This window comes from Barbus barbus (genome assembly GCF_936440315.1).
Source record: "Barbus barbus genome assembly, chromosome: 27".
Classification (NCBI taxonomy): domain Eukaryota; kingdom Metazoa; phylum Chordata; class Actinopteri; order Cypriniformes; family Cyprinidae; genus Barbus; species Barbus barbus.
The window spans coordinates 17,061,789-17,169,236 of NC_136755.1; the positions used below are offsets into that span (position 1 = coordinate 17,061,789).

General features: G+C 37.6%; 8 protein-coding genes across 14 annotated transcripts; 7 read left to right on the plus strand and 1 right to left on the minus strand.

Annotated features, from left to right (window-relative positions):
• The first annotated feature begins 990 nt into the window (after positions 1-990).
• LOC306847097 (fatty acid-binding protein, heart-like) lies at positions 991-4,694 on the plus strand. Its single transcript, XM_079380870.1, has 4 exons — positions 991-1,153; positions 3,631-3,803; positions 4,139-4,240; positions 4,414-4,694. The coding sequence occupies exons 1-4, from the start codon at positions 1,081-1,083 to the stop codon at positions 4,465-4,467; spliced, it is 402 nt and encodes a 133-aa protein (XP_079236996.1). The 5' UTR covers positions 991-1,080; the 3' UTR covers positions 4,468-4,694.
• Positions 4,689-9,220, minus strand: LOC306847096 (zinc finger CCHC domain-containing protein 17-like). 2 transcript variants are annotated; one of them, XM_079380869.1, is made up of 8 exons: positions 9,160-9,220; positions 8,713-8,792; positions 8,144-8,201; positions 7,953-8,053; positions 7,685-7,776; positions 7,464-7,564; positions 5,408-5,532; positions 4,689-5,259 (listed from the first exon to the last, which is right to left on the minus strand). In XM_079380869.1, exons 2-8 carry the CDS (start codon positions 8,785-8,787, stop codon positions 5,104-5,106), a joined length of 708 nt encoding a protein of 235 aa, XP_079236995.1. In that variant the 5' UTR covers positions 8,788-8,792; positions 9,160-9,220; the 3' UTR covers positions 4,689-5,103. The 2 variants fall into 2 exon arrangements, with proteins under 2 accessions (XP_079236995.1, XP_079236994.1); XM_079380868.1 differs by having other exon boundaries at positions 4,776-5,259; positions 8,965-9,208.
• A 40-nt stretch (positions 9,221-9,260) lies between these two features.
• On the plus strand, positions 9,261-15,278 carry LOC306846796 (U5 small nuclear ribonucleoprotein 40 kDa protein). Its single transcript, XM_079380412.1, has 10 exons — positions 9,261-9,523; positions 10,230-10,359; positions 10,480-10,573; positions 10,715-10,880; positions 12,824-12,946; positions 13,038-13,158; positions 13,739-13,821; positions 14,668-14,729; positions 14,812-14,915; positions 15,040-15,278. The coding sequence occupies exons 1-10, from the start codon at positions 9,413-9,415 to the stop codon at positions 15,087-15,089; spliced, it is 1,044 nt and encodes a 347-aa protein (XP_079236538.1). The 5' UTR covers positions 9,261-9,412; the 3' UTR covers positions 15,090-15,278.
• A 1,144-nt stretch (positions 15,279-16,422) lies between these two features.
• LOC306847002 (sodium/potassium-transporting ATPase subunit beta-1-interacting protein 1-like) lies at positions 16,423-22,167 on the plus strand (the record flags this gene model as incomplete). Of its 3 annotated transcripts, none has more annotated exons than XM_079380736.1 (8): positions 16,423-16,639; positions 16,852-17,157; positions 18,654-18,791; positions 18,926-19,006; positions 19,452-19,592; positions 19,723-19,783; positions 19,867-19,948; positions 21,295-22,167. In XM_079380736.1, the coding sequence occupies exons 2-8, from the start codon at positions 17,104-17,106 to the stop codon at positions 21,302-21,304; spliced, it is 567 nt and encodes a 188-aa protein (XP_079236862.1). In that variant the 5' UTR covers positions 16,423-16,639; positions 16,852-17,103. The 3 variants fall into 3 exon arrangements, with proteins under 3 accessions (XP_079236862.1, XP_079236860.1, XP_079236861.1); XM_079380734.1 differs by having other exon boundaries at positions 16,428-16,639; positions 19,395-19,592; XM_079380735.1 differs by lacking the exon at positions 21,295-22,167 and having other exon boundaries at positions 16,471-16,639; positions 19,395-19,592; positions 19,867-19,952.
• A 1,735-nt stretch (positions 22,168-23,902) lies between these two features.
• LOC306847219 (pumilio homolog 1-like) lies at positions 23,903-49,535 on the plus strand. Of its 3 annotated transcripts, none has more exons than XM_079381049.1 (22): positions 23,903-24,011; positions 35,780-36,093; positions 36,193-36,261; positions 36,357-36,459; positions 36,541-36,728; positions 36,969-37,138; positions 37,552-37,798; positions 39,261-39,354; positions 39,449-39,550; positions 42,467-42,609; positions 42,708-42,846; positions 43,897-44,025; positions 44,135-44,425; positions 44,988-45,224; positions 45,314-45,581; positions 45,712-45,841; positions 46,132-46,266; positions 46,352-46,489; positions 47,409-47,534; positions 47,628-47,749; positions 47,853-48,045; positions 48,138-49,535. In XM_079381049.1, the coding sequence occupies exons 2-22, from the start codon at positions 35,791-35,793 to the stop codon at positions 48,267-48,269; spliced, it is 3,459 nt and encodes a 1,152-aa protein (XP_079237175.1). In that variant the 5' UTR covers positions 23,903-24,011; positions 35,780-35,790; the 3' UTR covers positions 48,270-49,535. The 3 variants fall into 3 exon arrangements, with proteins under 3 accessions (XP_079237175.1, XP_079237174.1, XP_079237173.1); XM_079381048.1 differs by having other exon boundaries at positions 23,923-24,011; positions 36,354-36,459; XM_079381047.1 differs by having other exon boundaries at positions 23,927-24,011; positions 36,354-36,459; positions 39,246-39,354.
• A 2,011-nt stretch (positions 49,536-51,546) lies between these two features.
• On the plus strand, positions 51,547-82,772 carry LOC306847361 (uncharacterized protein). The gene is made up of 5 exons (XM_079381271.1): positions 51,547-51,930; positions 72,964-73,054; positions 75,222-75,916; positions 77,096-77,327; positions 79,037-82,772. The coding sequence occupies exons 1-5, from the start codon at positions 51,877-51,879 to the stop codon at positions 79,201-79,203; spliced, it is 1,239 nt and encodes a 412-aa protein (XP_079237397.1). The 5' UTR covers positions 51,547-51,876; the 3' UTR covers positions 79,204-82,772.
• A 10,440-nt stretch (positions 82,773-93,212) lies between these two features.
• Positions 93,213-98,790, plus strand: LOC306847221 (lysosomal-associated transmembrane protein 4A-like). The gene is made up of 7 exons (XM_079381052.1): positions 93,213-93,578; positions 94,443-94,551; positions 95,768-95,844; positions 96,985-97,113; positions 97,240-97,335; positions 98,282-98,374; positions 98,590-98,790. Exons 1-7 carry the CDS (start codon positions 93,510-93,512, stop codon positions 98,662-98,664), a joined length of 648 nt encoding a protein of 215 aa, XP_079237178.1. The 5' UTR covers positions 93,213-93,509; the 3' UTR covers positions 98,665-98,790.
• Positions 98,791-100,196: 1,406 nt separating this feature from the next.
• Positions 100,197-106,296, plus strand: LOC306847220 (cartilage matrix protein-like). Of its 2 annotated transcripts, XM_079381050.1 has the most exons (9): positions 100,197-100,311; positions 100,394-100,503; positions 101,828-102,174; positions 102,377-102,599; positions 103,155-103,283; positions 104,098-104,502; positions 104,591-104,743; positions 105,090-105,170; positions 105,576-106,296. In XM_079381050.1, exons 2-9 carry the CDS (start codon positions 100,422-100,424, stop codon positions 105,623-105,625), a joined length of 1,470 nt encoding a protein of 489 aa, XP_079237176.1. In that variant the 5' UTR covers positions 100,197-100,311; positions 100,394-100,421; the 3' UTR covers positions 105,626-106,296. The 2 variants fall into 2 exon arrangements, with proteins under 2 accessions (XP_079237176.1, XP_079237177.1); XM_079381051.1 differs by lacking the exons at positions 100,197-100,311; positions 103,155-103,283 and having other exon boundaries at positions 100,336-100,503.
• Positions 106,297-107,448: the final 1,152 nt, after the last annotated feature.

A 107,448-nucleotide genomic window follows, 5' to 3' on the forward strand; every position in this document is an offset into this window, starting at 1 on the left:
TGAGCAGAACAGCCAATCAAAGAGTGTAGAGGGTGGGAAGAAAGAGTCTTCTGACATAAGGTCATGTCCTCAGAGGCTTGTGAAAGAAAGAGACACAGAGAGAGAGAAGAGAATATGGCCTGACCCTGGCCCCCATATCAATCATTCCTTCCCCCATCCAAACTGTGTTCTCACTCTCTCCCTTTCTTGCTCTTAAAGCCACATTTAAAATGAATCAATGCATTAGATAATGCTTAGAATGTGCCTCAGCTGTAAGCACTGATCTATAAGAGAATATTATATATATATATATCACTTTTGATAAAAAGCATCCGCTAAATGAATGAATGCTAAATGTAAAGAACAAAATATCAAACAAGATGACTTATTTTAATCAACTGTAGCACATATTTCTCATTTAACAACATTCTCAGAACATATTTCTCTCATATTTAATAGTGCTTGCTCATTTGCCTGTTTTTACACTTAGATTACCCTTGCTTTCACTTAACATTAACAGTTTAACAGTGCTGGTAAATATCATTTTTAGCAAATCTCAAAATTAACATCCTTTTTAAATTGTCTAAATTCACTTGTAGCATTTAAAAGATTTTAATATATTTATTGTCTTGTCTGTATCAACCATAATTTTAATATAAGTCCATCCCATTTTTTTAGAGTCCAAATTGGGAGCCAATTTTGGACCAATACATTTACATTTATTCATTTAACAGACATTTTTAAAGTCAAATTCAAATTAGAAACTCAAATAGACATTCGAAATGCTTTCGAATGTCTTGCACCATCCCTTGACTTCCTAATTTTTCTTTATTCTATCTTTCACAATTGATTGTCCTACAATTCCCAACTCCCCATCTGTCTGACCCCCCTCGTGCCTGTCTGTCATCTCTCCTCTTCTCTCTTGGCATCGCTCCTCCCCATCCACCCCCCCAAGCTTGTAGTGATGACATCACAAACAGCAGTTATAAATCAGCCAGTAAGATTTCAGGAGCTCAGTGGTGCTGTCTTACCCTCTTCTCTTACTCACTCTTTCTTTCTTGCTCTCATTCTTTACTCTTGTTCTCTCACTCAGCTCTAAACATGGCAGACGTTTTTGTTGGCTCATGGAACTTAAAGGAGAGCAAGAATTTCGATGACTACATGAAAGCCCTCGGTGAGTAAGGAGGGGGTAAATGCTGTGGATGTATGCGGTGTGTATTGCTTTACTGCTAAACATAGGGTGTGCCTTTTTGATGCAAGTAAGCACATGTAAATTGGGTGTGTGTTTCTGATAGCTTCAGAGTGGGAAATGTGATCTGAGGAGCATTTATTGTGCAGGTGCACGTGTGCTGCTATGTGTGTGTGTGTATATGGGTGTGTTTAAGATGGAGTACATGTGGTGCAGGGAGGGTTCCCTTGATGAAGCTCACACACACATGTGCTTTCACACACACACCCAGATTCATGCTACAACCACGTGTGACTGTAGAGCAACTGCGGTCGTTTTGTATAAAATACAATGAGGCCTTTATTTTGCCAACTTGTTTTTTGAGGAAAAAAAAAATACTGCCTACAGAACTTGAACTATATCATGACCCAAAACCCATTACACAAAACATATGGAAATGTCTATAGAGATGCTTGCTGGCCATTTTTTTTAGCCAGTTGTGTAGTCTCTGTGATTTTAAAGTAGTGTTGAGTGACTTGTAGCTTAAGAGCGGAAGATGAAGGGGAAAAATCAATCAGTGTGCAACTGTATGGAGATACAAATAGAGGGAAGGAGGGAGGCAAGTGTGGTTGAAACAAAGTGGGCATTATTTGTCTTTCGACCAACCAGTTTCAACTCCAATGAACTCTGATTTTTCGCTCTTTATCTGTGGTCAAAGAAGAGTCTGCCCCACCTGCATTTGCACACATACATCCTCACAGTATTTGCTGAACAAATCAATAGTAATTGCTGCATTCTCCCAAAACTGCACGTGTGCTGATTTGACCATTTTGACCGTTCCAGAGTTTGGTTATTTGCAGACGTGTTCATTCGTGACTAACCCCTGAATATATATATATGCAATCTTTGTTTAATTATTACTATTCTGCCTTTAAGCTATGCAGATGATCTTTCTTAATTTGAATTTTCTCTAATAAATTGCAGACCCTTTTAGAATTATTTTTAATTTTAAAATGATTAGAAAATATATTTCATATTTAAAGACTATTTAATAAAATCCTTTAGATTTTTTTATTTTACTTAAAAAAAATAAAAATAAGGACTTTAGAATTTTAAATACAAAAGTTTGTTTTCTGCGGAAGTTCTAAGCGGCCATGCATTATTATAATTTTTCTGTCTTGTTTTCGCATTATCACGACTTAATTTTCTCGTGATCTCGACATAACGAAAGTTGTTTTCTCGTTATCACGACTTAATTTTCTCGTGATCTCGACATAACGAATGTTGTTTTCTCGTTATCACGACTTAATTTTCTCGTGATCTCGACATAACGAAAGTTTTGTCGTTATCTTGACATAATGAAAGTTGCTTTATCGTTATCACGACTTAATTTTCTTGTGATCTCGACATAACGAAAGTTGTTTTCTAGTTATCACGACTTAATTTTCTCGTGATCTCGACATAACGAAAGTTGTTTTCTCGTTATCACGACTTAATTTTCTCGTGATCTCGACATAACGAAAGTTGTTTTCTCGTTATCACGACTTAATTTTCTCGTGATCTCGACATAATGAAAGTTTTGTCGTTATCTTGACATAATGAAAGTTGCTTTATCGTTATCACGACTTAATTTTCTCGTGATCTCGACATAACGAAAATTGGTTTGTCGTTATCTCGACATAACAAAAGTTGTTTTGTCGTTATCATGACTTAATTTTCTCGTGATCTCGACATAACGAAAATTGGTTTGTCGTTATCTCGACATAACGAAAGTTGTTTTGTGTTATCACGACTTAATTTTCTCGTGATCTCGACATAACGAAAGTTGTTTTGTCTTATCTCGACATAACGAAAGTTGTTGATCTCAACGTAAAAACCGTTTTCTCACAACGTAATTGTAGTTATCGTGAGAAAATCAGGGTCGCTATATTGTCTTCGACGATAGTTGCAGACCCGACAGCCTCCTTCTCAAGTGTCGAACACTTATGTGTAAGTCGTCAATCACTGACAGACAAAGAGCTATTTCAGTTTGAGTGAGTCCCTGATCAAAGTAAAAGCGAATATCATCCATGATGCTGTGATGATGCTGCTTCTATAGCATTTTCTCATGCCGAATACACAGAGAAAATTAAGTCGTGATAACGAGAAAACAACTTTCGTTATGTCGAGATCACGAGAAAACAATACAGAAAATTTATAATAATGCATGGCCGCTTAGAACTTCCGTAGTTTTCAGCTTATTTAGAGTATATGACCAAATTTTAAAAGTAACTGGCTCTAAAAAAAAAAAAAATCTGTTTAAAACTTGTAAAATGTAAATGTTTTATAAATGATTTAATATACTTAATATCATTTTTAACTTCTTTACAGTACATACCAAATTATCTTTGGTTCTTGATGTTGTCCATGTGAATTCCCCTGCATGTGAATTGTATAAATGACTTCATACCTCTTCTAAAGTGTGTGTTATGTCTATTTATCAGGTGTGGGCTTTGCCACGCGTCAGGTTGGCAGTATGACCAAACCTACGACCGTCATCTCCATGGAGGGCAAAGTCATCACACTTAAGACTGTCAGCACATTCAAAACCACAGAAATCAATTTCAAACTGGGAGAGGAATTTGACGAGACCACTGCAGATGACCGCAAAGTTAAGGTAATATGTGCACAGAGCACACATTAGTCCCACTTTCAATAGTCCTGCACTTCGAGATTGCTAAAGGCATGCAGAATTTCATGCCTGACACATTGTGAATTGGGTGATAGATGTTTAACACAATAGGGTTTTGTTGGTGGGATACAAGGGTTTCTTAGAAGGCCCAATGGGAGATTGACCTATCCCGTGACATTCCTCGGGTCAATCATTAATTGTAGACATAGAAACGTCACTCATCGCTGCTCCCGGGTAGCAAGAGTAAAAATTAGTCCATTTTCCAAGTAAGAACTGTTTGTCTTATTACCTTTACCCTATTGTTTCTGTTTGTCCATCAGTCCTTGATTACTTTAGACGGAGGCAAATTGGTTCATGTTCAGAAATGGGATGGTAACGAGACGACCCTGGTCCGAGAAGTCAATGACAACATCCTAACTCTGGTTAGTATTGTGTGCACTTACAGTAAGTACCTCTTCGGTTGGGAACAGAATTATGAGTCAGCAAGAGCAAAACATGTTCTGCTGCCCATTTAGTAATTAACTTTTGCCAATATTTATGGGTGTTTGACTGAATGAATATATATCAACAGGCCAACCTCTCTCTTTATCAACAGACATTGACACTTGGCGACGTTGTCTCCACACGACACTATGTAAAGGCGGAATAAAGGGAAACCTGTCCCAATCTGTCCTCATTAATGGTTATGTGCATTTCCAATGGTTTTTCTGTGGTGTTCATCCATTTCATTTGCACCGTTCCTCAAACGCTGAATAAAATTCCAACATCATACCTCCAGATCTGTATTTGAGCTTGTATTCTGGGTGTGTGATATGCTTCTTCTGTCAGTGTTATGGCTTATGCCTTTGGCCTACAATAAATGACATTTCCTCCAAATTAACCTTGTGCAATGTATTGTGTCAACATTTCCATCATGTGCTCTAGTGCTGGGCCGTGTTTTTTTTTTTTTACTTTTTTAACAGGACTCTGTGTAACACACTGTTATATTTCCGTGAGGTCCTTCTAATTTAAGTGTGTTCCAGTGTCTGCTGGGTGACATGCATGTGCTCTAAATCAAGTGACTGGCTCTCGTTTCAGTGTGTTTCTGGGTGAAAGGCCATTCGGAGGTTGTGCAGCGAAACTTTTAACCTTCACACATGAATCCAGTCACTTTCAATGGTCAAACAAAAAAATACATTCCAAAATCGATCAGATACATTTAATCTTGATATACATGCAAAAAAAGAAAATGCAATCTTGCACAAGCTTGTACTTGCATATCGCTACAGTTTTGCAAACCAAATAATCACTTTGTCTTGTGTTTGTGTTTCTTGTGTTTCTTCTTTTCTGAATGTGTGTGTGAATGTCGTGGCCGTTTAGCATCTTCTTCGCTGCTATCAGATGAAGAGCCGTTTCTTTTCTTCTCTTTCTTTTTCTTCTTTTCTTTCTTTACCTTCTTTTCCTGCAGGAAAAATGCAAAGAAGTGTCATGAGCTTGCAAATGAAAGGCAGATCAAGATGTCCGCAATAGGGCACTGTTGCAGAAGTTGGCAAGTAAAACAGCATGTTATCTGGTGCAATAATTTTGTTGTCAAAGGGGTGTGTCTGTACCTTTTTACGTTTCTGGGGCTCTGATTGGGTTTGCTGACTGGTCTGTGGTGGCTGCGCCTCCTCTTCTTCTGGGACTAAACTGTACTGCAGTCCAGGCTGGGAGAAGCAGTCCTTTGCAAAGTGACCTTACATATAAGCAGACATACAGGTCATTATTTATAACATAAACCAGCACAGTCATAACAGGTGTTCAGGGATTAACAGTACAATCTGCAAGTAAAGACAATGAATGTGAAATCTAAAACTGATACGCAATGTATAACAATTTCTACAAAAGTATTTAGCAGCACAACTGTTAATAATATTATACTTAATACTATTATCAACATTAGTAGTATTACGTAACATTTCTTGAGCACCATATCGGAACGATTTCTGAAGGATCACGTGGCACTGAAGACTGGAGTAATGAACGGACCATCACAGGAATAAACTGCATTTTAAAATTAAATTACATTATAATATTTTAAAATTTTACTCTTTTTACTGTATTTTTTATCAAATAAATGGTGAGCTTAAGAGATTTTAAAAATCTGACCCCAAACTTTTGAACGCCAGTGTAACAAAGGACTGCAAAGCCTTACACGGAGAGTGGTTTCCTATGGTGCGAGAAACTCAGAGTTGTGAGATAAAAAGTCGCAATTGCCTTGTTTTATTTTTTATTCATTGGTGGAAACGGGCTTCCATAGTTTCAGCCATCATTCATATGTGGAAATCAATCAAATATGTGCCAATGCGACTCATGTAAACAGGCAGATCGGATTTTCTGAGGCATCCGCGGTTTAAGGACGTTTTACGGGACCCATGCTAGCAAAATGAGTGCAAATGCGCACGGGCCATTTTGAGCTACAGGCAAAACAAAAACAAAAAAAAGTCGATTTTTAGGTTTTCATAAAAATTAGTTTTAGGATTACATTTCTCCGCTCGCTTCTCGCGCTGACTGTCATCTGAAGAGATCTCGATAAATAGAATTACAGTATTCCCACAAACATAATCGGTTCTGTCTTAAGTGAACGCTTGGGGAACTGATAGAGAAAAACATCTGATGTGTAACTTTATATGAATCGTGCATTACAGTAGCCCGTCTGTCTCAATGTTATCAACAGTCTAAAAGAAAAGAGGGAATTTCATTTATTTAATCAGGGACAGTGCACATTAATAACACAAACAATATGTAAAATGCACCAGATTTAGTCGACACTGGCTAATTTTCATCCGTAGTTCCTTTTGGCAGGTTGTAGTAGCACTTCATTTAACAGCATTTGTAGTTTTAATAATCAATTTATTTGTAATGAAAACACTGAAGTGATTTTTACATTTGATCATTTGTTTTTCGTAGGCTATATGAATGCTTTTGTTTAGATGTAAAATGATAAAGGTTATTTGTTTCTTTCTAGGCTATTTGTTCCTATACTGTTTTTTTCCCATCTGTTCTTATTTATAATAGGAAAGATAAAATAAAAAACAGCTATATTGTGATTATTAATATAGTAGCCTAATTATTAAGAAGAAAAGAACTAGAGGAAACGTTAATATTTCTCATAATCAACCTTGCTGACTCTATATCGACTTTAAATGGGTGTAGCAGTCATTTTTTGTCCGAGTCTTTTAATGGAGAATGTGAAAATAAAAATAACTCATTTTTCAAATTTGCTCGACTCGTTTTGTCAGCACATTATTCTCTAAGGCACTAAATGACAACAACGCATGCGGGATGTTTCAGATGGTATGGTAAGTGTAAACACATGAATTGAATATGGGTCACAATCGAAAGAACGTGTAAACGGACAGCCAAAAAAATCGGATATTTATGCAACAAATTGGAATTGAGCATCAAGACATTGTGTAAACAAGGCCTAAATTAAGAGTTAATTTTCTTTTTTTTTAACCTAAATATCAAGGTAGTAAAGAAAATAATGACTTTTAATTTGGGGCTGAATTTTGTTGAAATAGCATTAGGGTTGAGTTTACAATAAAAAAAAATTGGTTGTTTGTAATAGGGACAAGGGTCTAATGTACACTGGAACTGGGTCAGATTGACATAACCTGGATGTACCTCTGCAGCCACACTTTTTGCACGTGGTGTTGAGCACAGCCTCCAGCGTGATCTTCTGCTCAGTATGATCCCTGAACTGTCTCCGGCGACGTTCGTCCTGTCTGTGTGAATATTTATTTATGCACAATTTGGTATGGTTATGAATTACCTTAATCAGCCTCCTATGAATACAGGGTTTGGCTTGCTCAAACAAAGCACTCATGTACCATAAAACCACTTACTCTGCTATAACATTGTTGGGGTCTAGGTCCCGCCCAGTGCCTTGATTGACAGATTTCATAGAGAAGGACAGTTTTACTTTATCACCTTTCATCTGATAGTGGATGGAAATCAAAAAGCATGATTAAAATACTGTATCTGAATTATAAGAACACTAAACCAATGTTTAATCAGTGCATAAATTTCACTTTTAGCGTATGCAATGATGTTGGTAACAGAATAAAATGACATTGTTATTGTTGTATTTGTGTACATGCAAATCGAATGTACCTCACTGCCAATGACTTTTATCCACACTTGTTCCCCTACATCAACAATTTCAGCAGGGTTATCCACCCGACAGGACGACATCTCACTCTTATGAACCAGACCTGATGATGCAAACACAAATAAACATAAAAATGTGTCTATTCATCTTCATTTAAATGAGAACACACGTCTTGATAACTCTCCAACATTACCTTGTTTTCTGTATCCTGGAATCTTAACAAAAGCACCGTATGTTGTAACGGAAACTACCTATGTAAATAAGAAAACAAGAAGGTGAATAAATCAGCAAGAGGACATTTCATATGATTTTATATTCTGCATATGTGACCCTGGAGCACAAACCAGTCATAAGTAGCACGGGTGTATTTCTAGCAATAGCCAAAAATACACTGAATGGGGCAAAATGATCGATTTTTCTTTTATCCAAAAAATCACAAGGATATTAAGTAAAGATCATGTTCCATGAAGATATTTAGTAAATTTCCTACTGTAAATATATAAAAACTTCATTTTTTGATTAGTAATATGCATTGCAAAGAACTTCATTTCGACAATTTTTTTTATTTTTTTGCACGCTCAGATTCCAGATTTTCAAATAATTGTATCTCTGCCGAATATTGACATATCCTAACAAACCATACATCAACGGAAAGCTTTTTTTCAGCTTTCAGATGATGTATAAATCTAAAAAAAAAAAAAACATTGACCCTTATGATTGTTTTTTGGTCCAGGGTCACATATGGGGATTTTTAAATCTAACCTCTCCCTTCAGAATGCTGTACATTGGTGGCAGTCCATCCAGACCAGCTGGCTCTCTCATCCGCTCCTCTGCCATCACACCTGCAGAGAGGTACACGTATGGTTTGCCTTCTGTCTGTAACTAACTTAGTTCTTTAACTGGTCATGCTGGAGCATAAAACAAATCCAGGCTGACCACTGCAATTTAACATGCCATCATTAGTGTTTATGCAACTCATGCCTGATGAGAATATGCCAAGATCAATAAACTTACCAGATGGGATCAGGTCTAGGACAGTTTACTGTAATTTGAAAACAATCTACAAGACGACTGCAATATGCACGTGCTAAGTTATCGCAGTTTTAATTACAAAAATCATTATCCAATAAAAGAAAAATGTAAAGTGTAAATACTGAGAGCCACGTTACTATTTAAGACGCTACAAAATATCCCAACGCAGTAACTTACATTCCCCCTGTTTGGATGAAGTATGAGTTCCGTGAGTGCATTGTCTTCCGGTTCAGAGATTTAACAGTAGCCAATAAGATCGCGTTGTGCGTGAGCCAGCCAATCAGAAGCCTTCGTATTACCGGATGTGTTTCACTCGGCGAGCGTGTGTAGCTCGGTTGTGGTCGGTGGCTCGAAAAACTCATTCATTGGAAAATAAGATAATAGTTTTGAACGTTTTTTTTATTTATTGTTGGGAGTATTTTTCACAAAAATGATCGAACCGAAGAAGCGCGGCGCAGAGTTGGCAGTCGTTCCCGCCGGAGTGAAGAGGCCCCGGACAGAGCTGGTGGCTGCAGCCCAGTCCCAGCAGCTCTCTGCTATGGTAAGACTGAGAGCCGAATTAGATAGAAAAGACTAGCTGCTGCTCAAACTTTTGTATGCTGGTTATGTTGTAGTGAAGGGACTATGGTGTAGTGATTCATCCTACTGACTCGAATCTTTTGAATCAATTCAGCAAATGCGATTCGCTCAGTGCATTTTTCTACAGGCTACTTTGTCACGGTAGTAAAGTTAGTGTTTTATTATTATTCTTCAATAAACTTGAACGCTATACAGACACATTTGTTCTAATTCAAATATCGAACATAAAAATAATAATTTAAAGGCTTTCTTATTTAAAGAGTGTCTAATATTTTCTGTATCTTACACAACAGTACTACTGAATGCTACAGAAACAAGTCTTATGATTGAGTCATTTAATCATTCTTTCAACCGATTCATTCAAAAACAAAGGATCGTTCACAACCAAAACAGGTCCTATTATTTTTATTATTACAATATGTGATCATGCAAACATTATACACACTTTCCGCACAATTAACATCAACTACAACAAAAGACACTACTACAATGAATGAGTGCATATGAACGAGAAGTATTCACACAGATTTTAGATTTCAAAACAGACTGCCATCTGCAGTCAAAGGTTAGTGGGTGCATGATTAAGGGGCCCTCATCATCCTTGAGTATTTATAACAGCACCTGCATAAACATTGATCTGTGTGCGTGTCTATTTGTGTTAATGTCAGGGCCCGCCGCGCAGCTCCAGTCTGCAGGCTCCTATAATGCTGCTCTCTGGTCACGAAGGTGAAGTTTACTGCTGCAAATTTCACCCCAATGGAGCCACGTTAGCCTCCTCTGGATATGACCGTCTCATCTGTGAGTCACTTTACATTTATTATTTTGTTATTATATATTATTCTTTTTTAATGTGTAGGTAGTATTGATTTGCATGTGTGTTTGAATTGCTATTGTTGGTTGTGTCTGATGTTCTTGTAGTGCTGTGGAATGTATATGGAGACTCTGAGAACTATGCAACACTTAAAGGCCACAGTGGAGCTGTGATGGAGCTTCATTATAACACGGATGGCAGGTTTGTTTGCCTAAATTACAAAATTAAAAACTTCCTGCATCATTTACACTGTCATTTTAAACTTTTACACTATAGATTTATATATTATTCTTGTATAAATGCATCATTCGATCACATACTAAGTGTGTTTGTGTCCTCCAGTCTGCTTTTTTCAGCCAGTACGGACAAGACAGTGTGTGTGTGGGACAGTGAGACAGGGGAGCGTGTGAAGCGTCTGAAAGGTCACACGTCCTTCGTGAACTCATGTTTTCCGGCTCGGCGCGGACCACAGCTGGCCTGTACAGGCAGTGATGATGGAACTGTGAAGGTAAATTCAGCCCACCAAGTCTAGACTCAAAACTCTCTAGAAGTCTGTGACATGTCTTGACTTTGATACAAAAAAAAAAAACCTCTTACATTTTCTACATTTCTAATCTGGGCAAGGTTATAGTGGAAGTGCAGCTGCAGCATAGAGCCCGGCATTTCGGCCCGGGCCCCGACTTTTTTACGTCCCTAAGGCCGGGCTTCGGGCCACTTTTAACATCATAGTTCAGTCGCGGGCCGGGCCGCGGGCCTGTTTTAGTTTCTCCTTAATTTTATATTTTAGACATTCATCAATTAGTGATGAAAAAAAAATTGCCGCGCTGGTGCAAAAGTAATTGCCATGAATGTGTCCGGGGGAAATAGTAAGGAGATATTTAAATTATTTACTAATAAACTAGTGTTTTCTGTGTCAGTGTCGCAAAGATGAAGATGAAGATCCGCCTTTAGAGAGAAGTGCATCTTCACGGATTATGATTGTAATGAAAGAGTTTTTGTTTTTGATTTGATTTATTTTGTTGAGTAGTAATTCAAAGCTTTCTATAGATATATTTATCATGTCTGTGAGGCATGTATTCGCTGACTTTTGGTTCATTTTTGTGAAGCGCTCCTTTTCGAGACGAGATGGCATAAGCGCATCATTGTTTTCTTTATTTTATAAAAGAATGTTTTGTTGATATTGTGAGTGTACACAAATAAAAGTAGACCCTTTACAGTTTTACTCTTATGAGCAAAAATTACGGCGTAGGCCTATTTTAAGTTGTTTCCATTAAAAAAAAAACAATGCAATTGATTGCGCTGGTGCCTCCATGTCCTGCGCTTTAGCTTCGACTCTCCGCACAAACTATTAGATACAGCGCACATTTATCTAGGTTTACTGTTTAAACGTTGTATGCTTGAACTCTTTTTAGTATATCTATAGATTTTAATTTAGGCAAGTCGTGATTATTTGAGAAGGCTAAATTGATCAAACATGATCAGCCTGGTCTGCCGCTTGGTCGTTACTTTAAGAAAGAAAAAAATTCTACAAACGTTTTTCTAAATTACTTTAATAATAAAAGACAAATAGAAAAAAAACTAAACGAAATATAATCACTTTGTCAAACTGAACTATTTTAATAGCTGAAACATGAGACGGGCTCGGGTTGGACTCGGGCTGGTAATTCTGATTAGCTGTCGGACACGGGCCGGGCCAGGGCCGGGCTAGGACCTAAATTTGAGGCCCGTGCAGGGCTCTACTGCAGTGTTAAATGTTGTGTTAATACACAACATGGCTATAATATTAAAGGGATAGTTCACCCAAAAATTAACATTTTGTCATCACTCGTGCTTGTTGTTCCAAACCCATAAGACTTACCTTGACAAAAGTTTGTAAAAGTCCTTGCAACCAAAATTTTCATGCTTCAAAAGTACAAATAGACATGGTAAAAGTAACCCGTATGAATCAAGTGGTTCAATCCAAGTCTTCTGAACAGAAATGACAGCTTTATATGGCACAACTGATTTATTATAGACTTTTATTCATATAAACATTGACTAATGCACAAACATAGAGCACATCAAATGTCATGGAGCTGTCTGAGGAAATCATCAGCACTGGCAGAGTCAAAATGCACTCCCTTATTGCTTAAAGGAGAAACTGAAAATTGTTTGTGTGATGCTCATGACTTTGGTTCGTGTCCCAAACCCATTCCCATTTATGTCTAAAATCTCTAATATCCAATGAAAAGGCGTATAGCCAATAAATAAATACATTTTAATGTCTGGATCATGATAATGTTTGATAGTTGTTACAACTAGTCTTTAGGTTGCTGCTTATTCATTTTAATGTTGATTGAAATGTCTAGATAGACATAACGAGAGAATTTGAAAGCCATTTGTGTGTCAGGCTAATAGTGTTCAGATAGTCTAAAAATGTCTTCAGTATTTTTTTTTCATGTGTTGTTGTAGCTGTGGGACATTAGGAAGAAGGCCTCTGTTCACACATTCCAGAACACGTATCAGGTTCTTAGTGTGACATTCAATGACACCAGTGACCAGATCATCTCAGGAGGCATCGACAACGACATAAAGGTTTGTGTGCGACAACAATACTCTGCGATTGATGTCTGGGCTCTTTTGCTCATATTTGTATTTATTCCTGTGTATGTGTTTCATGTTGCAGGTGTGGGACCTCAGACAGAACAAGCTGATTTACAGTATGCAGGGTCATGGAGACTCTGTGACAGGTCTGAGTCTCAGTGCAGACGGGTCCTACCTGCTGTCTAACTCAATGGATAACAGCGGTAAGCCTAAATGTGTGTTCGTGTACACTGCAGATCAAAAGTTTGGGGTCATGATTTTATGTATTTGAAAGGTCTATTATGCTCACAAAGGCTGCATTTATTTGATCAAAAATACAGTAAAAACAGTAATATGGTGAAATAATATTATTGCTATATAAAATAACTGTTCTCTAATTTATTTCTCTATACTGTTCTCTAATATATTTAAAAATGTTATTTATTCCTGTCACATGATCCTTAAAAAAAATCATTCTAATATGCTAAACTGGTGCTCAAGAAATGTTTCTTAATGTTTAACAAGTTTGTGGAAACTTTGATTCATTTTTTGATTAAATAGAATTCTTCTAATTCTTTCTGTAATCTTCGATTAAATCAGCATAGAATGTATTTAAAATAAAAATATTTTGAAACATTATAAATATCTTTACTGACACTTTTGATCAATTTAGTATGTCCTTGCTGAATTCAGTATTAATTTCCCCAAAAAAACAAAACTTGCTGACCCCAAACTTTTGAATGTTATTAATGTGTAATAACTGAGTACATCTACTACATGATGTTTTATAATTGTCTGGAACAGTGCGTGTCTGGGATATCCGTCCATTTGCACCAAAGGAGAGGTGTGTGAAGATCTTTCAGGGAAATGTCCATAACTTTGAGAAGGTAAGTCCAATTCTCTCTGCATATTTACAAATAAGATTATCTGAGTTGTTTGTAACGAGGGATGTTGGGGAATAACAGTTAAAACCCATGGACCAGGTATGATGACCAAAGACCAGGAGTCAGATTGCAATTAATTAAAGAAATTTACTGAAGAAATAGTTTGCAGTTTCATCAGCAGAAGTCAGCTTTAACACTCACGATGGAGTTCGTAGGCTGCCCTGCTTTACAATTCAAAAACACCACAATTATACCCAGACAGAGGTTGCTAATTGCATCAGTGTATAAGTCATCAAAATTCTGATTGGTTCTAAAACCTAGATAAACTTAAACAAATTTCCACATATGGACGCAAGCTTGAAGCATATCTTCTGATGACTATTTTAGTGACAAGTGATCAGAGGTCCGACGCAATACGTCTCTCCAAAGACGTATATCTGATACGCTGGACATCGGGAGCGGAACGTTTGTCCTGGGACTGTCTGAGCTTCTCCCTTTACAGACAGATACTAACACACATAGCATGGTTACACACACAATGAGAGCAGCTTCTTAGAGAGTAGAAAGGCAGACTAAAGCCATAATCAACTTATTCTCTAACATGCATAAATGTAACTTTGATTAATAATTATTCAAGAAATATTATAATTAATATCATTATGAAGGCCATTGTAGATCTGCCATCCACTCCTTCAGGGAAATAATTTCCACTGTGTTTGCTGTGAAATATTTTTTAGGCTAGACTTTCAGTCAGGGTGAATTATCAGTTCATTCTTTTAGTAAACTTTACTGACGCTGAGCTGGAAGCTCATTTGTATTTAAAGTTTTTTTTTTTTTTTGGTCTTTTAGAATCTTCTCAGATGCTCTTGGTCTCCTGATGGGAGTAAGATTGCAGCTGGTTCTGCTGACAGGTAGGGGCATTTTTGTGTGGTTTATGCAGTGTTTGTACAGTACGATTATGTTTGAGGTTAAGGCAGTGTGTTTGTGCTGTAGGTTTGTGTATATTTGGGACACAACATCCCGTAGGATCCTTTATAAGCTCCCTGGTCATGCTGGGTCTGTGAATGAGGTCGCTTTCCATCCAGAAGAACCAATTGGTAAAAAATATATATTTTATTAAACTATTATGCATATCTGGAATTGTAAAAGTAGCACATTTCTTCCATACCGTTTACCCATTTGTGCTCCATTTGTGACTCCATTATTTTATGTCTCCCACAGTTCTCTCTGGATCCAGTGATAAGCGCCTCTACATCGGAGAGATTCAATAACTGTGTGTTTGTGTGTGCGAATGCTGTTTATGTGACTGTGTCTGAATGTGAGAGTGAGAAGAGGATTGGTAGAGGGGGATATGATTTGGACTTTTGCCATTAGTGTTTGATTTGAAAACAGTGAGGAACAGTTGGGGGGGATTAACGTTGGCTTTTTTTATGCTTTTAATAAACCTGTTTCTATAATTAGCATGTGCACTGTCTTTGTGTTAGAAATATGGTATTTGTGACCCTGGACCACAAAATCAGTCTTAAGTCTCTGGGGTATATTTGTAGCTATAGCCAAAAATACATTGTATGGGTCAAAATTATTGATTTTTCTTTTATGCTAGAAATCATTAGGATATTAAGTAAAGATCATGTTCCATGAAGATATTTTGTACATTTTCTACCTTAAATATATCAAAACTTCAAAACAAAATTGATTAGTAAAATTGGACAGCTTTAAAGGCAATTTTCTCAATATTTAGATTTGTTTTCAGCTTTTTTTATTCAGCTTTCAGATTATGTATAAATCTCAATTTCAATAAATTTACCCTTATAACTGTTTTTGTGGTCCAGGGTCACATACAACCAGTTGATGACTGAGATCTGATAATCTATGTTATCAAGAATGATATAAGAAATAAAAACCACATGCACTTATATAACTCTTATATACAATTATTATATGTATATTATGCATTATGACAAGGTCATCAAAAACATTTGACTTTTTTTACATGCTCAGTGTCATAACCTAGCTTAGTGATCTAAAATATTTCTTCTTCACCTTGACATATATCTGTTTTTATTTTGTTTAAGGGTTCAAATAAAAACCCAGAAAACCTATTAGAATTTGAATGTGGATTGGGGTCCAATATGAACATATAAATACTTTTAGATTTCTTTTGGACTGTTTTTTGAATATCACCTTTTTATAATAAGATAATCTTGTACCATACTGATTTAAAAATACAAATCGAGAAAATATATTACATTGTTATTAACAACACGAAGTTCATTAAACATTATTTTACGTCAAAGGAACTGCAGGCTGTCGTGAGTTTAATGAAAAGCTAATAATTAAATGTTAAATTATAATAAATATTTAAAAAATGACAATCAAGATAAAACTTAATGAAATTATTAAACTTGTTTACCCGCATGTCAGCATATGAATAATGTAATAAAAAAGTAATCTGATTACAAATGTAGGTATTCATGTTGTCATCATACGCATGTTAATTTGACGCAATATTAGTTTCAAAATAGTAAGGTTTCCATGTTGCGATAAGTGTGTCCACAGCCGCATGATGGTTTTCTTTGTGCTCTCTGTAAATCGCCTCGTGTTGTGCCGAGCGGCGGCGAGCGTCTCTATGCGGTTGCGCGAGCGGGTTGCAGACTCGCACGAGGGTGTCTGATTTCCACCCACAAACCCCGCTCCTCTCACCCTCCCGGTGCCGATGTTGACAAAGAGACGGAGCAGGAGGATGCTTGCTCAAGCTACAGCGGCAGTCTGAGGTCCCCGACGGTACATCGGCTCGGAAAAACGAATACCGGACCTCACTGTAAGTCACAAAGGCTCGCTTTGTGCTCGCTTCAGATTTCATTTGCGTTATATTCTTTCCTCGCGCCCTTACACCCCCCGCTCGAGCTCCGTCTGATGCTTATCATATGATGCTCATTTCTGCCAGTTAACGCGCTCTCTGACTCTTCCTCTGTTCTTTGTGTTATTTTGGGTTTGTCCGCGCCTGGTAACGTTACCCGGCACGGAATGAAGGTGTGGCAGATTCGCTAGGATTCGGAACCGCAACGGGGCTCAAGGACGCGTCGGTGGAGCGGAGGAGGTCCGGTATGACCGGCAGCCATCCTAAAGCATCGACGCACCCAAGCATGCACGCGGCCCGGTTGTCTTCTTGATGTTTTGAACGGTAATCGTGAAGCAAGACCCTGAAGCGCGCTGGACCTCACCGGGGACTCCGCTTTCTCCCGACGCCTCGCGGGGCCAAAGCCGTGCTTCAAGCGCGAGAGCATGGGTCGGTGCGACGGGAGGTGCACGCTGGTGGTCATCTGCTGCCTGCAGCTGGTAAGACAGTCTTGTTCATGATCAATTCAAATCTACTCTTTCCTGGGGAAGAAAAAAACAGACATAAACATAAAACATAGAGGGATGGTGTGAGAGGACGCAGGGGTTATGATTTGGGAGGGGTGAAGCCAAGAGAGAAGGTGTCCTGGTTCCCATTTCTTAGGGGGGCCAATCGAGTAGCCCGTCAGAACTTTTCTTGGAGAAACTTCATGCCCCAGTTATGTATGCATATGCATGATTTGTGTAACACACAGACTAGAGGCATGTGAGGATGAGGGGCCTCCTGAGGAAGGGGCTCTTTTCTCATAGGGCTGTGGGCTGGGGCTCCAGGCAGTTTCCATGGAAACAGCTGCAGCACCTAGCTTTGGGATTGCTCCTATGTGTGTGGAGACAATATTTTTATTTATTTGCCATTGGCTTAAGTGGGTTTAATGGTCCACTGAAACCTGTACTGTTGATTCAGTGATAACAGGTTAGGCCTGACAGTTTGAATCCTTTGGTTGTTTTTAGGCTTTTCACAGGATCTTCGTAAAAATCTGATTTCTGCTCAGAATAAGTCGAAACAAGTTAGAACTTAACTAATTAAAGTGCACTACTGGGTTTTTACTGTTTTTGAAAGATTATAAAATTGTACTTAGCAAAGTTAATTTCATCAAAAATACAGTAATATTGTGTGAAATTATTACCATTTAAATAACAATTTTTTTTTATTCAAATATATTTTTAAATGAACTTTATTCCTGTGATGTCAAAGCTGAAGTATAATCATTGAAATATACTGATTTGCTCTTCAAGAAACATTTCTTATTATCAGTGTTAAAAACTGGGAAATATTCAGCTTTGCATTCACAGGAACAAGTTACCTTTTAAAATGTAGTCAAATAGAAAATGTTATTATTTTGAATTGTAATCATGACTTTGGTGAGCATAAGAGGTTTGGAGGTTTGGCCAAACTAAGCCACTACAACGTCCAAGCAGAGCCCGTGGACTCTATCATCAAATTAGCCAAAATATTTAATAAACCCATATGTGAGCTGCAGAGGATGTGCAGTACTTTGTCAATGACGGACGTTCGAGTGTACGGAAATCATCTGAGCTTTCTGGCACAGATTATCTGTTGCTGATGATCCTTCTCTGAAGAATTTTCCATCTCTCCTGCATGTGGTTAATGTGCTGTCGCGTACTGGGCCGTTCTTGGATGGATGCTGCATGTGTCAGTTTCTGCCAGGAATAGTAGCCAGCAATACCAGACTTTGTGTACCATTTTCCTGCCAATATAACTTGGGAGTCTGCTGCACAAGCTTGTTTTGCCAGCCTGATATTTGCCTAAACAAACCCAGTATAGTTCATTTTGAAGTCTGCAAAGACGTGGGTCAAGGGTTGACGAATATATATGATGTTATCTGTATTGATACAAGCTTTTTGTGCACACTTATGCATGCATTTTTGTTATGTTGGATGGTTGTGTATGTAAACGGTTCTTGGTTTGTTCACAGGTCGCTGCATTACAGAGGCAGGTGTTTGACTTTTTGGGATATCAGTGGGCTCCCATCCTTGCCAATTTCCTCCATATCATGGTCGTCATTTTGGGAGTGTTTGGAACTGTACAAATCCGTTCCAAATATCTTATACTGGTAGGACAAAAGAGCATGTTTGTTTTTGCTCACATTTTGCACATACAGATGGAAATGTTCTTTACATGTCTCATATGCATTCATTAATATTATATTTTTATATGTGGACATATATGCGTGTCTGTCACTTTCAGTATGCTGTGTGGCTTGTGGTCTGGGTTGGCTGGAACTCTTTCATCATCTGTTTTTACCTTGAAGTTGGTCACCTGTCACAGGTAGGTCATTTACAGCATTGGTCCAGACTCCAGTCTATGAGAAGTCATTGTGTAAATACACCAAAGAGTCTGATTAAATGTTTGATTTTATGCCTTGTTATGCTTAAATCTTAGAGTCAACATGAAACGGCATTCATAAACCATTTTACTACTGTATTTATCAGAGAAAGGGCATTTTATTTGATTTTGTTAATTGGGAATTGTATTGATCCTGAAAAGTGGAAGTTTATCTGTTAACTTGATCCGTAACGATAATAGGGCTTCTTTGTAATCTTTAAAATAGAATATTTAAAGATTACAAGGAACACAAACGTTTTTCCTTTGGAAAAACTAAGAATTTGGATTACATTGTTGAGTTCATGATTAGGGGGTGTGTGTTCTGCTGTAGGACAGAGATTTCCTAATGACATTTAACACATCGCTTCATCGTTCTTGGTGGATGGAGAACGGGCCTGGTTGCTTAGTTACTCCAGTGCCTGACTCACAATTGGCTCCTCAGGATCATCATGTGATCACTGTCAGTGGCTGCCTGCTGGACTACCAATACATAGAGGTGGTCAGCTCAGCCTTGCAAGTGTTTCTTGCCGTGAGTACTTACATTTTATTACTTACGTGTTTTTTTTTTAACAAAATTTACAAAAGTACATGCATCTAAATTTTTGGCAGAGAAATAGGACGACTGATTGGCTGTTAACATAGTTTGTTCTGCGTTTCAGCTCTTTGGATTTGTTTATGCCTGCTATGTTAATAAAGTCTTCCTGGATGATGAGGACAACTGTAAGTATTCTGGTCTATTGTTAGAACCTGAAAGTGAATTACAGCGACATTAAAGTGTTTTGAGTCCTCTCTCTCTGTTGCAGTTGATTTCGTTGGTGGATTGGACTCGTATAGTTACCAGCCTCCACAGAAGAGTTCTCATTTACAGCTGCAGCCTCTCTATACGTAAGTACACAGCTCCATTAAATTACGCATTTTCAGTTATCAGAACTACTCTTTATTTAAAAATGTTAGTCTTTCAAAATATAGTATAATCTCTAGAAACATTTTTAAATGTAGTGAAAGGGAAGTGGTGTGTGGCCAAGTATGGTGACCCATACTCTGAATTTGTGCTCTGCATTTAACCCATTCAAGTGTACACACAGTAGTGAACACAGTGGGCAGCCATTGATGCGGCGCCCGGGGAGCAGTTGGAGGTTCGGTGCCTTGCTCAATGGTCTCACCTCAGTCGTGGTATTGAGGGTGGAGAGAGCGCTGGTTATTCACTTCCCCCACCTACAATCCCTGCCGGACCTGAGACTCGAACCCACGACCTTCGGGTTACAAGTCCAACTCTATATCCATTAGGCCACGACTGCCCTGTGTGTAAAGATACTATGTTCACACTGGAAAAACTAGCTTATAACTTTCTGCTTCTTTCTTTTTATTAATTTAAAAAATTTTCAATTTATATTTTTTATTATTTTATATAATTTATTTTATTATATATGGTACTGCTCCGGGTGTATGTTCACTACTGTGTGTACACTTGGATGGGTTAAATGCAGAGCACAAATTCCGAGTATGGGTCACCATACTTGGCCACACACCACTTCCCCCTTTCCCTTTTACACGTAATAACAAGTGCACAAATAAATTCTGCTATATCGTAACCCCAATTAACAAAACCCAAACCAATTCCATTCAATACAGCAGGAAAAATAACACTAATAGAAATTTAAAAATGAAATGAAATGTCAAAAAAGTAAATAAAACATAAAGGGGATGAGGTGTTCAGATAGCCAGTACATTATATAAAAAGTGTTGCAATACATTATAAAAGATGCATTATGGAACGATGAACATTTAAAAAAAAGTAGTGTGCCATGTTGTTGTTATATAGCATTGCTTATTTAATTCAGCAAGTGGTGTGGAGGAAATGCATTTTCATTTGTTAATGAATGAATTAATACATTTATTCATTTTTTTTCTTTTTCATTTTGTGTAAAAATGCCTTAACAATTAGATGTTATCATTTATAAGTCAAGAAAAATGTTAAAAAGGGCTGCTGATAGTCCTTGGAATACAGAATTCATTGTAGTGTGCTCTTTTGTATACTACTCATTTTGCCATATATGGTCATTCTGCTGTTGAACATTTGCATACTGTCCACAGTATACAAACTATGTACCATCAAAATAGTGCGAGTAGTGTGGTAGTACTTCAAACACAGCCCATTTCTTTTGAAACCTCACTCCATGTCTTTTCATAATTTTTTAACATTTTTTTTTTTTTTACATATATACATTTAGGCCTGGATAGAAACCAGAGGAAAAACCCACCCTCAGAGGAAAACAGCTGCTTATCTCTGACAGATGAAGTCCTCTGCATTGTGGGAAATGTTCTAACGGCTTCAACGTCTGTGTCTCTTGAACTTTGTCTCCCTCTATTGGAGAAAATCTATAGTGCAGCACCAGAGTTCTAGAGAGAGAGCAAGCATATGGACAGGACCACAACAAGATGCTTAAAGCCTCATTGAGACAAGCATTGTTGAATAGGACTTGAAGACAGAAACAGATCTTCTGTGTGTGTGTGTGTGTGTGTGTGTGTGTGTGTGTGTGTGTGAGAGAGAGCACATAGGCCTTTGTATACGTTTGTGTATTCACAAGGTGGGCAACCTTTGACCCAGGCAATCTTTGAACACATCCGGAGCTGCCCGTTCAGCCCTTTTTAGTGTGTGTGTGTGTGTGTAGGAGAAAGATTGTTTATACTCTGATATAAGACACTATAATGTAATGTGTTAGATGAATGTTTTAGGTTGGGTAGATGTGTATTTGAGGAATGCTGTAGGACTTTGTGCATGTAAAAACTCAAGATAGAGGAGTTGTGCCTCTGGGTGGTCCACGTGTCTGCGTGCATGAATGTGTGTTTCTGATTGTGTCGATGTACACGGACTACAAGTTTTGATATGTACTTATGCACCTACCGCATAATGTGACTAGCCATAAATGTTTATTTGAACACAAGCTTAGAATGAATGTATGTTAATGTACAATACTTGTTTCAGGAAGGCTGTGTTTGTGAAACCTTACTATTTGAGTGAGTGAGAGAGAGTATGGGTGCGAGAGGGACACACCTGAAGGGTGGGACAGTTGTTCAGCATAATAAACTCTTTCTAGATTATTCTTTGTCTTGTTCACTTCTAAATGCACCTCAGAGGGCTTGTGTGAAATAAAACACCATTTTTATTCTCTCAAATGCATATGGAAAAGGATAAAAAGCCTTGTTTTCACAGGGCTAAGTATATAAAACTAGTGCTCCCTAGGGAGAGCTGTGAATCAGACAGGAAGACAATGGACAGACCTGTTTTATCTCATTGAACGTCATTTGAAATAGCTCGCTCGCAGCCAATGTCCTCCTGCTCTTTACACAAATGCACTTAAGTAGCTGCACACATTTCAAACAGCCTGTTATTTCAGAATGAGTGCCGTTTATAATGAGGAACATGCATCTTTTCGACTAGCTCATGGTTTGTGTAGCTGTTTGTAGAGAGAACAGAAACATTAATTGATCCCACTGGTAAAATGTGTGACTAAATTTACTTTCAAGGCAAGACACTACAGGCAAAACCTTTTTTTTATGCACTAATCAATTTTGGACTGTTTTGCTTTCGTCACATGTCTTCCTTCAGACTAGTGGAAAGAAAACATCCAAAATACACAAGCGTTATAGCCTTTATTTACTTGCATCTGTAGATTTCAATTGCAGTACATGACTGTATTTTCTGATTTATGGAGTTATAAAAAAAGACCCAAATCCTCTCTTTTAAAAACTAATATGTAAACAAAATGAACCTGGTTTTAATGTTCAGATTTATGTTCTGGAAATGTATGCAAGTTAAGTGCATATTTAAACATAACATTTCAGGAAACTTGTAATACAAAATTATCATCTTAATGTAATATGAATAATCAACTGGGGAAGTATGGTGATATCTATTTATTATATTTTTACACTATTCACCCAACCAGCTGTCACTAATAAAAGCATAACAATCCCTAAAATGTAATGCACATACAACTACAATGTATTAATTTGTTAAAGGGTCTATTATTAACACATTATTAACATTGTGTTAAGATATTGAGATTATACCACATATGACAGTGATCACATTTTGAACAACGGCTGTTTCATTCACAGGAATGTAATTAATAAGTGTGCTTTTGCAACTTTGTTTGTAGAAAAAAAGACCTAATTTACTTTCTAACAGTCTGCAATAAAGGCATGTGAAATATACCATAATACTCACGCAGCTATAAATCGTGAAACATACAATAATTAAACCATCTATTATTCATGATATTAACACTATTTTTAAGGTACTGAGATTATAATTAATGTAAACATGTCAACTGTTGTTTGATTCACATTTCAAAATTGTAGACTTATAAGTAGCCTATATTAAATAGAACCGGTTTGGTGTTTATTTTGATAACTATTAATAATATAATAAACTGACATAATTTAATTGTATTAATTAGACACCTGTGACTGTGATCTTATTTTATAAAACTGCTACAACTAGCAGATGGAAAAAAATCAGGCCAGGTATATATATTGGCTATAATGGTGTAAAACATGTGCTCACATTTGAACCTGAGATTAAATGGGTCAAGTCGTGCCCAAAACAACAGATAAAGCAAAAACGAGATTTAAACACTTCTGCTCTTATAAATGGGAACAAACCCAGCACTTTACTTTCAAAAGCCGGCATTGGCTCACTGTGTAAGGATGTAAGTCACACATTACGAGGCGCCTGTAAATCTGTACATTGTTGTATGTGTCTCGAGCACAACAAAGGACGACACTCCCCTCTTGGCGCAATGAACCGCACGCGCGCCTTCTCATTCTACCCATGATGCCCCGCGCGCGTCTGCTTGGATCGAGCCGCCATGTTGTCGGTGTGAAAGCTAGGGAGCTGCTGCGAACCGGGGCTGAAATCCGTCACCATCCGCATCCTCCACCTGTGAGTAACCCTCTTTTCCGAAACCGATTTTTCATCCGGAACCGTTTTAGCTTATCGTGTGTTTATATTTCGGCGTTATGAGGTGTAACGAGTGATTTTGAGGGCTTTGTTGTAAGGCAGTGGCTCCCCCTCCTCTCCCCGGTCTTCCTCCTGCTGTAGTGCTCTTCCTGTCCAGACGGCCCGGGCCTTTTGTTAACGGGAAGAGGACCTGTAGAATAGCGCAGAGCCGGCTCGCGGGCTCACGGGTACCGGTTCGTGCGTTTCACATACCCTTTTCTGTCGGTTTCCAATGGAAACCAGCATTATTTAAGCGGATAGACCGTGTAACAGTCATTAAAGCGTTTCAGCAAAGCCTTGCCAGACAGTTCCGCCCCTCACCGATTCCCATGTCGTGAATTAATGGGTGACAATTCACATAAACGCGTCTATTTCACGACCGTCTGCTGTCAACGGGTTCATGTACACCGTTAGTGACAGTGAACGCTCTTCCTCCTCCTGCTGTGGTTTGCTAGGGGGCAAAGGCGCAAGTCTTTTGTTACCTGTTTGTGTTATCGTGATGCAAACGCGTGCTTTAGTCATGGGCAACCAGTTACAGTATCTCTACCCACTTCCGGGAGGTGTGCATACAGCCGCCAGAGCTCAGGAGCGCTTGTTTCCGGGTGTCTCTGGCGCTTGGGCCATGTAATGGCGAACCTGATCAAGCAGCAGGCGACTGTAAAGTGCATGTAATCTGAGGACAATGGCTGTGTCTAAAACTTTTTTAGGCGTCATATACGCCTGTACATGTCTATGTAGGCAGTTTAATAGCTTATGAGACACAGCCAATATGTCATTATTGAGTACAACATTGTCCACCTACTTTTTCAGTGGCCATGGTACTGTAATTATTTTTCCCATAGAGATGAAAAATTCTTTGAGTTATTATAACTTTTGATTTGAAGCCGAATAAATAAAAAGACAACTGAGGGAAAGAACTACAATCCCATTCCAATCCCATGAACCATGTAATCAAATAAAAAAACAACGGAGAAATGTAAAACTATTGATTTAAAGATGAAAAAACATGTGGTTTCTATATATAATTTAATGCAAAATATGCATATTATGCATACAGATATTTAAGTATTTTGAAAGCTTAAAGAGGCTGTCTACATAAATCGCAGTGCTTCATGGGAGTAGGTGGGCACTAAAGTGTTTTGGTTGGTTTCATATATATATATATATATATATATATATATACGTAGATGCCTCATTATCGACTGTTTCTATGGGAAGCTATACGTAAGCCGTCCGCCATATTGTAGTGGTCAACTTGACGTCATTCACCATAGTAATCACTGAAGATTCAAAAGATGCCACAATCCTGCACAGCTGATGGTCTGCAAACCTACAGTAAAGTTGACCGTTCCAAGATGGTCCAATAGGGCGTCTATATAGGTCTATGGTTTTGATTCTCTGATTGGTGGAAATTTTTTCAGAATAATGGGTAATGTAGTTTCTTGCCAGGATTCCTGTTGTTAACATGATTATTTATTAAATAAGATGTGAAAGTACAGGATAATGACTATAAACAAAAGTCGTGGGGAAGTCGTGGCCTAATGGTTAGAGAGCTGGACTCGTAATCCAAAGGTCGCAGGTTCGAGTCTCAGGTTCGGCAGGGATTGTAGGTGGGGGGAGTGAATGTACAGCGCTCTCTCCACCCTCAATACCACGACTTAGGTGCCCTTGAGCAAGGCACGAACCCCTACTGCTCCGAGTCTGTGTTCACTACTGTGTCTGTGTTCACTACTGTGTGTGTGTGTGTGTGTGTGTGTGTACTTTGGATGGGATAAATGCAGAGCACAAATTCCGAGTATGGGTCACCATACTTGGCCGTATGTCACGTCACTTTCACTTAAAAAAGGCATATACCAACCTTGTGGACAAAAAAAAGAATTATTATTCTTTTTTTTTTAACTTCTGGAAACTACCTGTTGCACTCGATTTGAGTATCAGAGAAAAGATGGTTGTTGGGTTCAATAGAGAAGTGTAAGGAGGAGTGTGATGAATGTGAAGGGGAGTTTTGGTTGATCCTGCACTTGGGGAAATTCTGTAGCTCTCATGGTGGGATTTTACTTTTTTTCCATTAAGTCACAAGTGTGAAGTGTTGTGAAGCTTAGATCAATGGTTTTCAATTGGTTTTGCTTCAGAACCCAAATTTCCCCTTGGATAACCCAATATAACTCATTTTATGTATTCAGTCATATTTTCTTGTTTATGTTTGAGGATGAGGGCATATCATATAGCTTGTTGATGTGGGTATACGTCTCATTTCTACCAAGTAATGGATGAATTTGTGCCAAAATGCTGTTGAATTTGATATCAGCAACAGAAGATGCCCTAAGAAGCTAGTTTAATTTAATTACATTTAGGCCCAGTCCACACGGAGATGCATTTAGCTGTATAAGAAATTTTTTTGTAGCGTATCGGTGTTTCTTCTAGATGGATCTGGCCTGAAACCGTGTCCCAAAGTGGATAAATCTGAAAACGACACTTTGGCTGTACACACGGAAATGTAAATCTGTATATTTTGTGAAACGATGATGTCTTGACCCTAGTCAGACACTGCTACGTCACGTAATAGCAACAACAATGCTTGTGTTTGTGCTGTAGAAGCTACTGTGCCTATTAGCTTTACTAACTTTACTAGTTTTTCTTGTTGTGTTGGGATTGTATAGAGCATGCAAGGTTTATGCCTGTTCCAATTCGTCTTCTCAGTGCCACATACTGGTCTGCCATGTATGCTACATCATTTTGAGTCAGTTTTTTTTGCAGAAATTTCTTGAGGCAGCTCCGTGTTTACGGAAGAAAGAGGGAAAAAAAGATCGGATAGGAAAAGCTCTGGCTTTGTGTGGATGGCCCCCTTAGAATAGTTTTATTTGTCTGCTGATTGTCACCCACCAGTTAAGAACCACTAGCTTAGAAGTCAACAAGTTGGTGATATTATAAATGTTAAGCTTAAATCTTTTAGGCCTTGATGATCCTGGTGAAGTCATGAAGCCAACCCCATCTCATGGGAACAACGTTATTGTTTTGCCAGGTGGTGATTTTGTATGTTTTTGAGCTTTGATATGGAAACATACAATTTTTTGAAAAAAGCGTAGGCTAAGTATGAAGGTCCTTCCCTAAACCTAACCGTCAGTAGGGCATTATCAGATCATGCGAAAATGCACAAATAAGTTTGTTCGAATTCATACAAATTAGCCACCAATTCACCAAAATGTAAAATAGTTGCAAATTGCTATGATAGTGCGATTCATGAAGCTGTCCTTTGCTAGTTTCCCCATAGGCTTCAACCTGTGTCGTGTCCAAAATGTATTTAATTCATAGTTTTGACCCGCCAAACCTAATATGCTAGTTTATTGGACCATGTTTATCATTTAAAATAGGTGTGGAATGAATTTTGTTCTGATGCAGAGAGTTTTTGTTGCTAGCGTGCTGTGCACACAGTTATCTCAGTCTGTCTCTAAACAGTGTGTTGCTTCACCCTGTGCACCATCTTGATTTGAAGCTCAGGGCATTACTTCATCTATGTGTACAGGATTACACCTAATGGGGATCTTGTGCAGGTGTATAATCTAGCTGCATTGCAATTACATCATTTGATGTTCCACGGGACAAATTAAAGAGCAGACTTTTAAAATATATATGGTAACTGATAGGTAAAGAGCAGAAATAGGGGTTTTGTTTGTGAATGGAGTGGTTACCTATATCCAGTGCTCCAGTTTTATATTACCGTTTTAAATTAGTTTTTACATTTGAATTGAATTTTAAAGTTTTATATAAAAAAAAGTAATACTTTTTTTATTTCAGTTAACTTTTATAAATATGTTTATGGTTTTTGTATGAGTTAAGTAAAATAACCCTGCCTATATCTAATGGTAAGAGGTCTATTTCATTATGTTAGTGATGCTGGTTTCAATCACTATTTTATTCATTCTTAATATTTCATTTGATGTTAAATACAGAAATTTAATTGTACAGCCTTGTGTGTGATTTTAAAACAGGAGCTGAATGGAATAGTCTGGATTTTGCGCTGAAAATTGTTTTGCGTTTTCATGAGCAACTGGCAGTGTATCCAGGATGTTTTAAAAATCCAGCCATTCTTTCGAGTTGGATGACTGGTCAGACTTGTCTTAGTCACAGTTTAAATTGGGAAATTTAAACTGATTGAGGCTTTTGAACCAGTAAATAATCCTCTAGCCAGTTGGTGTGCCAGCTTCCAAAACCTCTGGTAATAATGGAGCCAACAACAAATCTGTGGTCCTTTGAAACAGTTGTTAGGGTTACATGACACACTGTCTTTTAAAATGTTGGTTGTTTGTTCTTAAGCTCTTAACATTTGTGTTGCTTCAGTATGCTTTCACATTTGTATTGCGTATTGTAAATACACATCCAAATTCTTCTGCTTCCTTCCTACCAGTGATTAAAGCCCAGTTTAATTTAATGCTAAACCACATGTTTGTATGAAAGCTTCAGTACCTAGTGAATATTTCAACCGAGTGAGACACTCAGCTAATTTATGAAAGGTGGTTATGGAATACACTTAATCTCCAAAAAAAAAAAAGGCTCTCTCTTATTTGCAGAATATCTGTGGGACATAATTTACCCCCAGTGCTGCCAACACCTCTGGCACCATTTTAGGGTGAGATTACACCAATCTCAGGATTTTGCTGTTGGGATTAGTTTGCTGCTTGTGGTGGCCTGCATCTACATATCTCTCCAAAAGATCGGTTCAGTTTTAGATGTGAAAGCAGGAGCAAAACTGATATGGCCTCTTTTCTATGTGTTCAAAATGGTTTCTCTGAAACTAGAAATGCTCTCGTTAGTCTTTTTAGGGTATTTATAGCAATAGCATTAAACATGACAATTAATATTTTGAGTTTATTATAGTTCATTTTACCCAAATAGTTTCTTTGTCCTCTTTCATTAGGTGAACAAACAGTTGTTAAAATTAGTCATAAAACAAGGCCAGTTGTAATTTCGTTGATTGAATAATTTTAAATTTAATTAAAGAAAGATTAAATGATTGGAGCCTGTCTTACCACAACAACAATTTTTTTTATCCACATGATGTGTGATTGCTCATTTAACTCTCTTAGAAAGTGTCTGTTTGTTAATAAGGAGAAATACTGAAATGGAAGGGCAGTGTTTCTCGCATTATTGATGGCTGATATATATCACCATATAGAGAGAAATGGGACAACTGTAATTTCCTTGCAAGCAGAAATAAGAAAACAAGTGAAACTGTGCCGTAAGAGGAACATTTTTTTTCTTGTTATTGTACATCTTTTGGCAAGAGTTGCTGTGGTAGGAAAGTTTTGCAAATAACCCTCTGTTATCCATGATAAACAGCAGTTAATCACCACCTCAGGACTGAGAGTTCAAAAAAAAAAAAAAAATATTCAATATTTTTTTATTTGGTATATTGGTAGTTTGCTAGCTGTTGTAGATTTATTTTTTTTCCTGATAAGTGTCTCCCTTACGTGGCACTTTTTTTCCCCTCAGAAAAGCATTGATTAACTTGATTATTTTATGTACAAGGCACAAAAATAATTAAACTTAATTTTTTCTTACGTCAATTGTAAGATAAATGGTAATACTGCTTTAAAGGTATAATTGGTACACACGCATACAAAATTTAATTAATAAAGACCAAATGCAGAATGCATGCAATAGGGTAAACGTACCCATTAAGCTTACCAAAATCTACATTTTTAGTGCACAAGATATTGGTTTCAGTACAAAAACAAAATATTAATTTCTCACACAAAAATATTTTATTTTATTTTAAATTACAAAAGCATTTCAATTAAGATAATGCAAAAAGTCTGGCTGTGCTTAATGGGTACATTTTTGTACTACTTTAAGCACACCCCTGTTCCCATTAAGCTTGCATCATGTTTTATTAAAACTTCTCTATTTTAAACAACCCTTTTAAAGAATAACTGAAAAATACTTTGTTGAAGGTACAAAGTCAATAACCAAAAAAAACAATACTAAAATCAAGCAAGGCATTCAATTTGATCAGTTAAATATTCATAGTAGGGCTGCTCGATTATGACACATCACGATTATTTTGGTCAATATTGTAATCACGATTATTTAACATGATTATTAGTGGGCCATATAACCAAAAAACTGTTTTAATGCAAGTCTAAACTATTCAGTTAACAGCCTTCTATAGAAATTGAATAATCAAATGTAAAATAAAACGGCATAGTCTTCACTGTAAGAATTAAACTTCCTTTTGTTTCTTATTAAAGGTGCCATAGAATGGAAAACTGTATTTACCTTTGCATAGTTGAATAATAACAGTTCTGTACATGGAAATGACATACAGTGAGCCTCACACACCATTGTTTCCTCCTCCTTATGTAAACCTTGTGAATGCAAAAGACCACTGAAAAATAGGTGAATCAGAACACTTTTTTTTTTTTGTAAGTCGCTTTGGATAAAAGCGTCTGCTAAATGACTAAAAGTAAAGTAAGAACATAATAAAAAATCGGGATCACTAATAGTTATGCCCCCAACATTTGCATATACTAGGGATGGGCATTTCAGGCAAAAATAATATTCGAAAATCGACTAGTATTATTGTAATATTATTAGAAAATCGCACCCCTCCCCCGCATGCACGCACACACAGGCTAAAGTACACCACACACCCATAAACAGAGAAAGAGGGAGAGAGAGACCATTCACGCTTTCAATCTCTGTTAACAAACTGTTTAATACATTAATAGGCTATCTTAATTCAAGCTATAAAATTGTAACATGCTGAAACATTTATAAAATACAACCGAATGACGGCACTTATTAACATAACAGTCTGTCGATTAGCATAAATCAATTGCTCATAAGGCTGCTAGGACATCAAAAAATGAGCACGAACATCCCAGATAAGCACATTTGGGCTGAAATGCGGCACTGGCGGCTCAGTCTCTGCATCGGTGAGAAGATAATGGGCCAGAGCCGTGCCAACTCTACAAAACACTTCTGACAGACGGCTTTTCTCTATGGGCCGATCTCGGCTGAAAGCTGTTGTACTTGCGGCAGGTCCGCACTCAGTGTAGTTGTGTGTATTCACCTTCGGCCCGAGTTCGCTTTTATCACGGACTGAAGATCAATGAAATCACTGATTTCAAATCAGCCGCCTGAGAAAACGTTTGGCGGTTAAATCCTGATGCAAATCTACAGTGTGCGCGTGAGCATAGACATATGCGAGTGAGAATGTGGTGTTCTTCTGTTGTCTTTGACAGCTTTTAGGTGCGTTATCGGCAGCACCACCCTCTGGTTACATGAACGCGTCACCACCACATCAGCACCGAAAACATGAAATCTTGTCAAAAAAATCGTACAGCCTATTCGATATCCTATTATTAAATCAACTATTCGAATATTCGAAAATCGTAACCTATCCCTAGCATATACCCGCCCATGTTCTAGGCCATCTGCCAGACGAACCATCAGAAGTTCTGCAGGTATTGTGAAGAAACAAGCGAAAATGGCAGATCATGGAAATAAATGTTATGTACCAGGCTGTGCAGGGGATGTGAAGTGCAGGGATGGGTTGGTGTCTGTATTCAGAAAGGCACGAAAAGCAAATAACGCGTTCTAATAAAATAACGCGAGCCATTAAAGGGACATGGTTAGCTTCTTGTTAGCGGTAGCCTGTTACATTACAGAACATAAGATTTCACTTGCCACATAAACAGAGTAAGGAGAGATGATGGTGAATGATTTACAGATCCTGAGCACCACTGACAAGCATCTGATCTTATAAAATGTGTGGTAAGTACTGTCGCTCCATAGTATAAACAGAGTACGTGCGATCGCGAATCTCGAAAGTGAAAGTAAAAAGCAATCGTGCATTTGAAAGCAGTTTCAGTGCACCACATATTAATAGCGGCTCCCTGATGTCCGCATTTTATTTACAGTATAATTACCCATCGATACAACTGCGCGAGAAAGTATTGAAATATATATAGAGTGAGCAAAAGGGCTGGTAAAATCACTCTGGAAGTTTCTTAATTCTCTTAATTAGCACTCTTCATTTTACAGTAAGTAGAGAAACTTACCCAAATAAGTTAAATATAAGCTTAAATATTTAAAAAACACACATTTAAGGAGCTACTCTTTTGGTGAAAGTTTTCAGATAGCTTTCAAAATGGCCGCCGGACAGTGTGAACACATGGATACTTATATCTCAGTGTGCGATGGTCTGATTGACTTGAAATTACAGGGGGTATGTATTAACAAACACATCAATTGGTTAAGACATCAAGTATTTATTTTTATTTTTGTATAATCTGAGCTCAAATATGGAAGTGTGCTTAATAGGTACGTTTACCCTAATCCTAATCTTCGTTTGTTTGCTTAATTGTGTACAAATGTGATATATTTATACAAATTTCTATGGATTTTCAATTCAGTGGAGCAAGTTTTGTACCTTGAATTACAACGCTAATACTTTGTCAGTGTATTTAGTAATATGACAGTTCTTCAATTTTCTCTCTGTACTGCTGGAAGCATTGTAATGCCATGAATGGAATGAAGCATTTAAATTCACTATTCAAACAGTATATTTATCAAGCTACAAACTGACCTTTTCTCATCAGGAAAATTTGTTCTAGTGGAAATTCCTCCACTGTTTTGACTCTTGACTTTCCCAGTATGTCAAAGTCATTTTGTGACAATGATATCAGATGCACATTTGAATGCGAATGAAATGACTCATTTTGACAGGCCAGCTCTGCTTGATTAACTAGAACAACAACCTCTGCTTTCCCCACTGAGCCTCAACAAGTGTGTGCAATGTAGTAATGAGCACTTCCAGCCCAGCGCTCGCATTGATGGATTGAATTGACCTCATTCTAGCCCAGACCATATGTGTCTTCTTTTCCATCGCCCTAAATTTTCATAGGTCAGGGATTTTATTTTATTTTGTCTTTTCTTTTATTTTGTCTTTTCTAGGGATGCATCTCCGATACGGTCATTTTCTGCCAGATCGGGTATCGGTCAGACGAGACTGATCCAAATCCGATGTTGTGCGTATACTATTCTGTGTTATTGTTGAGCCCCTATAAAGCACCATAAAGTTTTCGTACACTATTTCAAGTGTTCCAAAGTTTAATCTGAGGTACAGATGAATATTGAAGTCGTTAAATTCAAGTTCACGTCAACTCTTCTCTCTGCTGCAGCTGTCTGTCATCCTCCATTCAGCATTCAAACTGCGTGTTGCATTCGGTTACTACAGTCAAACTCTCTTCAAGAGCACACAGTGACTGAGGTTTAAAACTGTTAAAAGAAAAGGCTCAATAAACTAATGCACAGATTTAATATGCTACGCATAAATATCTCTTCCATTTGTACTTTGAACTTTTCTGTGCGGACTCGGAGGCCTGCGCAGCCTCAAGTGCATCATTCTGCACATGGGATGCGCATAAGCGCTTTTGTACCACTCTGTATTGGAGACTTTTGTATTATAATACTTCTGCGCAATGAAAGATTGTTAATAGTCATTCTTGTTCTGTCCTATCTATCATATGTTGCTGCCTTCATTACTGTGCTATACATTTAAAAGAAATGTCTTTTAATTTTATAGTTTATATTTATATATAAATGTATTTGCTTGTTTTTTCATGAATGTATTTTTACTGCAATGCGTAACATTTTACCAGATTTAGTTGTACACTTATTCACTTTTATTTGTAAATAAAAATGTTTCACTAGATTTTATAAAATTGTGCACCCATGATTTTTCTAGAGTAGCCTATCTTTTGCAGCTGAATTATCCACTAACCTAGTTTATAATAGTATTTTTGTCTATAATCATAGATTATGATTTATATTTTGTTATTTTTCATTAAAATGAAGTTATCTATATGTAGTAGTTTGTTTAACACAAAATGAGTGATGATCAGGTCAACACAGAGGTATAGAAATTCTACATTGTAGGGCTGACTAATTTTATTTTGATTAATCTATCAACTAATTATCGATTAATCTAAATGATTAATTTCCCACTAAAATAAACAACAATTTTACTTAATATTTTATTCAACCAAATGAAATCCAAATTTCTATAAAATCCTTTTTTAAAGCAAAAGTAAAGTGCAACACAGAGTGCAAGAAGCAAGCGTCCATCTCAGAGTCCAAATCACTGAAATCAAAGTTCAGTATTATAGTGTAAGAGTGACAACATATCCACGTGTTGTAGTCTAATAATACTAAAATTATAATCAAAAAACTTTTAAAAATAATATAAAATCAATTAATTGGAGATGCTTTTGGTTATTAAAATTTAATGGAACCATTCAAATGGAATCCAGAAAATAATGGAAAACCGAATTTGATAAAGATAAAACTGTAAAACTTAATTTAACCATTAAAACGGAGTATAGAAAAATGAATTTGGAAATAAAACGGATTTCATAGGGCCCTATAATTATAATAATTATTTTTTTGGTAATAAAAATAGAAGTGAACAATAGCTTTTAAAATAACTTAAAACATATATAATAGCAATGATGCAATAATAATTAGTTCAAATAATGTATCAAAAGCAAGAAATCATATGGATTACGCATAATAACAAAGGCCTGCAGGGGGCGCCAGCTGCCTGATGATTGTTTTTACACATTACTGCGCGATCTAATCCTTGTTTAATATTGACCAAGCACCATTTAATTCAAATGTCCACTTAATCTTTAACATTTGGCCATTTCTTTAGGACAGAAATGCTATAGCCACTGTAATTAAATGAATATGTGGACATCAAAACGTGTAAACTCAGAGCGAGGGTTCGAGCTTTTATTTTGAAACCGCGATGTATTCTCCTGTGTTTGTGTAGATTTATAAATGATTTACCTTACAAATCTGATGAAATGGCGCACGTTGCGTCCCCAGATGAACGTTATAATAAACCCAAACTCACAACAACATGCAGAGATGAGTTTGAGACGCTACACATGTAAATGATGTTTCTGTGGAGCTACTGTGAACGGAGCTGCTGTGTGACGCACGTACGTAACCTACACGCATGTAAATAATTAAAGCGCATATACGGTGTTAGAACTGCATCGCATATAATTATTTATTTAAATCATAGCGTTTGTTAATTCACAATTCTGCTTAATTATGATTATATCATTGATTATATGATTTTTAAATGGGTTTAATATATCATGCAGCCTTGGAAAACAGTCTAATAATGTGTTTTATGGATTCTCGTCCGTGAAATGCACCACTTCCGGTATTTTGCCGGTTAGTCGACGCGAGCAAAATGAAGTCGACGATTTTTAAAATTCGACTAAAATCGACGAATCGCGACAGCCCTAATACATTGAGAAAAAAAAAAAAAAACTGCGCTGGTATCGGATTGGATCAGTATCGGAAGAGACTCAGAATTTTCGGGATCGGATCAGTTCTGAAAAAATGGTTTCGTTGTGTCCCTAGTCTTTACTGGAATCTATTAATTTGATTCTGTAACTCTGATTTACTGTGCTGTTTTGTACTATTCACATCCATCTAGAGGTGGTTTGTTTAAAATAAGCAAAGCTGGTTTTGATTTATATTTCTGGCAATATTTGTTAGCTTTCCCATTCTCAGCTTGCTTTGCTGGAGATATACAGGTGTGGTAATGTGGTAACCGAATACGCTTTAAGTGCAAAGCAATCCCAGATGCCTTTGGGGTTAATGGTGTTATGTTTGTTCTTGTGTTGCAGTCTCTGGTGGAATGAGCGTAGCGTGTGTGTTGAAGAGGAAAGCTGTGCTCTGGCAGGATTCGTTCAGCCCCCACCTGAGACTGCCTCCCCCTGACAGGCCATTACCCAGCATGCCTGTGGTGCTGAGTGCTGCGGGCCACACCCCCCAACCTGGCCCTTCTCCTCAGGCCCCTCCCCCTACGCAGGGAGCGGGACGCTCTCAAGATGACGCCATGGTGGATTACTTCTTCCAACGGCAACATGGCGACCAGCCCGGTTACAACAATTGCAAACACCGCTGGCCGACTGGTGACAACATTCATGCAGACAACCAGGTAGAAGTTAGTGACCAGAAAACCACCTTTTTTCTTTTTTTTTTTTTTTTTACTGGTATCAAATTGAATCTTTTAATAATTGTATAACTTTTCACATAGGTACGATCAATGGATGAACTTAACTATGACTTCCAGGCACTTGCACTAGAGGGCCGAGCTATGGGAGAGGTGAGAGTCCTTACCTTCCTCATCTTCTGCCTGATGCTTCCTTTAGCGCTCGTTATGTATTAATGTTTCTGTCTGATGTTCCCGTTCTGCAGCAGCTCCTTACTGGAAAGAAGTTTTGGGAAACCGATGATTCAGGGAAAGATGGACCAAAAGGGATCTTTCTGGACCAGTGGAGAGACAGCGCTTGGGGAGCTTCTGGTATGCGTGAGATTTAAGATTCAATGGTTGTATTTACATATTTAGTGTTTTTCTTTCTAACACCCATTTTTTTTTCTCTAGATCACTCAGTGTCCCAGCCAATCATGGTGCAGCGCCGACCAGGTCAGGGCTTCCACGGCGTCGGAGAGGCTGGATCTGTGCTGTCGCCACGTTCTGAGAGTGGTGGATTAGGCGTCTCCATGGTGGAGTATGTTCTTAGCTCCTCTCCTGCTGAGAAAATGGACTCATGTCTGCGCAAAGGAGCCTTTGTGAGTTTCTTTCATCATCAAAACATTCTTCTCATTCTTTATTAAGATTCTGTTTAAGGATAGTTCACTTAAAACTGAATATTCATTATTTGCTACCCTTCTGTTATTCCGAACTTTAAAAAAAAAATCCTATGGGTTTGTAAAATAGGACGAGTAAATATTGGCAGAATTTTTGGATGAACTTTCTTTAACACCTCAAGTCCTTATTTCTACTTCAATCTCCCTTTCTATTTCTCTTAGGGACCAAGGGATTCAGAGGTGGATGACCCTGAGAAAAGGGTAGAGCAAATACCTAAAACAACCTTTGACCCTGAGCGGAAGGAACTTAAGGAGACAGAGCCGGATGTTTTGGATAACCCCAATGGACTGCCCAATCAAAATGGACTAGATGTTGACGTTAAGGATTTTAGGTATACACCATTCAAAAAAGTATGATTATTGTAATTTTAAAGAAATTAATGCTTTTATTCAACAAGGATGCATTCAATTGATCATATGTGACAGTGAAGACATTTATAAAGTTGCAAAATATTTGAATTAAATAAATGCTTCTCTCTTGAACTTTATATTTTCCAATTTTCACTAAAAATCAGATTTGACATCACAGGAATAAATGAAATTTTAAATGAATATAAATAAACTGTTATTATATATGTAATAATAGTTTACAATATTACAATTTTTATGGCATTTTTGTTCAAATAAATTCGAAAAATTTAATCCTATCGACCCCAAACTTTCAAAAGTTCTCTTTGTGTTGCTTTACGTTTACTTTATTTCTAAATTATATTGAAGACAAACCTCTCGTTTGTTTCTCACCCAGCCGTACTCCTGGTAATTGCCCTCCAACTGGTCCAGAGGTGGAGTTGGGTGGGCCAGAAATGGCTGGAGGTGCAGGGCCAAAACCAGCAGAGGAGTTCTCAAATGTTGAAACCCAAAATGTGACCCTGGACCCCATGGAATCTGTTTCCATGGAGACTTTACAGTTTGCAGATTACACTGGAGGCCAGCTGCCTCTTGACTCCACAGCTGCTACTGTGGGCCTGTTTGACTACAATTCCCCTCAGCAGGTGAATATCTGATGCTGCTAGCACTTTCAACGATCAAGTCTGTAATTGGAGTAGAAAAATAATAATGAAAGCTTGTGTGTATTTATAAATATTTGTGTTGAGTTAATTGCTATCAAAGGCCGCACATCTGAAGGCTAACTTTGAAAACCTTTGTTTGAAGTAATGTCAAAATACTGTTAAATCTCTTTAGAAGTTATTCTGGAAAAGTAATATATTTTTAAGTAATAAGTAATATACATATTTGCACATGCTTCTAAAGTAGGAATGGGCGATATGGGCTTAAAAATATATCAAGATTTTTCTGGTATTTATTGCGATAACGATATCACTGACGATAATTCAGGGAATCCTGTTTCTTTAGAGAAAAGAATTATCTTTCCTATTTTTACCCAAAATTGGATGTTGGGAGCATTACTGAGTATACATGTAATATAATGGCTGTTTAATTCATACTGGAAGCCGGATTGCGCTCTTGTGCAGAAACTCCACATATCCATAGCAGAAGTAAAACTACTGACAATGCTCCATGAAATCCCTAATATGGACAAAGGTATCCTGTAATCGCTGAATAAAATGCACAATGGAGATAAAGAAATTTTAACTGATAAAACTTGAAGACAATAAACGTATGATTACACAAAATATATGGTTTATCTGTGTTCTTCAAGCGATCTATTTTTCATAAGGATAATATATTTATAATGCAATAAGCGACAGCCTTTATCACTCTATATCAAGGCTGTCCAAACTCGGTCCTGGAGGGCCGGTGTCCTGCAGAGTTTAGCTCCAACTTGCCTCAACACACCTGCATAGAAGCTTCTAGTATGCCTAGTAAGAGCTTGATTAGCTGCTTCAGGCGTGTTTGATTAGGGTTGGAGCTAAACTCTGCAGGACACCGGCACTCCAGGACCGAGTTTGGACAGCCCTGTTCTATATAATACTATCATTCTGTAATATGACATCACATCTGGTCACAAAAATAAATTATTTCAAACATTCGACTATGTTAAGTTAATTTGGAGAAAAAGCATGTCAATAAATGAACTCTTTTGTTGGACAACAGGTTTGTAAACAGGCTCATACACATGCAAAACTGTCTTGCACACGTGCTACTGTTGTACATTTATTGTTTTTTTTTTTGTCCCACTGTACAGCCCTGACCAAAATAAGTTCCAGATTGTAAAAGGAGCTCAAGCTCCTCATTTAGCGATAAACTCCTCCTCAATTTCACGTCTGCTTTCCACGATGTCGCTCTGCACAGTCGCGCACAGAAATATGTCAACAACTAGACTTTATTGTTAATTCGCGGGAAGACTAATTCTTATCGTGGGGATTTTTACCGGTATATCGCAAATGATAAATTATTGCCCATCCCTATTCTAAAGCTTTGCATTTATGAATGTAAACAAATGCAAATGTTTAGTATAAATTTCATGCTTGTTAAAAGCATTATGTATTGCAGCTCTTCCAGAGGCCCAGCGCTCTGGCAGTACAGCAGCTCACCGCAGCCCAGCAGCAGCAGTACGCCCTCGCTGCAGCTCAACAACAACACATCGGTGAGTTTGACGGTATCTGTCACTAAGTCCAGACTTATCGGACAAAAGTTTCAGCTGTTTAATTTAAGTTAGTTTCTTATTGGTTGTATGTTAGGTTTGGCCCCAGCTGCATTTGTACCGAATCCATACATCATCAGCGCTGCTCCGCCTGGCACTGATCCATATGCTGCCGGCCTCGCTGCTGCCGCCACTCTAGGTGAGAACTCATGGTTGAAATTTGAGATGGATAGGTAATATTTTTAGTTTGTGTTTCAAGATATCTCTGGTGTAAGTATAAAAGCATCATGTCATTGTAAAGGATGTCTATGAGTCCAGTAAAGTAAGGTATAATGTACAGTTAGCTTCTCTTTGAGGCTCTGATCACTCTGAGGTTTATTTTGTGATTTATTGTTTAAGTTTTTCTGCTTGCCAAATAAATAAATTACTTATTACATCTAGGGCTGTCAATCAATTAAAATATTTAAGCGTGATTATTTGCACGATTGTCATGAGTTAACTCGCGATTAATCGCAACTTAATCGCACATTTTTTTTTAAATCTGTTCTAAATGTACCTTAAATTAATACTTTTCAAGTTTTTAAACTCTAATCAACATGGACTTGGACAAATGTGGATGCTTTATGCAAATGTATGTTCATTATTAGTGAAACCATACAATTTAGGTGGTGTGAAAAGTGTTGGCCCCCTTCCTGATTTTTTATTTTTTTGCATGTTTGTCACACTTTAATGTTTCAGATCATCAAACAAATTTAAATATGAATCAAAGATAACACAAGTAAACACAACATGCAGTTTTTAAATGAAGGGAAAACAAAATCCAAACCCACATGGCCCTGTGTTAATGCGTTAATTTGCGTTAACGCATTAACGTGTTAATTTTGACAGCCCTAATTACAACATAGAGTCTAAGCAACAAGAAAAACACTTCTCTCAAAATGGCTGAAAAACTAAATTAGAATTTTGTACTTAAATATTATCAATATTCCAATTATATTTGAATTTAAAATGCATAATTTCAGTTGGGGTGAAAAAAAGTTTTTGGCCACAAGAGGGCGCATCGAGCAAAATATTACTAATGACCGTTTATTCAAAGCAATAAAGTAACATGGATATCTGTGGGGGAAAAAGTGCATAATGTTTAAAATGTTTGTAAACCAATTAAAACCCGGCATTGAAGTCCCGAGATATGTTGAACTTGCATTAATTTTACATGGCTTTGTAAACGCACTCTTTTGTGTGAGACGCGAATGCAACGGTGATAGATGTCCCTATAGAAAATGCACGAAATATGCGTTCTGTATGAACGGCTTGGTTTCAGTATTTTACATAAGATCATCTTCGCATTGATGTTCTCTTTTTCCACAATATTTTTAATAAACAGCACAGTAGTGCCGCATCTAGTGGCTTCAACTGGATAGGCTAACAATTAATTCAATGACACCTACATCGTCACCGCATCTTGTGCGTCACTGATAAGGCTGTCTGATCTGCACACCTAAAATTCGTTTTTGCATTCAAATGTGGATTTTTGTTTTAAATTCTATGAATATTCGAAATTAGAATTTGTTTTTTGACAGCCCTACACAGTATAACAAAATGTATATTCTTCTGTTGACCAATCAGTCATCCTTGTGGAACAAAATCCTTTCTTTAAAAAACTAAAGCTTACTTACCACAAACTTTTGAGTGGTAGTATAAATGCGTATTAAATTTGTACCAATGCCATGGTATACCAATGCAATGTATGCAAATGTACAAATGATTTACATTTGAAAATGGCCTGATAATGAAAGTGTCTTAGTGCAGCAGATTTCTTTGTACTTGTGCGATGACAGTAAAGAAATGTAGACAGCATTCGACTTAGTTTATGTGGCAGGATCGGTCTGTTGCTACAGGCTTCTCTTCTGAGCAGTCACTGCCTGGAGTAGGGCTGTGTATTGGCAAGAATCTGGCGATACGATACGTATCACAATACAGGGGTTGCGATACGATATATTGCGATACTGTAAGCAAGGCGATATATTGGGATATTTCTTATTTTAGGAATAGGACATATATATTTTTAGGAAAGCTGTCATTAAGAACACACCACCATATGCAAACCTTAGCAAAAAATAAATAAATAAAAATAGTTTAACCAGAACACACTGGGATCTGCATTTGCAATAATCAGTCCCTATAACATTCAACATGATTGAACCACTTTTTGTGCAGCACGAGTCAAGGGGGAAATATTCAAGTGCTTGCATGATTCTTTAGTTAAATGTATGTATAAAATGTATTTTATAAAAAGATAAAAATATATATTTATAGACTGTACTTTAAAGTTTCACAGTTTAAGTTTACAATTGTGACATGCAATGTCATAACATTTGATCTGAACAAAAAATGACATCTGCTTAATATCAATGAAAAATAAAGTGCTTGCAGGAATCCTAAAGAAAACAAAACAATTGTAAAACAATCAAATAAATACAGAAGGTAAACTTTATCAGAACTTTTCAACTTGAATTTCACAGGTTTTTCAGTTTGTATTTATGTTCCGCGTGGAATCGCGAGACCACAACGTGCCGCACCCCGCGCAAAGGCTCTTCAAAACAGGACGGGGCAAGTGGCAGAACCGAGGTTGCGCTCGCGCCGCGGTCCCGGGGCGGACATTACCACAAAAGCCCAAATGGTGCCACACTTCAGCTTTGTACATCGAAACGAGAACTGGAACAATTCTTTCATCCTCCATTACTGGCAGTGAATTATATTAACGCTAACATTAGTGGAGTGCCCTGATGCTAGTATTTCCTGTCACTGTTTAAGTTCAGAGATGAAGACTAGCGGTCGGGATATGAACTAAAAACGAAACAACTGCCATGAATCTTGTATGATTTCTTTTTTTTTTTTTTTTATAAATATCGATATTCTGTTTTGGAGAATCGATACAGTATCGCCAAACAAAATATCGCGATACTGCTTTGATGCTCCTAAAGCAGAGTACAAAGGCAAAGGAAATGGCTGCCGACTCGCCGTCCCGTGTACATCAAAGCCCCTGAGCCTGCTCCGAAAACAGTGTGCTTTGGCCCTTCATCTGAGAGATGACGTGCATGTTTATGTCTTTCAGGTCCAGCGGTGATGCCCCCTCAGTACTATGGTGTGACTCCATGGGGCGTGTATCCTGCCAACCTATTCCAACAACAGGCTGCCAACCCCTCCAACTCAGGCAACCAGCAACCTGCAGCACAGACCCAGCAGAACCAACAGCAGGTAAGAGTTCAGCCAACCAGAACACTGACGTATGAAGGTCACATCATGCATGCAAGCATTGAACACATCCACCAATCATTGATCTTTGTTTTCTACAGGTGATGCGTGGAGGTGGAAACCAACGACCTCTGACTCCCAGTCAAGGACAGCAGGGTCAGCAGACAGAGCAGCTTGTAGCCGCAGCAGCTGTGAATTCTGCCTTGGCGTTTGGGCAGGGTCTGGCAGCAGGCGTACCTGGTAAAGGACTCTTGATATGTCTTTTAAAGGGGTGTTCACAATGAAGCTATTCCTTTTTAATAAAAGTTGTGATTTGAGGTAATTGATATGGTTGCCAACGTAACAGATCAAGTAGAGAAAACCCAAAAATGTCAGTGAATTTTAAAATTGTGGTTTCTTGGCCTGAAAAGCGATGGAAAGAAATAACATTCTGAATAGCAATGGAAATTTTAGTTGTGAATATACACTACAGTTGTGTGTGTGTGTTTTTTTTTTGAAAGGATGCTTTTCAGCAAGAATGTATGCAATTGATAAAAAGTGACAAACATTACTGAAAAAAAAAATGCATTGCGGTTTCCACAAAATATTAATGTCTGCGTGAAATCAAAATTGACTATTTATTTTGAAAGCGCACCTTATTTTTGTGGTGAACAATTCAACCATGCAAATCAGTCCAGCAAAAAAAAATTGTTTGCCTTAATAATCTTTAATCCAAATCTGAAGATGCTCTTCCCCTCTAAAATGATGGGCCTTCTCTGATGACATCAGTTTGACGGCTTGGGCATGAGTATGACATCCTTAACCACGCCCCTCCAGCTGTCAGTGTTCATTTATGAATGAAACGCCTACTTTACTACACCCAGTCAATTCGCAGTAGGAAAAACAAGCCATGCCCTCTATTTTCCTCATTCAGTATTCTGTTTCTCTTGGAAGTACGTCACAATACAGAAGTAAAAAACGGTCTCAAACTTCCGGTTCAAACAAAAAATGTTTCCTGATGTCAACGCTGATAGCCGTGTGATTAGTGCGCTGAGGTATAGCACAACTTTGTTTATGGTGACCTGAGTTTGATTTGAATCTCGAGGTCGTTTGCCGATCCCGCTCCACTCTCTCTCTGCCCAATTCTTTTCTGTCATTTCTCTACTGTCCTATCCAATAAAGCATAAAAAAAGCCCACAAAATTTAAAAAAAAGTACAGTTTCCTGAGCACCAAATCGGCATAATAGAATTATTTAACAGATCAGAGGTTCATGATCATGATGTCTGATGAAGATGTGATTTATTTTCCAGGTTATCCTATGTTAGCTCCAGCTGCGTATTATGACCAGACAGGTGCACTTGTGGTGAATACAGGTGCCCGCGGTGGCCCAGTTCGACTTATGGCCCCTGCGTCGGTTATCATCAGCCCATCAGCAGCAGGTACACGTTTGAATATGACAAATGAAGGTTGCAGAGTCAACAGACCACCATTAAACTTTTTCAAAATGTTGTCTTGTATTTGAATATAATTTTTTTTTTTTTTATGCAGTGGCTGCTGCTGCTGCCTCAGCAGGTGGGGCTAATGCCGGTCTTGGTGGTGGAGCAAGCGGTGCGTTCCGTGCATTGAGTTCCCAGCAGGCTCCTGGGCAGCAAGGGAGTGGGGCTTTGGGAGGAAGCTCTTTTTATGGGAGTGGCTCCCCAAGCTCCTCCTCACAAAGCTCTTCACTATTTTCACAAGGCTCTGCTCAGCCAGGAAGCACCTCACTTGGATTCAATGCCAACCCATCTTCTTCTCTGGGAGCCACGCTTGGAGCAGCACTCGGGGGTTTTGCCACAGCAGGTATTGTGATCTCAAGTTTAGTTGTGTTGAAAAAAAAAAAATATCTACTTTTAAAATAAAAAAAATTGGAAATTCACCCATTCTGCTTTTTAAATGTTCATTCCTGGTAATGATTCATCTCAATTTCTGCATCCTAATATATTTTTGGATGGCCGAAATCATTAACCAAAACACTGTTTAATTAGCGCTTCTCCAATGGAAGTATATATAAAAAGCGCCTTGTGTGCAGTTTAAATGTTTATCAACTCTAAATTTATGTAGTAAATCAACACTCAAATAAAAACAATTAATTTATGATAAACTAACTTTAGTTTAGAGGAAAAATAATAATAATTTCGGTGCATCATTACAGAAATATTCCATAATATCATTATGTAGTAACTTGCTTCTTCTGAACAGTTGATTCATAGGCAGTGTTGCCAAGGCTGCTTAGGAGTTTCAATTCATAAGTCACATTACAGAAATAGGTTGCAAATGTTGTTTGATATTTGCATTTAATGCAATTTTTTTTTTAAAATTGTTTGACTCTGGTTTAATATTTATGTATGGTTTTGTTTTGCAGTGGCTAATTCCAGTTCCAGTGGGTCCCGTCGGGATTCTCTGACGGGTAGCTCTGATCTGTACAAGCGCACACCCAGTAGCCTCACCCCTATTGGCCATGGGGGCTTCTACAATGGCCTCAGCTTTAGCTCCTCCCCTGGCCCAGTTGGCATGCCTCTTCCAAACCAAGGCCCCTCCCACTCTCTCACCCCGCCACCCTCGCTCTCAACCCATGGATCTTCAAGCAGTCTTAACCTTGGTGAGTATGTATGTTTCAGTTACCTTTCCATCAAAAATCTTTAATAAATAGAATCTAATGCATGCCCACCTCTGGCTCCTACCCCTCAGGTGGACTGACCAATGGGAGTGGGCGATTCATCTCTGCAGCTCCAGGAGCAGAGGCGAAGTACCGCAATGCCACCACAGGCTCGTCTCTCTTCAGTCCCAGCAGCCAGCTCTTCCCGTCATCACGACTACGCTACGGCATGTCTGACGTAATGCCATCGGGACGTAGCCGTCTCCTTGAGGACTTCAGAAACAACCGTTACCCCAACCTGCAGCTGAGAGAAATCGCGGGACACGTCATGGAGTTCTCTCAGGACCAACATGGCTCCAGGTAAAGCAGATGTCTGTTACAGCTCATAAATTTCAGGAAGTCATGATCCTGATGTTACCACTTTAATTAATAGAGGGAATAATAAATAAAACGTCCAAAATGTTTTAAAAATCAATTGGATTTTGGGCAGGTTTATCCAGCTGAAACTGGAAAGAGCAAGTCCTGCAGAACGTCAGTTGGTCTTCAATGAGATACTACAGGCGGCCTACCAGCTCATGGTTGATGTGTTTGGAAATTATGTCATCCAGAAGTTCTTTGAGGTAATACGAAGCTGTTTTGTTGATACATGCATAATTTTTAGTGTCTAATGAACCACAAAATTTCCCACATGAGGACAGAGAGGTTGCTGCTTCAGACTTGAACCTGATTTATTTGTTAATGCATTGTGCAAGTCAAGTCAATTTATATAGCGCTTCTTGAAGTACAAGTTGTTTCAAAGCAGGAAAATAACTGTGCTATGCCAGTGTTGCAAAGTTCATCAGTTTAGTTTGAGTGTACCTGATGTCAATTAAGATGAGAAGCATCTGCTAAAAGCCATTTACGTGTTTAGTTTGGCAGTCTCGATCAGAAGTTGGCGCTGGCTGAGCGGATCCGTGGCCATGTTTTATCCCTGGCACTGCAGATGTATGGCTGCAGAGTCATTCAAAAAGCTCTGGAGTTTATCCCTTCGGACCAACAAGTCATTGTAAGTTTATGAAAGGCGGCATGTTGCTGTGGTGAAGTTACACAAGATGTGTGAATTGGATCTAATTTCTTTGTGTCTTTTGCAGAATGAGATGGTTCGGGAGCTTGATGGACACGTGTTGAAGTGTGTGAAGGATCAAAATGGCAATCATGTGGTGCAGAAGTGCATTGAGTGTGTCCAGCCTCATGCCCTTCAGTTCATCATTGATGCCTTCAAAGGACAGGTGTGTCTCTATTGAACCGTGTGAAAGCTGTATGTTTGAATAGTAGGGCTTGAAGTGTGTGTGTACCATGGGAACCTTTGTGATTTATTGATGGAGGGCCTGATTTTTGAAGTGCAGTGCACTTTTAAGAAGCACAGTATAACAAATGAAAAAGAAAAATAACAATACTGCATGTCTAATGAAAAAAAAAAAAAAGCGAAAAATTTGTTGAAATATTAGTATAAAAAAATACGTGTGTGTGTGTAAAGAGAGCTTGACTTGATACGGTCCAAAAGTAGGGTGTTTGTTTGTTTGATTTATTTTTTTAAAATATGTCTCTTAAGCTTACCAAGGCTGATTTGATCAAAATACAATAAAATCAGTAATATTCTAAAATATTACTGCAATTTTACAATAACTTTTCTTGTTTTAATATATTTTTAAAATTTATTTTATTCACGTGATTCCTTAAACTGTGTTTTTGTTTTTATTTATTTATTTTTTTTCAGAATTTTTTGATGGACAGTTCAAAAGAACAGCATTTAAATGTCTTTACTTTCAATTCTGATAACTTTAGTGCATCCTTTTTAAATAAAGCTATTAATTATCCTTCCCAAAAATATTTTGATCTACTGAAATTAAAAAAAACATTCCTGTCAAATATTTGTGTAACTGCAGTCTTGTCAAATTCAGTGTTTCCTCTTCAGTGGACCACACTGGCCAAGATGGCTGCAACAGTGAATAAGTAGTCTATGGGCCCCATGTTCTTCTATAAAATGAGTCCTGGGGATAGAAAAAGTCTACTAACATGCATTTTGTAACCTGTTGCGAAAAACTGCTTTATCATCCAGTCGTGGCTGTAGAACGGCTTATTTTGAAGTGTATTTAAAGCCTTTGTCTCTTTGTGTATGTTTAACTAATAATTGTGTGTGTTGTGCAGGTGTTTGCTCTGTCTACACACCCATATGGTTGTCGGGTGATCCAGCGTATTCTGGAGCACTGCCTGGCTGAGCAGACTCTACCAATACTGGAGGAAATACATCAACACACCGAGCAGCTGGTCCAGGTAATTTATGAAGCAGTCTCCTTCTGTTCTGACCCAGGATCTTATCCATTCCTCTCATCAAAACCCTTTTTTCCCCTCCTCTTTCCCATATAGGATCAGTATGGGAATTATGTAATTCAGCATGTGTTGGAGCATGGCCGCGCGGAGGACAAGAGCAAGATTGTATCTGAAATCCGTGGAAATGTTTTGGGGCTCAGCCAGCATAAGTTTGCCAGGTGCGCAAAAAGCATTTACGCATGCATGATAAACCGCCACACAAAGGTGCACAGGAAGAAGTGTCTTATTTTAGGGGTCTTATTTCTGTGTTTTATTTCCCAGTAACGTGGTGGAAAAGTGCGTGACCCACTCGTTGCGTGCCGAGAGGGCGATGCTGATTGATGAGGTGTGCAGTATGGCAGACGGGCCCCACAGTGCCTTATACACCATGATGAAGGACCAGTACGCCAACTACGTTGTGCAGAAGATGATCGATGTGGCCGAGCCGACACAACGCAAGATTGTAATGCACAAGGTGCGGCTTCTATTTCGTTATCAGTATGTCTTCTTTTCCTGTTTGTGCCGATGAATTGTGACTGAATGGTGGATGTCGGTTGTTTTGTGTAGATCCGGCCCCATATTGCGACGCTGAGGAAGTACACGTACGGAAAGCACATCTTGGCCAAGCTGGAGAAGTACTACATGAAGAACGGCGTTGACCTCGGCCCACTCTGTGCACCCCCTAATGGCATCATGTAAACCCTTCCCACAACTCCTGTAGGATGCCGGTCTGTGTGCACGCATTTGTGTGTGAGCGTGTTTGTCCACACCCGACGACATAGAGAGGTTGGGGTGGAATCGCCGAAACCTTCCTCTCATCGCTGAATCATCGCCGGGTTGTTGTGACTTTTTTTTTTTTTTCCTCTCCCTTTTAGTATTTCTTCCTGTTTTCACTCTACTACCTAAATGATGGTCCTTTTTTGGTCCTGTATGTAATGAGAGAATATTTGATTTATCCCACGTTCGATCATGTAGGCTTGCGCAAACACACTTTATTGCTTCGCAACACCTTTCTAACGCGCATATTCTTTCATAATACACGCACATTATCGCTAACACTTGATTGCTAACACGCAGACATTTAGCATGGGAGACGTTTTTGGTCTTGCTTCTATAAACTATTTAGTGCATACTTGGTGTAGACCTTTGCATATATATATAAATATATATATAAAACTTTGTAGTTTTTCTGGTTTTTGATGTCCAATCTGTATCTATAATCTTCCCCTGTAGTGAATACATACTTCTGATTGTATAATTGTACATTTGTAAACCTTCGCTAATGTAAATGTGGACTCGCTTCTACAGCCCTTTTTTGGTATGAGAAAAAAAAACAAAAAACGACAAAATGGAAAAAAGAAAATCTTGTGCATTTCAGTGTAAATTCTCACCTCTTTGGTTGTGGTTTCTGAGTTATGAGTTGTTATATATTGTAAATTGTAATATCAGATTTTTTTGTTGGTTTTGAAGCCCTTTGAATTATTACTGCATAGATGTACAAAGAACAGAGAAAAGTGCGCACTCTGCTTTTAGCCATTCACCAGCCACCTCTTTTTCACCTCTAATCATCCCTTTCTTTTTTTAAGATCTTTTATAGTCCCTCCCTCGCTTCGGGGCAGGTAGCATCAAGCGCGTTTCTGTGTATGTGTTTGACGCGTTCGACTGCCCCGGGTCAGAGTCGGAGGTGTGTACAGATTTGCCATTCTTTTGTCTACTTGTAAGTGATTGTAACATACTGGCCATTGATTTTTGATTTGGAACACTCTCCGGTGTATATTTAAACAGCCTTGTGTATATTTCCTATGATTCTCTTTATGCAGGCACACTTGTAACCATAATGTGTATAGGTAACAGATGCTGTGTGTGCTTTCTGCCTGGGCAACTATTTTTTGTAACTCCAGTTGTAGATTGTCTCTAAACAATGTGTGATCTTTATTTTGAAACAAAACAATGAAAAAAATTCAAAATTTCAGAACGGTCTTAGACTCTTCCTTCCTTTTCATGTGCTTGTTTTGTCTTCAGCACTGTGATAATTATAATCTATTCTGTCATACTTTTCAGGAATCAGTTGAAAAACTACTTTCAAGATTAAGTTGCTGTAGTTCATCATTAAAGAAATGTGATATTAAACATTAATAGCATTTTCCACAAAGGAAATTTCCCTGTAGCAATAATTTGAAGTTTCTTAATGACATGGCCTGAGGATACTGTCATGATGGAAGCAGCAGATATGCTTAGATGAAGGATTCTATTGATTTTGATATGTAAAACTTGCATAACATCTTTCCAGGGAACAAGTCATTGCAAAATACATACCTTGAATGCACCACAAATCTCTTTAGATAAAAACGTCTGCCAGATGTGCAATTGTAAATCTTGCATTTTTCAAAGGTGACTTAAGGCCTGTTCACACTAAGGACTGTGGCTGTTCAAGTTTTAATAATTGTTCTAGTTATATGAGAATATAAATATGTCCACACCACAGTAATAACAATAATGATACATAGGAGTGATATCACTGGAATCACTTTTAGAATGATTTTTTTGGAGCTGATGAACAAAAACGTTACAAGCCCATCATTCTTCCTGACTTTAAAGACCTTTAGCATTTAAAGCAGAAGACGTCATAACTGCAGTGTGCTTATTGTTGTAAATGGGCCTTAACACAAGCTGTATTAAATTTGATAAGAATATACCTTTGTTCCATCATAAAAGTACAATGAACATTAACCCTGTAAATATACTGATGTATGAATTGAAAGTTTTTTGAAATTAAAAAGTTTAGTCAACCTTGTGCCAAAATATTAAAAAAAATATTAAATAAAAAAAAAAATTGTTTTGTATCATATTTGGATGATTAGGCTTTTATGGCCTGTATAGTATGATAGTAAGAATATGGAGCTCATGCTTGGAGTAAAAAATATACAAAAAGCAAGATGAAATTCTGATACCTTGTAATGTAAATCAATGCAATTTTTTTATAATAGACAATTTACATAAAATGTATATTAGTTGTCCCCCTGTGTCTCCCCATAATGTCTTAGGATGATTTTAAATGCTTAGTTTTATGACTAAAAGTCCAGTTTAATTATTAGGTCAAACATAATGCAATATAATGATGACTGTCTGAGAGATTTACAAATAAACATTCCTCAAAACCGTGATGTATGATATTTGATACATTTTTATACATTAGTTTTGACGTATAAACATGGATAAAGAAAACCTAAGCTATTCAGTGCAGTAAATGTTTGTCTTGAAAGATTACTAACAATATAGAAGTAATGTTTATTTAAAAAAATCTTAAGATTTCACAGCAAGATTGTGTAGATTGAGTTTTTCAGGGAATATGTCCTTAATGATTTCTCAAGTACCAAGGCATTAACTGTCCATTTATTAATAACAAATCAGGTGTCTCTAGATGCATATAATTTAAAAAATGTCTTTTGCAACACTTTTTGTGTGATTCTAAATGAATGACTGAGACAGAGTTTTGAGCTGTCCATATGCAATCCAATATCACCAGCTGAATAACTGAGCTCAGTGCATCAGACTTTCCTAAACACATGTCATGAATAATGTAGCTGTCTGAAGGTATCTCACCCATACTCATACAAGTGTCAGGCAACCAAAAAACTGCCACTTTCATTCTGGTACTTGTTCCTTATGCACCAAACACTGTTAGAAGACCTTTAATTTTATGTACACATTGAAACACCACCCAAAAAAACATTATTAAGGACATTAAACGTGACATTATATTCACTAGGAGTCAAAACAGTAGCATGAAATTATACAAGCGGTATTATCAAAAACATGTCCACTACTACAGACAAAATGTTGAGGGTCTCGGGGGGCTCTGATGGAAATCGAGATAAGGGAGGAGAAGGGAGAGGCAGGGAAGGAGCCGATGTTTGACGATGCTTGGGCTGCAGGGGGCATCCTCAACCGCACGAGGAAAATCCACCCAATGCCCGTCCTCCTCTCACACACGCCATAGCGTAGAGAAGAAAAAGAGAGAGAGAGAGGAGTTCTGGTCTTCCCTGCTTCCATATCCATCAGGTCTCAGCCACTCCAGTCAGATCAGAGGGGAGGAAATCACACGAGCTGCTCCTCCTCGGTCTTCGCGTGGTTTCGCGGGGATTTGACCGTGCCTACGCGAGACGGATGTGCCGACGCAAGCGCCTGCCCTGAAGTTGGATACTGAAAACTGAGCGAAAGGTTTACTCCTAACGTTACCTATTCCCTTGAAGAGGAGCGCGGAGACGAGAGCGGGAGCCCCGTGTTTTGCTGCGTTCGGAGCACCATGAAGCGCCCGTGCTGGATGGCGCTGGCGCTGCTGCTGGCGCAGACTGCACTGGTGAGAATGACACTCTTGTGATCTATTGTTACGAGGGCGACATACACGCGCTCACAACATGCCCAACGTTCACATTCGGGATTATGTTCGTGTATGCTTGCGGTAATCTTTATGAGAGAGTGTGAATTGTAAGGTCATTATTTAGGCGACGGTAGCCGTGTGCTCGGTTGTAAATCTTGGACGCGACCCACATTCTCTCGGCTGACCGCAGACAGCGCGTCTCTGGCGGCCTGGGGAGCGCTGCGAGTGGGCTGGAGAAAGCTCTGAGCAGGGACCTACTACGAGCCAGCCACAGCGGTGCGGATTTCTCCTGGGCACCTTTGCCTTGTTTGGCCATTTTGGGGTGTGTGTTGGTGTTGTGGGTCAGGGACGCACCGTTAGTCGCTTATCTGATTACACCGGCGTGAAGAAGCTTGCGTGCGTGCGCGGCGCGCTCGTGTCCGGATAAACTATAATTAACGCGTCGCATCTAATTAGGGTTTAATTGCAAGCCCTTTGTCCCTCATGTTTGCCTGTCGGTGGTCCCTCCACACGCACCGTTGTTTTTGTGGTCAGGAGTGGTCGGTGGGTTCCAGACATGGCCGGTAATTACAGCAAGGCTACATTATAATGGTTGTAGCGGGTGATAGGCGGAGGTGTTGGCTGTCGCCGATCGGCGGGTGATTTTGGCCGGAGGTGGGGGTGAACGGGGTGTGGAGGGGCGGCAGGCTGCGGGGGAATGACGTCATTGGCCTTCGCGGCGCGAGAGCGGAACCCAGATTCAGAAGGAGATCGAATTCATTCACGTTTTTTATGTCATGTCTCACTTTTACGTCGCTTATATGATGTGCTTTTGAGAATTAAAAAAGCGGAACACAGGATCCACCTCGAAACGTGTTTACCTTTGAGCTGTGCGCGCGAGTAAATGCATTATGATGAAATCCTTGAATGAAGAAAATTAGACCAGAGCTTTCAGTTCAGTATTTACTTCGGATGCTACGATTTTTTGTTACTGAGCACTTGTGTTGAGTCCAAAGCCCTTCATTGTAACAAGTGTCTGGCAATGATAAAATACTGGTGGTCGCAAACACTACAGAATGCTACAGTGCCTGTCCACTTTTTCAAGTATTTTTCCTGTAGGGTTATTTTAAAAAGGTCTGTTTAAGCCAATAACTAAACCAACCAGCTACAAGGTGAATTACAACATTACAAACTTTGATTTGAAACAAGAAGTGACAAAGAACATGTACCGACTGACTTTAAAAAATCTAATTAGAAATACAAAACTTTTGATTTAAAGTTTTTGACTTTATATATGTTAGGAGAATGTTGCACTGAGGTAGCTGAGGAGTAGATGGTTTATTGTAGTCGACCATAATTGTTAAATGGTTGCTTGAAATAAACTTTTGTTTTTTTTGCCCACAGTGGTTTATGAATGCTCAGTTTTACAGGCATTTTATTTTTCCAATCAAGATATAAAAGATAAACCATATTTGTAAACAGACATGCAAAGACTTTTAAATGGGCTAGAATGACATTCTTTGACCTCATGACCAGATCCAACTTGGATCTCATTTGGTCCACTTCAGTTTAAGTTTCAGCTGACTTTCCTGGGAAAACCCAGGGGCCTGTTTCATAAAACAAGTTTACCAAATAAGCCAAATAATTTATTTCAGTTAGTCTGACTTATTGTCAGTTGATTTGGTTCAAAATAAGTCAGACTAACTGAAATAAGTCTGGCTTATTTGGTAAACTTGTTTTATGAAACAGGCCCCTTGTTATACAGAGTCCTTACGTTAGTAACAAACAAGTGAACCTGCATTGTTTTTGTTCACTTTAAGCGAATCACAGTGTAGATTGGAAGCAAAGTTTACTCCGAGCACCTCCTGAAATGGTCATTTTGTATATTTACATAAAATTAGTGGAAACTGCATTAAGGCCAGTGAACATCCTGACAAACAGCAGAATTAGACATTAGGCACACTAACAGCTTTTGTCTATTTATGAAGATAAGCTCAAATGTGGTTTTTCAGGTATGTTTTTGCATCTAAGCAACCGCTTTTCTTGTCAAGTGTCAAACTGAGATGTCATACAAGTCACAGTGGGCTGGCTGATGAGTGAGTTTACACGCTACTGTGCAAAAATACCCAATTTTAGCTGGTGGCGTGTGTTTATTTGATACCCATCTTGCCCACTCAAAATGAATCAACACACTTGTAGTATAGTGCATGCTTGGTTGAGTTGTTGTGGCCACTTCAAACGGAAGTGTCATGTGGATCAGGTCAGTGGTGTCATATCCTTTCTGGCTTTGTGTGCCAGAGATGGAGTTTAATTTAGATCTGGGAATTGAGCTAATGGACACACATCCGCTCCTGAGAGCTGTGCGTTTTAAAGGATCATGTTGAACTCCTGGGTTCAGCACTGAATCAGTGTTTTGTGCAGTAGATGACAAAGACAACCATAGAGAGGGAGGGAATGAGGGAGAGAATGAGAGAAAATGAGTGGTGAGGAATGTGTGAAGCAATTTGGCACAGGAAGTTTCTGCTGCTGACTTTCTCACTCAGCTGTATAAAGGTCTCGCTTACAGACTCACAAGAGCTAGACAGTGTTTTAAAGTTTTGATTGGGACATGCCTCGCTCAAAGTCTGTGTGGCCTGTGAGGAGGATTAGCATTGCTTGGGAGAATAAACCAATATGGGATTGGAGCCAAAGTGTTTGGTTTATGCAACATCGTGAAAATGAAAATTCTGTCGTCATTTAATCACCCTCATGTTGTTCCAAAGATGTATGATTTTCTGCTGTGGAACAGAAAGAAAGATGTTTGGAGGAATATTTCAGCTGTTTTTGTCTATACAATGAAAGTCAAAAGAGTCCAAAACAACATTAGACCCCACTGACTTTCATTGGACAAAAAAATTTATATTTTTCAAAATATCTCCTTTTGTGATCCATAAAAGAAAGTCATGCAAGTTAGGAACATTGGAATTTCTCAGGAGTGTAAAAATTAGTCACAACTGACACAATCATGAGCATACAATAAAGCCAGCATCTAGTTGGTTTCCAGTTGCTGAATAATCTGAGTGCCAGTGCATACGGCTGCGTCTCTCGTCAGGTGGGTGTTAACAGCCCCGGCGACCCAGAACCCTGCTGAGATAATGACCCTACAGTCTGAAAGTCAACTTCCGTCCCGTTTGAAATGATCAGAGGTGGTCGTTGGGGCGGGCCTCTGACCTTCAACATAAGAGGGAGGGATTTCAGCAAAAACGGTTAGTAGTTGTGACACACCCGACTAAAATCCAGTTACACAAGAGGGATTGTTTGGATTTGGAAGAATTTAATGAGAAATGTTTGACTTCATTTTGAAATCTATTCACACTTTTGGTTTCTTGGAAATCTGAGCACAGTGTGACGCAGATCTTTCGGGAATTGTAAAACAAGATATTTTTTTTCTCAAGAGACGTGATAGAGAAGAGTCCTCATTTAATCTCAGTAGTAAATGTTTACATAAACATTCAATTTCAGTTGGTACTAAGGCAATAAACACTTTAGTATGAGTTCAATTTCTCCAATAAAGGTTTCTAGGTCTGTTAGTCTAATAATGTGAATTTAGCTCAGTACAGTCAAGCATGTAAACATGTTAATCAGACTACAGTTGGCTTCTACATTGTTAGCATGCTCTGAAATCCCAAACCCCAGTGTAGCTGGCATGAAAATGTAGTTTGGGTCAATTGTGATATTTTTAAAACTAAAACGGGTGCAATTCCCACAGAACTCGTTTTTCAGTTCCATTCTGCTTTTATCATGCTACGTAAACATATGCACTAGGCGGACGTGTTTGACTGTGGTGTTCCGTGTCTCATGTCTTGACACGCATAGTGTTTTAAAATTGCGCCGTTCAAGTACTTTTACTTTGACTTTTAATAAACGCGTATCTAGACCTAGTTTTTTTTTTCAATCCGCTGCCCTACATTTCCCAGTTTTAAATGCATAAAACTGTTTTAAAAGCGTAATCTATGTGAACAGCCTCATATGTTGCTTTTTTCCTAGCATCTAATAAAGCTTGTCAGTTCTGTATAACAAGTTCTGCATATAAATTTGAATGTTGAATTTGTTCCTCTTTTTGCAAAAGATGTTCTCAGACACTTCTAGTTAAAGCAAGTCCAAATGTTTAACATCTGACCGCTCTAAATTTCTCTAAGCAAATCTCAGTCATAGCCACAGTCTTGCAACAAACACTGTGGTAATTCCATGTTGACATAATAAGCGCATTTCCCAAGGCTTCCAGCTGACACTTAGTGTCACTAAAGGAAAAAAAACATTATCGGATCCACCAAATGGCACGGTGTTCTGGTGTGAAAGTTTAATTTAGAGGTGTCAGCCTAGGAGGTTCACCTTATTAGCCCACCTGCTTCACATAAACTAAATGAGCCACATCACGCTCCCCTCCCTTTGACCTCCTCACATCCATCAGCCGCCTCCTGCCCGATAACCTGAAGATGATGAATGCGGGTAGGTGAAATCTGGGTCAAATCATTGCCATGCGAGAGTGTCGTTCATTCAGTTGGGGAAAAAAAGCCACTTGTGGATTGATCTGAAGGAATGTAATTGAGGTTTTTGGGATGTGTTGATTACCACAAACAATAATTTTGTCTTTATTTTCTTTGAAAAAAGCAGAAATGTTGCGGTGAGGTGCTCTCAAAGGAAGTGAATAGCGCTGATCCGTAAGCTGAAAAAACAGCCACAAGGCGTAAACATGACTGTTAACATAATTTTATTGTGGAAAAAATAGCTTCCTAACCTCTTCTGTGTAAAATTATATTCGATTTTACAGGATATAAAACCTAAAACCTTAAAATGACCATATAAATGACTTGCAGCTCAACAAACTTTTCAGCTTTACAGCTCGAATAATACACAAGTTTTACAGCTGTAAAATTATAAGCTTCACATTTCTGCTTTTAAATCCTCCAAAAAATGATCCCGATTTACTTTCCTTGAAAGTGCATCACTGTAACCTTAATTCCTGCTTTTTAAGCTTATTCAGTTTTAAAGTCAGTTTTGCTAGATGTGGCATACACTTCAAGGTGCTTCAAAAGGTTCTTCACAGCGATGCCATAGAAGAACCATTTTTGGTTCCACAAAGAACCATTCAGTCAAAGGTTCTTTAAAGAACCCTCTCTTTCTTACTTTTTATAATCTGAAGAACCTTCTTTCACCCCAAAGAACCTTTTGTGAAACAGAAAGGTTCTTCAGATGTTAAAGGTTCTTTATGGAAAAATTTTGACAAAAAGATTCTTCTATGGCATCATGATGCACCTTTATTTTGTACATGAAATAGTAACATGCATACAGAAAAAAAAAACACAAACTACATACAATTGCCTAAACCTTAGAGAATGAATGGAAAAAAATAAATTTTTATATATATATATATATATATATATATATATATATATATATATATATATATATATATATATATATATATATATATATATATATATATATATATATATATATATATATATACATACGTATATATAATAAAATAAGTGTATAGACACACACTCTATATATGAGGAGAGAAATGTGTTTAATGACATGGGTATTACAACGTAAACATTACACCTATGGAGATTCCCCATAAATCACATAAAGAGTGTAAAGAATTCAGCTTTTTTTTTTTAAAGAAAAATATGAGTCAAAATTACTTTTTGTGGTAATCAACATAATGCCAGCAATGATTGGTTCTCATTTTGTCGGTCACCCATATCGAACCTGGAATATTCCTTTCACACCTTGACCTGTGAGGCAGTAGGAAGAACATGCTGTAATTGAATATTACAAGCTATGATGCTGTACTGTAGTAGGACCAGAGCTCGTATAGCCACGCAAAGAGAAAAGAGAGCGGGATGAATTGCTGAGAGAGGTAGAAACAGAAAGCGGGAGGGAGAAAGGTGGGGACTATCAGGCCTCGTTGCTCTTTCCCAGGAGACTGTGTTCCTCTACCTGTTCTCCACAGTGTCACCATGACAACGCATCTCCGTCACTGCCATATCTCTGGTCTCTCCCTTCTCATTCTGTCATTCACCCTTTTCTCTTTCCCTGCTTGCTCTTTTTCATTCTCTCTCTCTCTCTCTCTCTCTCTCTCTCTCTCTCTCTCTCTCTCTCTCTCTCTCTCTCTCTCTCTCTCTCTCTGTCTCTGTCTCTGTCTCTGTCTCTGTCTCTGTCTCTGTCTCTCTCTCTCTCTCTCTCTCTCTGTCTCTCTCTCTCTGTCTCCCTCGCTAATTAAGATGCAGCTCTGGCAGTCTGGTGGGGGAGGGGAAATCACTCCATACCTGAGAGAGAGAGAGACTGGCTAGGAGGAAAGGGACACGTAAACTATATTTTACAGTCGGATGTGTGGGCATTGGTGCGTTTATAACTGGCTGGAGTGTAATGTTTTTTATGGGTGTGGTTTTAGATGTGTAAATGGCAGTTTCGATCGATATCTCAGAAAAAGCCGCAGCATGATTGAATGTCTTTCCTGCTCAAAATTGACGAGTGCTTTTCTGTCCCAAATTTCTGTGTGCTTGCATGCGCCATGCTATAATAAGAGCCTAAATTAGAGAGCATTGGTAGGAGGCGTTCCAAAACCACAATGAGTTTTAAGATCCCTCACCAAGCCGCTCTATAAATATGAATACAGCTATTGTAGCCAAACAGGACAGCCCTTGCCCGGAGAAAATGTGTTTATGCGCATGTGTCCTTCCTTTTCCTCCTCCTCCTCCTTCCCTGTCTGTTTGTTTGTGCTGCAGATGTTCTCATGGCCTCTTGCTTGGGGAAGGGGTTGGGGTAGTGACGCGTTTCCTTGGAGATCCACAAGGATAATTGGGTTAACGAGGGAATGGGGGCTTGGCCGTGTGCTCCGGGGACTTCTGGAATGTCATTAACTTTCCAGTAGCAGGGTGGGGTGAGGTGAGCGCCAGACGAGTGTCTATACAATGTTAAAAACAACCCCGGAGTTAATTGGGAACGAGGAATATTTAGATGACGCTGGCGGAGCGTGTCAAATGCAATGTGCAGGCCATTAATCAACAAGATTTGCGTTTATTATGAAGACAAATGATGAACTGCGTTAAAGTAAGTGCTTTCATTCATTTGAGAGCACGCATTCATGCAATTAATGAGATGGCTTTGTGAAAAAAAAAAAAGTATTTGTTTACGTTTACATTTACATACTAAAGCGGTTTACAGATGAGGAATATCGCAAGCGTTTTACCATTGAACTGACAACATTATCTGTAGCTGCACACAAGATTTGTGAGCAAAGAGAATAAGATGTGGGGTGACGTGTGTATTCACTCCAGAAAGTGTTATCAGTGAAAATGACGTCAGTTAATAAATGAGTCCAGTTAAGGAATGACCTCATCTGTTCAATCTTAATTAACCGACAGAAGCTTCAAATTCTTTTTGGTAGGAAAAAAAAAACAAAAAACAGTGTAGAGCACAGGATTTGTGTTTCGTCCAGACCACAAAACTGATGAGAGAGGCTTGGTTGGAAAGACAGTGATGGGACAGACCCATGGGATTGCTTCTCTGTGAGTTACCGTGAAAAAAATGCAAAGCGTACACAAGACAAAAGAGTTCTGAAAATTTAAGAGCGTTGGTTTAGAATGCTTAAAACCAAAACACGATACCGTTCACATGTGGGGACAGTAAAAATTTTTTGGTTGGGTGGGGGGGGCATGCTGTTTTTATTCAGTAAGGATAAAATAAATTGATCAAAAGTGACAGTAAATACATTTATAATGTTACAAATGTTCTCTATTTCAAATAAATGCTGATATTGCTGACATTGATAATGTTTTGAGCTCAAAATCAGCATATTAGAATGATTTCTGAAGACTGGAGTAATGACTGCTGAAAATTCAGCTTTGCCATCACAGGAATAAATTACATTTAAATATATTCTTACAGAAAACAGTTGTTTTGAAATGTAATAACTGTACTTTTGATCAAATAAATGGTTGGTGAGCATGAAAGACATTCAAAAATTTTACTGGCCAACTTTTAATTGGTAGTGCATGTATGATCTGAACCATATTTAGCTTCAAAACTGGACTGATAACTGTATTATGCTGCTGTGTGAACCTAACCTATACTGCCCTACAAAGGCAAAAGACCTTAACTCGCTAGAGTGTGAAACTGAGAAAAATTACTTTAAAGTTTTTTACTTGTCCAGCCAAATTAATTATAGGTAGGACACTGGAAATTTGGCAATTAGATGTTTTAGTAATGAAAATTATCTACATTAAAAAACTGTGAGCTCAAACTTGATTTTTATCCCTATTTTGAAGTTAAGGTACTCTGCCTTTTGCATTATCTGCAAAAAGTGAGAAATCACACCAAGGTAAAAGGCAGTAACTTCCACATTATCAATATTTGATTGCTGATCACCATTTACAAAATCGTTATAGTAACACCTGTATAAAATCTACTGAGCATGGGCTATCTCATATTGGCTATTGCATATTGTAATATGACTGTATTAATTTTTGACCGTAACAAGCAGACTAAAAGTTAAACACGTGAGTGGATACCGTTTTGCAACCAATTTATTTGCTATGCTCAGTAATGTAAAATAATTCTAGACATAGCATACTTGCTTATATTGACTTACTAACCTAAAAGAACGACTTGTGGACACCAGCAAGCAGGCATGCTCAGAAATGCATGTGGATTAAACATCTCCGACAACGTTCAGCGCTATGGATTGATTTTATCGGGTTACAAGAAAAGGTAGGATATGGATTTAATTGCGAACTGTTAGGCTACTGATTTTATGATGGCTCATGCTACATGCTACGGCATTCAAGTACACATGCATCCAACTAGAAGGGACAGCCTGGTGATTAATCTGTATTACAAAAAGGGAAAAAAAGCGATCTAAATCGTTTGTCTACACCGTAATTAAAATGCGGCAGACTTTAATGAACAGTAAAAAAAGGTAGAACACCCTATAACTCCAAGCCGGCACCATAACTTCATTTTGATGCGCGGCTAAACAAAGGCAGAATGGCGTAACTCATTTTGAGCGTTCCAAACAAAGTGAAAGAGCGGTAACTGGTGTTATACGGTGTTCTGCCTTGGTTTCTCCGGGGCTTTTTGAAGTTACGGTTGAGGCGACCCATTATTTTTTCGGAAAAACAACAAAATTGACTCAAGATACTCATGTACATGATAAAGGATGTCTTGAATGTCCCAAAAATATCAATAACTAATTTAACAAAAATCTAAGTTACGGTCTTTTGCCTTTGCACGGCAGTATATATGTGTGGTATTTCTGAAGGGATTTCCTGGCAAGAGGGACTATACATTATTTAGTAGTCAGCCCCCATGGTGGATAACACAAAATGGAGTGTGAACTGCAGATATACACATATGAAACTGTATTAGTGACTCTTGCAATTTAGCTCATTTAAATAGTTCAAAATTCTACTTTGAAGTATTTATCCATATCATCAAAGTCAGTCTGAATGAATGATTCTTTAGGGGGTTTTAGTTACTGTGGATTTATGTTATATAATATGACTCTGCAAGACTCTTCATAGCCGAACTGACGGCAAACATTGAGATAATAGTTTTAAAATATTTATTATTCACACACACTTTATTTTAGGGATTTATTTATACCAAGTAAAAACTCCCAGATAAGAGCCGAAGAAAAAAAAATTTGCCTGCAGCCAAAAGACAAAAATGTGTGTGAAAGCACACGCATAAAGTAAACTGTCTGCGCACATTTTTGAGGATTTATCACTGTGCACCATTTAATCCATTTGCATTTTCTTTGTTTGCCTGCATGCGCAAACATGTGCACAAAAGGTCATCCTCACCTTTAGTATAACCTCTACTGAAGCTTAATCACTCAACAGTTGCCTGTTTTTGAAGCTCAAAGAGTCGTTTGAGTGACAGAGCTGAAAGATTTGTGCACATTGATGTGCAAATTAACATACCGTCTTTTGGCGCTTTCCCACATGGTACGGCACGGTACAGTTCAGTACAGCTCACTTTTGGGGGGTTTTCCACTGGGTACAGTACCTGGTACCTGGTACTTTTTTAGTACCACCTCTAAAACGTGCCGTACCGTTACTAAAACGTGACGTGTAAACCCTGCTGATCACTGATTGGCCGGCGAAAATCGTCACTGCCTGCGTCATTTGAACTTTTTTTTGTTGTTTTTTTTGCGTCATTTGAACTTATGGCACGAGACACAACAGACCCACTAGATTTAAATCAGCACAGCCAGCGAAGGATCGAATGCAACTGTCTTGAATGAGCGCACCATTCTTTTAACAACCAAAAAAATGTCTGTTTCGTTGTCGGTTGAGCAAGTACAGACTGTCCTCTCGTGATAGCCAAAGAGCGGATCCAGTGAGAGCGTGATGGAGCGATGCAGAATTAAAAGTTTTTCAGGAGTCACGGCACTAGAAGCGGCACAACTATAACGACACGTGAATAATCCCGCCCACTCGAAAGTGGTACTAAACTTCAGTGAAATGCAAACTGAGCCGTTCCGTGCCGTTCTGAACCGTGCCGAGCCGTACCACGCAGTAGAAAAGTCATTTGCAACTCGGTAACCAGAACATCTTCCTACAGTAGGTGCAGTTGAGAGGCTTTTCGAATCTAGATTCAGGCTTGTTACTCTGATAAAATCTTTACTAGAAGATGTATTCCAGCAGCTCAGTGATAAAGATGTTGTACTAAAATATCAGATTGAAAAACTAAGGACATTATTAGCATTTTATTTGTAACATTAAAATCACCAAAACTTATTTTTTTGGCTATTTATATGAAACAATATGGGAAATTATTTTAAACACATAACCCTTCAATTTGCATTAGCTGTGACCGTGACCTGCATACAAAGAATATTCATTTCAGTACCAATCTTTTGTCAAAAGATGTGCAATGACTTCTCAATGCATACTGCAGTACAAGATGATGTAATGCACAGCATTATTGCACACTTTATTGAACAACCAGTGTAGGCTGTTTTTGTGATGGGTGGCAGAATGCTATACTTCGTATTTATCCATTAGATTTTGACAAAAACAAGCATAATAATCTGTACCACTGACATGATTGTGAAGTTGTTTTAAAAAATGTGATGAAATGTCAGAACGTTGGCTGAAGAGATTCTGTGCTGCTCAGCCAAACTCTGAGTATGTGATAAGAGGGATCTGGCACACACACACACACACAGCTGATGAAATGCAGACTTCTGTCAAGTGTGGAGAATGACTAAGAGAGAGACCCTGTAAATAACAGATCTTTCAGTTCTGCACGAGAACTGTGATATTACACAAATGAATGGCGGAGATATAAAAAGAAACATTTTAAACTGTTTTTCTTTTTGAAATTAAATTATTATTGTATGCACGTCTCCATTATGCGTGTAAAGGAAGATTGCCATATGTCTATTTTCCATTGAATGCAAAGAATGTAATTTTCATTATTAATTTAAGGTACATTGCTTTAATTTTGCAAGTCACTAATGACAATTCACGTTATTTTCTAATAGCTGCTCAATTAGAGCAGCTGAGTCCTTAGCCATCTTCAAGAATCGGCTAAAACACATCTCTTCCATCTTTATTTGACCCTCTAACTCTAGAGATCAATATTCTAATTCTATTCTTTAAAAAAAAAAAAAACTAACTAGCTTTTCTAATCTTTTTGTATTCCATCTATTTGTCTTCTTTTTATTTATTATACAATTAACAAAAGCAAAAAAGGCCTCTAACACTAGCTTGCTCTATTCTTTTGCTATTCTATCTGTTTTCTTTTTATTTATTATATAATTAAAAACAAAACAAACCTAAGTGTACTGCATTAAGCGAACTGAGACTTGTTATAGCACTTGCATGTTGTTGATTTTGATTGCTTCCATTGTCTTCATTTGTAAGTCGCTTTGGATAAAAGTGTCTGCTAAATGTAATGTATGTGAATGATAATATTGTGTATGATTAATCCATGCTTGTGCATAAATTAAAAAAAAAAATTCAGACAAAATAAGAATTTATTTTTGGGTCAACAGCCCGATTAATGGCTAATCTTGTCTCAGTGCTCTGACAGTAGAGGGCCACAGCCTGAATCATCAACAATCTGCTGGATGTCAGGTTCACTACAGATATAATGGAGTTGATGGATTCTGACTCAAACGTGATGTCAAGGCTCACGCTCGCACCTCCCCCATCGTTTGGCCTCCAAGTCAAGGGCTTAGGCCAAGATCAGTGCTACACTGTCATTGCTACAACCACTGAATGATAGTACAACTGATATTGCCTTGGCTGTAGCTAAACGAATGTCCTCTGCCTGTCACAGCTTTTCTGTCAGTGGAATAAATGTGTCAGTAAAGCTCAGTTATAGAGCAGAGTTAAAATGACCAAAGCGCTAACCAGCAGTATAACATTAAAAACTTCCAATGCCACAGCAAAAAAGAAGGAAGCCTGTAATTAAAATGAACTGTACAGTTTGTTTTTAGGGTTAACTTGTGTTCATATTTGATTGTAGAGGGCTTATTAAAACCACTGAACTGATCCAGCCAGGAATAGTGTTACAGGAACAGAAACAGGAACCATAACATAAAAGCCTAGAGATGGCACCTTGGCAGATGTAGACATTTACATGAAACCACATTATGCACAGATCTGATATTTGACACACATCCACTTTTTTTTTTTTTTTTTTTTTTTTTTTTTTTTTTTTTTTTTTTACTTGAGTTTAGAGCCGGTAAGATTTAATTTTATGTTTCTGCATAATGTCTCTCATGCTTACCAAAGCTGCATTTATTTGATAATAAAAACAGTAAACTTGTGAAATATTTACCATAACCATTTCATAGTTTATTATATTTAAAAATGTAATTTAGGTAAAGCTGTACTTTTGGCAAAGCTGTATTTCCAGCAGCCATTACTCCAGGCTAGAGTCATGTGATTCTTCAGAAATCATTAAAATATGCTGATTTGCTGCTCAAGAAACCTTTATTATCAAAGTTGAAAACAGTTGTGCTGTATTTTGTTAAAACTAATTTTATTTGAATTTCTTCAGGATTCTATTATGAATAGAATGTTCAAAAGAACAGTTTTCATTTATAACAAATCATAACATAAATATCCTTACTATCACTTTAGAGCAATTTAATGTATCCTTTTTAAATAAAGTATTAATTTTTGTTAAACAAAAAAAGGTAGTGTAGATGATCTCAAAAAAGCCCCATACTGGCAGATTTATCAGTCTATGTAGTTTATACAGTATATTGTCACATAAATGCTCATGCAGTGTCTGCATCTAATTTATATGAATAAATGGATGTCACAGTCTCTCAGAATATCACCGCTATTTGTGAGTAATTGCAATTACCTAAAGTATGATTATACTTTGACATGTCAGTAATAAGAGCAGCTGTGTTTGGAGGAACGTGACTGTCAAGCTGAGTGCACACAGTGTTTCCCTCGCAGTGATTTTCAGTATAACCCCAGATAAACTTTCCAGTGGGAACAAATGGGTGCATGGTAAATTGTCAATGAAGACACGCTGCAAGCGTGTTAAATAGCTGCCTGTTATTTCATGCATTTGCAGAAGCAGGTGGAGTGTGAAAGCGAGAGAGGGAAACGGATGGAGAAGACCGGAATCAGCTGCCTCAGTCAATCTATTTTTCTCTCCATTCCTTCCTACTAATCTCCTCACTTATCATGTTGTGCATGGAAAGTGATATTGATCGATATGAGTTAAGTGAGATACGCGTCCGCTTGGGCAGATGTGCTGGAAAGCAGATTACGCTGCTGCTAATCCACAAGTGTAGGGATGAAAGATTACAGCAGAATCACCTGCTGGAGGTAGAGCAAACTGACACACAGACAGAAGGAGAGAGAGTTAAACAGGCACTAAAGAGCTTTGTGGGATGGTACACAGAACGGGATAGCCGACACAACCTAGTCAACAGATTACAGAGAGAGAGAGACGCCAGTACAGCAGAGCTCCAGTCTGGGGCTAAAATGGTTGCTTAAATCAAATCGGACTAGGAAAAAAAATGTTTTGGGTGAATCAGGATCATATGAGCAAGTTCCTTTTAATGAAATCAGTTTCATTTTTAGTTCGACTCACTGAACCACTCAGTCAAAAGATACCTATTGTTAAGGGCCATTCACACTAAGAATGCTAACTATAACAATAACTATGTCAGCATTCTGTTTATAATAAGAGCATGCTACAGTTATGACATCTGCCTCTTGAAAAGCTCAATATTCTTAAAGTACGATGGATTCTGACACGCTGTCAATGTTTTTATTGTTCTTCAGATGGAAAAAATGTTCTGAAAGTGATTTCAATGATTATCGTTCCTCTGCGCCGTTATCATTATGGTTGTAGTGTGGACTATGCAAATGATTTTTAAAACCATGTCTTTATCGTTATCATTATAGTTATCATCCTTGGTGTGAATGGGCCATTAGTCTTTTCTCTTTTGTGAGGCTTGGTAATTACCGACATGTTCACAAAAGTTTTGTTGCAATAAATGGTATTTGAATGTTTTGTTTCAGGGGTCATTTAGTCTGGAGGCCTGTATGTGGAGAGTGAGATAACGTTGAGAAAAACCAGTCCACTGCTTTCGTGATTGCATTCGCTGTATATTTTCACTCCTTTAACTACACACATTCCACACACTCCACTTTTATCTTTTGGTGTGGAAAAGGAAGGAGCGTGTGATGGGAAACTGCATTCATGCTTTAACCTGATGTTTTTAATGGGCGACGATAACCTTGAGATTAATTCTGGTCAGATGAGTCTCATTCTGAAGCAAATGTGACTTTCATTTATAATGCACATGGACATACACGCACATCACATGATGGTTGAGTAGAGGTTAATGATGTGGGCTGGAAACCCAAAGCTCACAGATTCTGAAATGGAGCATCAGACAGATGCCCTGTCATTACTGTGACCTTAAGTAAGACTTGTAACCTCAAGTTACTCGTGCAGGATAGTCCCTGAAATTACTGTACTGTATGTCACTAAATTACATGTAACATAATCTTTGGTGGTGTAACAAGTGGATTTGAATGAAATCCACTTCTTTTTTTTTCTTTTTCCACATTGCAAAATCATTGTATGCCATGTATCTAAACACACATACATATATATACATATATATACACACATACATATATATACACCATATAATATAATATATATCATTCAAATTTTGGGGTTGGTAAGAATTTTTTCTTATGCTCACCAAGGCTGCAATGTTTATTTGAAATAGAAATCTTTTGTCACGTTATAGATGTCTTTACTGTCACTTTTAATCAATATAATGCAGGAATGGGCATTTTTAAAAAATGTTATTCGAATATTTGGGCTCATATTTGAATATTTGTTTATGTAAATGGTGTTTAAAGCTGCAGTCTGTAACTTTCTTTGGTTAAAAATGATCCAAATTCAATATTTGAGCAAGTACATAACCAGCCAGTGTTTAAAACGATCACCTTACTTTAGCCCTATTCACAACGGTAAGCTTATAATTATGTTTTCTAATTTGAGTGGTAGGGGTAGGTTTTTGCGGGAAATTCAAGTACGCTGCTGCGTCATTACGTCACATCTGTAAACAGTTGACTGGCGTTTGAATTTCATGTGATTTCTCATTGTGGTGGTGATATTATGATGTCTCTGTTTCACTGATTAATTTAATCAAACTAATTCCATTTTGACTCTTTAAGGGTATTCTATAGTCTTTGGTAATTTGGTAATTCCAAACTTCGCAATGCAGATGAGACCTTCTGTGATCAAATACAATCAACTTTGTTAACGCGCTCCACTGCACTCAGTGCATTTAGTTATAACTGACTTTTAGTTTGCGTGAAATTTGAATAGTGTTTTTATTTTTTTGCCAATAATTACAGAGCGAATATTCAAACATTCGACTATCTGTGCATACCCCTAATATAATGCATTCTTGCTGAATAAAATGATTTATTTCAAAAATAAAATGTTTCAGATCCCAAACTTTTGAATAGTAGATCCATCTGCTTCACTTCATCTATAAATCCATAGATAGAGGACGATGAATGCCTGTCACCCCTGTACACACATGGAATACAATGCAGTGTTTATCTCTCAGAAATAAGATACAAAGCAGTCACTTGGACGGTACCTTTTTAAAGGTACTAATACGTACTTTTAAAGTACTAATAGGCCTATGTACCATTTAGTGGTAAGGTACAGTTTACGTTTTAATATGCACCTTTTATCTCTTGTCCCTAAGAGTACCGCCCCAGTGACCGTTTTGTACATTTTTTTTCTTAGAGTAGGCCTTTAGATGTCCACGTAACCGTTTCCATTGCTTACTTGTGTTTTTGAATGTTTACTTTTGAGAACAAAACTCCATCTGTTCATTTTACTCACCTTTAAAGAGATGTTGAGCCATTAACTGATTGTAGCAGGACATAAAGTTTAACTTTTATGTAAAAAAACGATAGCTTATAATATTGTGTCCTAAATGATGATCTCATTACATAAAATGCACAATTCTTCATTGGTAAGTGTGATTCTGTTGTGGCAGTAGACACTATTAAATACTTGACAGTGGACCAAATTTCCACAGTGTTTCTCATCCACTTCTGTACTCATGTCAAGTATGTTGTTACTGAGCAACAACTCTCCATAATGGTCCAGAATTGCTCCTATTGCACTTTCAGCAACTGCTATTCTAGAAAACCTGCCGTCGCTCTTATTCCCTCGGTTCTATGTACCGTCTTCTCCTTGTTATTTGTGCAGCAAAATTGAGATTGTCCCCAAAGATATGGGAAATGAGGATCTCCGGGCACATACAGAAGTTCAAACACACACACACTGAGAACAGCAGGGGATTCTGGGAAAGGGGGAGGACTGTTCATAATCACAAAGACTGACCACACACACTCGCCCCTTACATGCACACCCACATACTCACAAAGGCAAGCCATTCCCTAGACCCTGGTTGCATTTTTTAGCTCCTTTGAAAAGTTTCTTAGAAACACAAGAGAAGTTATGATCCACAGGAAGCCGCATCTGTTTGCGAGGAGAAAGAGTTCATTCACCCAGACACACACAGACACACAAATACACGCACAATTCCATCCTTTAAACTTCATAAACCCTGCATACTCGAATCACTTGATCTGCACTTTTGAGAGTCCGTGTGACAGCGGTCATGTTACGCACATGCTGTCATGAATTAACCCTGTTTCACCCTGTTATCCCAGACAGCAGTGATTCCGGGTGTTTTAGGCTGGCTGTCGTGTGGGAAGAGCGGTCATGACTCGGATAATATACCATGAAAGTGTTTCCATGGCAACTTCTCAGCAGAAAGCTTTCCAGACACTTTCCCCACATAATGCTTGGAAAACCCAAGCCAAAACTGCCTTAACTGCTCATCCAATCTAGCAAATCGTTTATTACGAGGTTCAGATTTCTCTTCGAACACAGAAGCCACTGTTTTATGTTTGAGTAAAAAGATGACTCTTATAAGGAGCACGAATTAAACATTTCTATGCATTTATTTACTTTAATACACATTTTTATTGCAAACAATCATTTTTGCATTTAAAATGTTCTTTTTGGAATTTAAATTTAGTCTTTGTATTTCTCTATTTCAAGTTTCTATAGAACAACACAATAGTATTTTTAACAATAGTTATTAACTTGAATTTAAAAAGTGTTATTCATGTTCTTGTGTACATTTTATATAATCGATTTACAATTTTTTTTCCTTTTTTTCAGCTACTTCCCTCCAAACACCTGTCACTTTTAACAACCCAGTTATTTCCAGATCGATTAAATATAGCTCCGACCTACAATTGTTTCTCTTTTAATATCCTTTTTTACTGTTGAATGTCACATTAATAAAGTAAAGAGGATTGCTGATTTCAAATTTAGTATTTTAGTTTTGTAAAATGTATAATTATTTGGTTATGTGCCTGGCTTCATTAATTAAACCAGGGATAGGTTTTGCCACTGTATCATCATAAATGCTTAATACTTGTGTGCTTGGGAGGAGCTCTTATACTGACACACACGGCATCTTACCCATATGGGCATCCAACATGGTCCTAATCCCATGGGATTATGGGATCACTTGCTGGTTGGATTAAGGGTTGTCCCACAGAAACAGATGTCCACTTCATACACGTATATAACATGCATTTCAAGAGACAAAGTTTAAACTTGAGGGTCAGATGTTTTATAGGTGGAGGTGCTGTAATGTATTTCTTTTTTTGTGATTTGTATTTAATTGGCATATGTAGATGTGCATTCAGATATTTGTGTGTGTCTAACTCTGTGGTAATGAGGTCATCACCTAGTGACCAACTCACCTCTTAACTTTACTTACACAGTGATCTCTCTCTCTCGCTCTTTCTATCTCAATTCATTCACACTCTCTCTATCTCAATTCACCCTCGCAGTTGTTCCTCTGGAAAGAAGCCAGTGAATTATACAAATACATAATCAAAATTGTGTTTACGGCTGCCACGGTTACTTAAATTTCAATAACTGCATTCCATTATAAATATATTCAAAGTAGTATTTTGGAAAAAACATTGAAATTTATATTTCACAATTTTTATGCTGCTAAGAGAATTTTGATTGACACGTACCATTGCCTCACACAAAATAAGCATTATAATGCAAATTAATCAAAATTAAAAATGCTAATTACAATATCAAAGAAAACTGATAATTCATAATCGTGCAGCCCTACAGTGCATTTTTATCATTATGTGCCGCCAGACGGATGGGTGTTATATTTACATTTGACTCTAAAAAGCTTTTACACACACCCCCTCTCTATCTGTACGCACAGACACACACCCACACATACAAACTGTTTGAGAAAGAACCCTTGCTGTGCGAGCCAATTCTACCCCTTAATCATATCGTAGACCAAATTACACCACAAACCAACCCCACCATTACAGGGGAGGATACACAGACATCCACAAACACACAATCTATTCAAATATGCATACTGGCTTAGTCTTGTATATTGAGCACCAGGTTTTGCAGAGACATATGTGATTTGGAAAGGAGATCCGATGCATCTGCAGCATGTATTTCTGAGTGTTGTACAGGTTGGAGAGGAAATCGCATTAGACCTGATTGCATTTACTGAATGGCCTGTGGTTAATAGCAGTTCAGATTGAGGCACAGTAGGATCTGATTCCCTGGTGTTCACATGCACTTTGTGCTTAAAAAAAGATCAGCACAAATCCATAGCACAATTTAGAGCTGGTTTAGTTGATAAAATGACTAAAATAGTAACTGGAATTGCTTCAGATTGCTAGTATGTGTTTGGCACTAGAGAGGGGGATATAGTCACAATAGTTGCAAAGATTTTGCCAGTAATGTAACATTATGCATCATAAATATTGTGGTGATTTAAATGTGCTTTTTATTAGGCTATTATAATGCCCTAAAGGTCCTTCCTTGTCTATATACTATATTTGAATATGAGAGCATTAAGACAGAAATATGTTTCTAGTATAAACCTGATGCGTTTCAAACTGTTTGTTTGCCTCAAAATGGTAATGGCAATATATTTTTGTTCATTTATTTACATATTTTAATAAAAACAGTGTGTTTTTGTTAAAGAAAGTAATACTTTTGTTCTGGAAAGACACTGATCGAAAGTGACAGTAAAGACTTTTATGATGTTACAAAAGATTAAGATTTCAAATAAATGTTGTTGTTTTTTACTTTTCATCAAAGAATCCTTAGTTTCTGCAAAATATTAAGCAGCACAATATTGAAAATAAGAAATATTTCTTGAGCACCAAATCAACATAGAATGATTTCTGAAGGATCTTGTGATACTGGAGTAATGGCTGCCATCACCGGAATAAATTACATTTTAAAATATGGAAATAGAAAACATTGTAATCATTTTTACAGTATTTTAATCATTTTGACTTTTATTTTATTTTTGATCAACGTATCGCAGCCTTGCTGAGCATAAGTGACTTCTTTCAAAAACATTAAAGAAAATCTTAGTGATTTAATGTTATAAATAACTTGTATATAATATGTATTTATTTGTATGTATATATTTAAGTTATTGCAGTGTATGTGCATATAAATCAAAATGATTAAATCTAAAGAGCTGTAAAAAAAACAGTATGGGAATCTTTATTTAAATGTATTAAACCATTTCATAGCAAATATTTATATATATATATATATATATTAGTGAATCACACATGCTTACAGTGCAAAACATGAAGGCATATAAATATAGGCTACATTATGTGCATAATATGTAATTAGACCTGATACAGAACTGGGCACAGTTATAATTGTGTCTGTTTGTGGATGATGTTCTTAAGTTTAAGTGCATGCTGATGACTGACAGCATTTTGGGGCCAGATTATTAGGAGGGCAGTTTATGGGTCTGAGTATTTATGGGGTGTTGCTGGGATGGAGACCAACCAGTCATGAGAGAGGGGGGGAAGGAAAGTGACAACAAGAGTAAAGAGTGATTCAGAAGAGGGGGTTAGAAGTGCTTTACACCAATGGTTAGGTGTTACGTAATGTTGTTTTTGAAAGCGTCACTCTGAACACGTTGGCTGCTGACTATACTTGCATTCAATATTTTTAAAGGACATTTGTTGCCAGAAACGGCCTCTAAAACTTTTATGTTTTATGGGAACTACTAATTTGTTTAGAATTTGTTTCATTAGGGTTTTTGTGTATTTGATGAACACAGTTTTCTCGTTTATGTGACACGTTGGGTCTGAGGACAGTCAAGAGCTCTTTTTCTGCTGAATTTTCATCCCTATTTAAGAAATTGGGTTAAAGGCAAGTGTTGCCCCTAGCAACAGGCCTCTCGATGAAACGGCTCCCCACGTTAGACCCCTTCACACTTACACATGAACACACACACAGTGAATCTGATATTGGTTTTGAAACAATGCACTGTTCTATCATTCCACTTCTGGTAGATTTACACAAATGTTTCTGACTTCTTTTTTTCCTTGTTTATAGGCACAGCGTCGCATATCTCGACCAAGCGATGAGAGTTCTGGAGATGGATTTTACGACGATGAGGACTTATTCTCTGGATCCGGCTCTGGCTGTGAGTTTGATATGTGATGTGTTTGTGTATGTGTCACTTTAGCATGTTTCTGATGTGTGAGTGTGAATACGAGGTCACAGCTGCCTTGTTTAAAAGTCCAGCCCGGGCTTCCAATCCCCTCACCAGCTGGTATAATTCTCACAACTCAACGCCTTATCCCCCTCTTCATCTCTTGCTCTGTCTCACTTTGCTCTCTCTCTCTCTCAGCCCCTCTGTCTCACATTCCTCCCACAACTTCATACATTTATTTTAGCCTCTGCTAACTGATGCCCACAGACTGACAGTAAAAACCGCCCTTCTTTTCTTGTAAATAAAGAGCACTTCTTCATATATTTGTATGTGTGTGTGTGTCTTTGTGAGTGATCATCTGATCCTCAGTAATCAGATTACTGTAAATAAGGTCACTTAATCAGCAGGAATCTGGGTGTGGATGGCCAATATCCGCTAGTGCTTGTGTGTTTCTTTAGAGTTCTTTTGGCCCTGTGGTCGTTTAGAAAACAAACTCTCTTCAAACACGCTTTTCACACATTATTTAATTTAAACGCTAATGTTATTGAACGGGGGACATAAATATCTCACAAGAGACTTCTGTGATTTTGCTGAAATTCATTTTGTTGAATTTCCACCACAATGTCATTTCCATCACGTCTCAAGTGATGTATTGTGTTTAATACAAATCTGAGGTGGACATGACATTTTAAAGGGCATATTGCAGGTTAGAGACTCCAGTGAGTCGATGTATAGAAAAATACTGTAGGAACTAGATTTTCTTTAAAATATACTTTAAAGTACGCTATTAAGGCTTCTGGGGTAGTTTTTGTGAGAGAATTTTACTTCCGCATCTGAAACGCGGCAAAACCGGAAGTGACGCATCAAAAGGGAGAGCGGTCCATTTAAAGCAATGGAACCAAACAATGGATTGCAATGACAGTTCGGACGCTGAGGAAATGTTAAATGTGTATTTACACTCGTATGACGGATCACAGATAAAATTATGAGCCTGCGAAGCAGCCAAGAGAGCAGGACAGGCCAGGATTAGACAGAACAACGGTCAGAGAAGTCAAATTGAGTTGATGTGAGGAGAACAGGGCAGGTGTTTGGTGAGAGATCAGTGTTAGCTTACAGATATACACACGTTAGCGAATGCAATCAGGCAATAGCAATTGTCTGCTGTCCAGGAAAGCCTCACTTTTTCATTTAAATTTGTGCCCTCGCGTCTTGTAAAACATTTTCAAATCCTGCATTAATGGTTCATATATTTTCATACAAGGTTATATATTAATTTGAAAAAAAAATTAACCTGCAATATGCACTTTAAATGGACTAAAATGGGATAAACAGATCATTTTCATAGGTACCATTTTATACATCTTAAATTTCAGATTTTTTTAAATAATATTTAAGTCTTTTTGCATAGTTTTTGCAATTGATTGAAAAATCAATATAGATCAACAATATAGATCATGTAAAAGAAGTAAAAAGGGTAACATTTACATTTCTTTCCTTTACACTTACAATGGTAAAAATGACATCGCAACTTGTAATAATACTGTATGATTATATAAATGAAACATCTTCACTAATTATTTTCATCTGATTATTTTAGTCTGTTTAGATTATCGTAGTTTTTAAACTATATTTATTGTTAAGATGGCCTTTCATAATTTAAGCATCAAGGTCAAGGATAAACAATCAAATCTATTCCTAAAGCATTTGAAACATAAAACAGCAAAAAATAAAGGTGAAGTTTCTAAGACAATATTAATGTGGTCTTCATTTAATAAAAAGAAGAAGAATCTGTTATCTGTTGAAATCAGTTAGTTTTAATAAAAATCAACCCTTGGGACATAAGAATGCCTGTAGGTAAAGAACCACAGTATATGTGTGTGCGCTTTATGAGCAGAGTTTGTGTGTTGCAGAGGTGCTTGCTTTGTTCTTTGTTTCTAGTGTGTGTGCATGTGTATTTCTTACCAAGGTTATTGATATTTTATTCATATGTTGCCATGGGGATGTTCACATTCCTGCTGACCAATCTAAAGGTTGCTTTGAAGCCTTGCAGACGCTTTTGCAAGGTATCATATGACACATTAACACTAAAATGGCTGTGAGTATTGATCTCCTTCACCCTGTCTCACTGTGTTTTCATTGCTGTTTTCTGTGCCTCCAGTTCCAGATATGGACATTAGTCCAACTGCAGCAGGTGTGGCGGTCACTACAGAAGAGTCTCTCCCACTTTCTACCACACAGGCCACTGGCCCCGCCCCCTCAGCCTCCCCCGCTGCCGAGCCAAGTAGCCCACCTCCACCTGAGGTGGAACGCGAGAGCGGCTTGGGACAAGATGTAGACAGAGACAGCAAATTGGAGAGTGAGAAAAAGTGGGAGGAGCTTGCGAAGGAGGAGGAAATGAGCCTGGCGAAGGAACAGGATAGAGAACAGGAATCTGATGCTGATAAAGTGCAAGACGGAGAGGTAGAACAAGAACGGTCGAAAGCTACGGTTGCCCCCCGGCTGACTGATGTTCCTCTAGTGTTCGTGGACTCATCCACTGCTCTGGGTGAGACTATATTGGCCACCAGTGACCTGGAGGACCTCGCCACCACAGAAGAAGAGGAGGATCTATACATTACTACAGAAATCATCATGTTAGAGGCATCCAGCACACCGGAGACGACAACAGAGGACATCACAACCACTGAGGTCATCCCAACCACCGTTGCGCCCACCACTGCTAAGCCAACCAGACCACGTCCTGCCCTGACCACTCCGAGCACCATCCCTGTACGACCCCGGACCCCACACACTACCCCCAGCAGAGCTTCCCCAACTGAGAGCAGCACTCGTTCAGTGATGACCACAACAGAGGTTAGACAGTCCTCAGTAAACAGAAAAAAAACATTCATAATATTACATGTAAGGATGCACCGATATGAAAACTCTGGTCAATGCAGATAAGTCAGTAGTTATTTTTAATAAGTGGAAGATATAAAAAATATCTATCTGTCTGTCTCTGTCTAAAATAAACAATACCTGATGTAAGGATGCATCAATATTAAATTCTGACTAATAGAGATATGCTGACAATCATACATGCATAAATAAAATTAACAAATAAATAATATTCCAAGAGATGCACCAGTATGAAAATTCCAGCCAATACCGAGCAAGTAATTTATTCAAGTAAATATTTAAGTATTTATGTAAATTACTTTTAATAAATGGTTGATATTAAAATCTGAATTAATTTAAGAATTAGCTAATCTTTAATTAAACATAAAACACTAAAAATTTAAATCATTAAATGCGTCAAGTGAATTTAGGCACAACAACATTTAAAAATGTACAGATTTAAAAATGGATATTTATTTTGAGACTTGTTAAAGATTACATTTATAAGTATTATCTGAATATTACAGTATTGTTAAATTGAGTTTTAAAGATTAAATTAATTTTAAATCATTTTTATCATAAATCATTTAAGTGAGCATTACATGTGGTCAAAGGTAATCTAACTGTTAAAATAGTGGAAATGCACAGTTAAATATCCATCGTCGACAGGTGTAGCTGGATTTAACAAAAAAACAAAACAAATCTCATATTGGCCAATAACCGATATGGTGCCAATATAATGTGCATCCCTAATCCTATTATTGCTTTTGACATGAATGATTTGCTCTTTAAGTATTCTCTTATTCCCTTTGGGATCAATTGCAGTGGCCCCAAAATGTTTTTGGACATTTTTGACAATAAAAGAATAAAGAATGAGTGGCATTATTTGTTCTGTCATTTGTGAATGAATTCCATTGATTTAGTATGTGCATACTGCATCAAAACCACACTTTCATCAGATGATTTATCAGACATTTTTGCTAATTCTACTCTCAAAAACCAAGTATATAATATATTAAAACCAAGAACTTCAACATAAAAGTCGGTCATCAGTTTTCCTCTGTTTCTCTGGAAATGTTCTTTTCAGCTGTATATGATCTGTTGTGCAATTGTGAAGGGTTATCATTTTTCCTTCCTTTTTTATTCCTCATTTAGACACAAACACCAGATGAAACTGTAAATAATGAAGTTGCAGGACCAGGTCCAAGTGGTGATTTTGAAATCCGCGAGAATGAAGGTCGCCAAGGCAACGAGGTCAGGAGAGGCAAAGGGGAGCCTGGCGTGGCAGGAGAACCAGATTTGACTGGTAACACAGTAGATGCTGCTGGAAGCTCAGCCGCTCAACTTCCACAGAAGAACATCCTTGAGAGGAAGGAAGTTTTGATAGGTGAGGGATGCCTGACACATTCAAACCTACTCCCACAACCCAGTTCAGTCTCTCCATTTTCTTTTGGCTTCTGTCTTTGAACCTGTCTGTCTATTTGTCTTGTATATATCTTTCATTTTTTATTTTTGTACAGGGTTTGTCTGTCACCCTGTTGCTTATAAGATTAATAGACTACACTGAACTGAAAATCCTATTATATGTGTGTGTGTGTGTGTGTGTGTATATATATATATATATATGTGTGATGAAAAGAAAGTTCAAAAGGTCATCATTTATTTAAAATATAAATATTTTGGAACATTATAAATGTCTTTACTGTCTCTTTTAACAATTCAATGCATCCTTCCTGAATAAAAATATTAATTTCTTTGAGAAAAGAAAACCCCTTTTTCCACCATCTGACCCCAAAAGTTTCAACCGTTATGTAAATATTGTGTTCAAGTTCAAGCATGAAATAGCATTTCACAAAAGCTAGTCATTAGTTGTTAGCAATATTATTATTATTATTATTATTAGTAGTAGTAGTAGTAGTAGTAGGAGTAGGAGTATTATATTTGGAGTAACAGTTGTTTAAAGAACAGTTCACCCAAAAATGATTTATATTTTTGCTGTCCTATCCCTTTAACAACAGCTTGCTTTTATGATCTCAAGCAAGAGCCTCCAGTGGACTTTATTTTAGCTCTCTGAGGAGAACACGGTCTTCTGCTCTTTATCTTTTTTTCCTTGTTCATGTTCACCTTCTCTGTTTGTTTTGCTGCCTCTCTGTCTCCATCTCCCCTCTCGTTTCTCTCTGTCATCTGATATGCTGTCTCTCTCTCCTCAGCCATTCTGATTGGAGGACTATTTGCCTTTGTATTTGCAGACTTCCTGGTCATAGGTAAAGATGTAGGAGTCGTAGGCTATAGGTTGAAATTAGTTGGATTTTAGCTCGTTTTTTGCATTTTCAGTTTCCGCAGTTAAGCTTTAGTTTAGAGAGACTCAAACCTCTCCCTGCCTTGATTAAATGTGTTTTATGTTTGTTTGTCTCTGTCTTTTCATTGGTTTGGTTTTTATCATGCAGTGTGTTTGGTTCAAAAACATCAGTGAAACTGTCAATGATATCAACTGTCTCCTTCAGAAGAGTCCATTTGTAGTTGTGCTTATTGTTGGCGTTGCATCCCCTAAATTCTGTCAGATTTTCAGCATAATGAGAGGGGGGTCAATGTCATAACAATTTATTTATTTTTATATTTATTGTCCTATTGATTTGTTTAAAAATATATAAAAAAATCAATTTATACAAACAATGCCTGAAATCCTTAACATTTTTACATTTTTAAATTAAATTTAAAAATAAATGTTTACATTTCTGAAATAAACTTGTATTGTATTCATTTATATAAATGTTTTTATAAATTATAAAATGTAATCTGTTATTATTTCTTAGGAAAAAATAAACAGTAAATCAATTTTGTTAAAATATTGTAAATAGCCATTTATTATTATTTTTCCCCCAAAACCATATGAAAAGATATGACTTGATTTAAAAAAAAAAAAAAAAAAAAAAAAGATTATTTAAATTCATATTTTCTTTTATCTTGAATACTTTTTTTTTTTTTTTTTTCGTCATTGACCCAGAGACATTTGCACATTTATGGCTGGTGGGAGAGAACATAATGATTTGAATTTGAAATGCTGTAAGTAATCAATGTCTCTTGTTCTTTCTCCAGCTGTGATTGTCGGAGGTGTCGTCGGAGCACTCTTCGCAGCATTCCTCGTAATGTTACTCGTCTACCGGATGAAAAAGAAAGATGAAGGCAGCTACACATTGGAGGAGCCTAAACAAGCCACCGTTTCCTACCAGAAACCGGACAAGCAGGAAGAATTCTACGCCTAATATCCATACGTTCATCCTCGTTTATCTCTCCAACCTTGTCCCGTCTCTATCTGCCCCCCCCCCTTCCTTCTTTTCATCTCACCCCTTTTCCTTTGATCCCTTTCTTCCCTTGTTTTCCCATGAGAGTGCCTCTCATTCCACGGACTCTGAACTTTCTTTTTCAAAAAAAACAAACTGAAAAAGATCAATGTAGAAAAAAATGGAATTGGTTGTGGGTGGGGCTTGGGGTGGGCCAGAGAGGGCGGGACGTGAATCTACACGTACACAGAGAAGAGAACTTTTTTTAAGAACATGTTATTATTGATATGTTTAGGATCGTTGTTCTATGAAATTATGACCTGAATCTTTTTTTGTAAAGACACTGCGTTTCAGATGCGTTTCCTGCACAATGTTGTGGGAGCAAGAAAAAAAAAAACGCATGAAAAATGAGGGAGAGGAAAAGAACACAGTTGGGGTCATGGAGGGATTGTAAAAGTCAAGCGGTAGGAAGAAAACGAAGCAGAAATAAGAGTTGCATGGCAGAAATAGAGGAGGAATTTGGAGTCTGTACTCGAAATGCTCTTCTGTCACCAAGGTCATAGATCCAACGTTGTGTGGTGCCTTCCATTTCCCTGGTGCTAGAAACAGAGCTTGAGCAGAGCGAGTGGGTGTGTGCTTGCGCATATGTGTACGATAGTATGTCTAAGGTGCCCTTGTGACCCCAGCCTAGACTCACGCACGCACACACGCACAGGTGCATACACTCGGCCCGACTCCCTCTGCTGGTAAGAGCGTGTGTCAGCACGACGGCACCGTCCGTTTGGAGCAGGGAGCCCGAAACACGTACACAGCACATTAAAAACACTGAAGGTTTGCTGTGAGGGAGCGCATGCATAGAATCAGAGGAATAGCCTCTCCTCTGCTCTGTATAAAGACTAGTAATCATTAGTAATAATCAATAATATATCAGCAGCTCTGAATGGAAGGAAAATGGTGATCATAATATTCATAGTGAAGGATATTATCTATTTAGCTGTGCAGTAAGGTTTTATCGGTGTAAATATCAACTCGACTCTTTATTTTTGTCAAGCTTTTAACCATGCTATTGTAGTAAAAAATGAAACGCACACAGACACATATGCTATCATTATCCAGTTTTTTGTCAGTTTAACCTGGAGAAATGCTGAAACCTTTGCTCAGGTTTATTAGTATTTCACCAGTCATTAGTCAAGCGTCTGGTTTTTGTTTTGAAAGCACAAGGTTAGTCGCTCTCACCACCACATTCACTCACAAACTCACAAACAACCCTGATGGACGGTCATGCTCAAGATGGATGTTGTAAGAACGTGTTGATGAGGAACTTGTGAGATTAGGGGGTTGATGAACGTAAACCTAATGGTTTGGGAGAAAAATAGCTCGTCTAACAAAGATATCGGAGCTGAAAACCTTTAAGTAGTGCGATTTCAGTGATGGTCAAAATTACTGTCACTTTTTCCTCTTTTATTGTGTTTTTTATTGGATGTTTATGTCAGGATACATTTAATTCATAAAAACAAAATGACTAGAAATGCATGAATTAGCAATAACAAGCTATCAACAACAGTCTCTGTGGTTGACATGCTCAGAATGTATGTGACATGTCATGTGGTGTGATGTCAGTGTTACTCTCAGCTGTAGCACAAGATGTTAGCAAAACGCTGAAATGATGACAACTTGTCTTAACACATATCATTTTAAATATCTGATCATGTAAATGTACTATATCCAATCTGGGACGGTTTGTGTGCAGTATCAGCACTCCATCCCCAAAATTTCCTTTTTATATCCACAGTAATGTAGAATTATACCCATCCCTGTTTATAAACTTATCGCTGAAGGTAAAGCTGCCATAACACTGAAACGTGACATCAAATAACGCTTCCTGTTATATTACAAATCATGTGTCTAGAATGCATGGTGATGATTTTTTACACTCCAGCATATTCGACTGGGTGTGTGTACTAGAGCACATTCAAGACGTCACACTGTTCTCAATGGAATATTTTAGGAAGGTGGGGGAAACCTTGAGACCCAATTGGGGTGGTTGTACTTCAGTCTGTGATTGTAATGTCACACCTGTGCAACAGTACCTGTATCTTGAATATTGTACTCTGTATGATCATGTCCCGATAGTGTGCGCGAGTATGTATGTGCGAATATTGGCTTGTTTTAATGCATCTGCAAGTGTGTTTCACTCCCCAATAGTTCTTCCGTTGTGGGGACATATTCTCCTCTCCCTGCACTTAAATTGCTATGTGACACTGACAATTGCACAAACACACAAAACATGTTACATAGCATCACAGCCTCGGCCTTGTAAATAAAACCTAGAGTGATTTCTGACCCATCACAGCACACCTTTAACTAAATTACTGTAATAAAGGCCAGTCTCCTGGACACTGAATAAAAGTTACAGACCGATAATCGGTTTGACCAATATTTGGGGGTTTGTTTTACCAATATTCACATTTTCTACTTGGCTGTCTGTTCTGTAATATTCAGTCTACTGAATAAGTACACCATCTAGTAGCTGTCTAAAGAATAGCAGCGATGCCATTGCACCACTACATGTAAAATAAAGACTTGTAAATGTTTGCATAGTTATGTCACTTTTTACGTGAAACAATGAGAAACATGAAGCATTTTAACCTTGAGACTTAGACATAGACCAAACAAAGATAGAAATGAATTTGAAACTGATCTACAGCAACTAAACACAGAGAAAGTTATAAATGTATTGAAAAAAATAATGCAATGATTAGTTTATAATTATTGAGAAAATAATTATATTGCTTATGTTTTTAATTAATTTGTCAAAAAAACAGATGAAGTAAAGTGAAGCACAATAACCTTCATTACAAAAAACTATCTATTCAGGATTTGTCTTCAGTTGTGTCTAAGAGACTGGCTTTAACAATCAATGCTCACAAAACCTCAGCAATCATTAGTGTTTAATTGGAATATTGATTTGAATAATGTTAATCAATTGCTTACATGCCAAACATTATAGTTGCAAGCCTACAATTAGTATGTGAAATTCAGGTATTAAGACGTGATGATTGTTTAACATTTTTTGTACAAAACAAGCTGTTGGTGCTGGAGGTTTAATATTTTGATCATTCACAGCTCTCACCCCCACCACTCCTACAATCTAATCTTGTGAGCAACACATTCACATGTCCACCTCCCAACAACAAACATGCACACATACATTCTGGAGGTCACTGTGTGTTAACGTTATGGACGTCAGTGGAACTTTGAGTTTGCGTTGTGGTCTTTTCTACTCATTTCTAACTGTAACCTGTCACTCTTTCTATTCATAGCCAAATATGAGGCGGGCCTTCCTGTGTCTGTGTGCCAATCACAGACCAGCATGGTCCTGGTCTGATGGTCACCCAGCGTGGTTTTATACATGCACATTTTTTAAAGAACTTTTGTTTTTCTTTGCTTTCCTTTTTTTTTCTCATTGGTTGATTTGTGTATAAAGAGGCAAAGTTCTGTCACTAATATGCCACTCTATTCTAAATAAAACCTGATTGGTTATGTCTGTAGCTGCTGTGATTTAATTGGTTAAAAGCCTGAAGCTGGCTATGATGGAATAACACAGTACTATACTACTCTTACTATACTGTATTTGTAGTATGTATAATAAGTACTTCGAATTCTGCATCCAACATGCAATGTGCTTGACTTAAGTTAATTTGCTGTCATGTATGAACTAGAAGCAACATCAGCCACAATTTTAACATCATCATTAATTGATCAGGCTACCAGGAGTTTTACAGAAAGGTAAAATGTATTTAAAAAAAAAAAAAAAACTATTTTGAGAGGATAACTAAATAACACTCACTGAATTTGGAACATGGTTATTAACTAAAATTAGTTAACAAGATTAACAAAGGTTAAAAATTAACAAAACTACATAGACATTTAAACATATTTAGAATTAACATGGAAACGACAAATATTAATAAAGACTATAATTGTAGCCTACCTCAAATACTAAAATAACACAGGAATATACCCATAGCTGCAGACCTAGTTTTTTAGCTGGTTTTTGAACTCCACAGATTTTTATTCTTTGAACTGAACCCTTGTAATCTAATATAAAGAGTAGCCTATATGAAAGCAAAATATTTGTTCTCCAGAATTCAATTAAGTTTGACCCATAAAGTAATTTCACAAAGAAAAATAAGGTCAGATGAGTCAGCAATTAATTTAAAATGAAGGCGTTTTTGTTGTTGCAGTCATTCATTTCTAATAAAATGTATTATATATATAATATATATATATATATAATACATTTTATTAGAAATGAATGACTGCAACAACAAAAACGCCTTCATTTTAAATTAATTGCTGACTCATCTTATATATATATAAACCGTATAACAAGCCTTATGATTATAGGCATATCTATTTCTATTTAGGCTAGTTTTTTTTTTTTTTTTTTTCAATTTCATTTAATCTACAGACAATAAAAATATAACATTTAAGTCTACCACAGTGCTTACGAAGACAGATATTGTTAAATACAACTCTGATCAAGACAAGTGAAATTACATGAATATTAGTGAAGGTCAAGCGCGCATGATTGCAACAGTGACACTGAACCTGACGGAAACACGCCTGGTGTGCATGTCACGTGATGTAACCTGAGCAGCGTCTGCAGGTGATCAATCAATACTCAGCCTAGAGTTTGCGCTTCACTCAAGCTCAATCACTTTAATATCTAGTTTACAGATAGAGGTCTGTGCGTGTGCGCAACACGATGGCTGAAGAAGCCTTGTTTGCCAGTGATTACGGTGGGTGATTTGTTGTAAATTAGTTGATTGACTCATTGTTTTAGACACTGATAATTGTCTAATTGGTCTAATTTCTACACGTATAGCAGGTCTAATGAATGGTGTAATACTCAGGGCGGAGGTTCAATTTATTCTCTAATTAGCGGTAAATACGCAAGTGAAGTAAGCGTCACGTTTCACAACTTTAATGTTTATAAAATTAATTGGATGATAAATCTGACAATCTTCCCACCACACACACGTTTATAAAAATTGTTCACGGTCTTTGAAAAGCTGTAGAATTAAACACAAAGAGAGTTTGCAGTCTTACTTTGTAAGAGATCTGAACTGTAATGACTGAAAACATTTAAGATGAAGTTAACACTAGAAAATACGAGTTTATTTTATGAAAGGCGAGCCATGTCTCCAAGTTAAAGGGATAGTTCGCCTAAAATGAAAATTCTGTCATAATTTACTCCCCTCATCTCGTCCCAAACCCATTAGACTTTCCTCTGAGGAACATTAAAAGATATTTCCTCTTCTTCTTTGGCCTGTACATTGGAGGTCAGGGGTAACCAAAACAGTGTGGTTACCAACATTTGTTAAAGTAAAAGTCAAACAGGTTTGGATCAACATGAGGGTGAGTAAATGATCAAATTTTAAGTGAACTAGCCCTTTGGAATCAAAGTCTGAGAGTTCTATACCAGGCAGATAATGATACACCTTTCTATGACAGAATGCTGAATCAGTTCAGAATTGAAGTAGATTTCATTCATTGCGAGTTTTCTTGTTAACATTACAAGCGTTCTTTTCTGGATAGATATTTTTCATGCCATGTCATATTTACAGATGGTCCATGTCTTCTGTGTGAAGAGGATGAGCAGAGAGGGTATTGTAGATACAGAAACAGCGAGCAAGAGAATGAGAGAGAAAAAAGTGATGGAGAAGAGGTGGAAGACAAGGAGTCACAGGAGTTCAAGAGGGATGCTGAGGTGAAACTAGAGACAATAACTGAGGAGAATTGGACAGTAGGTCAAGAACCTGAAGATGGGAAACTAGAGACGGACAAGGAAGAAAACAAAACTGAAGATGTCACACAGAAAAATGAAAAAGGCCCTGAAAATGACGAAGAGACAAATAAGAAAGTAGATAATGTCGAAACGGATGAAAAATATAACCAAGATGAGCAGGAAAGTACATTAGGTTTCAAAAATGATGAAACAAAGAGAGTTGATGAAAATAATGCAGAGGCAAGCGACTTGCTGGTGCCGCCTCTAGAGGATGACTGTATTTTGCAGATGGGTCCAGACTGCACAATAGACCTGGTGATGGTGTGTGATCAGTCGGTGGAGAGATGTATGAATGAAGACCTTTTGTTATGCCCACCCAAGTCTTCAGATCTCCCCCAGCAGCCCCCTGTAAAATCCCCACCCAGACCGTTATCTATCACATTACCCCATCAAAATGCCACAGTACTCCCCTTTCAGCCCCAGACTCTACTTCAACCTCACCTCCCACCACAGGCCCAGCTGGAGGCCCCGTGTTTGGGCAAACGGCCCTATGGAAGCAGGACCGATGTACCCACAGGACAGCTGGAGGTGACGCTGCGGCAGGTGTACAGCACTCGCCGCTACACTCGTTTCGCCAGCAGAGTGGCCCCTCTTATACCTCTGGCCTCAGTTGGTGGAGAAACCAGCAGTCAGGCTTTACCCTCCATCAGCATGGATGTTCCTCTAATGCCTCCAAAGAAAAAAACTCGCACCTTCTACAGCACCGGTGAGAGAACGTACATATTAAAGGCATAATGAAATGAAAATGTTCTTATCGGTTACTCACTTTCATGTCTTTTTAAATCGGTAAAATCTACTTTCTTCAGCAGAAACACAAAAGAAGATATTTTGAAATATCTTTCAATGTAAGTCAATGGAGTCCAGTGTTGTTTTGGACCCCTACTAACTTTCATTGTATGGACAAAATATCTTATTTTGTGTTCCACTGAAGAATGCTTATGTTTAAAATGTGAGTTTATTGACAGATAAACATTATCTATCTATCTATCTATCTATCTATCTATCTATCTATCTATCTATCTATCTATCTATAAACTCATATTTTATAAACTTAAAAAAAAAGTAAAACGTGTGTGTGTGTGTGTGTGTGTGTGTGTGTATATATATTAAATATAAATTTGGGATGATTTTTTTTGTATGTTTTTGGAAGAAGTCTTTTATGCTCACCAAAGCTGCATTTATTTAATCAAAAATACAGTGATAATGTTGTGAAATATTATTACAATTCAAAACAACTATTTTCAATTTTAATACATTTTAAAATGAAATGTTATTTTCTGTGATGGCAAAGCTGAATTTTCAGCAGTCATTACTCCAGTCTTCTGAGTCACATCCTTCAGAAATCATTCTAATATGCTAATTTGGTGATAAAGAAACATTAAAAAAAAAATTATCAGTTGAAAACAACTTTGCTGCTTCATATTTTTTGTAGTGAATGTGATCCATTATTGTCAGGATTCTTTGATAAATAAAAAGTAAAAAAAAAACCGCAGCTTTTGTTTACTGTTATTTTGATCAATTTAATTCAGCCTTGTTGAACAGAAGTGTTATTATTATTATTATTATTATTACATTTAAATGGTACTGTATGAGTTTCCAAAAAAAAAAAAGTGAAGCAGCAAAAACTGTTTTTGATTTATATAGATCAGTTGGAGGAGCTGGAGCGTGTGTTTCAGGACGATCACTACCCTGACGGAGACAAGAGAAAGGAGATCGCTGCCTCCATCGGTGTTACACCCCAGAGAATCATGGTCACTGTTCACGAGCATCTATTCCTTAGGATCACATTAAATGAATCTAACTGCATGCAAGTATCAATAATTGTGCTCTGATCCTCACATCAGGTGTGGTTTCAGAACCGTCGAGCCAAGTGGAGAAAAACAGCAAAAACCACAGCAAAAAAGCCTCCTGCTAGTCGAGGTCAACCTTGTGTCCAGGTCAACAGGTAAGTGACCCCATTGACGCAATGCAGCTAACATACTGTGTGATGCAATGCATATAATCGCTAATAATACTATTTTGTATGTGTGCAGGCCACAAGTTTTCACAGCTCCTGCTGTTACATCTCAACATGCCAAGCCTGGAAACACACTTCCTCCCTACAGTACCATCATGACCAGCTGCACCAGTCCACCAGGTCACATTTTCAGACATACACCTAAACAGTTTAATTGAACTATATTTTAAGATATTTAATTCAATTATGCATTAGGGATTAAACCATTTAGTTAACCTAAGGACTATAGGATTTAAGTCATTTAATTAAACTATTTAATTTGAATTAAATGCTGACACATTCAAAACATGGACACCTGTTTTTTTAAACAATGCAATTTTCTGTGCTCATCAGGTCCAGCTTGTGTTGATATGGCACCTTGTGTGTCTCAAGGAGGTTTTTTGGAGTACATGCCCCCTCCTATGCACAGTCCTCCTCCGATACGGCGTGCTTCCTTGCCTCTTATCACGGCTTACAACCCCCCTTCTCACACCGTGTCCCTGCTGCTGGACACACCTGAACACAGCGAGCCCGCAGACACAACACCGCTGAGTTTTCAGACTGACACGGGGTTAGTATGAAACTAGGTTACTCATCTCCTGCAGTTCCTTTGTTAAACACTAGACGTCAGCACAGAGCATCTTATAGTGATTTTCAGAGGTGGAGGTCTGTACTACAGTCACAGTAGCAGGTGTTCCTGCCTCTTAATATGATTGGTAGTCGGCATAACTGGCCATAGCGTTTGACAGTCTGATCACAAATAGGATGTACGCTACCGTTACAAAGTTTGGGGTCAGTGAGGCTTTTTTCTTGTTTTTTTACATTAAAGTGATCAAAAGTGACAGTAAGGATATTATACAAAAAATTATATTTCAAATAAATGCTGTTCTTTTGAACTTTCTATTCATCTATTCAAGAATCTTGAAAAAAATAATACAACAATATGTCAAAATATTAAAGCAGCACAACTGTTTTCAATTTCCTGAGCACCAGATCAGCATATTAGAATGATTTCTACATGATCATGTGACACTGAAGACTGCTGAAAATTCAGCTTTGCCATTGTGGAAATTATTTTAAAGTTATTTTAAATTGTAATAATATTTCACAATTTTACTGTTTTTAAGTAAATGCAGCCTTGTCGAGCATACTGCTAAAACAACAACAAAATTGTCATTTTATTTTGACTTTGACATTTCTTGTTTATAATTTTCCCATCAGAATATTATTTTTTATGTTTGTGAACTATATCATAAAAGGAACATGATTATTGCATTAATCAAACATATTCAGACTGCCGACAATTTCTGAGACAGGTTTTTTTAGTATTGCTATTATTATATCTAAATATACAGTGGGGGAAAATGATTTGATCCCCTGCTGATTTTGTATGTTTGCCCACTGACAAAGAAATGATCAGTCTAAAATTTTAATGGTAGGTTTATTTGAACAGTGAGAGACAGAATAACAACAACAAAAATCCATAACTCATTTAAAAAAAGTTATAAATTGATTTGCATTTTAATGAGTCAAATAAGTATTTGACCTGTTCACAAAACTTGACTTAATTCTTAGTGGCGAAACCCTTGTTGGCAATCACAGAGGTCAGACATTTCTTGTAGTTGGCCACCAAGTTTGCACACATCTCAGGAGAGATTTTGTCCACCTAATCTCTGCAGATCCTCTCAAAGTCATTAAGGTTTCGAGGCTGACATTTGGCAACTCGAACCTTCAGCTCCCTCCACAGATTTTCTATGGGATTAAAGGGATAGTTCACCCCAAAATTTTAATTCTGTCATTAATTACTCACCCTCATGTCGTTCCAAACCCGTAAAACCTCCGTTCATCTTAAGAACACAAATAAAGATATTTTTGATGGAATCTGAGAGCTCTCAGACCCTCCCATTGACAGCAAGGTTCCTTACACGATCAAGGTCCAGAAAAGTATCAAGATGATCGACAAAGTAGTCCATGTGACATCAGTCTGTCAAATGTAATTTTACGAAGCCACAAGAATACTTTTTGCGCAAAGAAAACAAAAATAAAGATTTTATTCCACATTTTCGTCTCTATTGTTTCTCTTGTGGACGTGCGTTCACGACAGTACATGACGCAAGCACGTGGTGGCGCAAGCACTGATCCAGATCCAGCGTGATTACGTTGAATACAAGGCATGTGTAGACCCATTTTAAATGCCCTGGCCCTGACGGTACATGGCCCCGTCCATCGTCCCTTTGATGCGGTGCAGTTGTCCTATCCCCTTAGCAGAAAAACACCCCCAAAGCATAATGTTTCCACCTCCATGTTTGACGGTGGGGATGGTGTTCTTGGGGTCATAGACAGCATTCCTCCTCCTCCTCCAAACATGGTGAGTTGAGGCCAAAGAGCTGAATTTTGGTCTCATCTGACCACAACCCTTTCACCCAGTTCTCCTCTGAATCATTGGTAAACTTCAGACGGGCATGTACATGTGCTTTCTTGAGCAGGGGGACCTTGCGGGCGCTGCAGGATTCCAGTCCTTCACGGCATAGTGCGTTACCAATTGTTTTCTTGGTGACTATGGTCCCAGCTTGACAAGATCCTCCCGTGTAGTTCTGGGCTGATTCCTCACCGTTCTCATGATCATTGAAACTCCACGAGGTGAGATCTTGCATGGAGCCCCAAACTGAGGGAGACTGACAGTTATTTTGTGTTTCTTCCATTTGCAAATAATCGCTCCAACTGTTGTCACCTTCTCACCAAGCTGCTTGGCGATGGTCTTGTAGCCCATTCCAGCCTTAAGGTCTACAATCTTGTCCCTGACATCCTTGGACAGCTCTTTGGTCTTGGCCATGGTGGAGAGTTTGGAATCTGATTGATTGATTGCTTCTGTGGACAGGTGTCTTTTATTCAGGTAACACACTGAGATTAGGAGCACTCCCTAAGAGAGTGCCCCTAACCTCAGCTCCTTACCTGTATAAAAGACACCTGGGAGCCAGAAATCTTGCTGATTGATAAGGGATCAAATACTTATTTCACTCATTAAAATGCAAATAAATTTATTCAAGTTTTGTTGTTGTTGTTGTTGTTGTTATTCTGTCTCTCACTGTTAAAATAAACCTACCATTAAAATTAAATAGACTGATAGACCTCACTGCTTGTTTGCATTAAGTTAAACTTATTTCAAAATCGCTGGACACATGCACATCACCCAGCTGTCACTGAAAATGAATTTGTTCTCGTTCTTTGTCACTGCGAACTGCTGTCACCGTGAAGGCCCAATACTACAGACTTTTGGAAATATGACTTAAATTGTTTAAAGGTGGGGTAAGCGATTTCTGGTAGCCAATGTTGATTTTTGAAATCACCAAAACAAACACGCCCCTACCCCAAAAGGGTCTCGTCCCTATTTTGATAGCTCCGCCGCACACATACGTACGCAACCCTGGCAACGATTAGTTCTGAGAAACAAAGCAAAACTAATGTTACACCGAATGCGAGCGGCACAACAAAATACTATTGAAGTCATTATAATCAGTGATGCTGTCAACACTGGATGCTGCGCGGCACGACAAATCCCAGAAAACTGCTGCCGCATTCTACTTATGACGTGCTGACACACATTTCAAATGATTTTCAATGGTCGCTTTATCGTGTCCAGTGTTGGCAGACTTTAGCTGTTGTGGCGCGTTGCGTCCGGTGTTGTTTTTTTACCCGCAATCTTTCTGCCACTCGGCTCGGCTAGGCTAATGTCCGTCCTGTGCACTGAACGCGCTCTCCTCCACATCATGAGTAGACACACCCCTTACTGCTGATAGGCTACAAGTTTGTTTTGGCCCCGACTCCGTTTTCTAAAGCCTTTATGAAAAAATAACATACCCCACCTTTAATGTCACATGATATAGTTTCTCAAATGTGTTTTTGCTGTTGACAGGTTTGATTATGACAGCTTGGGCACCTCTATAAAGCTGGACTACATGACTTCTGCTCCACAGAACAGTGCTCTAAATTTCCAGCTCAACACATTTCCTCAACAGTCTAACACCTTATTAACTCAGCAGACAAATAATCTCCTACCTCAGCAAACAAACACTCTGTTACCCCAAAAGTCCAGTTGTCTTATGCCCCAACAGTCCAGCACAATATTGCCCCAGTACTCGCACCTGTCGTACCTCACGCCCTCTCCTTACCTCACACCCAACCCCACAGAGAGCAGCAGCGCTCCTTATCTGCCCCTCACCACAGGAACCAGCAACACTCTGCCTGCATACACCAGCAGCGGACATGCGTATCTCCAGTCTCAAACCGGCAACCAGATGCTGCCTCAGTCAGGAGTTCATGGTAAGTCAACCACAGTAAACCTTTAGAAATAAACATCTTAAAGTAGTTGTAAAGTAGGAACCTATATGTTTCTATTAAGCATTTCAGGCCTACCCTTGGACAACTGACATGTATGGTCAGTATACACAGGCAGTATTTCGGCCACAGTTATCATCACAGGGTCACGAGAGCCAATACTCCCAGCTCCTGCCCCAGCAACACTACATTCAGCTCGAAGGAGCGCTGCTGCAGCCCAGCCTACCCAAACCCACCCCTGACCCCCTGCTGCCCAATGTCAAAGTAGAGTCTGAAGACATGGGCCATGGCCAGCCAATCAGAGTCAGTGAGGCAGAGCCTAATTTTCACTGCGATTTCTCACCGATCAACTTTTAACAACAGCAGGTGATGCATTTTTATACTATGTGTATGGAGAGTCTATATGTACTATTTTGTTTTGTATAATTGCTTGAAGAACAATACGAGTAATTATCATTTTTGAGAACTACATCAGGGAGCTGACGGGGGTGCTTGTAGTTAACTAAAACTTAAATAATTTTTTTGTAAATTGAAATTAAATAAGCATGAACTAAAATAAAACAAATTAAAAAAACTTAATTAAAAGACTAAAACACATTTCAGCTAAATGCCAACACAGTATTAGTTAACTAAAATAAATAAAACTAAAAGTGAAATAATAATAAATAGTTAAAAAATTAAAATGGAAAGTAAAAAAATAAAAAGTACGAATATCAATAACTTAGGCTAATAATAGTAACTTAGTAATAATAAAATAACACATTATTTAAAAAAATAACTATATTTAAATCGATTTGTAAGTAAATTTAATGCATTATAATTACATTTTATTTTAGTTTTATTTAAATTTTATATATCATTAAAATGTCTTGTTACTTGAATATTGCCTTTTGTGTAGTTGCCTAATATTACTGATAAATGTCTGTGTTGTATTTCAGGGTCCTGACTGTGAAGATCTGCGAGCGATATTTTCTTTATATGTTTGTCTTCTGTTTTTTCTTGTTTTGTGCAGGAGCTATTAAAATGCTCTTTCATTGATGATTTTCTGTGTTTTTTGTTATGCATCTTCACAAGATTTAGTGGACTAGTAAACTAGACTGATGCATACCTAGAGTCACAAACAGGAATCGGAGGGCCCAGGACAAACCTTTATGTTCAGGCCCCCTTTTGGTTTAATCACAGATTAAAGGAAAATATGTAGGCTATGTACAGTAAGTGAGAGCACCTGACTAGCATTTGACACAAGGGGGCGCTGATTTACAAGAGCACTGATCTCAGTTGAAGAGATTGCTCAGTCCTGGTTCTACAACACACTTCTGAGGCCTTTGTGAAAGTTTTGTTGAAGCATTCAGTCCTCCTATGTTACGGCTCGCCTCCTTTTCGCTCTCATCACTACATACTTTTATTCTCTTTTAACATAGCTTTACTCAGCTACTCTCAAGTGGAATTAATTAAGGGCAGGACAGATCTTTTTTTATTTTATTTTATTTTTTAATAAAGGTGACATGTTTGCTTGTTAGTTTGACTGGAAATGCAAACTTAGGTCATGTTAAGTGAGGAATTCATGAGGAACTATTTATTCAGTGGTCATCAAAAAGGAAGTTTAAAGGATAGTTTGTGCATAAAGTACAATTAAATAATATAATTACTAAATGAAATTATAATTAACTGGAGAAACTGTTATTTATTCACACATAGATTTTAAAAAAATATTTGTTAAAGTTTTTAAAGTTAGTGTCAAAAAAACTGTGGTTTCAGTGCCTGATGTGTGTTTGTGTGGCCATAAATATGTGTGTTGATCACTTCCTCTTAGCAGTATTTAATCTAATTGTAGGCTTGTTTTTGATGCATCACAATGTGATCTATCATTTTACAGAATTTAACATAAAGATTGAAATACCCTCTGTAATTGAGAAATAATTAAAGTCAGCCTAAGATAATAACAAAAATAATCAAGTTCTCAGAAAGTACACAGGAAGCCCTGACCACCACACAGGAACTTACATGTGCATGTGTGTTCGTCAGAAACAGGGTGGATTTTTATGTGCCAGTTTCTGAGTGTTTCAACTTGTTTGTGTCATTGTGAAAGAGACGAAGAGAAAGATGTCTGGAACACGCACCCTCTGCTGCCATGTCACCACTGCGACCGTCTCATTTGCTGCCTTCTATCTGGTAACAACATGCAAACATAACCACATACAGACACTGTATACAAAGTGTTTATATAGTTACAATGACTGCTTTCCTGTTCTAATCCACTCTTTGTAATTGTTTGTTAGTATAACATATCAGGTGGATTTGTTTGCAGTAATTCTAGGGACTTTCATACTTCCTAGAGTAAATATTTGAAGGTTTGTACTCTGGTAAGGCAGCACGCCCATTTTGTTGCTGTTTTTTGTGCATACACTTAATGGAGAAGTTTGTGCATTTAGAGGAAGCTGGCGCCATTTTGAAGTCAGTCAGTTACTGAGCCACAGTTTGAGATTCAATATTGACTGTTCTTTTTAGTACAATGTTTGTTGCACAGCACTTCTTTATCAGAAGCTGACATTTATTTAGCAACCAATAGATAAGACAGATAGTGAGAGATACTAAATGTACTAACTACATACATAGACTATTAAAAACAATTTCACATAATGATCTGGTGATAAATCTATGTTCCAATTTGAGTTAGATTATTGTAAAGCTTTTAAATCACACTATATAATTGTGAGCATCATCGATTTAGGAATAAATAAGTTTACAGGAAACCCTCTGTCAACCAAACTATATTTAAGCTTCCATAGGATATCTAGCTAAGGGAGGAGGTTGTGTCTGTTATGTAATTTACACTTTTACAGGTTTTTCTGAATGAACCGCTGTTCTTGTGTTACTTGTTCTGTTGGTGTTGGCTCGGAGGAGAGAGACCAAACACACCGGCTGCCAGAATACACACAAACTGAGACACACATTTACCTTTATGAATTCATTCTGTCACATTCACTTCATCTGTACCCTCTCTGTGTGTGTGTGTGTGTGTGCACGTCTCTCTAGATTGTTAATATGCTGATATTGGTGGACATCATTCGAATGGTTTCATTGGATAAAGAGGCATTTTCTGTCCACTATCATGAATCAAAGGCTACCAGGAGCCAGCGTGTCTGTGAGTTCACTTCACACTTCTCAGCCACTTCATTCAGACATTAAATGGGGTTCAAAAGTTAAATTTTTCCTTATGAATTTCATGGTAAGTTTTGTCCAAAGAGTTCACATTATCAGTATCAAAAATTCACTGATAAGTGACCCAGAAGTAAAGCAGAAATGCAAATATTTCTTCATTTTATATACATTTAAATTTAGTCATTACGTTTACATTTAGCAGACGCTTTTATCCAAAGATTTATCAAAATCAACAAAAGAGCAATGATATGCAAGTGCTTTAACAAGTCTCAGTTAGTGTAGTACACATAGCATTTTTTTTAAATGATAAAATAAGTAAAAAGAATAGAGCAAGCTAGTGTTAGAGGCCTTTTTTTGCTTTTGTTAATTTTATAATAAAAATAAAATAAATAGAATACAAAAAAGAATAGAGAAGCTGGTGTTAATTTGTTTTCTAAGAAAACAAGCAGTTAGTAAATGAATAGAGTGCAAGTTTAAAAGGGGCATGTTATTTTTATTTTGCTTGAGAATAGAATTAGAATAGAGAGTGCTAGAGTTAGGGTCAAATAAAGATGGAAGAGATGTGTTTTTAGCCGATTCTTGAAGATGGCTAAGGATTGAGTTGGGCAGGTCATTCCACCAGGAGGGAACAAGTCCGTGAAAGTGATTTTGTGCCTCTTTGGGATTGCACAATAAAGCCACATTCACTTGCAGAACACAAGATTCTAGAGCGCACATAACTCTGAAGTAATGAATTTAGGTAAAGGGGTGACGAGCCAGTGATGGTTTTGTAGGCAAACATTAATGCCTTGAATTTTATGCGAGCAGCTATTGGTAGCCAATGCAAATTGATAAACAGAGGTGTGAAGTGCATTCTTTTTGTCTCATTAAAAATGAATCTTGCTGCCGCGTTCTGGATTAATTGTAAAGGTTTGATAGAACTGGCTAGAAGACCTGCCAAGAGAGCGTTGCATTGAACAAGGAGTTGTGAAGCATGTTCAGAAAGATATATAATACCTTTAGTGTTTAGTCAGAAGCTTTTCATGAAATCAATATAAAAATCCCTAAATGCAGCATTTGACCAAACATTGTTCAGTATAAGACATAAATTACTTAGTCATTTAGTACAACATAAAAACATTAAAATAACAATAGATGATACAGAAATAATTTAAGATATTAAATTGAAAGCCATTCAAATTCTCTCTGTTTCTTTCCAGTTGACATCAGCACTACCATTCTGATGCTGGTTCTGATGTTGATCTCTGCTGTGCTGGTCTTGTTCTCTAAACGCAAGGTATTGTGTTCATGTTATTGCCACTGACAGAAAAATACAGTTTCCATCTATACTCTAAACACAAAATAAATGGAAATGTGGGGGAAAACACAGTGATGCATGAGTTTGAATACATCAGAATAAATGAATTAAATGTGGTTTATGAGCAAAAACAGTGATGCATCACAAAATACATTAATACATGAATAACTGCATTTATAAGAATGAAATAGAAATATTTATATATATAGTTAATGTTTCAAATGTATATTTTATTTAATTTTTATTTATTGTAAAAAAATATTTTAATTAAAAATAAATTTAATTGCAATTGGTAGTTACATACTTAAGCATGATTCAATGATTATATACCGGTATATATGGTCTAGTTAAAAAATAAAATAAAAAAAATAATAATTTGTAAATACTGCAGCTTACAAAAATCACATACTGTGTCAGTTTCATCTTCCCAAGCATACTACTAAAATACAATGCTAAACCACATTTCGACAGAAACTAAATTTATATTAACAATTTATCTGTTTGCTTTATTTATTATAGGACAGGTTTTTCTTTTTATCTGTATGTTTATAGCATTCACTTACAAAAATATTTAATTTAACCTTGAATGTTTATGCCATTATTATACTTTGGTTTCTGTGCTGTTTGAATGCACATCATATTCAGCACAGCAAATAACTTAATCTAATAAATACTCATTGGGGAGTTTACAAGAACAATAATAAATCTGTGCTACTGAAGACAAATATACATACTAAATTTGTAATGTAACGATCTGTGTGGTGAAACCTTTTAAATAAGTCTGGTCTGTTTTTGTTTTATTGGATGTTTATGCATGTGCGTGTGTAAGTGTGCATAAGCAGTGGTTTAGTGTGTGCGAGAGTGCACCTAAGATTTTCAACTCCGCAGCCGACACCAATATTTACCCAGCTTCCAGAAAGAGAGCTTGTCTCAATATTTATGAAGGTGGTGAAACACGGAATCCTAGCGCTCTCTCCAAACTACACATTTCAAATCTGATCAGTCTATAATATATATTTCTTTTTCCCTTAATTTTTTCCCTTTTTCTATATGGAGTGTAAATGGTTGAATGTGTGATTGATGGAAAGATAATTCATCACTTGTGTCTCTCTGTATAAGGGCCCGATGTTTGTGCTGCCTTTTGTGCTGACGATGTTTGTGGAGTTGAGTCAGAGTTGTCTGTCCCTGTTTGATGGAGCCTGGGGTCTGCCATGGACCCATAAATATAGAGAGATTCTGCAAATTGTAGTGAGATACATAACATACATTTTGATACCAAACTAAATGTTGACTTCATGACAATTGCATGGCTATTAAGCTTTCAATTTCAACATAATTCTACCCAATTAATGTGTACATGTATGTCTCTAACAGAAGAGTCAGAGGAGAGTCGATAGGTGGAATGAAGAGGATATTGGCCAGTTCACCATGGAGTACTCCGTTCTCTTTATGATGGTCATACTGCTGAAGGTATAAATACGTGTGTGTATTTGTGTATAATGGGCTTCAAAAGTCTCATACTACATTGAAAAACTGGGATTCAAAATTATATTTAAACCCTGTATTTATAAAATATTTAAATATTTTTTTAATATATTTAAATATAAATATTACTTTTATCAATAAAGCAATTTTCATTTAAACTTTCAAATCGATACACTGTAATGTTTTTGAAAGTCTCTTATACTCACCAAGGCTGCATTTATTTGATCAAAAATACAGTTAAAACTACCGTATATTATTATGAAATTGTTTTGTTCCCTATTATGTAAAGTTTCATTGGGTTCTTGGAAGGTGCTATATAACTAAAACATTATTATTATTACAATTTTAAATAACTTCTCTACAAATTGTAATTTATTGTGCTGAATTTTCAGCAGTCATTACTCTAGTCTTCAGTGTTACATGATCCTTCAGAAATCAGATGCTGATTTGCCGTTCAAGAAACATTTATTATTGTTATCAATGTTGAAAACAGTTGTGCTGTTTAATGATTGTGGCAACCAGGATACATTTTTCTTTTATAGCATTACAAATATCTTAACTGTCACCTTTTTGATAAATTGAATGCATCTTTGCTGATATATGACATGATACATGTAAAATGAACTCCTGCAAACACACATACACCTATATTCACACACACTGTTGTTTTGTCTGCTGGACTGATTTGTCCAGTCTGAAGCAAAGCTTTTTTAGCTGTAGAAGAGGGAATGTAAGGGGGATTTGAGGAATGAACGCGATGTATGGAGCCAGTCATAAAGTATGTTCTTTCCTTGAGAAGGATTTGGGAAAAGGTAGAGGGAAATTACACTTATATGCAAAAACCATCAAGAGGGGAGTTTGTGTTCATTTATATGTTTAGAATAATTTGGTGCATTTGGGCTGTATTAGTATCCCTGTGCTTTCTGTGTAGGTGTACGTCCTTAATGTGTCAATGAGGTGTTTCTATGCCCTGAAAGCAGAAAGTATGGCTGCCGTCAGTGTTGACACTGGAAAAACTGTGACAGTAAGTGCATTTATAATGGAGTTTGTTTTGCTGTCACACGATACAGCGGTTTTAATGTTGTTGTATAACGTGCATTTTTTTACATATATATTATAAACCTCCAATTCCAATTTTTTGAGTGTTTAACACCAATAGATCAACTAGATGTAGTTATTTAATAATAATTTATCTACTGTTTAAAACATTTGGATATTTATTGTGTTTTTGACTAACAGGTGAAGCTGCCTTCTTATGATGTGGCTCTCAAGATGAAAGCACAAGACACTCCCCCTTCCTATTATGAGGCTTAAACTGAATGCATGCTTCAGGGATGGTTTTATGATGCGAAATGCAAAAAAAACCCCTTTGGGTTTAAACCACAAATATTCACACGTATACTAAAAACCACATGCAACACAAACAGGCATGGCTATACTTACATCTATGCTTTTACAAAATAAAGGTACTTAATTTGTGTTTCTGATTATTGTGTCATTACTGGCAGGCATTCGGTTTAAACAGCAACTTTTCTCTCATGCATCACTGTCATGCTTATCATTTGATCCCAAGCCAGAAGCTGGATCTGGTTATAAGATTATGAGATAGAAGCCTAACTTGAAGCTGTTTGTGTAAGAAAAGACGGGAAATTGAATCCCTGTAATAACCATTTGAATTGCTAGATATAATTGCATAAAATTCAAACATATAAATCTTCACAGCATGCTCAATGATAAATGACAAAATATATGTAAAGTATTTAAAATATTTATTAATGTATATCTTTAAACTGTTTCATATACTTTAGCTTCCACTTAATTTGGTCAATAGCTACACATTTTTCAAAATGAATTATAAAGAGCTCAAGTTTTTTTTCCCCCAGGAGGCTTGAGCATGCTATAGTGTGGTACAGATGGTGCTAGAAAAAAAACCTTTAATGTTCTTGTCAAAGTCTTTGGCTTTTTCCGGCAGGTTGTGGATGAATGGAAGCAGGAGAAACAATATGTGTTCAGAAAGCTTAATTGCTGTATGAGGAATTATTTTCGGAGTGTTTCACAAGCTACATTAAAGGGTTACTCACCCTTATGTCGTTCCAAACTCATTTGAAAAAAAGGGTTGTTCAGCAGTATGTTTTTGCTGCTTTCTTCTATACACTGAAAGTGGATGATAACCAAGGCTGTCGAGCCCAATATTACAAAAAGCATAAAAGTTTTTTTATACAATTTGTACAGTGCATTTAATGTCTTTTGAAATCATAGAATAGATTTTTGTTAGGAACTGGCTGAAATTGAAGTCATTCACTGATGATCTTGCTTAACAGCTGTGGTCACCATTCATTTTCATTTTGGATGCTCTGCAAAATCTCCTTTTATGTTCCATAGAAGAAAGACAAACAGGTTTAAAAAGACTTCACAGTGACAGAACATATATGAAATCTTTAACTATTTTGTACTGACAGCTGAAAATGTGGCCCACACCTCTAATAGAAACGCTGTATCTTTTATCTCACACACTGACTCAGACACAGGCCTACATGTGCTCGCATGGATACTCACATTTCCCAACAGACATACTAGACACTGCATGGTGCATACAGAAGAAAAACACAGACGTACACTACACGTACACATCGTCAGAACAGAGCCGTCTGTGTTGGATCAGGCACGGAGGCTTCCCACATAATTCCTGTGCATAAATTCCTGCGTGTGTGAGATTAATTTGAAAGGAAAAGTGCCCAGAGAAGACAGATTCATCAATGTTTATTTGAGTTCAACCCCAAGCTAGAGACCCCTCCTAGGGCTCCAAATGAACTCGGTTTCCCTTACACAAACATATACACAGATCAAGGTGTGTTTGTCTTTCCTACCCAAACTAGGTTTTTCGGAGCAGGTATCCCCCTCCCCCAAAACAGCCCCTACACCTCAGGGAGATGGATTTGAGGGCGGCGTCTCGAAACTTAAGTGTGTATCTGTGAATATGTGTGTGTTGATAACCTGCACGGTTCTCTGTCTGTGAATCAGTCTGTCTCTGGTTGTCGAGCAGGTCATTAGGACTCACGCCGCATTACAGTATGACATTGCTGGGGTTTGTGATGCTGCTATGCATCCTGGGAGCTCAAGCCACCGTGGATCTGAGAAATGCTGCTGCTATGGGTAAGAAAACAGACTGCATCATTAACAGATCCATCAATGTCATGAATTTATCACTGGATACTAATAACCCAGTATCAACAGGAATAATTTTGTGTTGTTGAACATGTAATGAAGAGCAAATGTCATTCCAACAAAAAGGAGTTGTGTTCTTTGCTGAAAAGGCATTGAAATGCAAGCTGGTTAGTGTTGGTTGACCTGCATGCTAAATGACTATAACTACAAATAATATGGTAACCACATGGTATTTTTTTCTGAAGCTGGTTTATAGGGATAGTTCACCAAAAAAAATTTAAATTGTATCTTCATGTTCCAAAACAGTATGAATTTCTTTCCTCTGCTGAACACAAAAGAAGATGTGGCTAGAGAAGTCAATGGCAACCAGCAAGTTTTTGGTTACCAACACTCTTCAGCCACATCTTCTTTTGTGTTCAACAGAAGTAAGTAATTACTTTACTTTAATTTTTGGGTGTACTGTCCCTTTAAGCGAAGAAGCCTAAATACATGCAGACCAGCATCCAAACACAACATATGCTGAACTACTCATTCTCACGGAGTTATCACATCTGTAGAAATATTTATTCAAAATAATTATATTTGCCTGTATTTTTTACACAATAGTTTGGATGATAGAGATTAATGTTAAGTAAATATGTGACCTCAAAAAGCATGCAATGTGAAGCCATAATTTTCTTAATCTAGCATTTTTCTAATTATAACTTCTGAGTAGAATTACATTATCTCCTCTTGTGCTAAAGATACTTTTCTGTGTTCTAAAGCTATGGTTAGAGAATCTATAATTAAATTGTTAGTTTAATTTGCATAAATTGTTAGTTTCAATCAAGTGGGTAATTAGGGTAATGCTTCCAGTGGTTGTATGTCCTCTAGGAAAAAGGTTTAAGGTTTCAAATGTCATTACATTTGTACACAAAGACGCCCTGTACTGCACGAGAGTATGTGTGTGTGTGTGTGTGTGTGTGTGTGCATGTAAATCTGTGTGTGCATGCATACCTGAGGCTGAATGTATAATCAATGGGTGTTATTATGAGAACGGCCGACACTGTACATTTATTGAGTTACCTGCAGACTGCAGTCTGGCTTTTCACTCCTCACTTTTTTTCCTTCACCCCAATGTACAATACTGTTTAAAAGTTTGGGGTCAGGAAGATTTTTTTTTTCTTTTGAAAGAAATTAATACTTTCAATCAGCAACGATGCATTAAATTCATCAAAAGTGACAGGAAAGACATTTAAAATGTCACAACAGATTTCTATTTCAAATAAATGCTGTGTTCGTTAAACACTCTGCGTTCTTTCACTCTTTCCAGCTGCAGGCTTGTGTAACACCAAGCCCACTGATGTGGTGTTCATCATCGACAGCTCTCGAAGCGTCCGCCCCTCAGAGTTCGAACAGGTCAAGGTCTTCCTGACCAAAGTAATTGACGGTTTGACCGTCGGGCCTGATGCCACTCGCGTGGGCGTCGTAAACTACGCCAGTCAAGTGAAGAACGAGGTCTCTCTAAAGTCCCACAAAACCAAAGCAGCGCTTGTCAAAGCCGTGTCCAAGATCGAGCCACTGTCCACCGGCACCATGACCGGCCTCGCCATCCAGTTTGCCATGAACGTGGCCTTCAGCGAAGCCGAGGGAGCACGCAAATCCCCTGACATCAGCAAGGTCAGAGTCCTAACGATCCCATAAAACCACCATATTGGCATCATTAGCAATGTTAAGCCTCTTCTTTGGCAACATGCATCTTGCGTTACATAATCCACAATGGACAAATTAGGCCAGGCAAACATACGAATCTACAATTATGTGAGCAAATCAGCAGTTTTAGATCATTTCAGTAAAATATATCATTAATAAACATTCACAGGTGGCCATTATTGTGACTGACGGCAGACCTCAGGACAACATTCGTGACATTGCAGCAAAGGCACGAGAGGCCGGCATTGAGATATTCGCAATCGGAGTGGGTCGCGTGGACATGACCACGCTCAGACAGATGGCCAGCGAGCCTCTCGAGGATCACGTGGACTACGTGGAGAGCTACAGCCTGATTGAGAAGCTCACCAAGAAGTTCCAGGAGGCCTTCTGTGGTAAGAGCAAGGAGGAGGGTGAGAGGAAGAAAGGGGAGGGAATAGAGGTCTGGAGACTGTCCTCACCGTGGCTGATATTAAAGGTGTATAAACAACAGAGGGCATGAGTATCTATAGGGCATGTTATGATTAATCTCACCTCCAGACGTAGATCTCCACCTTGTGCTTGGTGCTCCACTGCACTTGTTCTCTGGGGGAGGAAGTAAAAGCATGGGATTGTAGTTGCAGTGCAGTGGTTCTCAGCTTGCTGATATTACAGACAATTTCAAACCTTAAAAGGTTGAGAACCAATGCAGTAGAAAGTCTGGATCAGAGCAACGGCCACCTGAGACAAACAACATTGAGAAAACCACCAAAACGTTTATTTTTCTGCAGGTCTCAGGTGTCTGGGTCTCTGACATATTTCTGTGTGTTTTAAAGATTTGCTGTTCATTTGAGTGCAGCGGATTGTTAAAACGCATTGATTTTCTTGAGTTCCCACTTCACATAGAGTAATTCTCTCCTCGCTAACCCTTCCTTCCCCCACCCGGTGTGTGTGTGTTACATTCATGGTAGCGGTTGTGTCGGACCTATGCGCGACAGGCGATCATGACTGTGAGCACATTTGCATCAGCACACCCGGATCTTTCAAGTGTGCCTGCAGAGAGGGATTTACACTCCAGGGTGACGGCCGATCATGTAGCGGTGAGTATGTATGAATGTTGGGTAAGTGTCAAAGACGTGAGCAAAAGACTCCATAGCCATGTGCAGTTTTTGATGTACTGTGTTTAAAACCCCTGCTTTAAAGATGAATCAGATTCTTAATGGCTAAGACACATTTTATATTTCACAGTCTACTAACCAAGCACATTCACTCTAAGCAAAATAAGCAAACTACTTTCATGTGACTAAACGACTTGCTGATTTAACATCAAGGGTCCCACAAGGGTTTTAAGCTTTTTAACCCAAAAATGCCTTAAAATTTTAAGTCTGCTTTATATTTTCATAAGGACCCATTTATTGATTGTGAGAAAAGAATAACGTAATAGCCTATATTAAAACAAAAACTAAATTAAATAATTGGTTTTCATATTGTCACTATACTGAAGCAAATAGCAAATTTTTGGAAATATTTACTTTGATTTAATATATTTTGTTTTCCACCCACTATTAGGTAATGTTAGATGTATGAACCTATGTTTATACATTTTTTGTTTTGTTTATATTTTTACACAAATATATTCAGATTCAGTTTTTATTTCTTATTATTGAAAGCTAGGGCCATCAGTTTGGCAGATGTTTAAAATGATTTTTTTTTAAATAATATATATAATTAATACCTTAAGCTTACATGTTAACTTTGACAGCCCTAATAATTAATTTTGTAAAATTATTTAGTTTTTCTCTTTTAAATTTCTGGTTGACCCCTAGAACCCTCTTGTGGTCTCCTGGGGGTACCTGGACCCTAGTTTGGAAACTCAATAGTTATCACAAACATCCTCTGTCTCTCTTATCCCAGCTTGCAGTAACGCAGCCACAGATGTGGTCTTCTTGATCGACGGCTCCAAGAGTGTGAGACCAGAGAACTTTGAGCTCGTCAAGAAATGGATCAACCTGATCATCGACAAACTGGACGTGTCTGAGACAAACACCCATGTGGGACTGGTGCAGTATTCCAGCACAGTGAAGCAGGAGTTCCCTCTGGGACGCTACAACAACAAAAAGGCCCTGAAAGAAGCAGTGAAAAAGATGGAATATATGGAAAGGGGAACCATGACTGGCCTGGCCATCAGTTTCATGGTGGGCACCAGCTTCACTCCTAACCAGGGCGCCAGACCCGGAGTGCCAAAGGTCGGTATTGTCTTCACGGATGGCAGGTCACAAGACTCCATCATAGATGCTGCCATGAAGGCCAAGGATAATGGTTAGAAACAAAACACACAGAAATGCAATGCAAAAAGCAATGTGCATGAGTTCTGAGTGTTTTACAGTGTGCTGTGTCTGTGCTTTAGGCTTTAAGATGTATGCTGTGGGCGTTGGCAATGCTATTGAGGATGAGCTGAGAATAATCGCCTCCGAACCTGTCGCTGACCATTACTTCTACACGGCTGACTTCAAAACCATTAACCAAATTGCCAAGAAGCTGCAAATCAATGTTTGTCAAGGTAAATAAAATCACAAAAAAAGATAAAAAAAAAAAAAAGGAAAGGGAAGTGGTGTGTGGCCAAGTACGGTGACCCATACTCGGAATTTGTGCTGTGCATTTAACCCATCCAAGTGTACACACAGTAGTGAACATACACCCGGAGCAGTGGGCAGCCATTGATGCTGCGGGGCCCAGGGAGCAGTTGGCGGCTCGGTGTCTTGCTCAAGGGTCTCACCTCAGTCGTGGTATTGAGGGTGGAGAGAGTGTTGGTTATTCACTCCCCCCACCTACAATCCCTGCCGGACCGGAGACTCGAACCCACGACCTTCAGGTTGAATTTGTTTTTGCTCTCCTGTTACCTGCAGTGGAAGATCCCTGTGAATGTAATTCCGTTGTCAAGTTCCAGAAAAAAGTGGAGGAGGCACTACAGGCATTAATAAAGAAATATATCCTTTCCTAACTAGAACGTTTAGGTTCAGGTTAAAAATTTACTACACAAATTCCTATTGTGCTCAATGTTCAATATTGACAGAATGCTGAGAGGTGAGATGTATCTTTTAAGAAGGTTTTGAGATGAAACCCCAAAATCAAATGTAAAGAAATTAGGGTGTGTACAATATAATGGAACCATACTGATTAACAGCTGATTTTTATTGGGTTTGATAGATATTGGAAATTTAATTATGCATGCTCAATTTCACCTACTTGTACAAGTAAAAATTTTTTATCAGCCATAAAAATGTGTAGGTATAGACAAACATGCTTCAAACATTAGAATGTATAAGGCATCATAAATGTTTAGAGCTGGTTAGGATGCTACTATTGCATTATTTCCTTGACAACAGCATCACTGGAATCTGTGACGAAAAGGATCACTGCCCTGGAGAACAAGATAGTTTGAGAAGGCACCAACATTAATTCTCACACTGCCATTTCTTTTCTTGTAAAAACACCTCCTGTGACCTCTGACCCTAATGCTTAAGATCATCTCCATTTCTTTCTGCTACTCTGCCTTCATCACTATTGTCCATGGGGATGGAGCACTAATTGTGATGATGACCACGGTTTACCTGACCAAGCTTGCTCTGAATTATGGTCACCATAAAAACCGAAGGTGTCGATTTTCACACAGCCATCCCCCCTAACAATACCCTGTGTGCGTTGAGTAAAAATCTTCCCATACGGTCTGAGAAGGTCTTCACATACAACCTGGACAATAAAGTTTTCCCTGTGGGGAGGTGGTGTGTACATTGAAGGTTTCATTCTGTCTTTGCTTTTCTTCATTATACATTTCTCAAACCCATTCTCCCAGATTTTGCCCCGAAAATATTATTTTATGTGGAATATATATATAATGGTAATTTAATATAAGATTGGACTTGAAATAAATGTGTGAATGCTTGAGGATTTTCTCAGATAAAACACTCCATGAATCACACACAAAGGCAGACACAACACACACACACACACACACACACACGTAACTCACAGGCAAACATTCACTGACTAGGCAAGTGCTAAACATGCCACTTGTGATGATTCAATAAAATCCCATTTTGTGTCTATGTCTTTGTTTGTTGTCTTTGTTTTTCTGTGTCGAACAGATGTGAATTAGGCTTAATTTCTCTTCAATGCAACGTTATATAAGAGAAAATGTTCAGTGTAATTATTAGGAGCCCCAGGTACAGAGAGATGTATACTGTAAGCGTAAGAGCAGCTGTAGTTATATAACATCAGCACTAATGAAAGGTTGTAGATGAAGTGAATGAGGCTATCTCTCATAAACAATAGAGCCTTCTCTATTACACTTCATGATCTTTTTTTCTTTAGGAAAATGTTTATGTTGCATATCTTACTGGATAGTAAACCCATAACCCTTATGTAATATATTTGAGGCTGTTTTTTTAACATTACTTTTAGTTTGCTCATGGTATCTGAGGCTAAACAAACTGACCTACCATGATTTGGTTTTAGCTATAGGTATTCATTTACTGAGCAGCAACCATGTTCCAGTTTGACCACTTTAAAATTGCAAAGAAATGGATATAGTGAGAGATCTTTTCTTCTGTATTGGGATGTAAATGGATTATACTGGAAAAGAAAAATGCAGTAGAAGGACTTGGTTCTGTTGATGCAGTAGGAATTGAATGCTAGCTTGCAGTCAACTGTAAAATGGCAGGGTTTAGGCAAACTAAATGAAAAATCCAGCATATGTCACCACTGAGAAGTCTGTTGTTTCATCAGTCATGAGTCATGATATTCTCATTAAAATCATAAAAAAAAGTAACATGCATTAATGAATTGTTCACAATAAGATCATTAATATGAATTTAGAAAATAGATAGGGTGAATTTTAATTTCTTGCTGAATTAAAAATTATATGACTTGATAATACACAAATTTGTTGCTTGTCTACTAGTTACTGGTCAGCTAATGACCATTTTGGACCATCTTATTATTTTAACCTGTTAACTGTCACCCCCCCTTTTTGAAAATAGACTTGAAATTGCACTATTTAAAGTTAAATTGATATAATTCATGAACGCTTTGGAATACAAACCTATTGGTCTCTTTTTAAAGAAGACAATTAGCAGATTATTGCAGAAGTGAAATCATTTCAAAAAACGAAAGTAAAAAAAGTTATAAAAGTTAAAATTTACTGTAAATAACTGTATTTTTATTTTATATAAAATAATTATTTTGCAAAATAGGTTTTAATCCAAA

Coding starts and splice junctions, on each gene's coding strand:
- LOC306847361 (XM_079381271.1), top strand. CDS start 51,877: ATGAAGCGCCCGTGCTGGATGGCGCTGGCGCTGCTGCTGGCGCAGACT. Junction 73,055..75,221: donor CTCTGGATCCGGCTCTGGCT/GTGAGTTTGATA, acceptor CTGTGCCTCCAG/TTCCAGATATGGACATTAGT. Junction 77,328..79,036: donor GAGGAAGGAAGTTTTGATAG/GTGAGGGATGCC, acceptor TTCTTTCTCCAG/CTGTGATTGTCGGAGGTGTC.
- LOC306847221 (XM_079381052.1), top strand. CDS start 93,510: ATGTCTGGAACACGCACCCTCTGCTGCCATGTCACCACTGCGACCGTC. Junction 94,552..95,767: donor TACCAGGAGCCAGCGTGTCT/GTGAGTTCACTT, acceptor GTTTCTTTCCAG/TTGACATCAGCACTACCATT. Junction 98,375..98,589: donor ACACTGGAAAAACTGTGACA/GTAAGTGCATTT, acceptor TTTGACTAACAG/GTGAAGCTGCCTTCTTATGA.
- LOC306847220 (XM_079381050.1), top strand. CDS start 100,422: ATGACATTGCTGGGGTTTGTGATGCTGCTATGCATCCTGGGAGCTCAA. Junction 100,504..101,827: donor GAGAAATGCTGCTGCTATGG/GTAAGAAAACAG, acceptor CACTCTTTCCAG/CTGCAGGCTTGTGTAACACC. Junction 102,600..103,154: donor GTTCCAGGAGGCCTTCTGTG/GTAAGAGCAAGG, acceptor CATTCATGGTAG/CGGTTGTGTCGGACCTATGC.
- LOC306847096 (XM_079380869.1), bottom strand. CDS start 8,787: ATGGCAGAGGAGCGGATGAGAGAGCCAGCTGGTCTGGATGGACTGCCA. Junction 8,054..8,143: donor TCCAGGATACAGAAAACAAG/GTAATGTTGGAG, acceptor TTGCATCATCAG/GTCTGGTTCATAAGAGTGAG. Junction 5,533..7,463: donor CAAAAAGTGTGGCTGCAGAG/GTACATCCAGGT, acceptor CTTATATGTAAG/GTCACTTTGCAAAGGACTGC.
- LOC306846796 (XM_079380412.1), top strand. CDS start 9,413: ATGATCGAACCGAAGAAGCGCGGCGCAGAGTTGGCAGTCGTTCCCGCC. Junction 9,524..10,229: donor CCCAGCAGCTCTCTGCTATG/GTAAGACTGAGA, acceptor TGTTAATGTCAG/GGCCCGCCGCGCAGCTCCAG. Junction 13,159..13,738: donor TAACTCAATGGATAACAGCG/GTAAGCCTAAAT, acceptor TGTCTGGAACAG/TGCGTGTCTGGGATATCCGT.
- LOC306847097 (XM_079380870.1), top strand. CDS start 1,081: ATGGCAGACGTTTTTGTTGGCTCATGGAACTTAAAGGAGAGCAAGAAT. Junction 1,154..3,630: donor TGACTACATGAAAGCCCTCG/GTGAGTAAGGAG, acceptor TCTATTTATCAG/GTGTGGGCTTTGCCACGCGT. Junction 3,804..4,138: donor CAGATGACCGCAAAGTTAAG/GTAATATGTGCA, acceptor TTTGTCCATCAG/TCCTTGATTACTTTAGACGG.
- LOC306847219 (XM_079381047.1), top strand. CDS start 35,791: ATGAGCGTAGCGTGTGTGTTGAAGAGGAAAGCTGTGCTCTGGCAGGAT. Junction 39,355..39,448: donor AGCTCAACAACAACACATCG/GTGAGTTTGACG, acceptor GTTGTATGTTAG/GTTTGGCCCCAGCTGCATTT. Junction 46,267..46,351: donor CTTCGGACCAACAAGTCATT/GTAAGTTTATGA, acceptor TGTCTTTTGCAG/AATGAGATGGTTCGGGAGCT.